Genomic DNA, 144,179 nt, shown 5'->3' on the forward strand with positions numbered 1-144,179 from the left:
CTCTGTTTGTTTGTTGCCAGTTTGTCTTGTTTGTCAAGTCAACCAGAGTTTTTGTTCTCAGCTCCTGCTTTACCCAGTCTCTCTCTTTCTCGCCCTCCTGGTTTTGACCCTTGCCTGTCCTGACTCTGAGCCCGCCTGCCTAACCACTCTGTCTGCCCCTGACCCTGAACCTGTCTGCCAACCTGTACCTTTGCCCCACCTCTGGATTATTGAACTCTGATTACCCTAACCTTGAGCCTGCCTGCCGACCTGTACCTTTGCCCCACCTCTGGATTATTGAACTGATTACCCTTGCGCTGAGCATGCCTGCTGTCCGGTACAGTTGCTCCACCCCTGGTTTACTGACCCCTGCCTGTCTTGACCTGTCTATTGCCTGCCCCTGTTGGATTATTAAACCATTGTTAATTCGACGTGTCTGCATCTGGGTCTTACCTTCATACCTGATAGGCAGAGAGTATGGTGGGTTTTAGATGGAGGGGGCTCTACCAACCCCCGGTATCAAAGAGGTAAGGGGACCTCCAGTGGAGGGTTCTACATGGATCCCTGGCCACTAACAGCAGTTTGGCACGGGTAGAACCAGGAGTCGGGCAGGGGTGTCCTGTGTCCTGTGTTATGAGTGAAACTGTGATTCATGTGTTTTCTGTGGGCGACAGGTTAATACCATAAATGTCTCTGTTGGAATGTCTGTGTGAGAGGTTGGGGGTGGGTCTTGCTGTTGGAATGTTTATAATGGGGTACAGGTATTCATATAAGGAGAAGGCCAAATGTGTGTTGTTGAATTTTGCTCAGGTAAAGTTTACTATTTGGCTAACAAGGAGAAGTAGGGTCAAATATGGGGGGGCTAACAGAACATTTGCTATTATTTAATGGGATGGTCTCTGTGTGCCTTAGGGTGGAATTTGAGTTCTATGAAATGATAAGTGTGGAGATGTTTCGGAGGGGGGGCTGTCTGTAAAGCTAGGGAAGATGTTTTGGATATACAGTTGTAGAAGTGGTGAGGTTTTGGTTATTGTGATGTGTTGTTTTGTGGGGTACAGGGCAAGGTGAGTATGGTACAAGTATGCAGTACAGGATATGTATTGTTTTTAGGTGGGGGTGGTGAGTCTCTCTCTCTCTCTCTAACTGCTACTCTAACTGCCCCGATGCATACAAGGCCCTTCCCCGCCCTCCTTTCGGCAAATCTGACCATGACTCAAATTTGCTATTCCTTTCCTATAGGCAGAAACTCAAACAGGATGTACCCATGCTAATGACTATTCAACGCTGATCTGACCAATCGGAATCCATGCTTCAAGACTGTTTTGATCACGCAGACTGTGATATGTTCCGGGATTAACCAAAAAACGTGGATAGATGGCGGCTTTCGCGCAAAACTGGCAATTGGTTCCCCGCCCTGTGCAATTGGTTCCTGGACTTCTTGACGGGCCGACCCCAGGTGGTGAAGGTAGGAAACAACATCTCCACTTAGCAAATCCTCAACACAATGGCCACACAAGGGTGCGCGCTCAGCCCTCCTCCTGTACTCCCTGTACACCCTGCGTGGCCATGCATGACTCCAATTCAATCATCAAGTTTGTAGACGACACAACAGTAGTAGGCTTGATTACCAACAATGATGAGACAGCCTATAGGGAGGAGGTGAGGGCCCTCGAATTGTGGTGTCAGGAAAACAACCTCTCACTCAATGTCAACAAAACAAAGGAGATGATTGTGGACTTCAGGAAACAGCAGAGAGAGTACCCCCCTATCCACATCGATGGGACAGCAGTGGAGAAGGTGGAAAGTTAAGTTCCTCGGTGTACACATCACGGACAAACTGAAATGGTCCACCCACACAGACAGTGTGGTGAAGAAGGTGCAACAGTGCCTCTTCCAACATCAGGAGGCTGAAGAAATTTGGCTTGCAACCTGAAACCCTCACAAAAACTTTTACAGATGCACAATTGAGAGTATTCTGTCGGGCTGTATCACCGGCAGGTACGGCAACTGCACCGCCCACAACTGCAGGGCTCTGCAGAGGGTGGTGCGGTCTGCACAACGCATCACTGGGGGCAAACTACCTGCCCTCCAGGACACCTACAGCATCAGGCGTCACAGGAAGGTCAAAAAGATCACCAAGGACAACAACCACCCGAGCCACTGCCTGTTCACGCCGCTACCATCTAGAAGACGAGGTTAGTACAGGTGCATCAAAGCTGGGCCCGAGAGACTGAAAAACAGCTTCTATCTCAAGGCCATCAGACTGGTAAACAGCCGTCACTAACACAGAGAGGCTGCTGCCTACATACAGACTTGAAATCATTGGCCACTTTAATACATAGATCACTAGTCACTTTAGTAATGCCACTTTTATAATGTTTACATATCTTGCATTACTCATCTCATATGCATATACTGTATTTTATACCAAATATTGAATCTTGCCTATGCTGCTCTGTCATTGCTCATCCATATATTTATATATTCTTAATCCATTCCTTTACTTAGATGTGTGTGTATTAGGTAGTTGTTGTGGAATTGTAAGATTACTTGTTATATATTGCTGTGCTGTCTGAACTAGAAGCACAAGCATTTCGCTACACTCGCAATAACATCTGCTAACCATGTGTATGCGACCAATACAATGTGATTTGATGATTCCTACCTTCCCCTTCCCCCCAGTCCACCTGGTTGTGCTGCTGATCCAGTTTCTGCTTTTTTGCCTATGGTTATGATTCTCTACACTATACCTGCTTGTTTTGTCACAAACTGAAATTAGGCAAACTATTCAACTTTTAGCAACCAGGAGATGACTGAGCGATTTCTGCAAAGTGCATCTTTAATGGTGCCAAATTCCGACCATCAACAAATAACAACCAATGCAATGGTGTAGTGTTTGATGAAGCGCTATCAGACTGACTTGCCTGTCTAATTCCTTGATTATCTTATTGATGATTAGAAATGTTGGGCTTCAACAATTCCAACAGCTTGCTTGCCAAAAACTGCTTGCGTTCCAAACAAAAATGAATCATGTAGCCTATTATAGCCTAGGCTTCAATCATATCCGTATAAGGCTGTATATAGACATACATACAACCTATGACTGCATTAAGTGGTTCGGTTCTTTGCGTGGAAGCCAAATCTTTGGAGTGACAGTCGCATGGATCCTGGTTGCAGTTCACGGTATTGGGTTCTCTATTTTTGAGCCTCCTAAAATATATGCTCAGTTGGAGTCAATGCATGTCATAGGGATTACCTATGCACATGTAAATATAATCTATCTATTATGCAAATATTTGGATAAAAAGCTGATTTCCCACTCTTAAAGGTCCACAATAATGGCAAAGAAGACCTTGGGGTTAGAAGTGCTCCTGAGTAAAATGGGCACCCATTGTGGACATTGTGTAAGGTGAAATATGTACAGTGCATTCGGAAAATCTTCAGACCTCTTGAATTTTTCCACATTTTGCTACGTTACAGGCTTACTCTAAAATGGATGAAGTCGTTTTTGACTTGTCCCAAAGTCACTTCTGTGTTGTCTTGGCTGTGTGCTTAGGGCGTTGTCCTGTTGGAAGGTAAACCACCAGTCTGAGGTCCTGAGCGATCTGGAGCAAGTTTTCATCAAGGATCTCTCTGTGCTTTGCTCCATTTATCTTTCCCTCAATCCTGACTAGTCTCCCAGTCCCTGCCGCTGAAAAGCATCCCCACAGCATGATGCTGCCACTACCATGCTTCACCGTAGGGACGGTGCCAGATTTCCTCCAAACGTGACGCTTCACATTCAAGCCAAAGAGTTCAATCTTGGTTTCATCAGACCAGAGAATCTTGTTTCTCATGGTCTAAGATTCCTTTAGGTGCCTTTTGGCAAACTCCAAGCAGGCTGTCCAGTGCCCTTTTCTTAGGAGTAGCTTCCATCTGGCCACTCTCCCATAATAAAGGCCTGATTGGTGGAGTGCTGCAGAAATGGTTGTCCTCCACAGAGGAACTCTGGAGGTCTATCAGAGTGACCATCAGATTCTTGATCACCACCCTGACCAAGGCCCTATCTCCCCTGATTGCTCAGTTTGACTGGATGGCCAGGTCTAGGAAGAGTCTTGGTGGTCCCAAACTTTGTCTTTGTCAAGCAAAGAGGCACTGAGTTTGAAGGTAGGCCTTGAAGGTCGGCCACAGGTACACCTACAATTGACTCAAATGTGAAAAGTGAAAACAATTGTTGGAAAATTACTTGTGTCATGCACAAAGTAGATGTCCTAACCGACTTGTTAATACCTATAGTTTTGGCAAGACATTTGTGGAGTGGTTGAAAAACGAGTCTTAAAATTACTTCAACCTATGTTTATGTAAACTTCCGACTTCAACTGTACATACATACATACATACATACATACTTTTTTCAAAATGTACCCAGTCCTCTTCTGGCTGTGCCGGGTGGAGATTATAACAGAACATGGCCAAGATGTTCAAATATTCATAAATGACCAGCATGGTCAAATAATAATAATCACAGGCAGAGCAGTTGAAACTGGAGCAGCAGCACGGCCAGGTGGACTGCGGACAGCAAGGAGTCATCATGTCAGGTAGTCTTGAGGCATGGTCCTAGGGCTCAGGTCCTCCGAGAGAGAGAAAGAAAGAGAGAAAGAGACAATTAGAGAGAGCATACTTAAATTCACACAGGACACCGGATAGGACAGGAGAAGTACTCCAGATATAACAAACTGACCCTAGCCCCCCAACACATAAACTACTGCAGCATAAATACTGGAGGCTGAGACAGGAGGGGTCAGGAGATACTGTGGCCCCATCCGAGGACACCCCCGGACAGGGCCAAACAGGAAGGATATAACCCCACCCACTTTGCCAAAGCACAGCCCCCACACCACTAGAGGGATATCTTCAACCACCAACTTACCATCCTGAGACAACGGCACAACCCAAGGGGGGGGGGGGCGCCAACCCAGACAGGAAGATCACATCAGTGTCTCAACCCACTCATGTGACGCACCCCTCCTAGGGACGGTATGAAAGAGCCCTAGTAAGCCAGTGACTCAGCCCCTGTAATAGGGTTAGAGGCAGAGAATCCCAGTGGAAAGAGGGGAACCGACCAGGCAGAGACAGCAAGGGCGGTTCGTTGCTCCAGAGCCTTTCCGTTCATCTTCACACTCATGGGCCAGACTACACTCAATCACATGACCCATGAAGAGATGAGTCTTCAGTAAAGACTTAAAGGTTGAGACCGAGTTTGCGTCTCTCACATGGGTAGGCAGACCATTCCATAAAAATGGAGCTCTATAGGAGAAAGCCCTGCCCTCCAGCTGTTTGCGTCGAAATTCTAGGGACAATTAGGAGGCCTGCGTCTTGTGACCGTAGCATACGTGTAGGTATGTACGGCAGGATCAAATCAGAGAGATAGGTAGGAGAAAGCCCATGTAATGCTTTGTAGGTTAGCAGTAAAACCTTGAAATCAGCCCTTGCCTTGACAGGAAGCCAGTGTAGGGAGGCTAGCACTGGAGTAATATGATCAAATTTGTGGGTTCTAGTCAGGATTCTAGCAGCCGTATTTAGCACTAACTGAAGTTTATTTAGTGCTTTATCCAGGTAGCCGGAAAGTAGAGCATTGCAGTAGTCTAACCTAGAAGTGACAAAGGCATGGATAAATTTTTCTGCATCATATTTGTACGGAAAGTTTCTGATTTTTGCAATGTTACGTAGATGGAAAAAAGCTGTCCTTGAAACAGTCTTGATATGTTCTTCAAAAGAGAGATCAGGGTCCAGAGTAACGCCGAGGTCCTTCACAGTTTTATTTGAGACGACTGTACAACCATTTAGATCAATTGTCAGATTCAACAGAAAACATAATGTTAACTTTCACTGCTATGCGTATGACACACAGCTGTACATTTCAATGAAACATGGTGAAGCCCCAAAATTGCCCTCGCTAGAAGCATGTGTTTCAGACATAAGGAAGTGGATGGCTGCAAACTTTCTACTTTTAAACTCGGCACATCAATGCGAGCTGTGGCAAGAAGGTTTGCTGTGTCTGTCAGCGTAGTGTCCAGAGCATGGAGGCGCTACCCGGAGACAGGCCAGTACATCAGGAGACGTGGAGGAGGCCATAGGAGGGCAACAACCCAGCAGCAGGACCGCTACCTCCGCCTTTGTGCAAGGAGGAGCAGGAGGAGCACTGCCAGAGCCCTGCAAAATGACCTCCAGCAGGCCACAAATGTGCATGTGTCTGCTCAAACGGTCAGAAACAGACTCCATGAGGGTGGTATGAGGGCCCGACGTCCACAGGTGGGGGTTGTGCTTACAGCCCAACACCGTGCAGGACATTTGGCATTTGCCAGAGAACACTAAGATTGGCAAATTCGCCACTGGCGCTCTGTGCTCTTCACAGATGAAAGCAGGTTCACACTGAGCACATATGACAGAGGTGACAGAGTCTGCAGACGCCGTGGAGAACGTTCTGCTGCCTGCAGCATCCTACAGCATGAACGGTTTGGCGGTGGGTCAGTCATGGTGTGGGGTGGCATTTCTTTGGGGGGCCGCACAGCCCTCCATGTGCTCGCCAGAGGTAGCCTGACTGCCATTAGGTACCGAGATGAGATCCTCAGACCCCTTGTGAGACCATATGCTGGTGCGGTTGGCCCTTGGTTCCTCGTAATGCAAGACAATGCTAGATCTCATGTGGCTGGAGTGTGTCAGCAGTTCCTGCAAGAGGAAGGCATTGATGCTATGGACTGGCCCGCCCGATCCCCAGACCTGAATCCAATTGAGCACATCTGGGACATCATGTCTCGCTCCATCCACCAACGCCACGTTGCACCACAGACTGTCCAGGAGTTGGCGGATGCTTTAGTCCAGTTCTGGGAGGAGATCCCTCAGGAGACCATCCGCCACCTCATCAGGAGCATGCCCAGGTGTTGTAGGGAGGTCATACAGGCACGTGGAGGCCACACACACTACTGAGCCTCATTTTGACTTGTTTTAAGGACATTGCATCAAAGTTGGATCAGCCTATAGTGTGGTTTTCCACTTTAATTTTGAGTGTGACTCCAAATCCAGACCTCCATGGGTTGATAAATTTGATTTCCATTGATAATTTTTGTGTGATTTTGTTGTCAGCACATTCAACTATGTAAAGAAAAAAGTATTTAATACGAATATTTCATTCATTCAGATCTAGGATGTGTTATTTTAGTGTTCCCTTTATTTTTTTGAGTAGTGTATTCTACAATAGTTATATTTAGTTTGTTTTTAGTCCTTCCTCTATTTCTGATGTCCATCCAGTTTGATTTATATTTATAACTGTGCTATTTCACAACATTTCTGAACCTATATACATTTTACAGACCCCGTATGTTTTACATTGGTTATCTTGATATTAGTCCCACCCTTCAGCTCCATTCAACCCATCCCATCTATCCCATCCCATCCATTTTGGATTTCTATTTGCCATATATTTTTCAACTGTGCTGTGATGCTTCACAAAAGTACTGAACCTTTCTATTCTCATAGCTTCTACAGATTGTAAATTAAAGATAAACATTTTTGCTAAAATAATTATTATATTATTGATTGATTGACTATGGCTTTTCAAATCACCCAGTATTGCTATCTGCAGAGTTAGTTAGTTTTAGGCAAATGTTGCAAGTCTTCAGCCATTCCTGGATCTGTGACCAAAAACAAGCTACATTTGGACAGTACCAAAATAAATAATCTAATGACTCTGCCTCCTCACAGCAAAATCTGCAGAGCTGGGAAGATTGTATCCCCCATATACATATAACATTCTATTGGTTGCAAGAATTTTGTATAGTCATTTAAATTGAAACATTTGAAGTTTTGAATCCACGGTTGTTTTGCGTGTCAATTCATAAACCATGTGCCACATTGAAAATCTCTTCCCAACTATTTAGCAATTTATATGGCACAGCTGTCAATTTTTTGGTCCTCAAATGAAGTTTTCATTTATCACACTGTTTTTTATGTTCTTTAATGCAGGGCCGACAGACAAGTTCCTTACTTTTTTCCCCTTCTACTTGCCTCTTCCATTTTTGTGGTAATGCTGCAATTAGTTGGTTGTAATTTTGGGTAGAGCAGACATTTCCATATGTGGGTGTGATATAACTCCACCAGTCCTATTTATGATATCATTCCAGAAAATACATTTTTTAAACATTTCATCATCATCATCAAAAAAAAAATGTTTTTCAATTAGTACATTTGAGTTTAACCACAATATTTGTTGTATTATTTGTTCTTTCTTTTCAGGTCGATTAAACTGAAATTGCAACCAACTTTCTTAGGCTTGTTAAAAAATTATAATATTTTGGAGATTACTTCCCTTTCAAACAACCCAAAAGTGAGCAGTTGTAACCTGAATAAAGGGTAAAAGGCCTTTCTTGAACATGGGGAGAGACATTCTTACCAATTTACTAGAGAACCCGTTTGGATTTAAGTATAACTTTTGTATGACTGATGCCTTTAGTGAGAGGTCTAATGCTTTAATATTTAATCATTTCTGCCCTCCGAATTCATATTCGTTACATAAATAGGCCCTTTAATTTTGTCTGGCTTGCCATTCCAAATAAAATTGAATATTTTTTTGTTCATATAATTTAAAAAGCAGGTCACTAGGTGTAGGCAAAACCATAAGCAAATAGGTAAACTGTGAAATGACTAAAAAGGTAATCAGGGTGATTTTTCCATGTAACGGCAGATCTCCTCTTCGTCTGAAGAGGAGTAAGGATCAGACCAAGATGCGGCGTGGTAAGTGTTCATGACAAATTTAATTTAAAAAAGCACTGAACACTATGAGACACAAAACAATAAATGTGAACATTAACCAAACCGAAACAGTACCGTGTGGCGACAAACACACACACGGAAACAAACACCCACAAACCAACAGTGAAACCCAGGCTACCTAAATATGGTTCTCAATCAGGGACAACGATAAACAGCTGCCTCTGATTGAGAACCATATCAGACCAAACACAGAAATAGAAAAAACATAGAAACACAAACATAGACTGCCCACCCCAACTCACGCCCTGACCATACTAAATAAAGACAAAACAAAGGAAATAAAGGTCAGAACGTGACATTCCACAAATAGACAGGTATTTTCCTTTCCATGGTAGCAAGATCATATCTATTTTTGCTAACTTTCTATAAAGATTTATTGGAGTGAGATCATTTCTTTCTTGTGGGATTTGTGTACCGAGTATGTCCACATCCCCGTCAGACCATTTTATTTTCCAACAGTCTTGAAGGAGTTCCCACATATGCTGAGCACTTGTTGGCTGCTTTTCCTTCACTCTGTGGTCCAACTCATCCCAAACCATCTCAATTGGGTTGAGGTCGGGGGGGTTGTGGAGGCCAGGTCATCTGATGCAGCACTAAATTTCTCTCCTTCTTGGTCAAATAGCCCTCACACAGCCTGGAGGTGTGTTGGCTCATTGTCCTGTTGAAAAACAAATGATAGTACAACTAAGCCCAAACCAGATGGGATGGCTTATCGCTGCAGAATGCTGTGGTAGCCATGCTGGTTAAGTGTGCCTTGAATTCTAAATAGATCACTGACAGTGTCACCAGCAAAGCACCCCCACACCATCACACCTCCTCCTCCATGCTTCACGGTGGGAACTACACATACAGAGATAATTTACCCTCACTCCTAGGACAGACAAGATCCTTAGATATGCAGTTTTAGAAACTGTTCTTTGTTTTGTAGCCTAAAAAAAAGCCTTTTGTAGCCTGTTGTTTTTGTCCACTTTTAGGCCTACTAGAGGGGTGACTTTTACAACCTTGGCTTATGAGTGCTAGCTATATCTGAGTCTGGACTGTGCTGCTCTGGTCACCTTCAACTGCCTGGATTCTTCCTCTGATAGCTGGCCTCCTGGTTCCCTGGATTATCACTTTGGGAATTTATCTATTTTGAATTTGCCTCTCTCTGGAAATCCTGTCCGATTACCCTTGTTGATTGCCTGCTGATCATGCATCCTATGCAGACGCCGCTACCTGCATTTGGCTCACTTCACAACTGGTCGTCAACTATACTACTGGTAGCAACATTAAGTCTCTCCGCTTTCACTCGCGTCCTGCTCCCAATCCATCTTCTCGTATTGTAAACCATGACGAAAGTGCTCCCTTCAACTATCCATAAACTCACCTCTCAGCCTCACAATACTAACTGCTCTTCTCAACACTGGATCAATGAACAACAAAGCCTTCCTCCTCCTAACTGAAACTTGGCAACAACCTGGTGATTTATTGTCTTAATTATTTAAAAGTTGTATATTACCCCCCTTTTTCAATCTTGACTCATCGCAGTGCATTAGACCGCTGTGCCACAATTTATTTTCTCTTAACCGTGCTATTCCTGTTGGTTATGGTTACCTGTGTCACCCCTGCTCCAGCGGCCGTGTTGGTGGCCTCGTTGTACTGTACAACTCCAAAATCAAAATAACTGAACTGTCTCTCCCTATTGTCTCCTCATTTGAATACATTGCCTATGTAACTGGTGTGAAATGGCTAGGTAGTAAGCAATGTGCGTTAGTAGTGTTTTGTCATGACGTTGCCCTCTTTGGGTACAGCAAGTCCCATCCCCCTCTCTCTGTCTCCTACACTCAGGCTGCTGCAACCTCAGGTTGTAAATTCCTCAAGGAGATTGTCTCTATACTGTGGCCATGAGGAGATAGAGTGAGTTTTCATAGAGAGAACAAAGGAATTTCTTCCACCTCACAGAACTTGAGGTCCAAACAACATTTATGTTCTGGAGAAGGTATAAAGGATCAGTGAAGAATCCAGCTACGAACTGGTCCGTTTGGTACAATTTTGTGAAACTCATGGGAGACAATATGGCCACATTACCATAACGCTGTTCATATAATAGCCTCAGATCTAATTGCTGTACAGGATGAATGAGGAAAGATTAAACTATTTGTGAAATGATGGCATGCTATGTAATGATGTAATGTGAGAGAATTGTATTTCTGTGTAAAGTTTCACTGAAGTCACTGGCACGCCCCCATGAACACATTTAGGACCTGGCTCTTCCGAATAAAACCCCCACCGTGAGAATTTCTCAACAGACCATGTTTCTCTCAAATAAGAGAGGACGATTGCTGAATCTTTTAACCATCCCACGTGGTTAAACTCTTAGACTATCAATACCGACAGAATAAGAACAAGTCTTTGATATTAACCTGTTGCAACGAGCAATCCCGTATCCGGGATCCTATTTATAGCCTCAAGCTCATTACAATAACGCAACATTAACTATTCATGAAAATCGCAAATGAAATGAAATAAATATATTAGCTCTCAAGCTTAGCCTTTTGTTAACAACACTGTCATCTCAGATTTTCAAAATATGCTTTTGAACCATAGCTAAACAAGCATTTGTGTAAGAGTATTGATAGCCTAGCATAGCATTAAGCTTAGCATTCAGCATGCAACATTTTCACAAAAACAAGAAAAGCATTCGAATAAAATCATTTACCTTTGAAGAACTTCAGATGTTTTCAATGAGGAGACTCTCAGTTAGATAGCAAATGTTCAGTTTTTCCAAAAATATTATTTGTGTAGGACAAATCGCTCTGTTTTGTTCATCACGTTTGGGTAAGAAAAAAAACGAAAATTAAGTCATTACAACGCGAACTCCAAATTAACTCCATAATATCGACAGAAACATGGCAAACGTTGTTTAGAATCAAGCCTCAATGTGTTTTTCACATATCTATCGATGATAAATCATTCGTGGCAGTTGACTTTCTCCTCTGAAGAAAATGGAACGCGCATGGAGCTGGAGATTACGCAATAATTTCGACGGAGGACACCGGGCGGACACCTGGTAAATGTAGTCTCTTGTGGTCAATCTTCCAATGATATGCCTACAAATACGTCACAATGCTGCAGACACCTTGGGGAAACGACAGAAGGTGCAGGCTCATTCCTGGCGCATTCACAGCCATATAAGGAGACATTGGAACACAGGGCATTCAAAATCTGTACCGTTTCCTGTATGAAATGTCATCTTGGTTTCGCCTGTAGCATTAGTTCTGGGGCACTCACAGATAATATCTTTGCAGTTTTGGAAACGTCAGACTTTTTTCTTTCCAAAGCTGTCAATTACATGCATAGTCGAGCATCTTTTCGTGACAAAATATCTTGTTTAAAACGGGAACGTTTTTTATCCAAAAATTAAAAGAGCGCCCCCTATCTCGAAGAAGTTAATTACTAGTCTGCAGCTAGGAATTCGGTATCATTGAACGCGAAGACTGACAACTGCTGAAACATCTATCTATAACGACATGAATGAATGTCACTCTGAACTATCCATTCTAAGCACGACAGAGAGAGAGAGAGAGAGAGAGAGAGAGAGAGAGAGAGAGAGGGCGGACAGACTCTCCAACAGAAACAAACTTTTCAACAGAGATCCCGATGACACACTGAGCGTAAATATATATATATTGATTGCAGTTATTCCCGAATGAGTGAGAGTTCATGTGCAAAGGATTTGCATTTCAATTGTTACAATTATCAACTGTGTGTTGTCTTATCTCAGTCAACCCCCACTTCCCTTTTGTTCCGCCTTGCTGGTTTATCCCACTAGGGAAACTCCGCTATCATTTCCTTGTAACTATCTACTGTTTGTTATGAATTTCTGTGAATTACTTAGTTAGTAAATCAATTATTTTAAGACAATTGATGTATGGATGACTCACCCACACCTGGGGCGGCAAGGTAGCCTAGTGGTTAGAGCGTTGGGCTAGAAACCGGAAGGTTGCAAGGTCAAATCCCTGAGCTGACAAGGTACAAATATGTTGTTCTGCCCCTAAACATGCAGTTAACCCACTGTTTCTAGGCTGTCATTGAAAATAAGAATTTGTTCTTAACTGACTTGCCTAGTTAAATAAAGGGAAAATAAAATAAACTCATAGTGAAGACTGGGTTTGTGCAGATAACCAACAATTTATGATGTTTGGAGTGAGACTAATGTGAGGTAAAAAAATAAATAATTCATTAATTCAAAGACTAGGTGATTAGATATTCAAACATCTGAAAGTTATGTTAGGAAATTTATAACTTTATTATCTGAATATTTTCCTTGGTGCCTTGGTGCCCCGACTTCCTAATCAGTTTAATCTCGTAATAATAATTACAGAGAGTTATTTGATAAAAAAGTATTCAGATTAATGACGCCAAAGACACGACAGTTTCAATTGGTGATATCATTGGCCCTGACACCTTGAAGTAGTTGTTTTCCTCGCTCTGCAAGGGCCACAGCTTTTGTGGAGCGATAGGTAACGATGCTTCAAGGGTGACTGTTGTCGATGTGTGCAGAGTGTCTCTGGTTCAAAACCAGGTTGAGGCGAGGAGAGGGACGGAAGCAACACTGTTACACCTACAAATCATCTTACTCCATGACCACTATCCTTGTGTACCATCCTCCTGAAGCTAATTAATCATTCCTGTCTGAACTATCTGAACTACTCAGCATTGCAGTTCCACTCTCCCCTCGCTTAACGTTGCTTGGCGATATGAATATTCACATGGACTCAGACTCAAAACTTGCCTATGATTTCATTGCTGTTCTGGACTGTTTCAATATTACCCAACATGTACATTTTCCCACTCACATCAAGGAACACATACTTGACCTCGTCTGCTCTGTTGTCCTCAACCTATCGGTATTTCCACCTCCTCCCTGTTCCCATTGACTGACCACAAGATCCTTCATTTCTCTCTTACCTCATACTCACCCCACTGTCCACGCTGAGGCCTACAAACTCCACCTCTCCATCTACAGAGATGCCCTCGGTGCTGCCAGGTCCACTTACTTCTCCAACATCACCAACAGCTCTAATAAGAACTCCCAGACAATGTTCTCCACTGTCAGCAAACTACTTCAGCCCCTTGATAACACCTACTCTATTCCCTCCACTGAACTCTGCAACTCCATCCTTCAGTTTTTCAAGGACAAGATCACCAAAATAAAGTAATTACTGACTGATCAATCTATCTCAGCCACTCCTCCCAGTCAAATGTAACCCGGCTCTCCGAATTTGCCTCCATTGACTCTCCCTATCTCTCAAATCTTATCATGTCATTCAAGACTACAAATTGCTCCCTGGATCCTCTCCCCACTGTTCTTATCAAAGCTTGCCTGCCTACTCTCTGTCCATATACAGTATCACACACATTCTCAACCTCTCCCACGGAACTGTCCCCTCCAATTACAAAACAGCTCTAGTCACCCCCATCTTAAAAAATCCAGGACTGGACACCACCATCCTCTATAACTGCCACGCCATTTCGAACCTTCTCTTCCTTGCTTGCCAAGACTCTGGAACGTACTGTTGCATCCCAATTAGATACCCACTTGTTAATCAACAACCTGTTCGAGCCCCTTCAGTCTGGTTTCCGCACCCTTGATAGTACTGAAACTGCACTCCTCAAAGTTAGATCTCCTCACTTCTGCTGATGCTGTCAACATCCTGATTCTCCTTGACCCGTGCCGCTTTTGACACAGTAAGCCATCAGATTCTCCTCATCGGGAATGAGAGTTTGGGTGTACCGCACTGTCCTGGCTACAATCATACCTCACAAAGCGGATCCACTACATCTGGCTCAATGGCCACACCTCAGACTCAGCGGCAGTTTTATATATATGTATATATATATTTTTAATTGAACCTTTATTTAACTAGGCAAGCCAATTAAGAACAAATTCTTACATTACAATGACGCCTACCGAGGAACAGTGGGTTAACTGCCTTGTTCAGGAGCAGAAAGACTGATTTTTACCTTGTCAGCTCGGGGATTCGATCCAGCAACCTTTCGGTTACTGGACCAACGCTCTAACCACTAGGCTACCTGCCGCCCCAAAAGAGTGTCCCCCAGGGAGTGCTGGGTCCCTTACTCTTCATAATCTACATCTTCTACCTTGGTCAGCTCCTCATTCACTTCAACCTTGACTTCCACCGATGACACCCAGATCTCCCTCGGCACCAAAACCCTCCTCAACCCACCTCTGATGCGCATTGAATCCTGCCACTCTGCAATGAAAACATGGATGCAACAAAACATCCTCAAGCTCAACAGTGATAAAACGGAACTCCTCCTCATAGGCACCAAATCCACCCTCACCAAAGCTGGCAACCTCACCCTGACCATTGACAACACAACTGTCTGTCCCTCCCTCCATGCACGCAACTTTGGCGTAATCCTGGACTGCACCCTCTCCTTTAACCACCACTTAAGACATATTGTCAAATCCTCATTCTTCCCTCTCCGGGCCTGCCGTTGAAACCCTCATACATGCATTCATCTCCTTCCATCTTGACTACTGCAATGCACTACTCACCGACATCAACTCAAGCTCCCTCCATGAACTCCAAATGGTTCAAAACTATGCAGCCTGACTTCTAACCCACACTAAGTCCTGGCAGCACATCACACCGTCCTCCGTGAACTCCACTGGCTTTCTGTCTCCCAATGCATTAATTACAAGATCCTCTACTGACCTATAACACCCTTCACCTCCTTGCCCTCCCTTCCCTCGGAGACCTTCTTCGTTACCAACCGACACGTGCACTTCGTTTCGCCACATCAGGCCACATTGTCATCCCCAGGTTGAAGCTTCAGAGCTTCGGCAACAGGACCTTCTCCAGGGTTGCTCTTGAAGTCCCTCTCTCCAGCCATTCATGACTCAGAGTCATCACTAACTTTCAGTCCCTCCTAAACCCCCTCCTCTTTGACGTGGCCTACTACCACACACATGGAAAGAAATACACTACAAACTCTTACAATACCCCTTCCCCTCAACTGGGTTCGTATCCAAATCCCAACCCTACCCATATACTGATACATCACACTCTTTCCCTTCTTTATTCATGTTTTTCTTTTGTCTGATGTTTTGTTTGTTTTTCTTTTTTACAAATTGTAAAGCGACTTTGGGTCCTTGAAAAGAGCTATATTGTCACGAACCTCGCCGAAGATGGTGCCTCTTCCTGTTCGGGCGGCGCTCGGCGCTCGTCGTCACCGGCCTATTAGCTGCCATCGATTCCCTTTCCGTTTGTTTTGGTTATTGGGGTAATTGGGTACACCTGTTTTGTATTAGGGTTTGTTTGTAGGGTATTTATTAAGGGCACTAGGCCTGCTGGGTATTTGTGCGGGCTTGTTTCTTGTTACTCTGTGTTTGATGATGTTATTTGTTCGTGTCTTTATTCTCCGGACTATTTTTGTCCTGTTGTTTGGACTGGCAACTTGTATACGCCCTGTGTGTTGGCGTGACCATTTTTGTTGCGCTGGTGAATAAATTTGACAAACGACTGAACCCTGCTCTCTGCGCCTGATTCCACCCACCACTTCTAGTTTACTGTAACATATATAAGTCCTACGTATTATTATTATTAACTTCTTGATACTACCCATCCCGCATGCGGGAGCGTAATCATCGCCTCAAACTAATTAGCATAACGCAGCGGACATAAATATCCCTAGAAAATGTTTCTATTCAGGAAAATCACAAATGAAATATATTGAGACACATCTTAGCCTTCTGTTAATCACACTGTCATCTCAGATTTTCAAAATATGCTTTACAGCCAACGCTAGACAAGCATTTGTGTAAGTTTATCATGGCATAATGCTATGCTAGGCTCTGCTACCAGCAGGAAACATTTTCACGAAAATATGAAAACCAAATGAAATCATTGACCTTTGAAGAACTTCGGATGTTTTCACTCAGGAGACTCCCAGTTAGATAGCAAATGTTCCTTTTTTCCAAAAATATTATTTTTGTAGGTGAAATAGCTCCGTTTGTTCTTCATGTTTGGCTGAGAAATCGACCGGAAAATGCGGTCACTACAACACCAAACTTTTTTTCCAAATTAGCTCCATAATATCGACAGAAACATGGCAAACGTTGTTTAGAATCAATCCTCAAGGTGTTTTTCACATATCTATTCGATAAAATATCCACCGGGACAATTGGTTTCTCATAAGAAGCCATTGGAAAACTGGCTACTTCTGTACTTTACGCAAGATTTTCTGCGGGAGCCATCATGTGACCACTTGCTCAATGTGGTCCCTTACGGCTATTCTTCAACATAAATGCGTAAAAGGACGTCACAATGCTGTAGACACCTTGGGGAATACGTAGAAAGGGTAAGCTCATTCGTAGCCCATTCACAGCCATATAAGGAGTCATTGGCATGCAGGGCTTTCAAAATATGGGGCACTTCCTGGTTGGATTTTTATCTGGGTTTCACCTGTAACATCAGTTCTGTTGCACTCGCTGACAATATCTTTGCAGTTTTGGAAACGTCAGAGTGTTTTCTATCCAAAGCAGTCAATTATATGCATAGTCGAGCATCTTGTCATGACAAAATATCCCGTTTAAAACGGGAACGTTCTTTTATCCAAAAATGAAAATACTGCCCCCTAGTTACAAAAAAAGGTAGGGCTAAAAAGATCTCCATTATAGTAAACGCACTGCATGAATCTATCATCTTATTTGCAGGTCTGAGAAAAAAAAAGTATTTTATAAACGCATTTCATGCAATTCTACGTCATTTTATATGACTGGAGAAAAGCAGAATCTTTTTTAAAACCACAACAGAGCATGACAATGAATGAGCGCATGCTGTTGCACTGGAGATGTTTTGATTTCTATACAGGCCATTGTTCAAAAATAGGATAGTCTAAGTTTGGAACAGTGCTGTCTATCAACAGTAAATATGTACCGCGTCAGAACCAGTTACAACTGTAGTATCTGATCATCAAGGAATTCGAGAAAAATACATTTGTTATTCAACACAGGAGCCACATATCATCAGTTAGACTTATATGCGCTTTTCTTCATTTGGGCGCTCCTGCCAGCCTGTAGCGTGTCACAAATGCTTCACAACATAATTCTTAAAATGGCAGGCTATAGCCTTGAAATAATTATAATGATAAAGACCAAATAATTTATTAGGGTATCTGGATAGCTCCTGACTGATTTAGAGTTAGTATGTTATTTAATAGCCTGTTGAAATATTGAACATCAATTGATAGTGACAGAATTACACATTACTTCCCAAACAAAGTAAATGTTTTGTCTCCTCAGCTATACAGTGCCTTCAGAAAGTATTCAGACCCCTTGACTCTTTCCACATGTTGTTATGTTATAGCCTTATTCTAAAATGAATAAAAATTACATCTCAGCAATCTACACACAAAACCCCATAATGACAAAGCGAAAAACCTGTTTTTAGAAATGTTTGCAAATGTTTATATATATATATATATATATATATATATATCAAATCAAATCAAATCAAATTTTATTTGTCACATACACATGGTTAGCAGATGTTAATGCGAGTGTAGCGAAATGCTTGTGCTTCTAGTTCCGACAGTGCAGTAATAACCAACAAGTAATCTAACTAACAATTCCAAAACTACTGTCTTATACACAGTGTAAGGGGATAAAGAATATGTACATAAGGATATATGAATGAGTGATGGTACAGAGCAGCATAGGCAAGATACAGTAGCTGATATCGAGTACAGTATATACATATGAGATGAGTATGTAAACAAAGTGGCATAGTTAAAGTGGCTAGTGATACATGTATTACATAAGGATGCAGTCGATGATATAGAGTACAGTATATACGTATGCATATGAGATGAATAATGTAGGGTATGTAAACATTATATAAGGTAGCATTGTTTAAAGTGGCTAGTGATATATTTACATCATTTCCCATCAATTCCCATTATTAAAGTGGCTGGAGTTGAGTCAGTGTCAGTGTCAGTGTGTTGGCAGCAGCCACTCAATGTTAGTGGTGGCTGTTTAACAGTCTGATGGCCTTGAGATAGAAGCTGTTTTTCAGTCTCTCGGCCCCAGCTTTGATGCATCTGTACTGACCTCGCCTTCTGGATGATAGCGGGGTGAACAGGCAGTGGCTCGGGTGGTTGATGTCCTTGATGATCTTTATGGCCTTCCTGTAACATCGGGTGGTGTAGGTGTCCTGGAGGGCAGGTAGTTTGCCCCCGGTGATGCGTTGTGCAGACCTCACTACCCTCTGGAGAGCCCTGGGGTTGTGGGTGGTGCAGTTGCCGTACCAGGCGGTGATACAGCTGAACATGATGCTCTCAATTGTGCATCTGTACAAGTTTGTGAGGGGTTTAGGTGGCAAGTCAAATTTCTTCAGCCTCCAGCCGGCCCTTTTGCGCCTTCTTCACCACACTCTCTATGTGGTTTGACCATTTCAGTTTGTCCCAGATGTCCTTCGTTTAATTAACATTGAGTGAGAGGTTGTTTTCCTGACACCACACTCCGAGTGCCTTCACCTCCTCCCTATAGGTTGTCTCTTCATTGTTGGTGATCAAGCCTACTACTGTTGTGTTGTCTGCAAAAGTGATGATTGAGTTGGAGGCGTGCATGGCCACACAGTCATGGGTGAACAGGGAGTACAAGAGGGTGCTGAGCACGCACCCATGAGAGGCCCCAGTGTTGAGGATCAGCGAAGTGGAGATGTTGTTTCCTACCTTCACCACCTGGGGTTGGCCCGTCAGGAAGTCCAGGACCCAATTGCACAGGGCGGGGTTGAGACCCAGGGCCTCAAGCTTAATGATGAGCTTGGTGTTGAATGCTGATCTGTAGTCAATGAACAGCATTCTTACATAGGTATTCCTCTTGTCCAGATGGGATAGGGCCGTGTGCAGTGTGATGGCGATTGCATCGTCTGTGGCCCTATTGGGGTGGTAAGCAAATTGAAGTGGTTCTAGGGTGGCAGGTAAGGTGGAGGTGATTGTGGTCCTTGATGCATTTTCAGTTTTGCGCGAATGCCACCATCTATCCACGGTTTCTGGTTAGGGTAGGTTTTAATAGTCACAGTGGGTTCAATATCTCCAATGCGCTTCCTTATAAACTCACTCACCGAATCAACATATAAATCAATATTATTCTCTGAGGCTACCCGGTGTCCATGACTAGCCTCTCAAAGCACTTCATGATGACAGAAATGAGTGCAACGGGGCAATATTAATTTAGTTCAGTTACCTTTGCCTGGGTACAGGAACAATGGTGGCCATCTTGCATGTGGGGACAGCAGACTGGGGTAAGGAGAGATTGAATATGTCCGTAGACACACCAGCCAGCTGGTTTGCGCATGCTCTGAGGACACGGCTAGGGATGTCGTCTGGGCCGGCAGCCTTGCGAGGGTTAGCATGTTTAAATGTCTTACTCACGTCGGCCACCGAGAAGGAGAGCAAGAGCCTGCAGTCCTTGGTAGTGGGCCCACATCGGTGGCACTGTATTATCCTCGAAGCGGGCAAAGAAGGTGTTTATTTTGTCTGGAAGCAAGATGTCGGTGTCTGAGACGTGGCTCGTTTTCTTTTTGTAGTCCTTGATTGCCTGTAAACCCTGCCACATACGTCTCGTGTCTGAGCCGTTGAATTGTGACTCCACATTTTGCTTGTTTGATTGCCTTGCGGAGGGAATAACTAACATGTTTGTTTTGGGTCATATTTCCAGTCATCTTCCCATGGTTAAATGCGGTGGTTTGCACTTTCAGTTTTGAGCGAATGCCGCCATCTTTCCACAATTTCTGGTTAGGGTAGGTTTTAATAGTCACAGTGGGTTCAATATCTCCAATGTGTTTCCTTAAACTCACTCACCGAATCAATGTATAAATCGATATTATTCTCTGTGGCTTCCTGGAACATATCCCAGTCCGGGTGATCAAAACAATCCTGAAGCGTGAATTCCAATTGGTCAGACCAGCATTGAATTGTCATGGGTACATCCTGTTTGAGTTTCTGCCTATAGGACGGGAGGAGCAAAATGGAGTCGTGGTCAGATTTTCCGAAGGCAGGGCGGGGGAGGGCATTGTATGCATCACGGAAATTAGAGTAGCAGTGATCCAGTGTATTGCCCGCACAAATGCTACAATCAAGATGCTGGTACAAATTAGGTAGCCCTGTTCTCAAATTTGCTTTGTTAAAATCCACAGCTGCAATAAATGCATCCTCAGGAAATATGGTTTCCAGTTTGCATAGAGTCCAGTGAAGTTCCTTGAGGGCCGTCGTGGTATCGGCTTGAGGGGGGAAATACACAGCTGTGACAATAACCGACGAGAATTATCTTGGGAGATATGGTCAGCATTTGATTGTGAGGAATTCTAGGTCAAGTGAACAAAAGGACTTGAGTTCCTATATGTTGTTTCGATTACACCATGAATTGTTATTCATGGAGCACACACCCCCACCCTTCTTCCCAGAGAGATGTTTATTTCTGTTGGCGCAACGCATAAAGAATCCCGATGGCTGTACCGACTCCGACAACATATCCCGAGAGAGCCATGTTTCTGTGAAACAGAGTATGTTACAATCCCTGATGTCCATCTAGAAAGCAACCCTTGCCCTAATTTCACCTACCTTGCTATCTGCAGACTGGACATTTGCGAGTAATATACTCGGAAGCGGTGGGTGGTGTGCACGCCTCTGAAGTCTGACCAGAATCACACTCCATCTACCTCTTCTGCGGCGACATTGTTTTGGGTCGGCCTCTTGAATCAGATCAAATGCTCTGGGTGGTGGTGCGAACAAAGGATCCACTTCGGGAAAGTCGTATTCCTGGTCGTAATGTTGGTAAGTTGATGTCGCTCTGATATCCAATAGTTCTTCCCGGCTGTATGTAATAACACTTAAGATTTTCTGGGCTAACAATGTAAGAAATAATACATAAAAAAATAAAATACTGCATAGTTTCCTCAGGATTAGTAGCGAGGCGACCCTCTCTCTCGGTGCCATCAAGCTTACATCCAGTCCTCCCTCTCATCATCGCACTCTCCCTCTAAAACTAAAGAGGACATCAGTAGGCCTAGATCGCGTGCACAGAATAAGACCTTTTGGGGGGGGGGTAACTTTGCCTTGTGCTTCTCCAAGCATGCTCTTTGTATATCCTAGGTCTGTAGTCAATAGTATAGGCTATGGATAATTTAATTGAGACCACACTAGACGCAGTTGATATTTTGCGCGTCCAGCAGAGAATCAGGTATGAGGGGGAGCATCAGATGAGACATAATAATAACTAATTCTGAGACACTGAGCAATATTACATTTAATGGATAAACAAAATTACATGACCCTCCCCTGGACTACATTTTTAAATACTAAACCCTCCCTGACTGAAATTGAAAAAGCATGACCCTCCCCCATTTTCCTCTGGGTAACAATTGAGTCAATTTCGACCACTCCCTAGCTAGCTAACTACAACACACGGGTATAGTTACTCTAAGACTAATATGAGTCATCAAGCCAAAGTAATTCCTTTACAATCCACCATCATCATCAAAACATTTATACAGTTTTGCTCATAAGGAGAAGCACTGAGGCTAGCTAGGCTAGTTCCCAAGAAAGCTAAGGTGACTGAGCTAAACGGCTACCGCCCCGTAGCCCTCACTTCCGTCATCATGAAGTGCTTTGAGATACTAGTCAAGGCCCATATCACCTCCACCCTACCTGACACCCTAGACCCACTCCAATTTGCTTACCGCCCAAATAGGTCCACAGACGATGCAATCTCAACCACACTGCACACTGCCCTAACCCATCTGGACAAGAGGAATACCTATGTGAGAATGCTGTTCATCGACTACAGCTCGGCATTCAACACCATAGTACCCTCCAAGCTCGTCATCAAGCTCGAGACCCTGGGTCTCGACCCCGCCCTGTGCAACTGGGTACTGGACTTCCTGACGGGCCGCCCCCAGGTGGTGAGGGTAGGCAACAACATCTCCACCCCGCTGATTCAACACTGGGGCCCCACAAGGGTGCATTCTGAGCCCTCTCCTGTACTCCCTGTTCACCCACGACTGCGTGGCCACGCACGCCTCCAACTCAATCATCAAGTTTGCGGACGACACAACAGTGGTAGGCTTGATTACCAACAACGATGAGACGGCCTACAGGGATGAGGTGAGGGCCCTCGGAGTGTGGTGTCAGGAAAATAACCTCACACTCAACGTCAACAAAACTAAGGAGATGATTGTGGACTTCAGGAAACAGCAGAGGGAACACCCCCCTATCCACATCTATGGAACAGTAGTGGAGAGGGTAGCAAGTTTTAAGTTCCTCGGCATACACATCACAGACAAACTGAATTGGTCCACTCACACAGACAGCATTGTAAAGAAGGCGGAGCAGCGCCTCTTCAACCTCAGGAGGCTGAAGAAATTCGGCTTGTCACCAAAAGCACTCACAAACTTCTACAGATGCACAATCGAGAGCATCCTGGCGGGCTGTATCACCGCCTGGTACGGCAACTGCTCCGCCCACAACCGTAAGGCTCTCCAGAGGGTAGTGAGGTCTGCACAACGCATCACCGGGGGCAAACTACCTGCCCTCCAGGACACCTACACCACCCGATGTTACAGAAAGGCCATAAAGATCATCAAGGACAACAACCACCCGAGCCACTGCCTGTTCACCCCGCTATCATCCAGAAGGCGAGGTCAGTACAGGTGCATCAAAGCTGGGACCGAGAGACTGAAAAACAGCTTCTATCTCAAGGCCATCAGACTGTTAAACAGCCACCACTAACATTGAGTGGCTGCTGCCAACACACTGACACTGACACTGACTCAACTCCAGCCACTTTAATGATGTAAAATGATGTAAAATATATCACTAGCCACTTTAAACAATGCTACCTTATATAATGTTACATACCCTACATTATTCATCTCATATGCATACGTATATACTGTACTCTATATCATCTACTGCATCCTTATGTAATACATGTATCACTAGCCACTTTAACTATGCCACTTTGTTTACATACTCATCTCATATGTATATACTGTACTCGATACCATCTACTGTATCTTGCCTATGCTGCTCTGTACCATCACTCATTCATATATCTTTATGTACATATTCTTTATCCCCTTACACTGTGTATAAGACAGTAGTTTTGGAATTGTTAGTTAGATTACTTGTTGGTTATTACTGCATTGTCGGAACTAGAAGCACAAGCATTTCGCTACACTCGCATTAACATCTGCTAACCATGTGTATGTGACAAATAAAATTTGATTTGATTTAGTTAGCTAGCTATAACGTTATACTAAAGTAACTTTTAGGTATAGCAAACAACACAGTTATCTAAACTTGGCTTGTAGGGGTTCTTGCAAGCCCCGTTATGGCGGTAATCAATCCCCAAATTGTACTCTCTGAACAACACTGTCTCGGTTAAAAGAGAGATTATCTTGCTAGCTAGCTGCTGACAGCAAAACAACTTACTCGTTTGTCATTTATCCCCCTGAGGCCTGGCCCAGCTGGTCTCAGCTGCCACTGCTGCTTGCTGGTCTCGCAAATATTTTTTCTCGCTGTATCTTCAGTGTATTCCAGCTCAAATAAATATATCTTTATGTTCCTATCTAAAATAACATAAATAAATAAAACTGTCACCCAGCTCTTCTTGGAAACAGGAATCATCATAAACAGCCATTGTAGCTAATTATTTAGCAGTCTTGGATAGACAGTGAACCTGTACCACCCCCATTTTGAAACACCTGTGTTCGAGGGTGGGAACAAGGAAGTATGGCTCTCATCAGGCTGTTGTCTTTAGAAAGCTAGGGAAAATGAGTCAACCTAGATATCCTGCAATGTCATGGCAGATAGGAACATCGTTGAGACAAGTCCAATGGCTTTATTGAACAAGGACAACCATATCTACTCAAGTGAGTGTGCAATATGCAAAACACAAAAGCCACAATAATTGCTAGAAAACATAACTCCATTCCTTTTAAGATCAGACAGCAGGCTCAATCAACCAATGACGCCATTGGTTGAACTCTCCCAGCCCAAAAATAAAAACAATACTGCTACACTGCATAATTATGTCTGAAACACCCTCTCATTACTCATAATTATGTAGGCAAACTGGAAAAACACAACACAAATAATGTCTAGCGGTGAAGTTTCCCTTTTATGCTGTTAACAATATTGTCAATGCTATAATATTATCAAGCCTTTTAACTTATTTCCTTTTTTGATGTTGTTAAACAAAATTCTAAGTCAGCTAACATTGCTTCATACAATCTTACGGATTTTGAACATTGCCATTTGTATAATTTCTACCATATTCATTACAATACTTTTATTCTGAAGGAAAATCCCGAGCGTATAATATTCACCATATTCATTAAAGGACTTTTATTCTGAAGGAAAGTTTCCGCAGTCACGACCGTAATTATTGCTAGGTCTTGCTTATTGTTGCTGGCTTCTAAGAGGTGCGGTGTAGCTAGCAAGCTAATGTATGACTACAGTCAACAGATTTCAGAACAAAATTTCCGTAAAACAGAAAAGCTTGAATTCGTGTAATACGGGATCAATGCCCGGCACCGGGTTGCTATAACATATGATGTAGTTAGCTGATATGTAAAATACCTATCCATGCACATAAAATCTAGCATGCGTCAGCAACGTCTGGGCATAGGAACGTGCCCATATGCTGCGTTGGTAACCAAGTGTGAAGTGGGAATTTACCACCTTAGAGTTAAATAGAGGATGGAGAAAACACATTACGGCATGGACATTGAGGGCTTGCACCATTTTAAAGTCAACTGTGTGAGCATTCCTATGGGTGAAGGAAGGATCACATAATTCCATCAGGGGTATCAGCCAATGAATTATACTCGTGAGCAAACACTGAATAACTGTAGATGGCAGTAAATCACCAACCACTTGGCTTTAAACCTGTTCAAACAACACACTAGCTGTCACTAGCTATGCACCCTTTCAACTTGTCTGCCAACTCATAAAAATAGTAGAAAAATAAAATTGACTACTTCAAAATACAGGTGGTCTCAATGGCGCTACAATGGTGGTAAAGTCCCAGTTCCCACTTGGTTACTAATGCAGAAAAGACTGTTTAAAAATAGTTTGATGCACAGCGCGCGAGACAAAAGGACGAGTGTGTTGTTCATCATAGTCTACAATGGAACAATGTTACCACAATGTAAATGTACAGAGATACAGTGTAACAAAGTGAAATGTGTAATTAGACTAGATGTAAATACAGGCCATCTGCTTCGATAGGTAAACAGCAGTCAAAAGACCTCGTATTAAAATGGGCGTTATATTCTCTTAACCTTGCCTCTTTTTTTGTTCCTGTCTGTTAATTGGTCGGATATTTTAACGGCACCCTATCGGTGCCTAAAGTCTATCTCCACCTACAATTATGGTCGGTTTGCCTCCTCCCCTTATGCCAGTCTGCCCCGAAAAGGGACCAAAACAATACGCATCACAAAGACTACAGCAATTTTAGTGAACGGTACAGTGCGGGAAAACGGCCGCAGCTCAGTGTCGCAATCTCCAGTTGCTTTGCGAATATATACTACAGTGATCGATTGAGAGATGGTTTCGCCAGTGACAGTGGTAAGTTTGGCTATTTGACGTCACACGTAGAAATATGGACATTTAAATCAAAATGTGACATTAAGAATATATTCAGGTTTTATCATTGTCACAGCGTTGATTTGAAGGGCTAATAGAGATAAAGGAAGGCTCGTTAGCTCTACAGGGACTGTATGTCTTGCTTGTCGGTGTGACGGGTAGGCTATAGGCCTGTCTTGTCAATTTCGTTTTTCCTCCAATGACGGGCATTATAATACCACAGGCGCACATAGGACCGAGTTTACCCTAAATAGGCCTACAGTACAGCACGTGATCATGAAAGCATGTCCGTGTTTATTTCGCGATTGTCACCCACAAAACGTTCGTTATTCATTCTGCCTCTATGGATGTGCAGAGGTTGATAATGATCCATACAATGAACTCGGCATGCATTTTAGGGTTTCGGTAATACTAGACCAGACGCAATTCATTGGCGGTGGTCTATTGATGCTATGCGGTATCTCTTTGACGATGTGATGATCAGTTGTTGTAGTAGCTACCACTTCAAAACAAATCTGCCTTGATTGTAGAGGCAAATCATAATTTTTCTAAGAATAAACTTAAATAGCCTAATAAGCCCATGAATATTTTTCGACAGACATGCGCGATCGTATTTTTTTTTGTCTCGAATTTTCCTTTGTCTTGGTCCTTTCTAAACTGTTCCAAAACCGAAACCTATCATGTGACTGAACTTTTTGTCTTTTTTTCCTGTACCCTCCAGTGACGGATGCACTGAAGAGCTGTCCCGTTGTGGCTTTGCTATACCTTTTCACCACTCTACCGAGCCTCTCAGCTTTCCTTCTAAATCCCTATTTCAGTAAACCTTATAATTACTGTAAATATATTTAAAATAGAGACATAAATATATTCGGTTGACAAGGGCTCGTGTGCCCATACGAAAAAAACGTGACATATATATATATTTTTAACTCATATAAAGTGACATACATTTGAAATAATATTGTCATATATTTTAATAACCTATATAAATGTCACAGCTCCATACCAAAAATGATAAATTATATATTATATTGATAGGCCTATGTATTTTCATCATGCAAAATGTGTTCGGAACATATTTGTTTTGTTCAATGCATGTATTGCTTTCAAAATGTATTACAGAATTATTATTTGTTTTGCATGGCATATATATATATATATATATATATATACAATTTTTAAAAATGTGCTTGTCTTTTTTCCTACTGTCACTGGCTTTACCGATACCTACTTTGTCGAGGTAAAAGATGTCTTCTACGATGGTGATATGCTGTTGTCTCACCTAGCTATTTTAAGAGGAATGCAATAATGTAAGTCGCTCTGCTCAATCACTAAAATGAAAATGTAATTTAAGAACCATACATAAATCTCACACGTTTTTGATATTTTGAAATTGTTGTAATACACTTATTTGGGCTGAGTCCTCCCAAGGATTTCAATTGGGAATTGTTTATGCCTGTTGCCACCAGCAGTGGGCGTGGTAGGGGCGCGGGAACAGCGTTTTGTGTCTCCCCTCAACACTCAAAGGAGAAACTGTGAACGTTAAACATTTCCTCCTGCCTCCTTTTTCATTATTCTGTGAAAACAAGTATGCCTTTTACACAAGCACATTATCTATAGACAATTTTAGTCGAAATCTGAGTACCTTTTATGTTGAAATTGTACAGTTAAAATGTGTAAATTGATTGAGTGAAAACTGTTAGCAATCTTGCCTTGGAGATGCCTGGGTTTGCTGCTTAAACAGGCTAGCCCATGGAATAATATAAGACAAAAGGGTGCCAGCTAATATTCTGGTTTAAATTGATTGATTTATAGCTCCTCCAAGGTAATAATGTGGTTTATTTTCTACTCCGTTTATATGGTCTAAGGTCCATCTCCCAACCCAAGTGTTATATATTACAGAGTATTATTTTTAGAGTAAAACGGTATACGCTAACGCTAAGCTAACTGCAATCGCTAGCGGGTCAAGCCTATACTGGTCACTATTAGTTTAGCGGCTACCTTTAGCTGGCTCAAGCCTCGTTCACATCCTGTCCGATGTCCACCAGATGCATATGAGTTTTTTTTGCTGCATGTCTAGCCTGCGTTTTCCGTATTTGACGCACATGTAATTTGCTTTTCAACTTGCTAAAAGCTAGCTAGTTTGAGTCTGTGTGTGTGTACTTCTGTTTGTACCACCGCATGGTAAAGCAACACACAATTAGAAAATATTGAACACATGCGGTAAAGAGAATGCACTAAAGCCTAATGCTGCACCCCCAACGTAGTGTTGTGGACTGCTCCATTGAAAATTATGTCATGCATTTCAATGGGGACATCCACAATGGAGGCAAGTGGCAGCAGGGCAAAACAATGGACCTGGGCACTCTGTGCCATACATTCAATAATATAAAATGTCCACATATAAAGATATATACAAAAAAGCTAATATACACATCTAACAAATCACTCCACTAGCGCAGAGTGTATTTATACTTGGCTAGGAGGCTATCTCAACATTAACCAAGCCTTGCAGGAGTGTTTGAACCTAAGACTTGCAAAAACAGCTTTTATCTCAGCCGGGAGTTTGTTCCACTCTACCACTGCCGTATATAAAAACGTGCTCTAGCCAGTACCGCTCTTGAATCGAGGTGGCTCAAAATCTCTGGCACCGCCTCTCATGGCGTAGTAAGATAGTTCTTTAGATACTGGGGGACTGTAAACATACACGATTTTATGGGCCAATCCCAGCTCCCAGCTACAGCTAAATTACCCTTTTATTAACTGATAGTCACTGTAGTTCACTGAACTGAGAAGGGCCGACCTGAAAAGGTACAAATCTGTTGTTCTGCCCCTGAGCAAGGCAGTTAACCCACTTTTCCCTGGGCGCTGAACTTGTGGATGTCGATTTAAGGCAGCCTCCCACACCTCACAGATTCAGAGGGGTTGGGTTAAATGCGGAAGACACATTTCAGTTGAATACATTCAGTTGGACAACTGACTAGGTTTCCCCCTTTTCCAACATGACCCAGAGGGCTAAGATTCAGAATGACCCATGACATTTTATTTTGAGATGTCTGTAGTTTGTTCTTGATGAACTTGGGGAACTACTGTACCAGGTAGTGCACACAGTCAAAGTGAGGTTGCACTAACTGCTGCAAGTGTTTTCAAGTTCCTTTATGTACAAATGTGGCTTTTCTGGCCCGAAATTTCACTTCCTAGTTGACTTTGGCAATCACTTTCTGCCCCATACTCTCCCCTGTGAGGAACCTGTCTAGTTCACAGCCTAAGTATTTAACACAGTGTTCTAAAGCCTGGTGATCTACCTAGCCTGATCTTTGATCCAAATAAAATTGAATCCATTTTCCCCAAATGAAGAAACAGCATGTTGTCTGACAGCCAGTTACTGATACTCGTCAATTCTGCACTAAGCTGGCTCTCAACCATACTTTGTGAGAGACCAAAAGAGCTGAATCGTCTGCATTTAAAAACAGTTGAAAGGAACAAGCTGATTTCATATAATTGATATTGAGCTATCACTAACCCAGAGAGGCTGCTGCCTACATAAAGACTACATACAATGGATCACTAGTCACTTGATTAATGCCACTTTAATAATGATGTTTACACATCTTGCATTACTCATCCCATATGTACAGTGGGGCAAAAAAGTATTTAGTTAGCCACCAATTGTGTAAGTTCTCCCACTTAAAAAGTTGAGAGAGGCCTGTAATTTTCATCATAGGTAAACTTAAACTATGACAGACAAAACAAGATAAAACATTTTCCCAGAAAATCACATTGTAGGATTTTTAATGAATTTATTTGCAAATTATGGTGGAAAATAAGTATTTGGTGAATAACAAAAGTTTATCTCAATACTTTGTTATATACCCTTTGTTGGCAATGACAGAGGTCAAACGTTTTCTGTAAGTCTTCACAAGGTTTTCACACACTGTTGCTGGTATTTTGGCCCATTCGTCCATGCAGATCTCCTCTAGAGCAGTGATATTTTGGGGCTGTTGCTGGGCAACACAGACTTGCAACTCCCTCCAAAGATTTTCTATGGGGTTGAGATCTGGAGACTGGCTAGGCCACTCCAGGACCTTGAAATGCTTCTTACGAAGCCACTCCTTCGTTGCCCAGGCGGTGTGTTTGGGATCATTGTCATGCTGAAAGACCCAGCCACGTTTCATCTTCAATGCCCTTGCTGATGGAAGGAGGTTTTCACTCAAAATCTCTCGATACATGGCCCCATTCATTCTTTCCTTTACACGGATCAGTCGTCCTGGTCCCTTTGCAGAAAAACTGCCCCAAAGCATGATGTATCCACCCCCATGCTTCACAGTAGGTATGGTGTTCTTTGGATGCAACTCAGCATTCTTTGTCCTCCAAACACGACGAGTTGAGTTTTTACCAAAAAGTAATATTTTGGTTTCATCTGACCATATGACATTCTCGCAATCTTCTTCTGGATCATCCAAATGCTCTCTAGCAAACTTCAGACGGGCCTGGACATGTACTGGCTTTAAGCAGGGGGACACGTCTGGCACTGCAGGATTTCAGTCCCTGGCAGTGTAGTGTGTTACTGATGGTAGGCTTTGTTACTTTGGTCCCAGCTCTCTGCATGTCCCCCCGTGTGGTTCTGGGATTTTTGCTCACCGTTCTTGTGATCATTTTGACTCCACGGGGTGAGATCTTGCGTGGAGCCCCAGATCGAGGGAGATTATCAGTGGTCTTGTATGTCTTCCATTTCCTAATAATTGCTCCCACAGTTGATTTCTTCAAACCAAGCTGCTTACCTATTGCAGATTCAGTCTTCCCAGCCTGGTGCAGGTCTACAATTTTGTTTCTGGTGTCCTTTGACAGCTCTTTGGTCTTGGCCACAGTGGAGTTTGGAGTGTGACTGTTTGAGATTGTGGACAGGTGTCTTTTATACTGATAACAAGTTCAAACAGGTGCCATTAATACAGGTAACTGTAATGCTCCGGGTGACGTGGGTGTGGAGTCAGACGCAGGAGACAGAGAGTGCAAGTCTGTGCTCTTTTAATGCACCAACGCACCACAGGGTGCTGACAATAATAACGGCCCCAAACACGGGGAATGAGAAAGGTACAACTGAAATTTCACGACTAGGAACAAACACGTTCCTCTACATTAGAGCCGAAGGTTACAATCATTAATCCCGCACAACAACCAGGCGGGCCGGCTGTCTAATAAAGACAAACTAATCATTCACCAACAGGTGCTACCAATAAACATACAAGGAGGGGGAGGAAAGACAATCAGTGGCAGCTAATAGGCCGGTGACGACGACCGCCGAGCGCCACCCGACCGGGAAGGGAAACCACCCTCGGTCGGACTCGTGACAGTACCCCCCCTGACGCGCGGCTCCCGCAGCGCGCCGACACCGGCCTCGAGGTCGCCCGGAGGACGAGGTGCAGGGCGATCCGGATGGAGGTGATGGAAATCCCTCAACATGGATGGATCCAAGATGTCCCCCACCGGTACCCAGCACCTCTCTTCCGGACCGTACCCCTCCCAGTCCACGAGGTACTGCAGGCCCCTCACCCGGCGTCCTGAGTCCAGAATGGCCCGGATCGTATACGCCGGGGACCCCTCGATGTCCAGAGGGGGGGGGGGGACCTCCGGCACCTCACTGTCCTGCAGGGGACCAGCTACCACCGGCCTGAGGAGAGACACATGAAACGAGGGGTTAATACGATAATAGGAAGGGAGTTGTAATCGATAACATACCTCGTTTATTCTCCTCAGGACTTTAAAGGGCCCTACACACGTAAGCGGAGGGGTAGGTTTTGGGTCGAGAGCCAGAACACACACTGAAAAGGGGACACGTTAGTAGAGGAGTGGCGTAGTGAGTTCTGGGCTATTTCAGCCCAGGGAATGTATCGTGCCCACTCCCCTGGCCGATCCTGGCAATACGACCGCAGAAACCTACCCACCTCCTGGTTCACTCTCTCCACCTGCCCATTACACTCGGGGTGATAACCGGAGGTCAGGCTGACAGAGACCCCCAAACGTTCCATGAAAGCCCTCCATACCCGAGACGTGAATTGGGGGCCCCGATCAGAAACGATGTCCTCCGGCACCCCGTAGTGCCGAAAGACATGGGTGAATAACGCCTCCGCAGTCTGTAGGGCTGTAGTGATACCGGGCAACGGGAGGAGACGGCAGGACTTAGAGAACCGATCCACAATCACTAGAACCATGGTGTTCCCCTGAGACGGCGGAAGATCGGTCAGGAAATCTACGGATAGATGTGACCATGGCCGCTGTGGAACGGGGAGGGGTTGTAACTTCCCTCTAGGAAGGTGCCTAGGAGCCTTACTCTGGGTGCACACCGAACAGGAGGAGACATAACCCTTAACGTCCTTAGCCAAAGTAGGCCACCAATACCTCCCCTGAACGCTCCCCACTGTCCTCGTCACCCCAGGGTGACCCGAGGAGGGTAGGACGTGAGCCCACCGAATCAGTTTGTCCCGAACACCAAGCGGCACGTACCCTCGCCCCGCCGGACACTGAGGAGGCTCAGGTTCCACCCGTAACGCCCGCCCACTCGATGTCCGAGTCCACCTCCCATACCACTGGTGCTACCAGCTTTGAGGCGGGAAGGATGGGAGTAGGTTCGGTGGACCCATCCTCCGTGTCGTAAAGGTGGGACAGTGCGTCAGCCTTGACGTTCTGGGCGCCCGGTCTATAAGACAAAGTAAACCGGAACCGGGTGAAGAATATGGCCCACCTTGCCTGACGTGGGTTAAGTCTCCTAGCTGCCCGAATATACTCCAGATTCTGGTGGTCAGTCCAGATGAGAAAGGGGTGCTTAGCCCCCTCAAGTCAGTGTCTCCACACCTTCAGAGCTAGCTGAGCTTCCTTGAGAAGAAAGCGCAGGGGCGGAGTTTTGGTGGCGTACCCGAGCGCTGTGATAGCACGGCACCCACCCCAGCCTCGGACGCGTCCACCTCCACTATGAATGCTAGAGAGGGGTCCGGATGTGCCAACACGGGTGCATCAGTGAACAGCGCCTTCAACTTGTTGAAGGGTCCGTCCGCCTCTGCTGACCACTGCAACCGCACCGGGCCCCCCTTCAGCAGTGAGGTAATGGGAGCCGCTATCTGGCCAAAACCCCGGATAAACCTCCGGTAGGAGTTGGCAAAACCCAAAAACCGCTGCACCTCCTTTACCGTGGTCGGAGTCGGCCAATTACGCACGGCCCTAATGCGGTCGCCCTCCACCTCCACCCCCGAGGTGGAAATGCGATGACCCAGAAAAGAGACGGCTCGTTTAGAGAACACGCATTTCTCAGCCTTGACGTATAGGTCATGCTCCAGCAGTCTACCAAGCACCTTGCGTACCAGAGACATATGCGCGGTGTGAGTGGCCGAGTAGATCAGAATGTCATCGATATAAACAACCACTCCCTGCCCGCACAGGTCCCTGAGAATCTCGTCTACAAAGGATTGAAAAACGGCTGGAGCATTCTTTAACCCATACGGCATGACGAGGTACTCATAGTGGCCTGATGTTGTACTAAATGCGGTTTTCCACTCGTCTCCCTTCCGAATACGCACCAGACTATACGCGCTCCTGAGATCCAGTTTTGTGAAGAACTGCGCTCCGTGGAATGATTCCACCGCCGTAGCGATGAGAGGTAGAGGGTAACTATACCCCACTGTGATGGCGTTTAGACCTCTATAATCAATACACGGACGCAAACCTCCCTCCTTTTTCCTCACAAAAAAGAAACTCGGAGACGGTTGAGATGGAGGGCCGAATGTACCCCTGTCCCAGCGACTCAGTGACATATGTCTCCATTGCCAACGTCTCCTCCTGGGACAACGGGTACACGTGACTCTTGGGAAGCGCAGCGTTTACCTGGAGATCTATCGTACAATCCCTTCCCGGTCGATAAGGTGGTAATTTAGTCGCTTTCACTTTACTGAAAGCGATTGCCAAATCGGCATACTCGGGGGGAATGCACACTGTGGAACCCTGGTCTGGACTCTCCACTCAATTTTTTGTGCGGGATTCTGTAATGCTCCGGGTGTCGTGGGTGTGGAGTCAGACGCAGGAGACAGAGAGTGCAAGGTGGGCCGGCTGTCTAATAAAGACAAACTAATCATTCCCCAACAGGTGCTACCAATAAACATACAAGGAGGGGGAGGAAAGACAATCAGTGGCAGCTAATAGGCTGGGCTGTACGCACTACCCTCTGTAGTGCAGAGCAGTTGCCATACCAGGCGTTGATGCAACCAGTTGATGCTCTCGATGGTGCAGCTGTAGAACTTTTTCAGGATCTGAGGACCCATGCCAAATCTTTTCAGTCTCCTGAGGAGCAATAGGCATTGTCATGCCCTCTTCACGACTGTCTTGGTGTGTTTGGACCTTGATAGTTCATTGGTTATGTGGACACCAAGGAACTTTGAAGCTCTCAACCTGCTCCACTACAGCCCTGTCAATGAGAATGGGGGAGTGCTCGGTCCTCCTTTTCCTTTAGTCCACAATCATCTCCTTTGTCTTGATCACGATGAGGGAGAGGTTGTTATCCTAGCACCACACTGCCACGTCTCTGACCTCCTCCCTATAGGCTGTCTCATCGTTGTCGGTGATCAGGCCTACCACTGTTGTGTTATCTGCAAACTTAATGATGATGTTGGAGTTGTGCTAGGCCAGGCAGTCGTGGGTGAACAGGGAGTACAGGAGGGGACTGGGCAGACACCCCTGAGGTGCCTCCATGTTGAGGATCAGTGTGTCAGATGTGTTGTTACCTACCCTTACCACCTTTAGTCCCAGTGTCCTTAGCTTAGTAATTAGCTTTGAGGATACTATGGTGTTGAACGCTGAGCTGTAGTCAATGAATAGCATTCTCAGTAGGTGTTCCTTTTGTCCAGGTGGGAAAGGGAAGTGTAGAGTGCAATAGAGATTGCATCATCTGTTTGGGCCGTATGCAAATTAGAGTTGTTCTAGGGTTTCTGGGATAATGGTGTTGATGTGAGCCATGACCAGCCTTTCAAAGCACTTCATGGCTACAAAGTGAGAACTACGGGTTGGTAGTCATTTAGGCAGGTTACCTTGGTGTTCATGGGCACAGGCACTATGGTGGTCTGCTTGACACATGTTGGTATTACAGACTCGGTCAGGGACAAGTTGAAAATGTCAGTGAAGACACTTGCCAGTTAGTCAGCTCATGCTCGGAGTACACGTCCTAGTAATCCGTCTGGCCCTGTGGCCGTGTAAATGTTGACATGTTTAAAGGTCTATTTTACATCAGCTACGGAGAGCGTGATCAAACAGTTGTCTGGAACAGCTGATGATCTCATGCATGCTTCAGTGTTGCTTGCCTCGAAGCGAGCATAGAAGTCATTCAGCTCGTCTGGTAGGCTCGTGTCACTGGGCAGCTCGCGGATGTGTTTCCCTTTGTAATCTGTATTTGTTTGCAAGCCCTGCCACATCCGACGAGCGTTGGAGCCGGTGTAGTATGAGTCCTGTATTGGCGCTTTGCCTGTTTGATGGTTTGTCTGAAGCGGGATTTCTTATAAGCGTCCGGGTTCGAGTCCTGCTCTTTGAAAGCGGCAACTCTACAATTTAGCTCAGTGCTGATGTTGCCTGTAATCCATGGCTTCTGGTTGGGGTATGTACGTACGGTCATTGTGTGGGCGACGTCCTCAATGCACTTATTGATGAAGCCAGTGGCTGAGGTGGTGTACTCCTCAATACCATCGGAAGAATCCCGGAACATATTCCAGTCTGTGCTAGCAAAACTGTCCTGTAGTTTAGCATCTGCACCATCTGACGTTCTGTATTGAGCGAGTCACTGGTACTTCCTGCTTTAGTTTTTGCTTGTAAACAGGAATCAGGAGGATAGAGTTCTGGTTATTTGCCAAATTAATGGTGAGGCATAGCTTTGTATGTGTCTCTGTGTATGGAGTAAAGATGATCTAGAGTTTTTTCCCCCTCTGGTTGCAAATGTACCATGCTGGTAGAAATGAGGTAAAACGGATTTAAGTTTCCATGCATTAAAGTCTCCGGCCATGAGCATTTTCTTGTTCGTTTATGGCCTTTAACAGCTTGTTGAGTGCTTTCTTAGTGCCAGCGTCGGTTCGTGGTGGTAAATAGACTGCTACGAAAAATATAGATGAAAACTCTTGGTAAATAGTGTAGTCTACAGCTTTTCATGAGATACTCTACCTCAGGTGAGCAAAACCTTGAAACTTCCTTAATATTAGATTTTGTGCACCAGCTGTTATTTACAAATAGACACAGACCACCACCCCTTGTCTTACCGGAGGCAGCTGTTCTGTCTTGCCGATGCACCGAAAACCCAGCCAGCTGTATGTTATCCATGTTGTAGTTCAGCCACGACTCGGTGAAACACAAGATATTACAGTTTTTTAATGTCCCGTTGGTAGGATATTCTTGATCGGAGGTCATCCATTTTATTATCCAATGATTGCACGTTGGCTAATAGAACTGATGGTAGAGGTGGATTACACACTCGCCATCGGATCCTTACAAGGCACCCCGACCTACGTCCCCAATATCTGTTTCTTCTTCATGCGAATGACGGGGATTTGGGCCTTGTCGGCTGTCTGAAGTAAATCCTTTGTGTCCGACTCATTCAAGAAAAAATCCAGTACGAAGTGAGTAATCGCTGTCCTGATATCCAGAAGCTCTTTTCGGTCATAAGAGACGGTGACAGAAACATTATGTACAAAATAATTGGTAAAACGGCAGCCATCTCCTCTGGTGCCATGCAGCACCATCCCTCTCTTTTCTTTACACCTATGAACAGTGCAATACTAGTCACGTGTTAATACGGTAACAAGTTATATTATTTGTATTACAACTATTTAATAGTGTTGATAGGCTACACAATGCATACAAGTAACTTATTATAATTACATATACAGTGTTTTATTTGGAATCACTGTCAAAGTTTTTGTCTTTTGGCTGCTGAAAGCAGAGCATTTTATATTGTAGTGTTGTCCCCCTGCTCTCATACTAATGTGACCCCTGGGTGTGCACTGTGTTGTGGAAAGATCTAATTCAGTATAGGATATCATAATAAACATGGTAGTAATATGACCCACTGGCCATATTTGTACCTCTGTTGTCCCTTTGCCAAGATGAGTATGATGAAAGAAAGAGAGAAAGAGAGTGTGTGTCTGTGTGTCTGTGTGTGTGTCATGTTTCTGATACTCATCACCATAGTGCCAGATGAACCAGAATGCTAAGATGGCATGATGGGACTTTATTACGACTGCACCAACATGTACGCGGTTGTAGTATTTCCTAATAATGGATCCGGAGCCAATGCTGATTCCTTTTGGGTCGCGGTGTAAAAGTGGTAAACTGGACCCAGATTAGTTTGTACTATCTTGCTGAGCTTGAAACATTGCTTTCACATCACAAAAGTATTGTGTTTTCCCAAATGGTGGGTTTCAGAAAGCTTACTCTTAGGTTGAAGTCTGAAGGTAGAGACATTGGTTTTGGTGTTAATTTGGTTGGTCACAAGAACATTTGAAGAGCTTTAGATGGGTCTCCCAGCACAACAAATGTGCCACTACACTTTCATGCCGCATAAACACTATCTCAAATCTCAAGCCTATTCCTGTTTTTCATATTGAGACCTCGATAATCAGTGCACAGATGCAAACCTCCATCCTTCTTCACAAAAAAGAAACTTGAGGAGACGGGTGAAATGGAGGGCCGAATGTACCCCTGACACAGGGATTCGTAGACATATGTCTCCATAGCCACCGTCTCCACTTGCGACAGGGGATACACGTGACTCCTGGGAAGTGCTGGGTCTACCAGGAGATTTATCGCACAATCCCCCCGTCGATGGGGTGGTAATTGAGTCACCTTTTTACAGAAAGCGAGAGCCAAATCGGCATATTCTGGGGGGATGCGCACGGTGGAGACCTGGTCTGGACTCTCCACCGTAGTAGCACCAACGGAAACCCCTAAACACCTACCTGAGCACTCTCGTGACCACCCCGTGAGAGCCCTCTGTGGCCAAGAAACGGTGGAGTTATGACAAGCTAACCAGGGTAGGCCCAGCACCACGGAATACGCAGGAGAATCATTAATAAAAAGACTAATCTTTTCCCTGTGACCCCCCCTGCGTCACCATATTCAAAGGAGCTGTGGCCTCCCTGATAAACCCTGACCCTGATGGTCGACTATCTAAGGCGTGAACAGGGAAAGGCACATCCACAGTAATAATGGGGATCCCTAAACTATGAGCAACACGTTATTAATGAAATTCCCAGCCGCGCCTGAATCTACTAGCGCCTTATGCTGGGAACGCGGGGAAAATTCAGGCAAAGTGACCGAGACTACGCACCGTCCCTCCCAACTCTATAGGTACAGGAGAGAGGGTGCGGGAGGATGGAACAACCAGACCCCGATCTAGACGTCCAACAGTAGTCAGCATGTTGTCCAGCCGGAAGGACAGGTCCACCAGCTGGTTGAAGGTGAGGGTGGTGTCTTTGCAGGCCAGTTCCCGAAGGACGTCCTCGCGTAGACTACAGCGGTAATGGTCGATCAGGGCCCTGTCGCTCCATCCAGCGCTGGCAGCCAGGGCCCTAAACTCCAGAGCAAACTCCTGGGCACTCCTCGTCTCCGGCCACAGATGGTAGAGGCGCTCACCCGCCGCTCTGCCTTCGGGTGGGTGGCCGAATACTGCCCGGAAATGGCGGGTGAATTCCTCAAAATGGTCCAACGCCGCATCCTCTTCTCCATACACAGCGCTGGCCCACTCCAGGGCTTTCCCGGTGAGGCACGAGACGAGGGCGTAACTCCTCTCACGGTCCGATGGAACTGGGTGGACCGTGGCCAGATACAGGCTTAGTTTGAGGAGGAAACTCTGGCAGCTGGCAGCATCTCCGCCGTACCCCTGTGGCATGGATAGATGGATCCTGCTGGGTTCAGGCGTGATAGGGGTGCTCAGGGGACACCCCGGTTGTGCTGGTGGAAGCACTGGAAAAACTCCCTGTGTCTCCCAGCGGTCCATATTCTTTACAACGCGATCCATGGTGGCACTCAGATTGTAAATCATCTCCGTATGTTCCATGACGCGCTCCTCCACCTCCATGGCCGGGGTACCTTCTCCTGCTGACTTCATGTTGGGTCAGAGATTCTGACAGACTCGTGTGTATAGGTGGCAGGGAAGTCAAGCGCAGAATAATCAAACTTAGTTGAATGGAGTTGTTTAATGATTTTAAACAAAACATAACTCCAAAACTATGAATAATATAAAACAAAGTGGGTACGAGGACCCGTCTCGCACCAATACAAACACGAAATCTGAACAACAAACAATCTCTGACAAAGACATGAGGGGAAACAGAGGGTTAAATACGTAACAGGTAATGAAAGGGATTGAAACCAGGTGTGTAGGAAGACAAGACAAAACCAATGGAAAATGAAAAATGGATCAAGGAGGGCTAGAAGATCGGTGACGTTCACTGCCGAGCACCGACCGAACAAGGAGAGGCATCGACATCGTGACACTACCTAATGAAACTGGCTGAGAGAATGCCAAGAGGGTGCAAAGCTGTCATCAAGGCAAAGGGTGGCTACTTTGAAGTATCTCAAATATTACATTTACTTTGATTTGTTTAAAACTGTTTAGTAAAAATAAAGAAAAACCATGGAATGAGTAGATTGACTGGTACTGTATAGATATCTTTCCAGATTTTTTCATATACCAAAACTGACCTTTCTATCGTTCTTATTTTATCCCCCCCCTCTCTTTCTGTGAGAGGGGTGAAAGACTGACTGAAGGTTGGGGGAGAAGTGTGAGAGAGAAGGCACCATTGTTTGGAAGCATCTTCCCCACTTTTGCTTTCATGTTGTGGTTTGTGTCCGTCTGACTTTCATATGGGTCAGAGAGCACGTGAACATCAGGGTTAACAGCACACAGCACATTTCCTCCCTATTCTTTTGGTTCACCTGTCAAAACTGTCCGAGACACTAATTCACTAATTCACCCAATTGATAGAATCTACATAGAAAATGCACATCCATTTTTTATGAAAGATTTAATTGATTGATGTACAAAAACCTCAGCTGCCAAAACTGCTGACGGTTCCGCTTTTTTGCTTTGTCAGGACTAGAGGAAGACCAGAAATGCAATGCAACATAAAAAAAGACCCCAAAGTAAAAGGAGAACATTGACATACATTTGACCTGAAATAAGACTACAGTGTTCTGACTTTACAGATAACCCTTCTTCCTCACCCATTCTCCTCCCTCACCCCTCCAGCCTCACCCCTCCTCCATCCTTATCCCTGCAGTAGGGGCTGTGGTGGTCACAAAATTTTGTCAGCCGGTGATTGTCAAGCAAATAACTGCCGGTCTCACGGTAATTGGGCGTTAATTAACATAAAAACATTTAGCATCTCCTGGCTTCAACACATCGCCTACAAGCCACTGATGCAGACCATTGGGAAATCTACATTTAAAAAAGTCTAATAAATCCATTATTTAGACCGGTCTAAAGAAACATGTCGTCTATTTCAGAAGAACAGAATAGCATACTCTGAGTTGTCCTTACGTTAGGTCCTGATCTGGCTATGCCTTATGGCTAGTTCATTTAGCAGACAAGATATGCTTAGAATTCTGTGGCATTATTTTATATTATTAAGAATACAATTGAACAAAGCTGAATAAAATAGAAAGGGTATTTTCTCCAAGCGATTTGAGGGAGTGCACACATGTGGCTGTTCTGTGTTGAGCGGTTAACAAAGAAACAGGTACTCCTATATACTTAATTTAGAGTTATTAATGTAACTTTAGTTGTTCTACAAACATCTGGCTATGTGTTTAGATTTTTAAGCTTTTCATACTTGAGTTCCAAATATCTCTACCAGTGTGAGTTGTTTTATGCACGTGATGTCAGAATGCACTCACTGTTCCAAAATGTGATTATTACGCACAGGACAGTTAACACGTGCTGCCTGCTAATTATCTATAGGCTATGTTTCAACGTGTCAATTTCAAATGATTTTCTAACAAGTATTTTCAAGCAACAGTTTGAATTCTAATTCACATAGAAGGAGGCCATTTTAGCTTTGCTGACAATTTAAGTTTGAGGCTTTACTGAGCCGGACAAACTTCTCTCTTCGAGGAGAGCCCACGCAATTCACCAATGTTTGCGCAGATCAAGTATGCAGATATTTGCGCTGTCTTGCACGAATTGGAAAATCTTCTGGCTGGCGCTCGCATTGTCTTGTTGTTTTCCTTACAAATAATAACTTTGTGCGTTCCTATCAAAGTAAGTTCCTTATTTTCTGTATATTGTGTTGTCGTTTCTACTGTAGGCGCATACAGTATGGAGCATAATGTATTTACAGTTTTATTCACATGTTTTCAAGTACTGATGACAAATAATGCATTCCGATTATTGCATAGATTGTAATGGACACATGATGTGTGTAAAATACTTTTTTGAAGTTTGTACTGATTATAATGAGCTAATGCTAAGCTATTTGCCAGCTATGTGTATGTGTGGCACCATGTTTGTTGACATTATACAATGCATTCTGGGTGTCACGTAAACATCTGCCAGACCAAACATCTCTCAGACCTGTGTGTACAAGCTGTACACACTTCATCAGTATCTCATTCACAATTTGACAAGCACTTGATGTTATAATGAGGTGAAGGAATGGTTCACTTATCTTTTGGGTAAACTTCTGGAAGTGAATGAGGGGAAGTTAATGATCGTAGACGACACACCCTCTTCAACATGCATACTATAATAGACCAAACATCTTATTATCTTTCATGGTGGCGCGCACCACCTACCTATCGTCGGATTACTTTCGATTTCTAGAAAGTGTTTTACTCAATTATTTTGATCAATGTTGAGCTCACCCATGATGTGATTAATTATAAATAGTAATATCTATTAGCTAATTCATATTGTAGTTTCTGTCAGCCGAGAGTTCTAAAAATATGATTGCTTGTGTTACGTCAATCTTTCCTCAGTTAGCATTAGGACTACTGTAGCCTACATTTTCTGGTTTGGATGACTATGTTATGCTGTGGCTACTTCTGTGAAAGCCTGGACATTGCATCCAAAAATAAACTGGTCACATTCTGGACATAACTTTGTAAGGGCTGTGTTTGTGCAAAATGTTTCTGTAAAAAAAAGTGTGGCCGTCTCAAATGCCAATTGTTGCATCAATCAAAACTACACTTTTTAAATAAGCATTCTAATCACACCGGTTTGAGCGTACACACCGGTTTCAGCGTAAGCTGCAGGGACCACTGTAGAATGTTTGTTGGTACATGTGAAAAGGTTCATACATTGTCAGGCTGCATGATGCAACTCTAATGATCATTTGAAAAAAGTAAGGCATGAGCTCTGCTTTTTTTTTTTTGCTCAGGCTGTACACACTTCATCAGTCTCTCATTCACAATTTGACAAGCAATTGATAATGCCTCAAATTTCCCAACGGCATCTCCTTTGTGTGACCGTAATGCTCCTTAAAAAAATCCATGCCTTTTGCGGCCAGTGACAGTTGTGCGTTTGGGCTAAATATAATAATTATAATTCCCTTCTCCCTGAGTGCTGTGGGTTTTTTCACAGGCTTCCGATGTGTAAATTGAAGATATTGGAAGAACTGTCCACATTTTACTTTTTGTATATTAGGCTATTTCTTCGCATTAGAAGCACAGCAATGTGCACAAGGCAGTAGGCTATAAGCGCAAATGTTCCATTTGCTCGAAAACACCATTATCAAAAGTGACCGCAAATGCAATTATGCATGTAATGCTTTTATTGTAAATATGCATTTTGATGGTGAAAAATGATCTTGAAACTCATGCGCTGCTTATGTATGCCAGTTAGGCTCTACACCCCTTGTAAAGTGGATTAATATGCTTCATTTTGAGAAGTTATTTGGCCACCTTAGTTGTAATACAAACCTTATCAAAACATATAGGCCTATGGGCTAGGCTACATGAGGTGTGACACTATGATTAGAAAAAGTCGCAAAAAAGGCATTGTTTCTTGGCTTGCGCTGGGCACCATTCACAAGTGCTAATATATAATTCACAAGTGATAGGCTAATATTGTCACCATCAGACTGTTATTGATTTAATCTTGCTATGTAATATATATATATATATATATATATATATATATATATATATATATATATATATACTAAATAATAGTGTGAAATTTGTTTTCAAATCAAATTTTCTCTTCATTTGTCACATGCTCGAAATACAAGTGTAGACTTTACAGTGAATTGCTTACTTACAAGCCCTTAACCATCAGTGCACTTCAAGAAGAGTTAAGAAAATATTTACCAAGTAGGCTAAAATAAAAAGTAATCATAAAGGGTAACACAATAACAATAACGAGGCTGTATACAGGGGGCACCGGTACCAAGTCAGTGTGCGGGGGTACAGGTTAGTTGAGGTAATTTGTACATGAAGTGACTATGCATAGATAATTAACAGCGAGTAGCAGCAGTGTACAAAAGGGAGGAGGAGGAGGGGGGGGGGGTGTGTGTAAGTGTAAATTGTCCAGTTATTAATTGTTCTGCAGTCTTATGGCTTGGGGGTAGAAGCTGTTGAGGAGCTTTTTGGTCCTAGACTTGGCACTCCGGTACCGCTTGCCGTGCAGTAGCAGAGAAAACAGTCTATAACTTGGGTGACTGGAGTCTCTGACAATTTTATGGGCTTTCCTCTGACACCGCATATTATATAGGTTCTGGATGGCAGGAAGCTTGGCCCCAGTGAAGAACTGGGCCGTTTGCACTACCCTCTGTTGCGCCTTACAGTCAGATGCCAAGCAGTTACCGTACCAGGTGGTGTAGCATCCGCATCATCTGTCCACTTCCGTATTGAGCGAGTCACTGGTACTTCCTGCTTTCGTTTCTGCTTGTAAGCAGAATCAGGAGGATAGAATTATGGTCAGATTTGCCAAATGGAGGGCGGGGGAGAGATTTGTATGCATCTCTGTGTGTGGAGTAAAGGTGGTCTAGGATTTTTTTCTCTGGTTGTACATGTGACTTGCTGGTAATAATTAGGTAAAACTGATTTAAGTTTGCCTGCATTAATGTCTCCGAACACTAGAAGTGCTGCTTCTGGGTGAGCATTTTCTTCTTTACTTATGGCCTTATAGAGTTGGTTGAGAGTGGTCTTATTGCCAGCTTTGTTCTGTGGTGGTAAATAGAAGGCTGTGAATAATATAGATGTGAACTCTCTTGGTATATAGTGTGGGCTACAGCTTATCATAAGGTACTCTACCTCAGGTGAGCAATACCTTGAGACTTCTTTAATATTAAACATTGCGCACCAGCTGTTATTGACAAATAGACACACACCCCCTCGTCTTACCAGAGGTAGCGTCTCTGTTTTGCCGGTGCATGGAAAATCCCGCTAGCTCAATATTGTCCGTATCGTTGTTAAGCCACATCTTGGTGAAACATAAGATGTTACAGTTTTTAATGTCCCGTTGGTAGGATAATCTTAATCGTAGGTCATCAACTTTATTTTCCAATGATAAAAAAAAAAATGTATTTCACCTTTATTTAACCAGGTAGGGTAGTTGAGAACAAGTTCTCATTTGCAACTGCGACCTGGCCAAGATAAAGCATAGCAGTGTGAACAGACAACAGAGTTACACATGGAGTAAACAATTAACAAGTCAATAACACAGTAGAGGAAAAAAAGGGGAGTCTATATACATTGTGTGCAAAAGGCATGAGGAGGTAGGCGAATAATTACAATTTTGCAGATTAACACTGGAGTGATAAATGATCAGATGGTCATGTACAGGTAGAGATATTGATGTGCAAAAGAGCAGAAAAGTAAATAAATAAAAACAGTATGGGGATGAGGTAGGTAAAAATGGGTGGGCTATTTACCGATAGACTATGTACAGCTGCAGCGATCGGTTAGCTGCTCAGATAGCAGATGTTTGAAGTTGGTGAGGGAGATAAAAGTCTCCAAACTTCAGCGATTTTTGCAATTCGTTCCAGTCACAGGCAGCAGAGAACTGGAACGAAAGGCGGCCAAATGAGGTGTTGGCTTTAGGGATGATCAGTGAGATACACCTGCTGGAGCACGTGCTACGGATGGGTGTTGCCATCGTGACCAGTGAACTGAGATTGAGATAAGGCGGAGCTTTACCTAGCATGGACTTGTAGATGACCTGGAGCCAGTGGGTCTGGCGACGAATATGTAGCGAGGGCCAGCCGACTAGAGCATACAAGTCGCAGTGGTGGGTGGTATAAGGTGCTTTAGTGACAAAACGGATGGCACTGTGATAAACTGCATCCAGTTTGCTGAGTAGAGTGTTGGAAGTAATTTTGTAGATGACATCGCCGAAGTCGAGGATCGGTAGGATAGTCAGTTTTACTAGGGTAAGTTTGGCAGCGTGAGTGAAGGAGGCTTTGTTGCGGAATAGAAAGCCGACTCTTGATTTGATTTTCGATTGGAGATGTTTGATATGAGTCTGGAAGGAGAGTTTACAGTCTAGCCAGACACCTAGGTACTTATAGATGTCCACATATTCAAGGTCGGAACCATCCAGGGTGGTGATGCTGGTCAGGCGTGCGGGTGCAGGCAGCGGACGGTTGAAAAGCATGCATTTGGTTTTACTAGCGTTTAAGAGCAGTTGGAGGCCACGGAAGGAGTGTTGTATGGCATTGAAGCTCGTTTGGAGGTTAGAAAGCACAGTGTCCAAGGACGGGCCGGAAGTATATAGAATGGTGTCGTCTGCGTAGAGGTGGATCAGGGAATCGCCCGCAGCAATAGCAACATCATTGATATATACAGAGAAAAGAGTCGGCCCGAGGATTGAACCCTGTGGCACCCCCATAGAGACTGCCAGAGGACCGGACAGCATGCCCTCCGATTTGACACACTGAACTCTGTCTGCAAAGTAATTGGTGAACCAGGCAAGGCAGTCATCCAAAAAACCGAGGCTACTGAGTCTGCCGATAAGAATATGGTGATTGACAGAGTCGAAAGCCTTGGCAAGGTCGATGAAGACGTCGGCACAGTACTGTCTTTTATCGATGGCGGTTTAGTACCTTGAGCGTGGCTGAGGTGCACCCGTGACAGGCTCGAAAACCAGATTGCACAGCAGAGAATGTACGGTGGGATTCGAGATGGTCAGTGACCTGTTTGTTGACTTGGCTTTCGAAGACCTTAGATAGGCAGGGCAGGATGGATATAGGTCTGTAACAGTTTGGGTCCAGGGTGTCTCCCCCTTTGAAGAGGGGGATGACTGCGGCAGCTTTCCAATCCTTGGGGATCAGACGATATGAAAGAGAGGTTGAACAGGCTGGTAATAGGGGTTGCGACAATGGCGGCGAATAGTTTCAGAAATAGAGGGTCCAGATTGTCAAGCCCAGCTGATTTGTACGGGTCCAGGTTTTGCAGCTCTTTCAGAACATCTGCTATCTGGATTTGGGTAAAGGAGAACCTGGAGAGGCTTGGGCGAGTAGCTCCCGGGGGGGGGCGGAGCTGTTGGCCCGAGGTTGGAGTAGCCAGGCGGAAGGCATGGCCAGCCGTTGAGAAATGCTTGTTGAAGTTTTCGATAATCATGGGTTTATCGGTGGTGACCGTGTTACCTAGCCTCAGTGCAGTGGACAGCTGGGAGGAGGTGCTCTTGTTCTCCATGGACTTCAGTGTCCCAGAACGTTTTGGAGTTGGAGCTACAGGATGCAAACTTCTGCCTGAAGAAGCTGGCCTTAGCTTTCCTGACTGACTGCGTGTATTGGTTCCTGACTTCCCTGAACAGTTGCATATCGCGGGGACTATTCAATGCTATTGCAGTCCGCCACAGGATGTTTTTGTGCTGGTCGAGGGCAGTCAGGTCTGGAGTGAACCAAGGGCTATATCTGTTCTTAGTTCTGCATTTTTTGAACAGAGCATGCTTATCTAAAATGGTGAGGAAGTTACTTTTAAAGAATGACCAGGCATCCTCAACTGACGGGATGAGGTCAATGTCCTTCCAGGATACCAGGGCCAGGTCGATTAGAAAGGCCTGCTCACAGAAGTGTTTTAGGGAGCGTTTGACAGTGATGAGGGGTGGTCGTTTGACTGCGGCTCCGTAGCGGATACAGGCAATGAGGCAGTGATCGCTGAGATCCTGGTTGAAGACAGCGGAGGTGTATTTGGAGGGCCAGTTGGTCAGGATGACGTCTATGAGGGTGCCCTTGTTTACAGATTTAGGGTTGTACCTGGTGGGTTCCTTGATGATTTGTGTGAGATTGAGGGCATCTAGCTTAGATTGTAGGACTGCCGGGACAAACTCTGAAGCTAGATGGGGGGCAATCAATTCACAAATGGTGTTCAGAGCACAGCTGGGAGCTGAGGGGGGTCGGTAGCAGGCGGCAACAGTGAGAGACTTATTTCTGGAGAGAGTAATTTTTAAAATTAGTAGTTCGAACTCTTTGGGTATGGACCTGGAAAGTATGACATTACTTTGCAGGCTATCTCTGCAGTAGACTGCAACTCCTCCCCCTTTGGCAGTTCTATCTTGACGGAAAATGTTATAGTTGGGTATGGAAATCTCAGAATTTTTGGTGGCCTTCCTGAGCCAGGATTCAGACACGGCAAGGACATCAGGGTTAGCAGAGTGTGCTAAAGCAGTCAGTAAAACAAACTTAGGGAGGAGGCTTCTGATGTTGACATGCATGAAACCAAGGCTTTTTCGATCACAGAAGTCAACAAATGAGGGTGCCTGGGGACATGCAGGGCCTGGGTTTACCTCCACATCACCTGCGGAACAGAGGAGGAGTAGAATGAGGGTGCGGCTAAAGGCTATCAAAACTGGTCGCCTAGAGCGTTGGGGACAGAGAATAAAAGGAGCAGATTTCTGGGCATGGTAGAATATATTCAGGGCATAATGCGCAGACAGGGGTATGGTGGGGTGCGGGTACAGCGGAGGTAAGCCCAGGCACTGGGTGATGATGAGAGAGGTTGTATCACTGGACGTGCTGGTTGTAATGGGTGAGGTCACCGCATGTGTGGGAGGTGGGACAAAGGAGGTATCAGGGGTATGAAGAGTGGAACTAGGGGCTCCATTGTAAACTAAAACAATGATAACTAACCTGAACAACAGTATACAAGGCATATGAGAGAGACATACAGCGAGGCATACAGTAATCACAGGTGTTGAATTGGGAGAGCTAGCTAAAACAGTAGCTAAAACAGTAGGTGAGACAACAACAGCTAATCAGCTAGCACAACAACAGCAGGTAAAATGGCGTTGACTAGGCAGGGAGGGTCGGATTAACTACACACAGAGCCTGAGTGCGGCTGGGGCCGACAGATACAACATAAACAAGCAGAATGGAGTACCGTGATTAATGGACAGTCCAGCATGCATCAGCTATGTAGCCAAGTGATCAGTGTCCAGGGGGCAGCGGTGGATGGGGCAGGGAAGCTGGACTGGCGAGTATTATCCAGGTAAAAAAAACTGGCTGGCTGTGCAGAAGGTAAAAGGTAAAAGCCGCTAGCAGTGGCTAACAATGACTAAATAGCTTGTAGCTAGTTAGCTGGTTAGCTTCCGTATCACATTGGGTGAGGCAGGTTACCGGAAGGTATAAACAAATTAAAAATCGAAAAGAGATTGAAAGTAAATATGGGTCCAGTGAGTGTTTGGGACGCGGCGATTCAGACGGTTAGCAGGCCTGTGCTAACAAGCTAACAGTTAGTAGGCCGGGGCTAAACAAGGTAGCAGTTAGCGGACCGGGGCTAAACAAGGTAGCAGTTAGCGGACCGGGGCTAAACAAGCTAGCAGTTAGCAGGCCGAATTAGCAAGCAAGGAGATAGCAAGGGCTAGAAAGTTAGACTTTGGGGGGCGTCGCGATGGGGTGAGTCTGTTTATGCCTCTTCATGCGGTGACATCGATAGGTCGTGGGTCCGGATATTGTAGCCCAGGAGTATGCTTCGGTGGTAGCTCAGGAGCTCTGGCCGGGCTAGCTTCAAGCTAAGTGGGTGGAAACGCTAGCCAGGAGTAATCATCCAGGGTTGCGGTTAGCTAGTTAGCTAGTTGTGAAGATCCAGCTGGAAATGTTCCGTTTGCGGTGGGAATCCGGTGGGAATCCGGGGATAAAAAAAAATAATAGGTCCGTTATGCTCTGGTTAGAGTCGCGTTGTTCGAACTGGCGAGAGCTTTCCGAGCTAAAGGTTAGCTGATGACCGGTTAGCTGAAGACCGCTAGCAATGGTTTGCTGACTGATAGCTGGTAGTTAGCTGGCTAGCTTCAGTAGAGGGGTTCTGGATCCGAAGTAAATATAAATACTTTAGAAAAAAATAGCTACATTGGGTGGGGCGGGTTGCAGGAGAGTATTTAGAAGTTGAGGTTTAGCAAAATGTTTTAAAAGATATGCGAAGAAAAATATGTTTAAAAAAATATATATATATACAAGGGACACGACGAGACGTCTGACTGCTATGCCATCTTGGATCACACGTTAGCAAGAGGAACGGATGGCAGTGAGAGTTTACTCGCTTGCCTACAGATTCTCAGAAGGCTGCCCGTTCTGTGGCCCCTTTTTCTGCGTCTTTTCTTCACGCAAATGGCGGGGGTCTGGGCCTGCTCCAATGAAAGCAGGATATCCTTCTCGTCGGATTCGTTAAAGGAAAAAGTTTATTCCAGTCCACGGTGAGTAATCGCTGTTCTGATTTCCAGAAGTTATTTTCGGTCATAAGAGACGGTAGCAGCAACATTATGTACACAGTAAGTAAAAAAATAAGTTACGCAAAAAAAATAACAAAATAGCACAATAGCACACCCATCAGACTATTCTTGATTTAATCTTGCCTTAGATATACTAAATAATAAATGTGAAATTGGTTTTGATTTAGAATGTTCTATTATCATACACCTGTTTCGAAACAGGGGCAGGGTAAAAAATACATGTCATCTATGCACTTAAATAGCGAATGGGAGACACTTTGCCCGTGGTTAATTTTCATGCTAGCCTGGTAGGCAATACTCCTGTTGTAAAGAGAAGTAATGTGCTTAATATTAGTAAAGTTGAGAAATAAATATAGTAGGCCTAGAAAGCTGATGGGATCCTCCTCTTTTTAATAGAGGCCATCACCCTCTTTACTCACGCAATTGCATAGCCTATAGAAATGTTGCGCAACATGAGCTCATGGCCTCATGTAGTGTTTGATTTTCGATAACATTTGCATTGATGTCAGAGTGTTTAGATGGACAGTAGAGTGCTGAATACCAGGCAGTTAGAATGTTTGGTAGGCTACTAATGACCATCATTAACATCAGAGCTTGGAGAAGACTAAATACCATGACTACACGGCTACGTGGAATTTGACTGCCTTCATGACTTGTGACTGCAGGTGTTGCGGTTATACGGTCACCGTAACAGCCCTACCCTGCAGTTGCCCTCACCCCCTTACCTCTGCAGTTTAGATTTTGACCCCTGCAAATGTACGACACACTACACCAGATTCACAACAAAGCATGACCACATGACCTTTGACCTGTAGGAAGTGTTTACCAGTTATCAGCGAGCCATAGAAGAAAAGAGAGAGAGAAGAGGGCACTTCAGACAAGGAGGCTATACACACAGTGTATAGCGTTATACTAGATTGACTACATTGCTGTTGGACTGTGCAGAATCACTGATCTACATGACATTCCATACCAAATAACTACTCATTATGTGATAAAGATTAGCAATCATGTGCTTTGCCTTGCTTAAACTGATCCCTTCAAATGTGATGTTATTGTTCAGGAGAGTCATTATTATTCAGCCAAAAAATGGCCCTACATTTGTTGTTGATCTTCTCTAGGAATTCTGTTGTTTAGAGGAATTCCTTATTCCCAGTTCCTTGTAGTAGAATGTCATGATGATACTTGTACCTGACTTGCCTTTCTTAATTCCCCCTGAGGGGATGAATAGCGTTTCTTTGAAATTACTCCCAATCGTCTGCTTTTGCTATGATTATGTTGAATTTGTCTTCACAACAACTGATTAACTGATTGATTAATGTGTAACAAACTGTGAACACTCACTCACTCACTCACTCACTCACTCACTCACTCACTCACTCACTCACTCACTCACTCACTCACTCACTCACTCACTCACTCACTCACTCACTCACTCACTCACTCACTCACTCACTCACTCACTCACTCACTCACTCACTCACTCACTCACTCACTCACTCACTGACTGACTGACTGACTGACTGACTGGCTGGCTGACTGGCTGGCTGCATTCCAATACCTTTCTCCAGAAGTGTTCAGTCGTTCACTCCCCCTGCATTTAAAAGCATTGGATTGGTGCAGGCATGGCTGGAAAAAGTTTTCACCTTATTCCTTACACCAGTCTATGGGATAATCTCCCCATTCCTTTTAAATCCATGAGGGGGGAGTGTACAGTACAGACGCACACTTCGGGACAAGAGAACCAGATATAGCCAATCACTCACTCACTCACGAGGGAATGCTATAGCTTCTCCTGCTCATTCACTCGGGTTTTATGTTGTGTTCCAGGTGAAGAGCGAAGGCCCTAAACTGGTGCCCTTCTTCAAGTCTACCTGTGTCTACTTCGTCCTGTGGCTACCAACCTCAAGCCCTTCTTGGTTCAGCGCACTCATCAAGTGTCTACCCATCTTCTGCCTGTGGCTCTTCATGCTGGCCCACGGCTTCAGCTTCTTAGGTGCCCACTCCAGTGCTCGCAAGATCCTGGCTGGTCTCATCTTCTCTAGCCTGGGAGATGCCTTTCTCATCTGGCAGGAGGATGGCTACTTTAGCCATGGTGAGTGATACTGGTGGCACTCCTGCCTGACTAGAGTTCAGACACCTGCCAGATCTCACAACCCCTGGATAGATGTTCAACTCACCAGCTAACCACATCACATGATAAAGCAATATGCCCGACTGCCGTCCAGTCGGCACACAACCATTGGTTGATCATGCAAGTAGCCAATAAGCGAACGGCCGCTAGGGGGCCCTGAGCAAAACAAAAAAAACAGATGGTAATTAATCAATATCTGATATACTGACAAGACACAATTTTCCGTACAACATAAACATCTAAAAGTGGATATGGACCTACATAGCAGAAACTCACCGGAAGCGAGGGGGAAAGTTGAGAGGGACGGTTGAGACAGCCGAATGCGTACCTGACATTATGACACCCTACTAGACACACCACGTCATTTCAACGTGGACAATTTGGTCATATTTGGTTGAGCAGTTGATCAATGTTATCACTATGCTTTCAACCATCTAAAAGCACAACCAAATTCCAATGGAAAAACAATGACAGATTTGTGTTTATTTATACAACTGTGCTTCATCTAATAGCACAACCAAATGGCCTGAATTGCTGTCCTTAACATGCACACTTTCTATGAATACATATAACTTTATAGTAAGTGTAACCCCAAAATGTGGCCACTCATTTCAGGGTTGAATAAATACTGTTGTATTAATTTTGTAAGATAACCTTCACTTTATTGAAGTAATATTGAATTGTGTTTTCAACACTTGAAGGAGATGTATTTACTGCTTAGATAGTTCTGACTGTGCCACTGGCTTAGTCCTATTCTTTAACTTTGATTTCTGGTTGAGTTGGAATCCAACATTTAATTGGTCAAATCAAATGTATTTATATAGCCCTTCGTACATCAGCTGATATCTCAAAGTGCTGTACAGAAACCCAGCCTAAAACCCCAAACAGAAAGCAATGCAGGTGTAGAAGCACGGTGGCTAGGAAAAACTCCCTAGAAAGGCCAAAACCTAGGAAGAAACCTAGAGAGGAACCAGGCTATGTGGGGTGGCCAGTCCTCTTCTGGCTGTGCCGGGTGGAGATTATAACAGAATATGGTAAAGATGTTCAAATGTTCATAAATGACCAGCATGGTCAAATAATAATAATCACAGGCAGAACAGTTGAAACTGGAGCAGCAGCACGGCCAGGTGGACTGGGGACAGCAAGGAGTCATAATGTCAGGTAGTCCTGAGGCATGGTCCTAGGGCTCAGGTCCTCCGAGAGAGAGAAAGAGAGAAAGAAAGAGAGAAAGAGAGAATTAGAGAGAGCATACTTAAATTCACACAGGACACCAGATAGGACAGGAGAAGTACTCCAGATTTTAACAAACTGACCCTAGCCCCCAGACACCTAAACTACTGCAGCATAAATACTGGCGGCAAACAAGTTAATAGGCTATTTACTGTAATAAAATGTTGTATTGAATGTTGTATTGTTGTATTGTATTGAATGTTGTATTGAAATGTGTTTCAATACAACATTTTCAACACAACCAAATATCAGCATTGAAAGGAGATATATCAACTACCTGGATAGTTCCATTTGTGACACTGGCTTAGTCCTATTTTTTAAGTTAGATTTTTGGTTCAGATGGAGACGTCAACACAACATATCAATTACTATAGGGAGACTTTGGGATTTTGGCAATCGTGGATACCATTTTTATGCCTGCGTGCAGTTTGAAGGAAGTTGGTAACTAGTGCATTATAGCACTAGCACTGACTGGAAGTCTATAGTATCTGCTAGCATGCAATACCTTGCTATGTACGGATAGTATGCATCCCCTTCCCCTCAAGAATGGTCTACCATATAGCCAGTTATGCAGGGTTAAATGAATCTGTGGCCACCAGACAGATTTTGACAGCAATGCCAAAAAAACATGAGAGGAATTACTAAAAACTCACCTAAGAAGAAAAACAACGCAACTGTCTTTCGCACTAAGTACACCAAGGGTTCGGAGAAAATTAAAGCAATCCTGAAAAAGCACTGGCATATTCTGCAATCAGACAAAAATTGCACAACTCTTCAAGGAACTCCCACTGTTGTTCTATATGGAGATAGCTTTTTGAGACCTGACCTGCCCCCTGAGCCCACTCAGACATTCTTGACACCTATTCCAAATGGGAACTACAAATGTGGCTCATGCGCACAGTGCAATAGCACTATAAAAACATCTTTCTTCAGGCATCCACATACAGGTCAAAAAATCCCTGTTAGGGGTATCATCTCATGCAACACCAAGGGAGTAATCTATCTCATCACCTGTTCATGTGGAAAAGCCTATGTAGGACAAACGAAAGACAATTAAAACAACGCATAGCTGAACATCGCAGCTCAATCAGGTGTAAGAACATTGACTATCCAGTAGCAGCTCACTTTGTTGAAGCTAACCCTCCAATCTCCTCTCTCAAATAAACAGGCATTGAGCATGTTGCTCTACCAAGGAAAGGAGGTAACATTGAGATCCTACTACTAGAAAGGGAGGCTTACTAGATATCCTATCTAAAAACATTGACCGCTAGCGGTCTGAATATTGACTTTGGTCTCAGGTCCTTCTTATGAACAATTATTTATTTTATGAACAAGTCTTATAAATTGATATATTCTTTCTACAGCTTATTAGAGTACACCTAATATGTTCCCCCTGTTGATGATGCTCATAAGGTTGAACCAAAAGATTACACGTAACAAATATGAAATGAAATACGAAACCATTAAATATGTGAAATTGAATTCAAGAATAATGTATGTACAATATTCAATTATGTTTCTATATGATAACAATAGCCTAATATATTTAATATGCCATAAACTATTTTTATTTATTTTAAGTTTCACTAATTCATTCAAATTAACGTAATCATTATGACACAACACTTTTGTCATTGGTTGCACTAATTGCACTGTTTGCTTACATAACATGGTTCAAGTATTCATGACATTTCCCTGAAGAAGGCAGAGTGATGCCCAAACGTTGGTAAATACACATTAAATTACTGGGAGTTTATATGTGGAGTGTGTGACTTTCTTTATTTTGATAGTTTTCAGATGGCGACGTCAACACAACATATCAATTACTAAAGGTATACTCCGGGATTTTGGCAATCGTGGATACCATTTTTATGTCTCTGCGTGCAGATTGAAGGAAGTTGGTAGCTAGTGTATAGTAGCATTAGCATAATGACTGGAAGTCTATAGTATTTGCTAGCATGCAAGCAGATACCATAGAATTCCATTCATTGCGCTAATGCTAGTTAGCATTGGGTTGCAAAACTACCTCTAACTGCCTTCATACTGGACATAGAGGGATAAAATGGTATCCACAAGTTCATCTGGCTCTGGGGGAAGTAGATAAAGGGCATTATGGCCACATTCCTGAAGTATCTCATTAACTTGTAGACATACTGGAATTAAATTTGAAATGAACCGAAGCCTATAAGTATTGTCTCTTTTTAGTTGAATCCTTGGTTAAATTGAAACAATAGCTGTTGATTACTTTTTGCAACTCCTATATAAAGTGGAAGTCGGAAGTTTACATACACTCAGTGCCTCTTTGCTTGACATCATGGGAAATTCAAAAGAAATCAGCCAAGACCTCTGAAAGAAAATTATAGACCTCCACAAGTCTGGTTCATCCTTGGGAGCAATTTCCAAATGCCTGAAGGTACCACGTTCATCTGTACAAACAATAGTACGCAAGTATAAACACCATGGGAACACTGCTCAGGAAGGAGATGCGTTCTGTATCCTAGAGATGAAAGTACTTTGGTGCGAAAAGTGCAAATCAATCTTAGAACACCAGCAAAGCACCTTGCAAAGATGCTGGAGGAAACGGGTACAAAAGTATCTATATCCACATTAAAGCGAGTTCTATATCGACATAACCTAAAAGGCTGCTCAGCAAAGAAGAAGCCACTGCTCCAAAACCGCCATAAAAAGCCAGACTACGGTTTGCAAGTGCACATGGGGACAAAGATCGTACTTTTTGGGGAAATGTCCTCTGGTCTGATGAAACAAAAATGAACTGTTCGGCCATAATGACCATCGTTATGTTTGGAGGAAAAAGGGGGAGGCTTGCAAGCCGAAGAACACCATCCCAACCGTGAAGCACGGGGGTGGCAGCATCATGTTGTTGGGGTGCTTTGCTGCAGGAGGGACTGGTGCACCTCACAAAATAGATGGCATCATGAGGCAGGAAAATTATATGGATATATTGAAGCAACATCTCAAGACATCAGTCAGGAATTTAAAGCTTGGTCCCAAATGGATCTTCCAAATGGACAATGACCTCAAGCATACTTCCAAAGTTGTGGCAAAATGGCTTAAGGACAACAAAGTCAAGGTATTGGAGTGGCCATCGCAAAGCCCTGACCTCAATCCTGTAGAAAATTTGTGGGCAGAACTGAAAAAGCGTGTGCAAGCAAGGAGGACTACAAACCTGACTCAGTTACACCAGCTCTGTCAGGAGGAATGGGCCAACATTCACCCAACTTATTGTGGGAAGCTTGTGGATGGCAACCCAAAACATTTGACCCAAATTAAACAATTTAAAGGCAATGCTACCAAATGCTAATTGAGTATATGTACACTTCTGACCCACTGGGAATGTGATGAAAGAAATAAAAGCTGAAATAAATCATTATTCTGACATTTCACATTCTTAAAATAAAGTGATGATCCTAACTGACCTAAGACAGGGAATTTTTACTTGTATTAAATGTCAGGAATTGTGAAAAACTGAGTTTAAATGTATTTGGCTAAGGTGTATGTTAACTTCAGACTTCAACTTTAGGTCTAAATAGCATCATTGATGAAATAGGATTACATTGATACAAATGTGGTCAAATTTGCTGTGTTAAACCTACCCTTTGGAATAAAAATTGCAATAGTTAACCCATTTAGTTTTAAAGTGGAGATCCCTCAATAATAATTCTTAAGATATCACATTACCCTCTGGGCACATACCTGTACGTCACCTCAACGTTACCAACTTTCTTTAAAAAAAAAAATCTCACCTATCTAAATGTTGGTCCCATTTTCATGAGCTGAAATTAGAAATTTTCCGTACACACAAAAATGTGTTTACATCTCTGTTAGTAAGCATTTCTCCTTTGCCAAAATTATCCATCCACCTGACAGGTGTGTGTGGCATATCAAGAAGTTTATCAACCCCCTAGAGTCAATTGGCGCACCGATGCGACAATCTAAGTAACATATAAAAACATCCCCATCAAAATCAGTCAGTTTAAACTCGAGATATCAGTTTTTCTTAATTGGATGCGTCTCAATCCAACACACTTCTGCATCTGTGGTGGAAGGTTGTAGAGCTAGAGTGGTGTTTGTCAAACCATGAGACATCCTGTAATTTGGCCTTCTCACCAAAACGTCTGTAGCGTCTGAACCGTTTGGCCTACAAAAAACCATGACCACTCTCACAAACATCAAGGTTGGTCTCCATTTTGCTCTACGACCACCACAAGTGTCAGGGGACTCGTCCAAAGTTGGTTACCCTCAGTGTGCCAACTTGTGTTTTGTAGCATCTGAAGGATTTGGGTTACAAACTAATGTGAACCCACTGAGGAAAGGGGAGAGTCTCACGAACACCATGGTGTTCTCCGTTTGGGTCTATGACCTCCCACAAGTGTCCCTGGACTCATCTGAAGCTGTGAAGGAGATGTGTCGCACAGCATGAGGCAAATGGTGGTCACACCAGATACTGACTGGTTTTCTGATCCATGCCCCCACCTTAAAAAAAAACTATTCCCAGTCATGTGAAATCCATAGTTTTAGGGCCTAATGAATGTATACATTTACATTTAAATTAAATTGACTGATTTCCTTATATGAACTGTAACTCAGGAAAATCTTTGAAATTGTTGCATGTTGCATTTATATTTTTGTTCAGTGTACTTTCCAGCGGGAGGTACTGGCCAGCCTATTGTCTTTTCCGATGGTGGATATAACGTTGTATATCTGACTTTGTTTCAAAGGTACAAATGTAACAAATATGGTAAAGACCCAGCAAACAGGACCCCAATTGGCCCCATGTAGGTATTCAGTGGGCAAGGTGGGCACAGGCTAGCCCACACTAATCCCACGCCAGCCCAACACAGGCTAGCCCAGACCAAGCCCAGCTAGAGGCAGGGGCTCATTTGAATATTTGGGAGCATGTGAAATTTTCATATGTTCCATGCACTTATTTAAAGGCCCAGTACAGTCAAATGTGTTTTTTTCCTGTGTTTTATATATATTTCCACACTGAGTTTGGAATAATACTGTGAAATTGTGAAAATTATGATAATGTCCTTTTATTGTAACAGCTGTTTGAAAAGACAGCCTGAAATTTCTGCCTGTTTTGGTGGGAGGAAGTTTTAGCCTTACATCTACACCTTTCAAACCAAGATGTTTTTCTGCCAACTTTAGCATTCCTCCAACTTTTTGCAGGCTTTTCTTTATATGAAATGTATTGCCGGTGACAAAGCCTCTACATTTCCGCCAACCGACTTAGTCATGACTTAGTCATGTTTATGGTAAAGTTCTGCCTACGGCTTAGTAAGAAATGTAGCCATGATGCTGAGGCGGCATTGGCACGCACTACGCTCTTAAGCTCTTGATGGTTGCTAGGCAGCGCCCATTACCACTACCATTACCATTCCTGACAGTTAGAAACTTTGCGAGGCATGTCACTTCACCCATGTCTTCGCATATCCCACCACATGCACTGTTTTCTTAAACACAACTGGATGGATCCATAAAGAATTACTGTGGGAATAAATATCACCGAATGATGAAAATATTGGAATAAACTAGGCTAATGTAATTGAAAGCATCAATTTGTTGCTTACTGAAACTCCCAAAGTCATCTAATTGTTTTAATACATTTGAAGTAATAGCCTGTGTTCAACTATTTCAGTGCTTTCTCGCTGCTTTGAGACAAGCGTGGGGACTCAATCAATGTCTAATTTTTCTTTTCACTGAATCTCCATTTGGTTATTGGTTAGGCTACAATTAGGCTGTGGGCATGTTAGCTACGTTGAGGTGAGTGCTGCTCATGATCATCTTGTCAAGTGTCTAATTTATTAGCACTGATCAGAACATTTGCCAGCATGTTCAGTGCCTTCAGAAAGTTTTCATACCCCTTGACTTATTCCACATTTTTTTGTGTTATAACCTGAATTCAAAATTGATTAAATGTATACCTTTTCTCACCCATCTTAAAACAATACCCCATGATGACAAATTACTTTTTGTTGTTGTTGACATTTTTGCAAATATATTGGAAATGAAATACAGAAATATTTAATTTACATAAGTATTCACACCCCTGAGTCAATGTATGTTAGAATCACCTTTGGCAGCGATTACAGCTACAAGTCTTTCTGGTTAAGTCGCTAAGAATTTAGCACACCTGGATTGTGCTACATTTGCCCATTATCATTTTTTCAATTCTTCATGCTCTGTCAGGTTGGTTGTTGATGATCACTAGATCACTAGATTGCTATTTTCAAGTCTTGCCATAGATTTTCAAGTTGATTTAAGTCAAAACTGTAACAGGAACATTCCATGTCGTCTTGATAAGCAACTCCAGTGTATATTCTGCCTTGTGTTTCAGGTTATTGTCATGCAGAAAGTTGAATTTGTCTCCCAGTGTCTGTTGGAAAGTTTTCCTCTAGGATTTTGACGTGTTTATCTCTATTCTTTTTCATTCTTGCCGATGACAAGCATACGCATAACATAATACAGCCACCATCATGATTGATGTGTTGTATTGGATTTGCCCCAAACATAATGCTTTGTATTCAGGACATAAATGTAATTTCTTTCACATTTTTTGCAGTTTTCATTTCAAATCAAATCAAATTTTATTGCTCACACACATATGGTTATGGTAATGGTAATGCGAGTGTAGCGAAATGCTTGTGCTTCTAGTTCCAACCATGCAGTAATATCTAACAAGTAATCTAACAATTTCACAACAACTACCTTATTCATTTCTTTACACTTGTGTGTATAAGAATATATACATATAAATATATGGATGAGCGATGGCCGAACGGCATAGTAGAGTGAGTGCAGTAGTCTAATCTAGAAATGACAAAAGCATGGATGAGCTTTTCTGCGTCAAATTTGGATAAAATGTTTCAGATTTTTTGCAATGTTACTACTTCAATTTAAATTCAAGAATTGAATTAGAACTTATGAGGCATTCTGAATTAAATTCTGAATTCAGCCCAAACCCTGGTAGGATTACAGGAAATTTACTTTAAATCATCGAATTTTCTGTATACTGCAGAGGGGGGTCACTAAAATGTTTTGCCGTAAGGGGGGGCTCTAACCAAATTACGAAATTCTAGAGCCGTCCCTGACTGCAATGTAGTCGGGCAGGTACTCGACCACTGATGCCTACAGTCCTTTTCAGCAATTGAAGGTGGCTTCCTCTACTGGGTTGCATATAAAATGGCACCCTATTCCCTTGTAATAGTACATTATACAGAGAAAAGGGTGCCATTTCAGAAGCAGATATAGGGTCTCCTTTCCCTCTTGCTACTCTCAGCTATCCAGTTTGTTTAGATCAGCGCAGATAGAGGAGAGGAAGGTACTTTAGACAATTTAGGCATGCCCCATGCTTAATGTCTTCCCTACTTGTGATTTCCCTACCTCCTGTGTGTACCTGAATGTGTGTGTATATACTATATCAGGCAAATTCTAATCTGGGCCTCGAAGCCTGATCCACATTATTTCCCTCTAATCAAGGACTGATTTATACCTTGGACACCAGGTGGCTGCAATTAATTGTCAGGTATAACAGAAAACCATCAGTACTCTGGAGCTCCAAGCTCAGATTTTATAACAAAAAAGGCAATATAACAGTAAGTTATATATACTATTTTCTGTATCCCACAGGTTTGCTGATGTTTGCCATCTCCCACATCCTCTACTCCTCGGCCTTCGGTATGAAGCCCCTGAACCCGCTTGCCGGCCTGGTGATCGGCGCCATTTCGGCCGTGAGCTACGCCCTGCTCTACCCCTACCTCTCAGGCCCCTTCACCTACCTGGTGGGGGTCTATATCGCCCTGATCGGCTTCATGGGCTGGCGGGCAGTGGCCGGCCTCCAGTTGGCCAATGACCTGTGGACCTGGACCAAGATGTCGGCATGTCTGGGCGCTGTACTCTTCATGGTCTCCGACCTCACTATTGCCGTTAACAAGTTCTGCTTCCCTGTGCCGCACTCACGCGCCGTTATCATGGCCACCTACTACGCCGCGCAGATGCTGATCGCGCTCTCCGCCGTTGAGTGCCAGGATGTGGAGACGGCAAGGAAGATGGCATGAAGAGGAGAGAGCGAGGTCGCGTCACGTGATCAAGAAGATGTGATAGGGGCAGCCAATCCCCCTTGTTTTTGTCATGGACATATTCCCGAGACAGTTACCCCCAAACCCCCTACTTTGGTTGTAGCGTGGCATTCGCACACTGTTGTTACCATGGAAACTAGTGTACTACCACCAGCCTGCCCCATGGCTAGTGGGACAGTCAAAGACCCTAGTTACCATGGAGACAAGTGCACTACTTTTAACCCTCAACTACTGCCCTACAGTTCTCGTAGATACGTCCTAGTTACTAGAGAGTAGTGCACGACAACTCCCCCACCTCACTGCCTAGGATGTTGGTACAGATGACCATACAGATCACCATGTCAAGGTTTGTGTGTGGGTGTGGGTGTGGGTGCGTGTACGTGCGTATTAGGTTAGAGGATTCATACTATATAACCTACAGATGAGTGTGAATTCTCATGGCCTGCTACAATAATAGCACATCTTCCTTCTGCCCCCCAGTCATTGGCTGCCCTCTCCACCCCATTTACAGTATAATGTGGTCCAATATTGCAAATTCAAAGGATGTGTTTCCTGTGGCATATTGTCTTTGCAACTATTTTATCACCATTATTTAATTTATCTCTGAAAAGGGAGTTGTTATAGTGAATAAGTTTGCACATCTGGACTTGTTATGGGGGAGGTTGTGTCCCATAACTGCTGTCTGTTCTCATGTATTTAGGTGCTGTTCTCAAAGTCTGGAGCACATCCACCCTCCTTTTTTACTGATTTTAGTCTCTTCACTTTCACTTAAGACAAACTGCCTTTTGTACTTCTGCTCGCCACACTCCTATTAGAATACATCCTCTCTCCTGTGTCTATGAGCCTATGAAAATGGCTGTGAATGTCTACGCACACACACAGAGAGAGAGAGAGAATTTGTGGACTTTTACCTAGCTAGCTGTTGCTAAATCATTTGTCCTGGGATATGAACATTGGGTTGCTATTGTAACTGAAATCCATATGGTCCTTCTATCTGCTGGATCTTTGTAGAATTTTGTACCCATTTTGAGTCCCACAAAATCGTGTGTTCTCTACTCTGACAATGAATCGAAAAGTAAAAGGGAAAACCTAGTATGTTTTCTTTGATTCATCTCTCCTCATTCATTCCTCTTTGGATTTTATATGACTGTTGGCAACTGGCATTAAGGCTCATGACCTCCAACTAGGCTGGAGTGCGGACCTGCTTCATCTTTCAATCACTCACGTGGGTTTGTATGATCCTAAAAACCAAGGCGGAGATGGGAGAGGCATGACTTGCCGCGCCAAATAAGTTCTATTTTAGTGCCTGGCTATGCAGATGACGTGCGTGAGCAGTTTCGATGACATTATTGAAGAACATGTATGTCTACATGTATTTTTTTCAACACTCGCGCACGCAACGCGGCCGGTTTGATCAGCATGTGAGAGATCATTTGAGAGCGCCTGCTCTAGTATTTTACCACAGTCATACTGATCACTCAAAAGGCTGGTCCCTAAGGGGAACATTTTTCTTAGATCTGTGTGTGTGTGTGTGTGTGTGTGTGTGTGTGTGTGTGTGTGTGTGTGTGTGTGTGTACCCTCTGTACCTGAGGCATCTCACAGTGTTCCTCCTTTACTGTTTATGTTACCCTGAACACGCACAAACACACACCACATATACACGCTTCCTTCAGGTCACACTTCATACCTCCAGCTCCTGCTGGTTTGGTTATTAGAAGAAGGCTGGTGGTGTCCTTATTGCTGGAACATTTTCAGCTACCAACTGTGTGCCTATGGCCATATAAAGTGTTACAAAAAGGACATGTTGGCTGAAGCCAGTCCTTGTTTTGTCAACAGTGCTTGGGCCTTCAGAGAAGAACACAGCCCTAGGACACCCTGGTCCCTTAGGGTCCAAACACAGCCAAAAAAGAGAGAGAAGACTGGCCAATGGTTTCATTAGCACAAGGGAACAATAATACCACTCAATCCCGATTGGTTATATCCCCCTAGATAGATATGCAGCTATGACACTTATCTGTCATAGTATTTTTCTCTGTTGCACCAGCTATAGGGCCATCTTTGCTGAGTTATTGTGCTGTCTGTTTGAAGCATATTGACTGAAAAAATGTCTGTGTGTATTTAAGAAATTTTAGAAAACAGATACATTGTTATACTTGTTGCATGTTCTTTTAGTGTGTGTGTACTGTATGTGTGTGCGTGCGTGTAGGTGTGTGTCGAGCTCCCTCTAGGGCCGTGGCAGAATTGCTGTGAACTATCATTTTGCTTGAACATTGGCTAAATGTACATCATACTGGCGTATTCCCATTTTGTGATATTTTCTCAAAATCCTTTGGCATTTTCTCTTCAGTCCCCCATCTTCCTATTAATGGATATTGTCTATAGTATTTTCACCTGCTATTACCTTTTCCCTTGCTGTCTCTTTCCTTTCTATGACCCCATAATCAGGGATGACTGATTAATGCCAGGCCATTTTTATGTAACGTTTTCTAGCACATAATGTTCTGAGAACCATATGTTTCTTAGAGCTTGGTGAGAGAGTGATTGTCCTATGTTTATTTTGCATACAACTTTTCCACAACTTTTTGGGAATGGTGCAGGATAGTTTGGAACATTCTCAGCACCTTTAAGGAACTTGACAAGAAAATTATATTTTCTTGGTACTTCATTACTTTAACAGAATGTTTCCTAAAAGTTCAAACATGGTTACATTTCATTTCAATTTTGGTCATGTTCTAGGAATGTTCTCCAACTGGTTTGACATTGGGAATGTTCAAAATGGTTCAACTTCGTTAAGAAACAATGTTCTTCGTTGGGAATTTCAGTACTTCAGGCATAACATTTTACTACAGGTTTCCTCCTGGTTCCATTTAAAGTCATGTTCTCAAATTGTTCCGAGAACGTTAAAAAAACTTTTCATAGAAACCACAAAACTTTTGTAATGTTCAGAGAACGTTCTAGGAATGTTATTTAATAACATACATTCCATTCTCAGCATCACCAAAATTATCTCAATCTTGTTAAGTGTGTTCAGGTGCGTTGCCTGCGCCCACTAATTGGCCACACCTGGTCTTAATGAGCGTTCGTTTCAATTGAAATGGGGTCTGTTTGAATAAACTAAAATGCTAGCTCCATCCTGGTGGTGTGGTGGACTAATTCCATGGATAGATTATAGGTTCGAATCTCACTGATGCCGTGTCACAATGAAAAATAAATGTGTTTGCATGATTAATGCATAAGGAAATGTATTTCCATGTGTCCTATCTGTGCAAGTAACCCACTTGTCAACTATCGCAAAATCAACAAAACAATTCACAATGTCATTGGATTTAGGTTAAAAGTTTGGTGGGGAAAAAAACGAAATTCCCTTCTGTTGACTTTTTGAAAATCCAATTGGTTTCCCACATTGATTCAACATCATCACATAGACATTTTTTTTAAATGACTTGGAAACATCATTGATTCAACAAGTTTCTGCCCAGTAGGAAAAGTCACATCCAGTGAACGTTTTAAGGAAGTTATTAAAAAACCTTGAAATAACCTATAATTTCCATTCTCAGAGCGTTAAAGAACCCTCCCAGGAATACTTTCAAGGAACCAGAGTAAAACATTCTCAGAACCTCCTGAAACCCCAAAATAAACCTTCACTTCACTTCTGTTCTCGTAACGTTTACCAGTCAGGAAACGTATGACTTAATTCCCACAACCAATGTGAAACCAAAAACATACTTTACCACAACTTCCAAGGAACCAAATGTACTAGCTGGGGTCTCTTCTCAAACATAAACATTGTGTGGTTATTAAAGGGACGTGGTATATCTTATGAGTGTGTAGGCACTATTTCTTTTATACCGACTTTTTTCAGCCCTGCATCCCGCTAAAGGATGTTCATTTGATTACACTTTTCTGTAGAGAGTGGTTGTTGTATAGCGCCCACAGAGTCTAATGTAGCATGAAGAAGCATGCTAACAATTGATGTGTTCTATTGGTATTGAAGACATCTATCTGTTGGCTATTGTTGTTTATTGATATCAATTCAGCTACAGTATATGAAACTAACTGACAGTTTACTGGAATAAGTAGAGGAACTACTTAAAGATGCATACAAACAGTATATTGTAACATATATTTATTTGACCTTTAATAGTTTTAAATATTGTGTATAGGGAGTATTTGAATACTTGTGGATACACAGATAGAGTATCCAAATATATCGTACTGTTCTGTCCCACTGGGCACCAACTGGTTGAATCAACGTTGTTTCTACAACATTTCCACAAAGAAATGCAATGTTTTTTCTTTTGATGATGTTGAATCAATGTAGAAGATTAATTGGATTTGCAAAAACTCATCAACGTACAGGAATTTTGGATTTTTTTGTCAACCAACTTTTAACCTAAATAAAATGACAGTCTAAGCTGCAGAAGGAATTACTGATAGATCAAGATTCGAAATGAGGGGAAGCATGAGCTCCCCTTAATGCAATAAAAGTCCAACTTTAATTAAACCATTCTCCTATTTGTTTAAAATGCAATTTTGTACTGTTACAGTTGTACATTTTTAAATAAAAGCTTAAACGAACGATCTCTGTCATTGTTTAAACCAGTGACAGTTCAGGTTCTTTCAACCGCATTCATACTACACCGCCTGTCTGCCGCTCTCTCTGTCTGTCTTGAACTTTCGCTAGCAAACTTGCAACATTGTATCGACTGGGTCCAGCCAGCTAGCAAACTTGCAACATTGTTTCAACTGAGCCCTCAGTTTCCCACGGCAATGACAGGCAGGTCACCCATGTTACAAGTCAGTATTCGATGTCCATCCATGTCTGAGGACGTTGGTTGATGACATAACTGGCCACTAGGGACAACAGTGAGTGCTGTTACCTTCAAGTAGGTGTTGTGGACAGGGATGGTGGATGGGCACAAGCATCTGCCTCTGGTTTCATGTTCAAATCCAGTGATATAAAGTAGTTTTTTATATTTTTGTTTTAAGCCTATCCCAATCCTTAACCCTTACCTTAACCATTTGGAGTTCATGCCTAAACTTAACCTAGGCATGATAGAGAAGTAACCAAACATTTAGAAATTTGACTCTTGGAACAACTTGGAAATTTGAAGTTTGAGAAACATGGATGAACGTCTAACTCTGACGTGTCACTGTGTTAGCTTGTTGGTTTTTACGTCCCTTATTTCAGCCACTTTTGTTCCAAAAGGTCCATTTGCCAGCAAGATGTATCAATTAATTCACGCTATAAGAGTGTAGGCCTAATGACAACGTCATGACTGGTTGTGTTCATGCCACATTAAAAGGTAGTACATGTTTCCTGTTAAAATAGGCATACATTTCTTTACTATTAGGCCCATATTAGTTTTTAAAAACATTTTTAAATAGGAGGTCCCGTGAAATGTTGTGTTATAATTCTATGATCAGGACCCATGTCGGACAATGTAACTCTTTGGATTTTGGGAGTATTTTTGTTGGATTTATTTGAGTGGCAAATGTATGATAGCAGCAAGGCAAACTATAATCAAACCTAGTACTGCATCCTAAATGGCACCCTGTTCCCTATTTAGTGCACTACTTTTGCCCATTGGATTCTGATCAAAAATAGTGCACTATATAGGGGATAGGGTACCATTTGCCATTTGGGACACAACCTGGGTCAACGAATCATGGGTATTGATGCCAATTAAGAAGATTTTGCAGTTTGGGTTGGTAGGTATCTAAAAAGATAACCTGTATGTATCTCCTTGGATCTCTTTCATGGACTAGTAACCAAAGAGCTGTGGAACCACATAATTGGAGTTCTAAGTCTATGTGTAGAAACTTCTCTAGAGTTCTAGACATCTGGAAAACCTCTCTTTGTACAGTCAGCCCTTTGTTGTAGTGCACTACACAGGATGCGTGTGGAAATGTATTGCACCATATAGGGAATAGGATGCCATTTCAGAAGCGGCCATGGTGGCCCCACACAATAAGTATTCTATGGGATTTCCACTTCAAAACAATCATGAGATGAGGGACAACGAGATGATTTTGCAGGATATTCGCGGGACAGTAGCCTACATGAATAAAAACATTTGGCAGCCACACAATGTAAATGACGCCATCATTTCTCAAAGTTTGTACCGATAGATAGCCTATAGATAGATAGCCTATTGAATATCATTCGAGAATATGCATGAAGTCTATTGAATATGCATTATCTCAAGAACATTTAATATGTTTAATTCCCTCAAACGCCATGTAAGGCATAAACTAATTTCACAATAGGCCATGGCATCATCACTGTCAATCGTGAACAATCATTCTTAACGTTTTACCAGTGAAATGTCCCAAATGCATGCCAATCATTTGATCTCAATCATTCGTGAGCAAATGAGAGCAGATGGTGTTAAAATACGGAATGAGGTGGTGTTTTTTTATGTAACGTTATACTATGCTAATTTGGTCATCTTATGTAGAATACTAATGAATCATTATGTGATCTTCCAAGACATTGATTCAGTGGAGGAGCGATCCATCCCTGCAGTCCGCAGCACCGAATGAGCAATTAAAGCGCACCTATCCTACTCTGTTGCCTCATGCTAAATTTAGTGATGCAGAAATGAGAGACAACATGTTGTGGCTCTTTTATGAAAATCTGGGAATATTTGGCCAAGGACATATCTGGTTGGTCTCAGGGAATTCAAAACAGGATTGAGTGAAGTAGCAGCAAATATGTGGCCGACCGGCTCGAATTCGGTCTTATGTAGCAAAATTTGACTTGTGTTTTTTACATTGGGTAAAAGTAGTGACTCAGAGCTAGAAAATGCTATATCATACACTACAGTTTAGGAACAATCGGAAAGTAATTCTGCTTTGAAAGTTGATAAACTTATAACGTCACTTTTGAGTAAATGGCCCTTGAATGTTTTGGTACACCTACTGGAGAGCACTTCTTTGTCTACCCCCATTCAGCATCATTCACATCCTCTTAAGCCTTAGCCTCACCCATCTCTTTAAGGATTCACATGAGGCCATGTACTAAACAACCAAAGATTTCAAGACTAAAGGCTGGTTTATACTACGTCTATTGACAGTTCTCGCAGTGACATCATGAACATTATATTGTTGTCCGACATCAAACTTGTCATTATGAAATAGTATAAACACAAAAACTAGAGCCAACAGAAAACAGGTTACGGTTGTGAGTGTGATGAAATAAGAGCAGGGCATTCTACCGGATAATTTTTAAAACTTGGACACTGTCTCGTTGGCCTAACGTTATATCCTAATTTGACTTTTGTGCAGGTCATGTTCTTCACATTACCGTCTCTAGTAAACACACACTATATCAAATAAAAGTGTATTTGTCACATGCACAGGATACAGAAGGTGTAGTGAAATGGTTACTTGCATAGTGGAGTCTTTTGTTTAGACATGTAGCTAGCTAGCTAAACAATGAACCATAATCCCAACTCATAACATCACTAATGAATCTGCGGATAGCTAACCAACCAGGTTCAATGTTAGCTAGCTAGTTAACATTAGACTATAACTAGCCATGCAAATGGCTCTGAGATACGAATAATATTACTACACAGATCATACATGTAACGTTATCTAGCTAACAGTACGCTTTAACTTGAAATTACTTTCTTACTATTTGAAATGCATAATATCTGAAAATGTAGCTAGCTAGACTATCCTACCTGTATACATGGATGTACGCTACTCCATCTCTGTCAGCCTTCTGTGTGTTCTTTTTTTAACTGCCTCTACATATTTGGAATCAAACGCCAGAATTTTCTCAATCTCTTTAGCTATCATACTGTAATTCCACCAGGCATTCCACTGATTTCAAAACTCGGTCCTCTAGAAAGTGGAGAGAAACACTTTTGAATTTCTATTACGTGATATTTTTCAAAAAGCAGCGTTAGAAAGGATTACCTACACATACTGACCAGCTTCTTGACGCTACCCATCCCTTAAGCGGGATAATTGTCATCAGCAACCGCTGAATAGCATAGTGCCTCAGTCAAATAATATTACTAAAAATATTCATATTCATGAAATCACAAGTGCAATATTGCAAAACACAGCTTAGCCTTTTGTTAATCCAACTGTCGCCTCAGATTTTGAAATTATGCTTTACAGCGAAAGCAATCCAAGCGTTTGTGCAAATTTTTCGATTGCACGACAAAACATTAAGTACACTTAGCATCAGGTAGCTCGGTCACGAAAATCAGAAAAGCAATCAAATTAATCGTTTACCTTTGATGATCTCCGGATGTTTTCACACATGAGACTCCCAGTTACACAACAAATGTTCCATAAAGATTATTTTATATTCAAAATACCTCCGTTTGTTTGGCGCGTTATGTTGAGAAATCCACAGGAAAGAGCGGTCACGACAACGCAGACGAAAATTCCAAATAGTTTCCATAATGTCCACAGAAACATGTCAAACGTTTTTTATAATCATACCTCAGGTTGTTTTTAAAATATATAATCGATAATATATCAACCGCAAATGTCTTTCACAGTAGGAGAGGGAAAAACAATAGCTGTTCAAATTCTGTCATTTTTCAAAATAAAAGGGATATCTGGTTGATATCCCTTTAAATGGAGCAATGGGAGGCTATGGAACATGGAGTTTTCAAAATAGAAGCCACTTCCTGGTTTGATTTTTCTCAGGGTTTCGCCTGCAATATCAGTTCTGTTATACTCACAGACAATATTTTGACAGTTTTGGAAACTTTAGAGTGTTTTCTATCCTAATCTGTCAATTACATGCATATTCTAGCATCTGGTGCTGAGAAATAGGCCGTTTACTTTGGGAATGTTATTTTTCCAAACATAAAAATACTGTCCCCTAGCTTCAAGAGGTTATAGACAGAAGCATGCTACATGGCAGACCAATCCAAACTCATCACTTGGCATGTCCAGCCCATCCATTATCTCAGCCAATCATGGCTAGCGGGAAGGCATATGAAAGTTCACATGTTCCAGAAGGCCTTTCTGCCAAAAAAAGGATTTAGATTTTTTTTTAATGGATCACATCAGTGATTGAATGTACGAGGTGTTCAGAGGCTTGACTTTAGTGCAGGACATGGGTTGAGGTGTTCAGTGGCTTCCAGGCTCCTCATGGATGGATGGTATTGGAAAATAGCTCAAATCTTCCACTGAGGGCAGGGCAGGATTTGACAGGGAAGACAAAAAACATAAACACAATACACTACACAGTTAAACAAAATAGCTAAGAATGAGTTAGTCCAAGCAAGGAGTAACATCATTGATGTGTAATATTGTGTTTGTGTGTGTGATTGACTCTACATACAGTAATGAGAGAAAATTGATAGGGGTACTCAGTAATTGGAGAGGAAACATTCAATGTGCCAGTGGATGAGCTTGCACATGAGACGTGGCTTCAGTTTTTGTCAGGAGAGAGTTGACAATGGTAGTGGAGTGGTCATCACTTCTTAAATCAGGGAACAGGAGGGGACATACCTGCAATTACAAATAACAGATGCATTCCGTTACAGCTGCACCATCGTAGGTTTGGGCAACGAGTTTCTCCATTATGCTTTCTAGGGTAGGGGTTCCACTAGCGGAAGGCAGTGCGTGAAATTCACAACTATTTTTTGGAAATATGTAACTTTCACATATTAACAAGTCCAATACAGCAAATGAAAGATAAACATCTTGTTAATCTACCCACCGTGTCGGATTTCAAAAATGCTTTACAGCTAAAGCAAAACATATGATTATATTAGGTCAGAGTCAAGTCCCAAAAAACACAGCCATTTTTCCAGCCAAAGATAGGAGTCACAAAAAGCAGACACTCATAGGACATCATGTTACACAATACATGTATGTTTTGTTCGATAATGTGCATATTTATATCCAAAAATCTCAGTTTACATTGGCGTGTTACGTGCAGTAATGTTTTGATTCCAAAACATCCGGTGATTTTGCAGAAATGCTCATAATAAACATTGATAAAAGATCCAAGTGTTATTCACATAATTAAAGATAGACTTATCCTCTATTCAACCGCTGTGTCAGATTTTTAAAAAACTTTACGGAAAAAGCATAATCTGAGAACGGGGCTCAGAACCAAAACAGCCAGAGGAATATCCTCCATTTTGGCGTCAACAGAAGCTAGAAAAAACACTATAAATATTAATTTACCTTTGATGATCTTCATCAGAAGGCACTCCCAGGAATCCCAGTTCGACAATAGATGACTGATTTGTTCCATAAAGTTCCATAAAGCCCATCATTTAGCCACTTGTTGTTAGCGTGTTCAGCCCAGTAATCCATCTTCATGAGGCGTGAGCACTTCCTCCAGACAAAAACTAAAAGTTCCGTTACAGTCCATAGAAACAAGTCAAATGATGTATGCAATCAATCTTTAGGATGTTTTTAACATAAATCATCAATAAGGTTCAAACCCGAGAATTTCATTATCTGAAGAGAAGCATTGGAACGAGCGTAAACTCTGACGCACAGGAGCGTGCGTCATGAGACCGAGGCTCTTCTTTGACCACTCACTCAAAGAGCTATTATGAGCCCCTCCTTTATAGTAGAATCGTCAAACCAGTTTCTAAAGACGGTGACATCTAGTGGAAGCCCTAGGAAGTGCATCCTCATTCATATCTCACTGGGATTTCAATTGAAAATCGATTTCTCACTTCCTGTTTGGATTCTTTCTCAGGTTTTTGCCTGCCATAATATGAGCTTTGTTATACTCACAGACATCATTCAAACAGTTTTAGACATTTCAGAGTGTTTTCTATCCAATACTACTAATATTATGCATATATTAGCATCTGCGACAGAGTAGGAGGCAGTCCAGTCTGGGCACGCTATTCCATCCAAAAGTGAAAATGCTGCCCCCTATCCCAAAAACGTTAAGTTAATTTTAGACATCTCAGAATTCAAAAAGTCAAACATAGACTGCTTATCTCACCAACTTGAAAGTAGCCCAAGAAACAAAGTAGCCCAAGAATTGTTCCTGAATAAAGCCCTGATCATCCACATACCTGACAATAACTGACAACTGCAACAGACTGGTGCCACCATAGGTCCCAGAGCGGTGGGGCAATTTTTACCCTGTGGGGCCTGGAGTTTTTCCTTATCTGTTAACCTAACCAGGAAAACTCTGGACCCTATAAGGTATGACAGTCATTAATCACTTGTAAAATGGTTTTATATGAGCTATGATGGGACCAGTTGTCCTAATTAGGTCACATGGTTTTAAAAAACTCCTGAAAAAAACTCCAGGCCCTAGGGGGGGTGAAAACCCTGTCAAACTGCAGCAACCTTATAATTGTTCATATTAATTATAGTTAGACTAGATTCAGAGGGGGATTTCCTCTACCCAGACACAGAGACAACAGAACTCACAGGGCTGAGCTTGCTTTATGCATGTTTGCTTTATGTATGTTTGCATCATGCAGGCCTATGCAAGTGTAGGCCTAATAATCATTATCTCACATTTGTCATTGCTATTATGTTGATTGATTTAATTCCAGTTAATCATTTTGAACTGAATATGTAGCCAGCCCAAGTTTGAATATAAACCAAATTTGATCACACGTTACCAATTTGTTTACCCTGACCAGATGGACAGGGCGCATTGGCAGCTGCTATTATTAGGTGCCTACAGTTGATCAGACTGAAAAATCGTCTCGTTTCATCCGATACAGCATGTCCAATCTCTAATGTTTAGGTGTAACCTAGGCTGCTGCAACATTTATGTAATGAGTTTTTGCTTGTGTCTGTCCGGAGTGATTGTGTTATTGATGACCTTTGCTAAATAAATACAGAAGGAAAGTGGAAAGCCTACTTCAGCGAGCGCAAAAAAATGCTCTGCGTCAACCTCTCTCTTTAAATCTCACTTTTAATGGATGATCTGAAGGAAGCCATCAAAACATTCTGAATTGATTTCAACATGCCAGAAAAGACAGTCGAAAGTTCCATATGTTAAGCAAGTAAAGCATCGCAACGTGCAATTAGTGGAACATCCTCTCTCTTCGTGTTCTCATTCTCAAGTTCTCATTCTCAACTGCGACCTGGCCAAGATAAAGCAAAGCACTGTGACACAAACAACAACACAGAGTTACACATGGAATAAACAAACGTACAGTCAATAACACAATAGAAAAAAAAGTTGATATACAGTGTGTGCAAATGGCGTGAGGAGGTAAGGCAATAAATAGGCCATAATAGCGAAGTAATTACAATTTATCAAATTAACACTGGAGTGATAGATGTGCAGATGATGATGTGCAAGTAGAAATACTGGAGTGCAAAAGAGCAAAAAGTAAATAAAAACAATATGGGGATGAGGTAGGTAGATTGGATGGGCTATTTACAGATGGGATGTGTACAGCTGTAGTGATCGGATAGCTTCTCAGATAGCTGATGTTTAAAGTTAGTGAGGGAGATATAAGTCTCCAACTTCAGCAATTTTGGGAATTCGTTCAAGTCATTGGCAGCAGAGAACTGGAAGGAAAGGTGTACAAAGGAGGTATTGGCTTTAGGGATGACCAGTGAGATATACCTGCTGGAGCACGTGCCACAGGTGGGTGTTGTTATCGTGATCAGTGAGCTTAGATAAGGCAGAGCTTTACCTAGCAAAGACTTATAGATGACCTGGGGTCAGTGGGTATGCCGACGAATATGTAGCGAGGGCCAGCTGACGAGAGCATACAGGTCGCAGTGGTGGGTGGTGTATGTGGCTTTGGTGACAAAACGGATGGCACTGTGATAGACTGCATTCAGATTGCTGAGTAGAGTGTTGGAGGCTATTTTGTAGATGACATCGCTGACGTCGAGGATCGGTAGGATAGTCAGTTTTACGAGGGTATGTTAGGCGCCGTGGGTTGAGGAGTTTTTGTTGTGAAATAGGAAGCCGATTCTAGATTTAATTTTGTATTGGAGATGCTTAATGTGAGTCTGGAAGGAGAGTTTACAGTCTAGCCAGACACCTAGGTATTTGTAGTTGTCCACATATTCTAAGTCAGAACCGTCCAGAGTAGTGATGCTAGTCGGGCAGGCGGGTGCGGGCAGCGATCGGTTGAAAAGCATGCATTTAGTCTTACTAGCGTTTAAGAGCAATTGGAGGCCACGGAAGGAGTGTTGTATGGCATTCAAGCTCGTTTGGAGGTTTGTTAACACATTGTCCAAAGAAGGGCCAGATGTTTACAGAATGGTGTCGTCTGCATAGAGGTGGATCAGGGAATCACCCGCAGCTAGAGCGACCTCGTTGATATATACAGAGAAAAGAGTCAGCCCAAGAATTGAACCCTGTGGTACCCCCATAGAGACTGCCAGAGGTCCGGACAACATGCCCTCCGATTTGACACACTGAACTCTATCTGAGAGGTACTTGGTGAACCAGGCGAGGCAGTCATTTGAGAAACCAAGGCTGTTGAGTCTGCCGATAAGAATACAGTGATTGACAGAGTCGAAAGCCTTGGCCAGATCGATGAAGACGGCTGCACAGTACTGTCTTTTATCGATGGCGGTTATGATATCGTTTAATACGTTGAGCGTGGCTGAGGTGCACCTGTGACCAGCTTGGAGACAAGATTGCACAGCGGAGAAGGTACAGTGGGATTCGAAAGGGTTAGTGATATGTTTATTAACTTGGCTTTCAAAGACTTTAGAAATGCAGAGCAGGATGGATATAGGTCTTTAACAGTTTTGATCTAGAGTGTCACCCCCTTTGAAAAGGGGGATGACCGCGGCAGCTTTCCGATCTCGGACGATACAAAAGAGAGGTTGAACAGACTGGTAATAGGGGTTGCAACAATGGCGGCAGATAATTTTAGAAAGAGAGGGCCCAGCTGATTTGTATGGGTCCAGGTTTTGCAGCTCTTTCAGAACATCTGCTATCTGGATTTGGGTAAAGGAGAAGCTGGGGAGGCTTGGGCAAGTAGCTGCAGGGGGTGCAGAGCTGTTGGGCGGGGTTGGGGTAGCCAGTAGGAAGTCATGGCCAGCTGTAGAGAAACACTTATTGAAATTCTCGATTATCGTGGACTTATCGGTGGTGACAGTGTTTCCTAGCCTCAGTGCATTGGGCAGCTGGAAGGAGGTGCTCTTATTCTCCATGGACTTTACGGTGTCCCAAAACATTTTGGAGTTAGCTACAGGATGCAAATTTCTGTTTGAAAAAGCTAGCCTTTGCTTTCCTGACTGACTGCGTGTATTGGTTCCTGACTTCCCTGAAAAGTTGCATATCGCGGGGACTATTCGATGCTAGTGCAGTCTGCCACAGGATGTTTTTGTGCTGGTCGAGGGCAATCAGGTCTAGAGTGAACCAAGGGCAAAATCTGTTCTTAGTTCTACATTTTTTGAAAGGGACATGCTTATTTAAGATGGTGAGGAAATTACTTTTAAAGAATGACCAGGCATGCTCTACTTACAGGATGAGGTCAATATCCTTCCAGGATACCCGGGCCAGGTCGATTAGAAAGGCCTGCTCGCAGAAGTGTTTTAGGGAGCGTTTGACAATGATGAGGGGTGGCCGTTTGAATGCGGATCCATAGTGGATGCAGGCCATGAGGCAGTGATCGCTGAGATCCTGATTGAAAACAGCAGAGTTGAATTTGGAGGGCAAGTTGGTCAGGATAATATCTATGAGGATGCCCATGTTTACGGATTTAGGGCTGTACCTGGTGGGTTCCTTGATAATTTGTGTGAGATTGAGGGCATCTAGCTTAGATTGTAGGACTGCCGGGGTGTTAAGTATATCCCAGTTTAGGTCACCTAACAGAAGGAACTCTGAAGATAGATGGGGGCCAATCAATTCACATATGGTGTCCAGGGCACAGCTGGGAGCTGAGGGGTGTCTATAACAGGCGGCAACAGTGAGAGACTTATTTCTGGAGAGATACATTTTTAAAATTAGAAGTTCTAACTGTTTGGGCATGACCTGGAAAGTATGACAGAACTTTGCAGGCTATCTCTGCAGTAGATTGCAACTCCTCCCCCTTTGGCAGTTCTATCTTGACGGAAAATGTTGAAGTTTGGGATGGATATCTCAGAATTTTTGGTGGCCTTCCTAAGCCAGAATTCAGACACAGCTAGGACATCAGGGTTGGTGGAGTGTCCTAAAGCAGTGAGTAAAAAACTTAGCGAGGAGGCTTCTGATGTTAACATGCATGAAACCAAGGCTTTTACGGTTACAGAAGTGAACAAATAAGAGTGCAAGGGGACACACAGGGCATGGGTTAACCTCCACATCACCCGAGGAACAGAGGAGGAGTAGGATGAGGGTACGGCTAAAGGCTATCAAAACTGGTCGTCGAATGCGTTGAGGACAGAGAATAAAAGGAGAAGATTTCTGGGCGTGGTAGGATAGCTTCAGGGCATAGTGTACAGACAGGGGTATGGTAGGGTGTGGGTACAGTGGAGGAAAACCTAGGCATTGAGTGACGATAAGAGAGGTTGCATCTCTGGATGCACTAGTTATGGTGGGTGAGGTCACTGCATGTGTGGGAGGTGGGACAAAAGAGGTATCTGAGGCATGTTGAGTGGGACTAGGGGCACCACAGTAAACTAAAACAATAATAACTACCCTAAACAACAGTATACAAGGCATATTGACATTAGAGAGAGACATAAAGTGAGGCATAAAGCAATCACAGGTGTTGATTGGGAGAGCTAGCTAAGACAACAACGGGTAAGACAACAACAGCTAATCAGCTAAGACAACAACAACAGGTAAAAGGGTGATGAATGGGCAGAGAGGGTCAGTTAACTACACACAGGGCCTGAGTTTGAGGCTGGGGCCGACAGATAAAATAAAATAAACAAGATGGAGTTCCGTGATTAATGAACAGTCCAGCAGGCATCAGCTATGTAGCCAAGTGATCATAGGGTCCAGTGAACAGCAATAGACGAGACATGGAAGCCGCTGGGTAGTCGTTACTACGCTAGCAAGCGGCAGACACAGCGTTCAAAAAAATAAAGAGTTAGCAGGCCAGGGCTAGTAGAAGCGTCTGCTCCAATGTCCGCCAAAGCCAGGATAGATTACGTCGGCAGACCGGTTGTGATGGAACGGCAGGGCTCCGTGTCGACAAAGGGTCCGGGCCAGTTGGCAAAAGAGGTATTGTAGCTGGAGTAATTTAGTTTGCTAGCCGGGAGATGCGCCTGGCTCGCTGCTAACTGGTGCTAGCTTTGGGACAAGAGTGTTAGCCACTATAGCCACTCGGTAGCAGCTAGCTAGCAGCGATGATCCGATGCAAGAATTCAATGGAGTAGTGGATTCTAGTCGTGCTAGTGAAGAGTCCAGGAGGCATCAGCTGTATAGCCAAGTGATCACTGTGCAGGCCAGGAGGTGGGCCTGGCTCAAAGCTAGCTTCAGAGCTTGTCCACTCGGTGGCAGCTAGCTAGCTGTGAGGATCAGGGGTAATGGTCCAGGGCTTACGGGAGGAATCCGGTGATATAGTGGAGAAAACAGTCATATACAGGCAGGCTGGCAAGTATTATCAAGGTAAAAGCGTCTGGTGTCTGTGCAAAAGGTAAAGGCTTCTAGCAGTGGCAAACAATGACTAAATAGCTAGTAGCTAATTAGCTGTTTAGCTTCTAATGGCTAGCTTCTGTTGGAGGTTCTGGCTATCAGGTCTAAAAATACCAAATCGGTATCACATTGGGTGAGGTGGGTTGCTGGAAGGCATATTTAATCTAAAAATGAAAAAATAGGCATTGAAAATGAATTGAAATATATACAAAAAAGACAAAAAAGACTAAATGTACACGGGAGAACGACAAACAACTTCTGCACAATTATTTGATGACATACACTGTATGAATATATTTAGTATAGTAGTATCTAAAAAGTACAACTTTTAAATGTTTCACGATAAAAAAAAAAAACTTTAAAAATGTACTGAGGAGGATGGTCTTCCCCTTCCTCCACTGGTCAGAATGAGTGACTGACAAATCAACCTTTTTTTCAAAATTTGAATTTGCTGATAAAATGCGGGACATGATTGTTTGGTTGCGGGACAATGAGCCAAAATGTGGGATAGTCTCGCACAATTCAGAACATCTGGTCACCCTACATGAGATATACAGTATCTCCAAGCAGGTTAGGTGGTGAAATATGACACATGGGTAAAATTGCCTGCTACAGTAGCTAGCTACTACTACCCAGCGCACCACAGATGGCAGGCTGTAGAGCACCACTTTACCTTCTGGGAGGTGGTAGAGACAGACAATGTTTGGGCTGTGATGTGTGAGCAATGAGGTGGAATGAGTGAGTAGGGGTTGGAGAGAGGAGAGGTCTATGAAAATGCTATTCCCTACTAAGCACTTTTCTACTTTTGTTTAGAGTTCCTTTATCACTTTCTCATTCACTTGCTGTCTATTGAAGCTAACATTATCTTTGTTTGGTTTGTGTCTGAGTGGAGATAGAATGCACATTGACCTGATCATAATATTTAGTGTCACCTCTAAAGTTTTGATGATCTCTCAATGGCTGCCTCAAATCATTCGGCTGTATGCACATTTGTTGTTGTGTATCTGGAGGTTCATTGACTCTATACACTAACACAATGTGACTCCTTTAAGGGAACCACAAACTCACATGTTCAGAACAGGATCTTGGGTTAAACAGCAAAACATTTTACATGGATAAGTCCAGGTAGTCCCTCCCTGTTTGAGTCAGTTTTATTACATTTGGTGCCTAATGAATTTTCTGTTCTCCACTTAACCTCAATGCCAATAATGCACCACTCTGACCAGTGGCATTATGTTGGATGATAAAAGGCTTCCCACTGGTCACAGACATCAATTGAACATCTATTCCAAGGTTGTCTAACACAATTTTATTGAAATTACTTAGAAACCCTTTTGATTCAACCAGTGTGTGTTCTGCTTCAAATATAAACATGTATCTTCTACTATGGACAATTGTCATGATTAAACAATGCATGGGTACAAGTAACTGCCCAAATAAATTATACACCAACATAAAATGTCTTAATAGGGCGTCGGGCCAAGGCCAGTATGTAGGAGATCTAGTTTCAGGTTGTTTCTTCTACGCCTGTTACGTTAGATTATGGTGATGGTGGGGGCAAACGCTGTCTCAGGCGCTGCTCCAATCTCCCATAAGTGTTCAACTGGTTGAGATTTGATGACTGAAACACACACCAGTGGAGGCTGCTGAAGGGAGGGCGACTCATAATAATGGCTGGAACTGCGCAAATTGGAATCAAACACATGGAAACCATGTGTTTGATGTATTTATACCTTAATTGAGCCCATAAAGCAGATTTATGTCAACGCCGAAACTTGGCCACCCAGGAACATTCACTGTCTTCTTGGTAATCAACAGTTAGATTTGGCCTTGTGTTGTAGTTTATTGTCTTGCTGAAAAGTAATTTCCTCTCTGTGGCTAGTGTAAAGCAGACTGAAGCTGATTTTCCTCTATGATTTTGCCAGTGCTTATCCACATGAGAAAAATACAATAGTATACTATGGTCTAAATACTGTAGTGTTAGTACATTTATAGACTATAGTATTCATGCTTCTATATTTGCATTGCTTGCTGTTTGGGGTTTTAGGCTGAGTTTCTGTATAGCACTTTGTGACATAAAAACATTTGATTGGTTGATTGATTGATTGATATTGTATTTTTGCTGTCTTTACTGTAGTATTCACTGTAGTGTTTTTTGCAGACTTGACTATAGAATACTGTAGTATTCACTGTAGTGTTTTTGTTGACATGCCTGTAGTTTTCCTTGGGCAGCCTTATTAGGGGAGGACATGCAGGAAATGTATTAAGGCACCCCTTGGTCATGTTCAGGTGAGAGCTTTGTACCTGGAAGGTCCTTTGTGTGTATAGGCTGTACTGTGTTGGTTCTATTGGATTATTTCTGTGAGCAACCATTTTGTGTCCAAGCTGTCTTGAAGAAATGTTTGCGGTGTGGTCGGTTGTTCTGAATGGTATGTGTTGAGTTTGACCATCAGTGAATTTATTCACTTCTGACAATATTCAAGATGTTCATTATGTAAAGTCACTGCAATTAATGTCCTTTTGTTTTCAGTTGGTTTGTTTGGAGAGGCTTTGCTGATTTGAGGTCCAGGCTTTTTATTTGCATCATCCCTCCGATATGGTGACTGTCTAAGTAAAGTAATTTGTATTTCTAAAATATCTATTGTTTATGTAAATGTGAACATGGTCCGCCGAATCTCTGTGAAAGCACTATTTCAGAAAGCTACCTAGTGGAAGTATCAGATCTAAGAAATAATTTTGTTGTACTCTTGTTAATGTGTGTTACTTATCTGCATCAAACAAGCAAACCTAATCTTTTAAGCTTTAATAAACATTGCTTGTTCTTCATATCTGTCTCTGTACTGTTTCCATATAAAGGGCCTAGAACCTGTTAAACATTTAGATGTAACAATTGCAATATGGTCTGTTGCGTTGCTCAGAACTCAATCAACCTCATTTTATTTGTCACATGCTTTGTGGACAGGTGTAGACGATCTGTCAAATGCTTATTTAGGGGTCCTTCCCAACAATGCAGAGAGAAAAAAAGAGAAATAATAGAATAACAATAACACATGACAAGACCCAAGGAGTAATGATAACCTGGCTAAATACAGAGAGTACCAAGTCGATGTGCAGGGGTACGAGGTAATTGAGGAAGTGATTTACATATACAGCGCCTTCGGAAAGTATTCAGACTGCTTGACTTTTTCCACATTTTGTTAGATTACAGCCTTATTCCAAAATGTATTAAATAAAAAAATGTCCTCAGCAATCTACACAATACCCCATAATGACAAAACGAAAACAGGTTTAGAAATTCTTACACAATAACCCATAATGACAAAGCGAAAACAGGTTTAGAAATGTTTGTTAATTTATTAAACATAAAACAGAAATACCTTATTCACATAAGTGTTCAGAGATGAGACTCGAAATTGAGCTCAGGTGCATCCTGTTTCCATTGATCATCCTTGAGATGTTTCTACAACTTGATTGGAGTCCACCTGTGGTAAATTAAATGAATTGGACATGATTTGGAAAGGCACACACCTGTCTATATAAGGTCCCAAAGTTGACAGTGCATGTCAGAGAAAAAAAAACAAGCCATGAGGTCAAAGGAATTGTCCGTAGAGCTCAGAGACAGGATTGTGTCGAGGCACAGGTCTGGGGAAAGGTACCAAAATAATTCTGCAGCATTGAAAGTCCCCAAGAACACAGTGGCCTCATTCATCATTCTTAAATGGAAGAAGCTTGGAACCACCAAGACTCTTCCTAGAGCTGTCCGCCCGGCCAAACTGAGCAATCGGGGAGAAGGGCCTTCCAGAAGGACAACCATCTCTGCAGCACTCCACCAATCAGGCCTTTAAGGTAGAGTGGCCAGACGGAAGCCACTCCTCAGTAAAAGACACATGACAGCCTGCTTGGAGTTTGCCAAAAGGCACATAAAGACTGTCAGACCATGAGAAACAAGATTCTCTGGTCTGATGAAACCAAAATTGAACTCTTTGGCCTGAATGCCAAACGTCACATCTGGAGGAAACCTGGCACCATCCTTACGGTGAAGCATGGTGGTGGCAGCATCATGCCGTGGGGATATTTTTCACCGGCAGAGACTGGGAGACTAGTCCGGATCGAAGCAAAGATGAAAGGAGCAAAGTACAGAGAGATCCTTGATGAATACCTGTTCCAGAGCGCTCAGGACCTCAGACTGGGGGTGAAAGTTCACCTTCCAACAGAACAACAACCCTAAGCACACAGCCAAGACACCGCAGGAGGGGCTTCGGGACCAGTCTCTCAATGTCCTTGAGTAGCCAAGCCAGAACCCGATCGAACATCTCTGAAGAGACCTGAAAATATTTGTGCAGCTCTCCCCATCCAATCCGACAGAGCTTGAGAGGATCTGCATAGAAGAATGGGAGAAACTTCCAAAATACAGGTGTGCATACCCAAGAAGACTCAAAAGGCTGTAATCGCTGCCAAAGGTGCTTTAACAAAGTACTGAGTAAAGGGTCTGAATACTTATGTAAATGTGATTTAGTTGTTTATTTTTATATATTTGCAAAAATGTCTAAAAACCTGTTTTTGCTTTGTCATCATGTGGTATTGATGAGGAGAAAAACAATTAAATCAATTTTTGAATAAGGCTGTAGAGTAACAAAATGTGGAAAAAGTCCAGGGGTCTGAGTATTTCACGAAGGCACTGTAGGTAGGGGTAAATTGACTAGGCAACAGGATAGATAAACAGTAGCGGCAGTATATGTGATGAGTCAAGAGTTAGTGCAAAAAAGGTCAATGCAGATACAGTGCCTTCAGAAATTATTCATAACCTTTTACCTTTTCCACATTTTGTTGTGTTACAAAGTGAGATTAAAATGGATTTAATCGAAAAAAACGTTTTTTTTTTTTTTTTTTACATGTATTTAACCTCTTATTTTTGGCAACAGTCTCCATATATACAGTACTTCCATTCCATTTTTCAACTGGTACCTTGGATCTTAAGATGAGTCTTTTCTGAAAAAACTGACATGATCGTGTTCGTGAGAGTCTCATCTTTCCATAGAGGAGTCATAATAGTTTGTAGGCCAAACTGTTTAAGTGCTACAGATACTTTTGTGAGAATACCGATTTTCGGGATGTCTCATGGTCTGACAAACATCGCTCTAGCTCTACCACCTTTCACCGCAGAAGCGGAAGTTGATGGATGCGGTGGATTGAGATGCATCCAATGCAAAAATAGATATATCTAGCTTAAACTGATGGATTTTTATGGGGATTTTTTTATTGTGCAAATTAGATTTCCGCATGGGCGCGGACATTGACTTGGGGGTAAGCACATTTTTACTCATGAACTTATTTAGGTTTGCCATAATAAAGGGGTTGAATATTTATTGACTCAAGACATTACATCTTTTTTTATTATGGGGCATTGTGTGTCAGCCAGTGACCAAAACAATCTCAATTTAATACATTTTAACACAACAACATTTATAAAAAGTCAAGGGGGTGTGAATATTTCCTGAAGGCATTGTAGTCCTGGTAACTATTGGTTAACTATTTAACTAACTGTAGGTGGCCTGCCACAAACCTGTGTGTCTTACTCTATGTTCTGGTTGAGGTGTTCCCCTCATTAAACATAACTGGTGTAGTCTGGTAGTTGTGCCATTTTAGCTAACCCTAGTCGGCAGTTGTTGCTACAATATACTATTGCCATGTCCGCAAAAACACTGCAGTATATTAGTCATTTCCACAAAACACTATAGTGAATACTATACTATACTACAATCATGTCGGCAAAAAAACATTTCAGTGAAAACTACATTATACTACAATCATGTCTGCAAAAACACTACAGTAAATACTACAGTAAAGTCCACAAAAACTACAATGAATACTATAGTATATAAATATAGTAATACTACAGTATTTAGACCATAGTATACTATAGTATTTTTTTGATGTGGGTTAGCTGTAAATGTGTAACATGTTTGATTTTTGAATCAGGATCACAATAGGAATGTTGAAATGCATTGTATCCACATTTATGGTTGTATTGTGTTTTTAAATAGTCAAATCAAATATATAAATCAAGAGATACTATATAGTGTGGAGTACAGTATTCTACAGTATACTACAAAATTCTATAGTAAGCACGACACAACATAGGGGGAACCTTAGAAGAAATCCTCGGCATGAGCTCCGCGAGGACAGCGCGTTCAAATCAAAACATCATCGAAAGCTATCAGTTAGCTGTAAAGCTAGATAGCAGTCCAATCGATAATTTCCCTAGCATTTCTAAGCAAACAGCTGGAGGCAGGGCTTTCTCCTATAGAGCTCCATTTTTTATGGAATGATCTGCCTACCCATGTGAGAGACGCAAACTCGGTCTCAACCTTTAAGTCTTTACTGAAGACTCATCTCTTCAGTGGGTCCTATGATTGAGTGTAGTCTTGCCCAGGAGTGTGAAGGTGAACAGAAAGGCTCTGGAGCAATGAACCGCCCTTGCTGTCTCTGCCTGGCCGGTTCCCCTCTTTCCACTGGGATTCTCTGCCTCTAACCCTATTAGTTAGAGGCAGAGTCATTGGCTTACTGGTGCTCTTTCATGCCGTCTCTAGGAGGGGTGCGTCACTTGAGTGGGTTGAGTCACTGATGTGATCTTCCTGTCTGGGTTGGCGCCCCCCTTTGGATTGTGCTGTGCGGAGATCTTTGTGGGCTATACTCGGCCTTGTCTCAGGATGGTAAGTTGGTGTTTGAAGATATCCATCTCGTGGTGTGGGGGCTGTGCTTTGGCAAAGTGGGAGGGGTTATATCCTTCCTGTTTGGCCCTGTCCGGGGGTATCATCGGATGGGGCCACAGTGTCTCCTGACCCCTCCTGTCTCAGCCTCCAGTATATATGCTGCAGTAGTTTATGTGTCGGGGGGCTAGGGTCAGTTTGTTATATCTGGAGTACTTCTCCTGTCTTATCCGGTGTCCTGTGTGAATTTAAGTATGCTCTCTCTAATTCTCTCTTTCTCTCTTTCTTTCTCTCTCTCGGAGGACCTGAGCCCTAGGACCATGCCTCAGGACTACCTGGCATGATGACTCCTTTGCTGTCCCCAGTCCACCTGGCCGTGCTGCTGCTCCAGTTTCAACTGTTCTGCCTGTGATTATTATTATTTGACCATGCTGGTCATTTATGAACATTTGATGTTCTGTTATAATCTCCACCCGGCACAGCCAGAAGAGGACTGGCCACCCCTCATAGCCTGGTTCCTCTCTAGGTTTCTTCCTAGGTTTTGGCCTTTCTAGGGAGTTTTTCCTAGCCACCGTGCTTCTACAACTGCATTGCTTGCTGTTTGGGGTTTTAGGCTGGGTTTCTGTTCAGCACTTTGAGATATCAGCTGATGTACTTAAGGGCTATATAAATACATTTGATTTGATAAAAACATTCTAAAGTAAGCTTAACGTGATCGAGGGATACTACAGTCTGTAGTATAGTATTCTACACAGTATACCCCAACATTCTAAAGTAAGCACTACATGATCAAGGGATACTGCTCTGTGCGGTATAGGATTCTACAGTATACTACAGAATTATATACTAAATACTATTCTATAGTAAACTAGTATTTTTTATGTGGGTAGCTCCATCCCATTTCTTTTTATCCAAGAAACTGCCCAGTCTTGGCCAATGTTAAAAGTAAGCTTATCAGGATGCAGCCACCACTATGCTTGTAAATAAGGAGACTGGTACTCAGTGATGTGTTGTATTGGATTTGGCCCAAACACAAGACTTTGTATTTAGGCCAAAAAGTGTATTCCTTTGCCATGTTTCTTTTTCAGGATTACTTTAATGCCTTGTTGCATACAGTATGTATGTTTTGGAAATATTTTATTCTGTATACTTTTATTCGTCTTTTCACATTGTAATTTAGGTCATTCTTGTAGAGTCGTGATCCATCCTCAGTTTTCTCCCATCACAGTCATTGAACTCTGTAGCTGTTTTAAAATCACCAATAAAAAAAGAGCCTCATGGTGACATCCCTAAGCAGTTTACTTCCTGTCCTGCAGATTAGTTCAGAAGGATGACTGTGTATTTGATGTGTCTGGGTGATTTAACCCATTAATAATACATCAATAATTAACTTTGACCATGTTTCAAGAGTTATTCAATGTCTTATTTGTTATTGTTGCAACCGATCACTGCCCTTCTTTATGAGGCTTTCAAAAAGTTCCCTGGTCTTTGCAGTTGAAAGGTATGCTTGAAATTCAACACTTCACTGAGGTACCTTACCTATGTTTTATGCATGGGGGAAAGAGGAAGGGGTAGTCATTAAAAAATCATGTCAAACTCTATAATTATTATTCTAGGGTCCATGTAAGTTACAGTATAATGTGATTTGTTAAGCTACATTTTACTCCTGAACTAATTTAGGCTTCCCTAAACAAAGGTGGTTAATACGTATAATTATTACAACAACAAAAAATAATTGTAGAATTCTTTTCACTTTGACATTATGGAGTATTTCGTGTAGGTCAATGCCCCCCCCAAAAAATGGCTATGAAATATATTTCAATCCCACTTTGATACCCAACGTATGCTTATTCTCAGAGATATATTTACAAAGTGTCTTTGTGTTTCTTTTGATGGCATTATTCCATTGATTCTGAAGGTGTTACTTAGCCCATAGTAGAGCTGTTCCTAGAAAGTGTTATCCAAAATCAAATCAAATTTTATTGGTCACATGAACATGGTTAGCATATGTTAATCTGAGTGTAGCGAAATGCTTGTGCTTCTAGTTCAGACCATGCAGTAATATATATCACGTAATCTAACAATTTCATAACAACTAGCTTTTACACACAAGTGTAAAGGAATAAATAAGAATATGTACATATAAATATATGGATGAGCGATGGCCGAACGGCATAGGCAAGATGCAGTAGATGGTATAGAGTACAGTATATACATATGAGATGAGTAATGTAGGGTATGTAAACATTATATAAAGTGGCATTGTTTAAAGTGACTAGTGATACATTTATTACATCCAATTTTTAATTCTTAAAGTGGCTAGAGATTTGAGTCAGTATGTTGGCAGCAGCCACTCAATGTAGTGATGTTCTGTTTAACAGTCTGATGGCCTTGAGATAGAAGCTGTTTTTCAGTCTCTCTGTCCCAGCTTTGATGCACCTGTACTGACCTTGCTTCTGGATGGTAGCGGGGTGAACAGGCACTGGCTCGGGTGGTTGTTGTCCTTGATGATCTTTTTAGCCTTCCTGTGACTTCGGGTGGTGTAGGTGTCCAGGAGGGCAGGTAGTTTGCCCCCGGTGATGGGTTGTGCAGACCTCACTACCCTCTGGAGAGCCTTACGGTTGTGGGCAGAGCAGTTGCCGTACCAGGCGGTGATACAGCCTGACAGGATGCTCTCGAATGTGCATCTGTAAAAGTTTGTGAGTGTTTTTGGTGACATGCCAAATGTCTTCAGCCTCCTGAGGTTGAAGAGGTGCTGTTGCGCCTTCTTCACCACACTGTCTGTGTGGGTGGACCATTTCAGTTTGTCCGTGGTGTGAGGCCGAGGAACTTAAAACTTTCCACCTTCTCCACTACTGTCCCATTGTTGTGGATAGGGGGGGTGCTCCCTCTGCTGTTTCCTGAAGTCCACGATCATCTCCTTTGTTTTGTTGACATTGAGTGTGAGGTTATTTTCCTGACACCACACTCCGAGGGCCCTCACCTTCTCCCTGTAGGCCGTCTCGTCGTTGTTGGTAATCAAGCCTACCACTGTAGTGTCGTCTGCAAACTTGATGATTGAGATGGAGGCGTGCAGGGCCATGCAGTCATGGGTGAACAGGGAGTACAGGAGAGGGCTGAGAACACACCCTTGTGGGGCCCCAGTGTTGAGGATCAGCGGGGTGGAGATATTGTTTCCTACCCTCAGCACCCGGGGGCGTTCCGTCAGAAAGTCCAGGACCCAGTTGCACAGGGCGGGGTCGAGACCCAGGGTCTCGAGCTTAATGAAGAGTTCGGCGGGTACTATGGCGTTAAATGCTGAGCTGTAGTCGATGAACAGCATTCTTACATAGGTATTCCTCTTGTCCAGATGGGTTAGGGCGGTGTGATTGTGATTGCGTTGTCTGTGGACCTATTGGGGAGGTAAGCAAATTGGAGTGGGTCTAGGGTGTCAGGTAGGGTGGAGGTGATATGATCCTTGACTAGTCTCTCAAAGCACTTCATGATGACGGAAGTGAGTGCTACGGGGCGATAGTCATTTAGCTCAGTTACCTTAGCTTTCTTGGGAAGAGGAACAGTGGTGGCCCTCTTGAAGCATGTGGGAATTAGCAGACTGGGATAGGGATTGATTGAATATGTCCGTAAACACACCAGCCAGCTGGTTTGCGCATGCTCTGAGGATGCGGCTAGGGATGCCGTCTGGGTCGGCAGCCTTGCGAGGGTTAACACTTTAAAATATTTTACTGACGTTGGCTGCGGTAAAGGAGAGCCAGCAGGTTTTGGTAGCGGGCCGTGTCAGTGGCACTGTGTCCGACTGTAGACCCTGCCACATACCTCCCATGTCTGAGCCGTTGAATTGCGACTCTACTTTGTCTCTATACTGATTCTTAGCTTGTTTGATTGCCTTGTGAAGGGAATAGCTACACTGTTTGTATTCAGTCATGTTTCCGGTCGCCTTGCCCTGATTAAAAGCAGTGGTTGGCACTTTCAGTTTTGCGCGAATGCTGCCATCAATCCACGGTTTCTGGTTAGGGAAGGTTTTAATAGTCGCCGTGGGTACAACATCACTGATGCGCTTGCTAATAAATTCACTCACCGAATCAGTGTATACATCAATGTTGTTATTCGATGCCATCCGGAACATATCCCAGTCCACGTGATCGACGCAATATTGAAGCGTGGAATCAGATTGGTCGGACCAGTGTTGAACAGACCTGAGGCGTTTCCTGTTTTAGTTTCTGTCTATAGGCTGGGAGCAACAAAATGAAGTTGTGGTCAAATTTGCCGAATGGGGGGTGAGGGAGGGCTTTGTATGTGTCGCTGAAGTTAGAGTAACAATGATCCAGGATTTTGCCAGCCCGGGTTGCGCATTCGATATGCTGATAAAATTTAGGGAGCCTTGTTTTCAGATTAGCCTTGTTAAAATCCCCAGCTACAATAAATGCAGCCTCAGGATATGTGGTTTCCAGTTTACATAGAGTCCAATGAATTTCCTCCAGGGCCGTCGAGGTGTCTGCTGGGGGGGGGGGATTCTAGGTCAGGTGAACAAAAGGACTTGAGTTTCTGTATGTTGTTATAATTACACCACGACTCATTAATCGTGAGGCATACAACCCCGCCCTTCTTCTTACCAGAGAGATGTTTGTTTCTGTCGGCACAATGCGTGAAGAAACCAGGTGGCTGTACCGACTCTGATAACGTATCCCGAGTGAGCCATGTTTTCCGTGAAACAGAGAATGTTACAATCTCTGATGTCTCTCTGGAAGGCAACCCTTGTTCGGATTTCGTCTACCTTGTTGTCAAGAGACTGGACATTGGCGAGTAGTATACTCGGGAGCGGTGGGCGATGTGCCTGTCTACGGAGCCCCTTCTGCGGCGCCGTTGTTTTGGGTCACCTGCTGGGATCCGATCCATTGTCCTTGGTGGTGGAACAAACATAGGATCCGCTTCGGGAAAGTTGTATTCCTGGTCAAGTTGACTCTTATATCCAATACTTCCTCCCGGCTGTAGGTAATAAGACTTAAGATTTCCTGGGGTAACAGTGTAAGAAATAATACATTAAAAAAAATACTGCATAGTTTCCTAAGAATGCGAAGCGAGGTGGCCATCTCTGTCGGCGCCGGAAGTGTTGTCCTTTCTTTCAAGAGAAAATTGCCTGGAATGCGTAAATTCAGACTTTCATTGAGATATGTTATATTTTGATAATAAAAAAATTTCATTTTAAAGATAGGCTGTATATTATTTAAAGGAGTAGTTCACTTTTTTTACAACCAAATCTGTATTTTGGATGTTAATGGCACATTATAGAAGTGTCCAGGCACTTATTTTATTTTTTTGAAAAACTAACTCCAACCAGTGATAAACTTCCTCATCCTCGTTCTGCAGTATCTATCATGACTCAGGGTGAGACCCAGATGCAGACAAGTGAGGCATATGGTTCAAGTCTCAGAGATGTATTCAGTACACAGGGGTAGGCCAAAGGCAGGTCCAGGGCAGGCAGAGGTCAGTCATCCAGGGCAGAGTAAGTACGGTACAGAACGGCAGGCAGGCTCAGGGTCAGGGCAGGAGGAAATGTAAAAACCAGAAGAACAGGGACTAAAGCAAACAGGAGTACGGCGGAAACAAACATGCTGGTAGGCTTGACGAGACAAGACAAACTGGCAACAGACACACAGAAAACACAGGTATAAATGCAGAGGGGATCATGGGAGACACCTGGTGGTGGGTGGAGACCAGCACAAGACAGGAGAAACAGATCAGGGTGTGACGGTATAGGGGCTTAAATTTAAAAAACTGTCTGGACACTTTTATAACATGCCATTTACATCGAAAATACAGATTTGGTTGTAAAAAGTAAACTTCTCCTTTAGCTGACGTTTTTCTGTGAATGAATGCAGAGTTGGTTTGTTGTTGTCTTTTCACCTTCGATGAAAGGGGTTTTGATTCTATTTGCAATATATTGTACTAATTTTATACTCATTTTGTGTATAATGAGTATTGATTTATTTTAATGATATGTAGAGATAAAGGACTATATTGTTCCTTCCTGTAGTTGAACTGTGACTATATCTAAATGAGAAATAAATGCAAGTACAATGCAACCTCATAACAGTCTCTTCTTATTTGTGGTGATTTTATAATAAATAATACAAATAAATAATTGTTTTGATTTATATTGCATTTTACCACCTAGATGCTCAAATGACTACTCTGTGGCATGGGATGCTCGGCCCACCACTTTAAGCTCAACCTCGACAAGACAGAGATGCTTTTCCTCCCGGGGAAGGCCTGCCCGCTCCAAGACCTCTCGATCACGATTGACAACTCCACGGTATCCCCCTCCCAGAGTGCAAAGAATCTTGGCATGGCCCTGGACAACAACCTGTCGTTCTCTGCAAAACATCAAAGCAGGCACTTTCTCTTGCAGGTTCATGCTCAACAACATCCATAGAGAATGACCCTACCTCACACAGGAAGCGGCACAGGTCCTAACCCAGGCACTTGTCATCTCCTTTTCTGGACTACTGCAACTCCTTGTTGGTTGCTCTCACCGCTTGTGCTATCAAACCCCTGCAAATGATATAGAACGTTGCAGCCCGCCTGGTGTTCAACCTTCCTATGTTCTCCTATATTACCCCGTTCCTCTGCACACTCCACTTGCTTCCAGTCGAAGCTCGCATCCACCAGAAGACCATGGTACTTGACTACGGAGCAGCTAGAGGAACTGTCCTTCCCTACCTTCAGGCTATGCTCAAACCCAACATCCCAACCCAAAGACTCTGTTCTAGCCACGTCTGGGCTCTTGGCTCTCCCACTCCTACTTGAGTGCGGCTCCTGCTCAGCCCAATCCAAGCTCTTCTCTGTCCTGACACCCCAATGGTAGAACCAACTTCCCCCTGAAGCTAGGACAGCAGAGTACCTGTCCATCTTCTGAAAACATCTGAAACCCTACCTCTGCAAAGAGTATCTTAAATAATCCCACAGCGCTCCATGCACCTGTAGTTTACTGACTGAACTCTAGCTGATTAAACACAGCATGCATCTCACACAGGATTACATCTTTGTCCTCTTCAACACCATTATCTTACACCACCTTTCCAAAGACAATGGTTCATAACCATATAATGTTTTGGTAAAGGGGAGCATTTTGGTAACACTTCCTTAAAGCCTGCAGGTGTAATGTGCATGCATGACCCCCTTGTAATGTCTAATTATCATTTCATAATGATCCTGACTAATTGCGATTCTTCATTAGTAAAGTTCAAACTTTAAAGTGCTGGAGGGCCATAACTGCAGCCACTAGCAGAGAACAATGATGAGTTTTGTTCTAGTGGCTGGTCTATTACACTCTCAGGCTGTGGTGGAAAAACTCCTTTAAAAGGGGCTTATTGCTGTGGTAAACACGCACGCACACACACAGGGGGTTTACTCCTGTTGGAACTCGACCAGTCCTCTGGCAAGAAGCTCATTCAAACACAGCCAAGATTTCACATCAACGGATCCCACTCTTCCCCTTCAATAAAGTGTCTGTGATTGCATGAATCAAATAGATGACTATATAGATTATATTGTATTGTATTGGATGTTATTGAGGTCGCTTCAGTAGATCTTTATGTCCATCACTGCATGATGAGACTTCCAGAGATTTGGTGGAATGCGAGAGAAAATAAATAAAGAAGAAAGAGAGGATGAAAGAGAGGGGAAATCCTACAGCCCATTGCTTAAAAATTCCTCCATTCAATGATAAGCAACAGGTGAAATGACCTGACAGTAAGGAGGAGTGAGAGAGAAGTAGAGAGGAGAACGAAGGAGAGGAGAGATGGAGGAGAGAAGAAAGGGGGGAAAGGAAAGGAGCACAGAGGAGAAGAGAAGAGAAAGCAAATGACGTGGGGGTTTAGTCCAATGCTCCTTAATTAGTTTTACCCTGGCAGTCCATGTGTTGTGCCAAAGAGTTTGTTGCTTGGTCAAGCGGTGGCTGTATAGAAATAAAGACTGTCTGCATCCCAAATGACACCCTAATTCCAATGTAGTGCACTACTTTTGTCTAGAGCCCTAGAGGTCCAGGTCAAATGTACTGCACTATATAGGGAATAGGGTGCCATTGGGACATAGCCAGCGTGTTGGAGCCAGCAGCCCAATGACGTCGGCACAGAGAGAGACTGGCAGTCCTCTGTTAGGGAAGGAACTCTCCATTGCCGGTAGGGTGTCTGGTAAGCGGAAGGAGGCTGATGTGTAGAACAAATGAGACTTTTTTTAAAGAGAATGGTGTTGCTAAGAGAGGAAAGAGATGAGTCAGATAGGAATCAGGGAGGGGGAGGAGTGAGAGGTATGGGGAGAGCGAGGAAGGGGGAGACAGCGAAAAAGAGAAAGAAAAGGAGAGCGATACAATTGAAAATGGAGAAAGGAAGAGAGATTAAGTAAAGTATAACTGAGGATGATCGAGGAAGTAGACCTAACCTGTAAAAAATGTGACAAACAAATTGAGAAATTGTGGAACTGACATGGAATTCTCAATTGACCCAACAATTTCTACTGTGAGTTGAATTGGAAAAATAATAATAATATTGTGTGTGTATTGAAGTTTGCCTTTGCAATACAAATAGTTGTATTTATCTTGTATTTAAGCAGGGAGCAATGTGAAGTTGATCACCCAAGACCCAGCAATTTTGGAACATGTGGAAACCTGCTCCACCTATTGAAATGCACCTTTTGTTAGGTAAATCATGTGATAAATGTGGTGCTAAGGTACCTGAAGCTTTATATACTTTGTTGGCTTAAATCTGCAAAAAAATTATGTAACCTTTTGGACACTGACCAAATTCACAAAACATGTGAGTTATAGAGCTGTCATTCTCATTGAAAGCAAGTCTAAGAAGCGGTAGATCTGTTATACAGTATGTGTGCCCTATCTAAGCTTGCCTTTCTTGTTTTGTTTTTGCGTCTTTTACTTTCGGTTTTGTACACCAACTTGTAATGGGAATTTTAATGTTTGTGCTTTTCTTATAACTCATTTCTGTGTTCTATTCATGTGCTGTTCTAATAACCAATTTCTGTGTTCATGCAAGTGACTGATTTAACGAATCCTCATTTATTAGTATCTTCAATTTGGCAGTACGCTCAGACCTTCTTTTGAGAATGAACGAAAGATATCTCAGTTTGAAGTTCTCAGCTTAGAGCGAAGAAGCCTCATGAGGTGTTGGTCAGTCACGTGAATGAAACAACACGGTAATGATTAATTAATTATGCTAAATCATGCAAATATTACTTGTCTGTCTATCGCCGTATATAAGTCAACTGCTGGGACTGCCCAAGGAGAGTTCACTTCAGACCGATACTTATGCATTTAAGTTTGACTGTACTCCAGATTAATATAATATTGACTTTGAGTGTCCCGTGTAAGAATTTCCATAACAATTGGCGTCAAAAAGAGGATGATTGATTCTGCCTGCAGAGCTTTCTGTGAGGAAAACCAGTGGCGGATTCATGAAGCGCAAGGGAAATTCCTGCTATAAAAAAAGAGGTCCGCCCAGAACAGACCCTTACTGTGAGCTGCCCAGGAGGAGACACATCATCCACAAAACAATGGAGGAATGGCAACTGATTTCAGTAAGTCAATTTAAATGAATCTGTGTATTGAGTATTCCAGTTCTGTGTGAGCTGAGTATTCCAGATCTGTGTGAGCTGAGTATTCCAGTTCTGTGTGAGCTGAGTATTCTAGTTCTGTGTGAGCTGAGTATTCCAGTTCTGTGTGAGCTGAGTATTCCAGCTATGTGTGAGCTAATTATTCCAGTTTTGTGTGAGCTGAGTATTCCAGTTCTGTGTGAGCTGAGTATTCCAGTTCTGTGTGAGCTGAGTATTCCAGCTATGTGAGCTGAGCTATTCCAGCTGACTGTGTGAGCTGAGTATTCCAGTTCTATGTGAGCAGTACTTGTGAGCTGAGTATTCCAGTTCTGTGTGAGCTGAGTATTGTGAGCTGAGTTCTGTGTGAGCTGAGTATTCCAGTTCTGTGTGAGCTGAGTATTCCAGTTCTGTGTGAGCTGATGTGTGAGCTGACTATTCCAGTACTCCAGTTCTGTGTGAGCTGTATTCCAGTTCTGTGTGAGCTGACTATTCCAGTTCTGAGCTGACTATTCCAGTTCTGTGTGAGCTGAGTTCTGAGTATTCCAGCTTGTGTGAGCTGAGTATTCCAGCTATGTGTGAGCTGAGTATTCCAGTTCTGCGTGAGCTGACTATTCCAGTTCTGTATGAGCTGAGCTTCTATGTGAGCTGACTATTCCAGTTCTGTGTGATTGTGTGAGCTGAGTGTTCCAGTTCTGTGTGAGCTGACTATTCCAGTTCTGTGTGAGCGAAGTATTCCAGTTCTGTGAGCTGAGTATTCCAGCTATGTGTGAGCTGAGTATTCCAGCTATGTGTGAGCTGAGTATTCCAGTTCTGTGTGAGCTGAGTATTGCAGTTCTGTGTGAGCTGACTATTCCAGTTCTGTGTGAGCTGACTATTCCAGTTCTGTGTGAGCTGAGTATTCCAGTTCTGTGTGAGCTGAGTATTGCAGTTCTGTGTGAGCTGAGTATTCCAGCTATGTGTGAGCTGAGTATTCCAGTTCTGTGTGAGCTGAGTTTTCCAGTTCTGTGCGAGCTGATCTGTACCGTTATCTAGGGGTCTGTCCATTACCACCGTTGGATCTACAGGTAGAGGATAACATGTCTCAGAAATCAGATATGAACATTTCTCAGAGGATAGCATGTCTTGTTAGTAACAAGGATAACATGTCTCATTAATAACGAGGATAGCATGTCTCTGAGGTTAACATGACTTTAGATTATATGAGGATAACATGTCTCATCAGTGGAGTTTGATGTACAATGTTATTATGTACGGAGTTAAGAAAGAAGAATATGCTGTTAAATAGAGCTAGTGTAAATATCTAAACCCCTGTATTAATAGAACACCAGTGTAGATGAGGAATTTGTGATGTAACACAAATGCATAATGCGTTACTAGAGATAAAGTAACATAATATTTGTATAATGTGTTCTTATGATGATCTGATAATAATAATAATATACAACCAGCCCACACACACGTAGACGTACTTAAGTGGTGAAAAAGTATTCTGAGGAATGTTCAGAGTGGTCCCTTGAGTGGATAATTTGAGGTTAAAGCATTGTACGAGACTTGACTTACCCCTAACCAACAGAACTAATGAAAGCTTAGAAGATTTCCCCCTACCCTGGTAATGCATTATGAAATAAGCCCATACACTGTTAAATAGAACCAATGAATGTTGAACATGATTTTCTGTTAACTAAACTTAAAAGGCTACAATTTATCGTACTCCCCATGGAGTTTTCATTGATATCCCAAATGATGACATTCTAAACCAATTTGTGAGTAAAATGGGGAGTGGGTACTACTGGGTACTGAGGCAGTGCCAACCCAGTTAATACATATTGATCCCTCCAAAGCATTACGTATGAATCTTTAAATAATAGACCTTTAATAGAACATTGAAGCAGAAAGTGAATATCCAACAGAGATTGGTAATGAAAATATAGATTCCCTTTTTGAAGGTATACTAAGATGAAAATAATGCCTTCCAATATGGAGAAAGTTATCATGTTTGTTTGTTTTGTTTTAAACCTTGCAATAGGGAGTAAAGCAGAACATTGTTTGAGAGTGATCCGTGTATATTAGGAGAAGTGATTGAGAATGTATCTTTTCTACTGGAAAGAATAGAAGGGTTTTAGATTATGGAGACTAGTGAAAGCAACAAACTGAATGGTAATTGGCTTTCAGATAGCAATCTAACAATGCTATATTTTAGTAATTTGAAGGAATAAGATTGGGATTGAGTATTGGGACTGATATTAAATTAGAGGCTGCTCACTCTTCAAGGCCTGGTCCACTGCACTCATGTTTAAGTCATCTGTTGTTTGAGTTAGAGATACCCTCCTGTGGAACAATAGATAGTCACCAGTACACACTGAACTCAAACAAGCCTTGAGAGACACAGTGGGGAAATTTGGGATATTAAGATTACAACAGAGATGTTTACTTTAGAAGGTGCCCAATTCAGCTTTACGGGATACCGTATCGTCTGATATATTTTAAGTATAAATGTGTCAGAAGTATAATTCTGTCTATGCATGGGTTTATTGATACTTCCTGCCCAAGATACAGTAAACTCGACTAATAATTAAGAATTTTTAGGACTGTACTGAAAAACCTAATGTAAACCTGATACATAAAATGTTTGAAATATCTTTAAATAATGTCTGAGGTACAGGAAAACAAACACTCACTTAATAGGGCTGACTGACCTTTGACCTCTGTTCTGACTTCCTGGTGAGACATGATCACCCTCATGAGCAATACAGCAGACAGCAGTTTTTTTATGGGCTATGTAAAAACAATAATTAAGAAGAAGTTTATAATTTATCAATAGTCCTATGTTTGATTCAGACCACGAGAAGAGCACAGATAGAGAGCTGTCTAGTCTATTTACCATTACCTTATGTGATACAATTATTTCCTTATGTAGTTATCAATAAGTGGTGTGGGGGCTGTGCTTTGGCAAAGTGGGTGGGGTTATATCCTGCCTGTTTGGCCCTGTCTGGGGGTATCATCGGATGGGGCCACAGTGTCTCCTGACCCCTCCTGTCTCAGCCTCCAGTATTTATGCTGCAGTAGTTTATGTGTCGGGGGGCTGGGGTCAGTCTGTTATATCTGGAGTATTTCTCCTGTCTTATCCGGTGTCCTGTGTGAATTTAAGTATGCTCTCTCTAATTCTCTTTCTTTCTTTCTTTCTTTCTTTCTTTCTTTCTTTCTTTCTTTCTTTCTTTCTTTCTTTCTTTCTTTCTTTCTTTCTTTCTTTCTTTCTTTCTTTCTTTCTTTCTTTCTTTCTTTCTCTTTCTTTCTCTTTCTCTCTCTCGGAGGACCTGAGCCCTAGGACCTTGCCTCAGGACTACCTGGCATGATGACTCCTTGCTGTCCCCAGTCCACCTGGCCGTGCTGCTGCTCCAGTTTGAACTGTTCTGCGTGCAGCTATGGAACCCTGACCTGTTCACTGGATGTACTACCTGTCCCAGACCTGCTATTTTCAACTCTCTAGAGACAGCAGGAGTGGTAGAGATACTCTCAATGATCGGCTATGAAAAGCCAACTGACATTTACTCCTGAGGTGCTGACCTGTTGCACCCTCGACAACTACTGTGATTATTATTATTTGACCATGCTGGTAATTTATGAACATTTGAACATCTTGGCCATGTTCTGTTATAATTTCCACCCGGTACAGCCAGCAGAGGACTGGCCACCCCTCATAGCCTGGTTCCTCTCTAGGTTTCTTCCTAGGTTTTGGCCTTTCTAGGGAGTTTTTCCTAGCCACCGTGCTTCTACACCTGCATTGCTTGCTGTTTGGGGTTTTAGGCTGGGTTTCTGTACAGCACTTTGAGATATCAGCTGATGTAAGAAGGGCTATATAAATACATTTAATTTGATTTGGTGGGAAAAGTACTCAATTGTCATACTTGAGTAAAAGTAAAGTTACCTTAATAGAAAATGACTCAAGTAAAAGTGAATGTCACCCAGTAAAATCTATATCTATCTCATCTATATAGCTAATAAAGTAACCCATAGCATTGCAAACTTACATATTACATCACAAGACATAGAGGATCATCATAATCCCAGTGGAACACCATTTTTGATGTGAAAGAGATAATTGGATTCGGTCCAGAAAAATTGTAATGCACAGGGCCCAGAGACAAATACAATCAATAATTGAAGGGCTAAATAGAGAAGTGAAACTCCAGGTTCCTCGATGGTCTTTGAACCAAGGAAGCGCTAACTTTGACCAACATGATAAAGAGGTTCTCTATACCATGATCACAGTGCTCTGCTGGAAGGAGAAGCAGTCAACACCACTGTCTGTCATCTTTTAATGATTGCAAGTGACACTAATGACTGTTTCATGGTTAATACAGTTAGCTTATAACTAAAATCGATTTGAACTTTTATAACTTTCTTCTTGGCAGTCTAATGTGCTGTGCAATTCCTTTGTTTAGAAGATGTCTTGTCCCAAAAGTATTTATGCTCACATTGACATCTGTTCTTCTACGATTATTTTGTTATTTACTACGGTAAAGCTTCTTCCATGTAGCTCATTCAGCTCTGATTCAAGGGTCCTCGTTTATAAAATATTTGTATGTACAAATGTGATTGTAAGTTGTACATATAACGAAATCCATGACAACAGTGTGATTTATAAATCTTAAACTTGCAATTTTATTTGATCTTAAGCATATCAGAGTCGTCATGCCCCGTTTTTAAACAGGGCAGATGTTAAATGAATGACTAAACTTCCTTTTTAAGCCCACATTTTATCTTATTTATTTATACAAAATATATGCCAGTGGTATTTTGCAGGGGGGGCACACTGACTGGACAGGACAAAGAGTACTGGGCCTCACTCCCGCGGGTGCACAATTTGTTTTTTGCTCTAGCACTACATAGCTGATTCAAACAATCAAAGCTAGTTGATGAGTTGGTTATTTGAATCAGCTGTGCAGTGCTAGGCCAAAAACTAAAATGTGCCTCCAGGGGGGGACAAAGGACTGAATTTGTGATACCCTGCTCTAGTGCATGCAATCAGTATCATTTGTGAAGGAAGAAAGAGAGTGTACAGCACGTGTCAAAATAATTCAATGGAGGGCCCGAGTGTCTGCGGGTTTTCACTCCTCCCTAGTTGTCAAGGTGTTAATTGAAAAGAAAAACCAAAAACCTGCAGACATTAGGCCCTCCATTGAATGAGTTTGACACCCCTGGTGTAGAGTGACACACAATGTTCAGTTAGATATTAACTGCCGGTGATGGGCAGGACTCGCCGGAGGTATGTTTGTAAATTAATTTGATCAAGCTATGATTTCTTCTTGATGAATAAATGGCACAAAAATGTTTTGTTACTAGCCACCTTGCAATTGTATGAGGTTGGCTTTAGCTAGCCAGCTAGATAGGTTCCACGCCATTTCAGGCTATCAATCAACTTAGAGTAGCTTGTCTAACTATCTTAGCTGGCATGCCTTACTAAATGTACTGAATAAGACTCACATTCCTTTTAGTCTCTTACCTAGATTTTTAGCAGAGATGCAGAGAAGCATATTTCATTTCTGAAAGAAAAAAAGGAGCATACAGACAGCTCAAGAGGTAAGCTTACATATGCAGACAAATACTTAAATGTAATCTGGCACCTTATGATAATATCATGATATTTGTGCTTCAATTATAATGCTATGACATTTGCCCGTATTGATGATGTGTGTTATGTACTGTGTTGTAATTTGGATGTAATATCCTAGGCATGTACAGTGGGGCAAAAAAGTATTTAGTCAGCCACCAATTGTGTAAGTTCTCCCACTTAAAAAGATGAGAGAGGCCTGTAATTTTCATCATAGGTACACTTCATCTATGACAGACAAAATGAGAGAAAAAAAATCCAGAAAATCACATTTTAGGATTTTAGGATTTTTAATGAATTTATTAGCAAAATATGGTGGAAAATAAGTATTTGGTCACCTACAAACAAGCAGGCTCCCCCTCCCTGGCACTCGAGGGCACCAGGCTGTCCATCGTTACGCTCACCAGTGCCTCTTTGGACTCACCTGGACTCCATTACTTTGTTGATTGCCCCTCCTATATCTGTCTGTTCCTCAGTTTGATCCCCGTGTCAGCATTATGTTGGTTAGTCTGGCTCCCGTGTCTTGGCTGGCCCGTCAGGCTGGCCCAGGTGGGATGCCAGGTGGTGCCCCTAGAGGGGGGGTACTGTCACGCCTGCTCTCCACTCCTCCTCTCTGGCGCTTGAGGGCGCCAGGCTGCCCATCATTGTGCACACCTGTCACCATCATTACGCTCACCAGCGCCTCTTTGGTCTCACCTGGACTCCATTACTTTGTTTATTGCCCCTCCTATATCTGTCTGTTCCTCGGTTTGATGTCCGTGTCAGCATTATTGTCGTTATGTTTCCCCCTGTCCAGACGCTGTCCTTGTTTGTTTTATATTTTTCATATGTTTCATATAGTTTTCCCCAAATATAACACTTTGTTTTCAGGACAAAATGTAAAAATTTTTGGCCAAATTTGTTACAGTATTTCTTTTGTGCCTTATTGCAAACAGGATGCATCCTCTATAGGGTTTCTTCTTTTCACCCTGTCAATTAGGTTAGTATTGTGGAGTAACTACAAGGTTATTCATCCATCCTCCAGTTTTCTCCTATTACAGCCAGTAAACGCTGTAACTGTTTTAAAGTCACCATTGGCCTCATGGTGAATCCCTGAGTGGTTTTCTTCCTGTCCGGCATCTGAGATAAGGACACCTGTATCTTTGTAGTGACTGGGTGTATTGATAGTATGCATCAAGCTGAACAATACAAGGATTGAAGAATTGGTGGCCATCCTGCCAAATTTGAGGCGCTTTGAGCCTGACAATGAGCCATCCTCAACAGGTGACAGTGAAGATGAGGCCTCAGAGTCTGATGTTCAAGAGGTGGACATTGAGGAGTTCCAGGGAGAAGACATGGAAACCTGAGAGGAAGACCAAAAAAGCTTTAGTTTATAGACTATCTTTTTACAGACGTATGTTGAAAACATTTTTGGGAGATGCGATGGATCATTGGGATCATTCAATATTCCCTTTATTTTGTTGTTCAGTGAAATCCTCCTTTGTGAAGAGTCAACTCCTTTAATTAAGGTTCTATTCGTAACTAAATAGTTTTTGTTCCATTGGAAGGATTTAATTATCTATGATGTCTACTTATGATAATGTAAAAGGTTTATGTTTCTGTCTCCTTATGATATGGTATATATATCCAATGCAAAAACCATCTACATTTAAATGGTATTAATATTAATTTGCATATATTTCCGTTAATTCCCATATATTCCCGTTAATTTCCACAGAAAGTTTCCACCTCTGAATATTCCCCAAAATGTGCAACCCTTAGTGGGACTATAATTTGTTTTGCAACTTGGACAATGACCCAAAACACGCCTCCAGGCTAGTGTAAGGGCTATTTGACCGAGAAGGAGAGTGATGGAGTGGTGCATCAGATGACCTGGCCTCCATAATCACCCTACCTCAACTCAATTGAGATGGTTTGGAATGAGTTGGACAGCAGAGTGAAGGAAAAGTAGCCAACAAGTGCTCAACATATGTGGGAACTCCTTCAAGATTGTTTGAAAAGCATTCTTCATCAAGCTGGTTGAGAGAATGCCAAGAGTGTGCCAAGCTGTCATCAAGGCAAAGGGTGGCTACTTTGAAGAATCTAAAATATACCATCTATTTTGATTTGTTTAACGTGTTTTTGGTTCCTACATGATTCCATGTGTTATTTCATAGTTTTGATGTCTTCACTATTATTCTACAATGTAAAAAATAGTCAAAATAAAGAAAAACTTGAATGAGTAGGCGTGTCCAAACTTTTGACTGGTACTGTATATATACACACATTGAAAGATGAAAACACAGTCATGGGAAGAACAAGTAGAACACCACAAACCCAGAAAAATAGTTACTTTCCTCCACAAATAATTCCCCAATCAATACTCTAAACATTAAGATGATATATATTTACAATTTTGTTCCAGCAATACTGTGCATTAAAACTAAAAGCACGTTTACCTAGATTGGTGGAGACCAGTGGAGGCTCGTGACTTAAACAATTGAGGAGGATGGGAGACCCATGGTATAGGCCCGTAACGCATGGAGACAACAAAGTGTGTTATTTCAACCTAAAGCGTTTAAAAGACATTTATAGTACAATATTATGGGGAATGGGAATGAGGGCTACTTACACCGTGTGGGAAAGGGATCACAGCAGTGATTGAATGAGGGTATGAGGCCTGAGTTGAGGTGTTTAGAGGCTTGACCAGTGTAGTACAGAATTTGACTGGGAAGACAAAAAACAATAACACAACACACTACACAGTAAGACAGAAGTGCTAAGAATGAGTTAGTCCAAGCAACGAGTAAAATCACTGATGTTTAACAATGTGATTGTGTATGTGATTGACTCTACATACAGGAATTAGATAAACATTTATAGGGGTACTGTCACACCCTGACCTTAGAGATCCTTTTTATGTCTCTATTTTGGTTTGGTCAGGGTGTGAGTTGGGGTGGGCATTCTATGTTTTGTGTTCCTATGATTTTCTATTTCTATGTTTTGGCGTAATTAGGTGTAATTATTATGACTCTAGATTGGAGGAAAAAGCTGTTTCCGGCGTTTGAAAAATACTAAATTCTCCAACTAACCACCCCCCTCCATCCTTACGTACTTCGTGCCCCCTCTAAAATAATATGAGTCAGAAACATTGTTCAGTCTATATCTGAGTTGTTGAATCTTATGTTCATACAAATATTTACACATGTTAAGTTTGAACGCAGTTAACAGTGAGAGGACGTTTCTTTTTTTGCTGAATTTATGTTAACCTAACTAGGAAAACTCTGGACAGTGATTGATGAGTTGTGAAAAGTTTTAAACGGGCTATGATGGGACCAGTTTTCCTAATCAGGTCACATGATTTTTTTTTTTTTACTTCTGAAAAAAAAAACCTGGCCCTGGTGGGGATGGAAACCCTATCAAACTGCAGCTATCTTATACTTGTTCACATAAATGATATTTAGACTAGATTAGGAGGGGGATTTCCTGTAGACACATAGACAACAACTGATGGGCAATAGAACTCACAGGGCTGAGCTTTCTTTATCCATGTTTGCTTCATTGCAGGCCTATGCAACTATAGGCCTTACAGAACATTTACTCACATCCGTCATTACTATTATGTTGATTCATTCATTCCAGTTACTCATTATGGATTAAAAACGCATAGGCAGCCTAGCCAGCTCAATTCTAAATAGAAACTACATTTGATCACATTCACATTTTCTCCTGTCACACAAATGGACTATAAATACATAACATTACCAATTAGTTTACCCTGACCAGATGGACAGGGCGCATAGGCTGTATGCAGCTGCTCTTATTAGTAGCCGACAGTTGATCAGACTGAAAAATCGTCTCGTTTTCATCCCATACATCACGTCAGATTTCTAATGTTTAGGTGTAGCCTAGCCTGCTGCAACATTTCTATCATACATTTCTGCTTGTGTCTGTCCGGAGTGATTATGTGTTATCATCTTTGCTAAATATATATCTGAGTAAAGTGGAAAGCCTACTTAAGCGCATGTGAATAAATGCTCTGTGTCAAACTCTCTCTTTAATCTTTTAAATGGATGGAAGCTATCAAATCATTCGGAATTGTTTTCGACATCCAAGAAAAGACAGTCGAAAGTTTGATATGTTCAGCAAGTAAAGCATCGTAACGTGCAATTACCCCTGCAAGCTCCTTGTAAGTTGCCCTTGTCGGAAAAACTTTCCATCTCGTCGTATACTCTAAAAGCAAATTCTCGCATGCCCAAAAACGCAGGCAAGGCCAGCAAGGCCGGGGCGGCAGGGTAGCCTAGCAGTTAGAGAGTTGGACTAGTAACCGGAAGGTTGCAAGGTCAAACCCCCGAGCTGACAAGGTACAAATCTGTCGTTCTACCCCTGAACAGGCAGTTAACACACTGTTCCTAGGCCGTCATTGAAAATAATTTGTTCTCAACTGACTTGCCTAGTTAAATAAAGGTAAAATAAAAAATAAATAAATAAAATATTGTCTGAAGCTTGAATTTCCCAATCATAATTTAGGTCACCCAGGATAATAACTTCTGATATAGTAAAAGACGACAACAAACAAGTTAACATCTCGAGTGCCAAGGGAGGAAGGTAGACCCCTACAGTGGTTCCTCAATTAAAATTTGAGATAATGCGGGAGCACGTGATGCCGCGGAGCTGAGCAGACATTGACAAACCGAGCTCTTCAAAGTTATTCTTATTTGACCTAAATAACAACGTTGAAACAATATTCTAACATCGGCTGATAAATTGTCAAGTACTTACCTTCCCAAAGAGCCATGGACCTCCGACCGAGAGGCAAGAAGGACGACCAAAACGTTGTTGATTCCCAAGATAACACTAACGCTACAGCTAGCAAGATTAGCATTAGCCCTCATAACTCAGACGACAGTTCCAGACTGTTGCTCTCAGCAGCCTCTTGCGAGCCTGCCGACATGCTGGCTCCTCTCCTCCGGGAAATTCAGGATGGTAACAGAGGTCTTTCTCTGAAAATTGATAAGAAATCGGCTGAACTCCATTCTTCCATTGACGACCTGAAATCCTCCATGAATGATCTCCTTTTGAGAACGACTGAGGCAGAGTTGCGCATTAGCACAGTTGAAGATACCATCGCTAGACATGACCAGGTCTTGATACAACTGCAAAAGGACAATGCCTACCTCAAAAACAAGGTAGATCAGATGGAGAACCAGAGTAGACGTAGTAATATCCGTGTGGTGGGATTGAAAGAGGACAGCGAGGGCCGTGACCCGGTCCGTTTCTTCACTCAATGGATCCTGGAGGTCCTAGGCAAAATCAACTTCACCAAGCCGCTGGAAATCGAACGCGCCCACAGAACATCAGCGCCGAAACCCCGGCCAGATGAGCCCCCACGAGCCGTCCTGATCAGGTTACTCCGTTTCCAAGACAGAGTGAAGATACTGCAACTCGCAAGAGCCAAAGGGGACATCACCATCGATGGAAAGAGGGTCAGTCTTTTCCCAGATATGAGCGCGGATCTCGCCAGACGTCGCAAGCAGTTCAGACATGCCGCCATAGCACTGAAGGAGAAGAACATCACCGGCTACCTCATCCACCCTGCGCGGATGAAAGTTCAGTACAAAGGCCGAAGCCATCTCTTCAACACACCGGGAGAAGTGCACACTTTTCTCAAAGAACTGAGCAACGTCTGAGCCAGGACGGTCTCTCTGGGGGATAAAATGCAGTTTGTTTGTTTTCTCTTATCCGGATTGAACTGCTGGTATCTCCCGGTCACTATAATTGATTTGTACATTTTCAACTAACCGTATCTTTCCGGGGTGAGTTCTATTACATTTACAGGAGAGTATATTTTGGTTTAGTCCATATCTACTGGGCGAAGCAATAAGGGGGCTTAGGCCCACTGCTTTCCCCCTCATTTATGTTAATCTTTCGAAAAGAGACTCAAGCATCCCTTACCGTGGGCAGTAAATATTCAGCCATAAATATCTATTCACAACATTTGTTTTCAATTTAGAGAGCTCGCAGGTTTTCGTTTACACCAAGGTTTAGCTAGTAAGAGCAAGATGGAAAGCGAGCAGCAACGTATCTCTACAAGTGTCTTCATGTTTGATTGTTGGGATTGTTGTTTTAGTCTGACAATGGGGGGGTGGGATTTTTATTCTTTTTTTCTTCCTTTTTTCTATGTTTATTGTTTCCTTCCTAAAGAGAGAGACAGGTCACTTTTGTGCTCAAACCAAAGTTGAAACATTTCCTAATTATCTGCAGATGATAGATTTCTATTCAGTTACATATTTGAAACCCAACCTATGCTTAATCCACTAAAATATGTCACATTCAACGTAAAAGGTCTTAACAGCCCGATTAAAAGGAAAAGAGTCTATACATACCTTAAGAAATTAAAGGCTGACATTGTGTTTAAACAAGAAACACATCTTACAGCCAGTGAACACAAGAAATTGAAGAGGGAATGGGTAGGACAAGTTTTTGCATCCTCTTTTAACTCCAAAGCAAAAGAAACTGCAATTTTGATAAGTAGACACATCCCCTTCTGCGTCAACAACTCCATCTCTGATCCCTCTGGCAGGTTTGTTTTGGTGCAGGGGCATATGTTTTCAGAGTCTTGGACCCTATTGAATATTTATGCTCCTAACTTCGATGACCATATGTTTATTCAGAATGTCTTCCTTCAGGTCGCTCAAGCACCACCAGGATGGCTACTGGTTGGAGGAGATTTTAATTTTTGCTTAGATACAGTTCTTGATAGGTCTTCTGATAAACCCTCACTTCTTACCAAAGCCAGCAAGCTCACCATGTCATTCATGAAAGATCTCAATTTACTAGACATCTGGAGACAGTTGCACCCACAGGATAGGGACTCTTTTTATTCACACCCACACAACACACACACACGCATAGATAACTTTTTACTTTCGACACAACTGTTTCATAGAGTGTTAGATGTCGAGTATCTCCCCAGATTGCTTAGTGACCATTCTCCTCTGGTATTATCAATCTCCATTCCTACCAAGGTAAATGGAGCATAAAGATGGAGACTAAATTCTACACTCCTAAAGCAACCTGAATTTTGTGCATTCATCAAAGAGCAGATCAATATTTTTACTTTGACAAACAAACCCTCTGCCCCTGACAGCTTCATTCTTTGGGACACATTGAAGGCCTATCTGAGGGGACAGATAATTTCCTATACTAAAGGGCTGAAGAGAAAACACGGTGCGGAGTGCCCTTGAATCTGAAATCTCCGAGCTAGAGAAAACCTACCAAAGAGGCCCGACTAAAGATCTATACAGGCTTTTGGTAAATAAAAACTTAAACATAATATTCTGAACACATATCAAGCTGAGAGGGCCATCACTAAATCAAAACAGCATTATTACGAGTTTGGAGAGAAAGCTCACAAAGTATTGGCATGGCAACTGAAAGCAGAGGAAAGTAAGAGGACAATTAATGCCATAGAAACTCTTACTAATGACATATCTTTCGACCCTACTGAAATTAATAATACTTTTAAGAAATACTATGAAGACCTCTACACTTCCCAATCAAGCGATGATCTATCAGAGATCGACTCCTTTCTCTCCTCTCTCAACCTCCCATGCCTGTCAGGGGAAGACAGCGAGCGCCTGAGTGAACACTTCTCAGTTCCTGAATTGTTGGAGGCCATTAAATCCTTACCTTCTAATAAATATCCTGGGGAGGATGGCTTCCCTCCAGAGTTCTATAAAGAATTTAGGGAGCTGTTGGTCCCCTACCTTATGGAGGTACTTAAAAAAGCCAGAGAAGACAACTGCTTTCCAGAGTCCTTCTCTCAAGCAGTGATTACTGTAATCCACAAGAAAGGGAAAAACCTGCTAAAGTGCGCCTCCTATAGACCAATCTCTCTCCTTAACACAGATTGTAAACTGGTCACCAAGATGCTATCTAAGAGACTGGAGTCATGTCTTCCCCTGTTGGTCAACCCAGATCAGACTGGCTTCATAATTAATAGATTGTCCTCCAATAATCTCAGAAGGTTCTTTGATATAATTCACCTTGCTAACAAAAACAAAATACCTAGTGTCGCAGTCTCCCTCGACGCTGAAAAGGCCTTTGATAGGGTTGAATGGCCATACCTCTTTCGCGTCTTGGAAAAGTTTGGTTTAGGTACCGTGTTTGTAAATTTGATAAAATCACTCTACACATCTCCTAAAGATAGGATTGCTACCAATGGGATTACATCCTCCTCTTTCCCTCTTTATAGGGGGAACAGACAAGGTTGCCCAATTAGCCCCCACCTCTTTGCCCTCACCATCGAACCGTTGGCTGAGGCTATTAGAACGTGCCCTGACATACATGGCTTTGAGGTGGGCCCCCATACCCATAAATTATCACTCTTTGCGGACGACCTTATCTTATTTCTAACAAACAGTGTTATAGTTCTTTCTCTGGATATAAGGTCAATTTTGATAAAAGCGAAATTTTACCGTTGTCTGTCTTTGACCATCATACCATCAAGCACAAGTTTCCTTTTAGATGGTCGCCTATGGGCTTCACATATTTGGGCATAATGGTGGATGGTAATCTGAACAACCTCTATAAACTCAATCTGGCCAGTTTGTTGCAAAAGGTGGAGGTTGACCTTTGTAAATGGATGGACTTACCTGTCACTCTGCTGGGTAGAATCAATGTAATTAAAATGAATGTCCTGCCCAGATTTCTATATCTGTTTCAATCTCTCCCTATCCCTGTTCCCGCAGCATTTTTTTCCTCTCTCGACAAGCTGACCAGACGGTTTATCTGGCACGGCAAAACCCCTAGGGTTGGCCTGGATAAACTGACCCTTGATTACAGTCAAGGGGGCTTAAACCTCCCCAATTGTAGAATGTACTACTGGGCTGCACAGTCTAGGTTTCTGGCTCAGAGGTTTGACAATGGTCCCTCTCCCTCATGGTTGAACATTGAAAAGCTTGAGGTAAATGATGACACTGGGGCAGAATTGTTTTACAAATGGGACAGAAAATCTATAATAACCATCACAGACAACCCTTTAATCATACATTCTGTCCTGGCATGGTGCAAACTGCATGAGCTGTTCGGACGAGGGGGATTCCTTTCCCCTAAAACCCCTTTATGGAACAATAGATTGATCCCTATGTTTTTCCAGAATAGTAACTTTAGACCATGGTCTGATAAGGGGATCACTCTTCTGGAACATTGTTACGAGGAGGGAGTTCTTATGTCTTTTGATCAGCTGAAACAGAAATACCACTTGCCTAACAGGGACTTCTTTAGCTACCTACAACTATGAAACTTTATTAGGGTGACTCTCAAGGGGCAATGGAACCTACCTAAGATGTCACCTATTGAACAACTCTGCCATGCAGACCAATCACTGTTCAAGACCATTTCCCGTGTATACGATGCTCTTATGTCAGGACTAACACTGCCTGGGCTAGATAAACCCCGACTTAGATGGGAAAAAGATCTGGGTATTGATCTTGATGAGGATCTATGGAGTGACCTATGCAGGGATGGTGTTACATCCACATTGAACTCCAGATACAGACTGATCCAGTTTAATTTCCTCCATCAGCTCTATATCACCCCATCTAAACTGCACAATTTCAACCCAGATATCTCCTCCCTATGTTTTAGATGTGGCTAAGATGAAGGAACATTCCTCCATTCCACTTGGCAGTGTTCAAAACTACACGGTTTCTGGCAGGGGGTCTGTGATACCATATCCTCAATTCACGGGGTTGCATTCCCTTTAGACCCGGAGGTCTGTCTACTGGGTAACTTTACTAACACCAATCTTAGGCAAAGCCATACTATAAAGCTAACATAAATATTGCTAGCGATTGCCAAGAAATGTATTGCCTTGAAATGGAAATTGGATTCCTCCCTGCCAATGGCAATGTGGCTATCGGAAGTTAATAGTTGTATCCCTTTGGAGAAAATCACTTACTGCTTGAGGAATAAGTTAAAGACATTTTACAGAATTTGGCAACCTTTTATTGACTATATGGAGAATCTCCCCCCACATCTCATTGATTGAATCTATATATAATCCTCACATAATGTTTCACACGTAATGTATAATACAGTGCCTTGCGAAAGTATTCGGCCCCCTTGAACTTTGCGACCTTTTGCCACATTTCAGGCTTCAAACTGAGCTCGAGCTGTTTTGCAAGGAGGAATGGGAAAAAATGTCAGTCTCTCGATGTGCAAAACTGATAGAGACATACCCCAAGCGACTTACAGCTGTAATCACAGCAAAAGGTGGCGCTACCAAGTATTAACTTATTAAGGGGGCTGAATAATTTTGCACGCCCAATTTTTCAGTTTTTGATTTGTTAAAAAGGTTTGAAATATCCAATAAATGTCGTTCCACTTCATGATTGTGTCCCACTTGTTGTTGATTCTTCACAAAAAAATACAGTTTTATATCTTTATGTTTGAAGCCTGAAATGTGGCAAAAGGTCGCAAAGTTCAAGGGGGCCGAATACTTTCGCAAGGCACTGTATGTAGCCTACGGCAGGTGATACAATGTCTCGTTATTATTATTTTTCTTATTGTATGTTTGTTTATATAATTATTATTTTTTTAAATTTTTTTGTTACGCTCGTCTGTTACTGTCATTTTGTCCTATCGATGTCTAATATCTTTTCACTTTTGTTTTGAATGTTCTTAATTGGAAAATGCAAAAAAAAAATAATAATAAAGTTGAGATAATGCGAGGGATTTAGAGGTAATTTGTGGTTTAGTACATTACCCTGCGTCACTGCTTCATTGCTCCGGAGCGCTGATTGTGCTTTTGGGTCCCAAGGAGCTAATGTGAACTGAATGATGAGGATGAAGAAGAGGAGGCTGATTGAATGTATGACAATAATGTAAGATTTGATATTCCTGTCCTGCATGAAAAAATACAGTATTTTTTTGTTTGTACTTCCTCAGAAGAGTCTGTAACCGGACTGTGGCATATTACTTACTAAAACTGATGTTGTAGTATAACCGAGCAAAAATGTTCGATATTCTTGATATTCTTAAAATATGTGTTGACTGAATATAAGCAGCAAGTGATGTCTGTTAAACAAACAAGCTGATGGAGCAGTCATATAGCCTCGTCTACTAGGCACAGATAAAATACAAAGGAAAAAAACGTTTCACATATTTTCAAGACCTAAGCTATTTAATTGACTAGTTTTATTAATTACTTGTGGAATGTTACCGAATAGATAATAACAATAGCATGGAATGTGCTGTACTGTAAGTATCCTACAACGCTATGGGACAGGTGGAAATGGTTTAGCAGCCTTTCCAATAAATTGGAATATAAAAGAAGCCACCCACCCTTGATGACAATGTCAGATTTTTCTTTACACTGAATCTCTGTTAGGATATTGGTTAGGTTACAATTAGACTGTGGAATAATGTAGCCTAAATAAATAAGGAGTAAGCTTATTACTTTCCCCAATCACGTAGAGTACAGGCAACTCCAAACGGCCTCAGATGTTGTGAAATACAGTATGAACACGAGACTCACATGTTGTGGTTCATTCATTGTTTCATTCATTCAAGGCTCCCTTTGTTATTTTGTTTTTGTTTGATAAATAAAAATGCTTGAACGAATGAATGATATATGTTGAAGTAGCAATTGAAAGAGAACACTTTGGAGATTTGGTAATTATCAGACCAAATGTGAGGACACAACAGTTCACCTGATACCAGATAAAAGGGAGAAATGTATCAATATCACAGACCTGATTTGCCCTAACAAAAAATGCATCAACTCCCTACATATATGTCAATTTATTATAATCCACATAATAATCAAATCAACCTTATAATTGGTAATGATTTATATATTTCCAAAAGAAAGACACATATACAGAATTTGTTCATCAACATCTTTATGTTTTCGTCAATAAAATAATGATAAAAAGACTTTCAAATTGCAGATGTTTATTTCAACTACATCTCAACTACATTTTAGTTGCACTTCCCCCCAGTTCCACAACAATGGGTAAAACCTTGCTGAGATGATCAATGTATTTGTTGCATTGTTGTATCGTCAGTTTCTCAAGCCAACGCGTCTCGATGGCCTTCAACAGTTCATCTTTGCTTGGCAGAGTTCTGAATGAATTTTTTCAGTTGATGCCAAAGTTCGATTGGGTTTAAATCAGGAGACCTGTCAAGGCCCAGGAGAAGACTTGATGCAGACAGTTTTGAAGTAACAACATTTTATTACAAAAACAGGGGGGCAGGCAGGCTCAGGGTCAGAGCAGGCAGAATGCAGGGATGTAGCTTGAGGTCCAGGACAGCCCCCACATCCTCCACCATGAACTGACGAGACGGGTCAGGATGAACCAATATGGGAACTGTGGTGAAGCAGTGCTTGAGGGCCCGGAACGCCCCGGTCAACAGCTGGGGACCACGTGAACAGAACCTTGGGAGAGGTGAGTGCAGACAGGGGGAGGCCAGGGTGCTGTAGCCCCAGATAAAGTGTTGATAAAAGTTGGCAAATCCCAGGAGACGTTGCAGCTGCACTTTGGACGTAGGCTGGAGCCAATCCACCACCACTCTCACCTTCCCGGGATCCATCTGTAAATTCCCTGCAGAGATGATGTAACCAATAAAGGTAATGGTGGAGCATTGGAATTTGCATTTCTCCGCTTTCACAAAAAGTTGGTTCTCCAGGAGGTGCTGGAGAACCTGTCGGACGTGGAGCACGTGTCCTTGGGCTGAGTGGGAGAGGTAGACGAAGATGAACCGGTTCAACATGTTGAGGAGAACGTCATTTTCCAGGGCCTGGAACACAGCTAGCGCGTTGGTAAGGCCAAATGGCATGACCAGATATTCATAGTGACCGCTGGCCATGTTGAAGGCAGTCTTCCACTCGTCGTCGTCGTCCCCTCCCACCCCCATCCACACCATGTGGTAGGCGTTCCACAGGTCCAACTTCCCGACAGAGAGTACAGTCATCCCTGGGGCGGTGTGGTGCCTGGGAGAAGGTCGATCCCGCAGTCAGAGGGTCGGTGTGGAGGAAGTGAAGTGGCCCGGACCTTACTGAAAACCTACCGGAGGACCTGGTAAACTGCAGGAATGGCGGAGAGGTCCGGGCAACTTCAGAGCCCACCGGAAGACGTCCTGGGGCAGGCTGCGCTGACTTCAGACAATGGGCATTTCAGAACGGGCTCCAGCCCATGATGGCACCAGCAGTCCAGTCAATAAGGGGATTGTTTTGCTGGAGCCAAGAGAATCCCAATACCATGGGAACCTGAGGAGACTTAATCAGCAAAAATTGGATAGCCTCGCTGTGGTTCCCTGACACTTGTAGGTTGATGGGAGTGGTATTGTGGGTGAACCGGCCTATAGAGCGCCCATCCAGCGCTTTAACATCCATGGGAATGGAGAGTGGCTGAGTCGGGATGCCCAGCTTGGACACCAGGGTAGCGTCAATAAAACTTTAATTGGCCCCAGAGTCGATGAGTACCCAGAGAGATCGACTCTCGACTGGTTCACCCACAGCAGGGTGACATGGAAAGGGGTGCGAGTAAAGGGAGAGGAAACGTTCTCCGTATGACCCACCAGAGTACTTGGCCCTGGACAGGAGGACATGAAATGACCAGTAGACCCGCAATACGGCATCTCTTCGTGTGAAGCCGGTGTAGACGTTCGACTGGGGACAGCCTAGCTCTGCCTAGTTGCATCGGCTGAGGTGAATCGTCAGACTTCGGAGACTCTCTGAGCAATTCGGTAGCTTCGGGTCCTCTCGGCAACAGAGACGTAGGGGACTTCTGGGATGCCTCGGAGGCGAGGTGGAATCGGACCTCCTCTCCTTCCTACGATCCTGTAACCGCCGATTGATCTGGATGGTCAAGGTAATGAGCAAGTCGAGATCCATCGGTAGTTCCTGGGCTGCTAGTTCATCCTTAACCTCCTCCGTGCAGGAATGTGTTGAACAGCAATTCTGGGTTCCAGGCACTCTCAGCTTCCAACGTGTGGAAATCCACCGCATAGTCTGCCACACTGAGGGAGTCTTGCAGAAGCTGGATTAGCTTCCGGGCAGCCTCTCTCCCGGACAATGGAGAATCAAAAACCTTCTTCACCTCCACCACGAACTCCTCCAGACTGAAGCATATGGCCGACTGTTGTTCCCACACGGCCATAGCCCAGGCTATAGCCCTCCCGGGCTAGGTACGCTATCTTCGAGCGGTCCGAGGGGAAGGAGAAGACCTGCAGCTTGATGATGAAAGAACGCGAGAAACGGCCAACAGGTTCCTGACTCTCCAACAAAGCGTTTTGGCGGAGGTAAGCGGGGCTTTTGGGGAACCAGGGTGGCCGGGGAGGCCGCACTGCTAACAGCTGGGTTACTGAGGGTCTGGGAGGTTACCACCGTGGTTGGCTGCCTGAAAAGCAGCAAAGTGTTCAATGCGCGGTCATGGCATTCGGCCAAGGTCTGGAACCGTTCCATAAGACCACGAAGCAACTCCTCATGCCTTCCAATGGTGGCTCCTTGGGAGGAGACAGCATTGCATATCTGGTCCTAGTCTGCTGTGTCCATCAGGGCCAGTTCATACTGTCAAGGCTCAGGAGAAGACCCAGGTGCAGACAGTTTCGAAGTAACAACAGTTTATTACAAAAACAGGGTGGCAGGCAAATGACAGGTCAAGGGCAGGCAGAGTTCAGTAGTCCAGAGCAGAGTGCAAAAGGAAGAGAAATGCAAGCAGTCTCAGGGTCAGAGAAGCAGAGGCCAGTAATCCAGGGTGGTTTTACAAGGTACAGAACGACAGGCAGGCTCGGGGTCACGGCAGGCAGAATGGTCAGAAACCGGGAAAGCTAGAAAACAGGAACTAGAGACAGACAGGATCATGGGAAAAAACTGCTGATAGGCTTGATGAAACAAAACGAACTGGCAACAGACAAATGGAGAACACAGGTATAAGTACACTGGGGATAATGGGGAAGATGGGCGACACCTGGAAGGGAGTGGAGACAAGCACAAAGACAGGTGAAACAGATCAGGGTGTGACAGACCTACATGTAGAGATACATTTTTTTTAGATACATTGTAGGCCTACTTTAGGCAAGGTGAGTCTCACTAGTGTTGAGTAATGTGCTTTGAAAAAGTGTTGTAGATCTACTTCCTCTGCTGACATCTTGACCCAGTTTATGTCCTCATTTGCCATGCAAACCGGGCGGCAGGGTGTTTGGGTCATTGTCTGCATTTGAGAGAGATTGCTCATCGTCATAGATACAGTATGTGCTACAGCATAATTGAAGTAAGGACAGTGGGAGGTCTGCTGTTAACTTATGGCCTGTTGTAACCTGGAGTCACACCTTTCCAGTATTCCTCACCCAACCCTGAACTCCGCCCTTAACACAGTTACCATTAAAAAAATGATCTGTTTATCTCAGAATTTTTTCATTGAGACCAAAGAGAACAGACGGAATGGACATAGTTTTCAGCAAGCCAGCTTCTTTCTATGGTGCTACCCGAGACACGGGTGATACGGAGAGTCAGGCGGCATTGGCGGAGAGTCAGGCGGAGAATGACACATTGAAGAGGATGAGGGATGAGATGATGAAGTCACTATCTATGTCAGGCACACCTGTGAGCTCTGGAACTCCACCTCTGACAGGCAGAGACAACAATTGTGGCGGGTTAGTCAGGTTGTCGGTTCACCCATTCCCATTTCCATTCCTCTTCCTCTTCTGACACCAGAGCTTGACGAACTGCTCACCACCAGTGATGCCACGAGTGAACACAGAATATCAACTGGGATGGATTCCGAGGCAAATTTGGCTTACCAGTGAAACTCCGAGTGTTCATAATGAATACTGTGTCCCAGAGGTTTCTGTCCATAAGCGATGCAACCCAAAAAAGCATTAAAGACCGAGTTAATGAGTACTTGAGGTCGCCGAGAAAGACTGGACATGGCCTGCTCTCCCTTATATAAGGAATTAGGCATATAGAATATGTAGGCTATACTGTACAACCCTTACAAATATGAAAATGTATTAGAATCCACATTGTCCACCCTACAAAAATCCCCCAATTTCTGGCTCTTATGTCTGGCTGCAAATGCATTTGACCGTCATCCTTAGCGGTCTTTATAATAACTTATTTTATTTTCCCACTTGTAATTAAAGCTCATTCACCATTCAAGTGCAGGCAACAGGCTATCAGTTTACAATGTGAGCTGGAGCATTTTGAAAACAGGTTTTCAAACACTTTTTACAAGGGTAGCAGGTTGTGAACTCTGCAAACAACGTTTCCACTCCGAGAATGAGAGCGGTAATGACTGTAATTAATACATTCTTTCAATGCATTGGAATACAAAAGAAGCCATCCACCATTGATTGGCTATTAGCAGGACAATAGACTCCTGCCAAGTTGATTTCTATTTTTAGGGACTTGAAATGTATTAATGGTTGTTTCATGGATGTTTGCCTACTAATGATAATGACATGAATAAGGATATCAAAAGGGAGAGTAGGAGGAGCAAGCTCTGCGTGCTGTCGGGACGTTGTATTGATTAATGTGACGACTTCATCGAATGATTAACTGTTTAGAATTACGTGTTTAAATGAATCAGGTAATTATTAACTCAGTAACCTGGGGCACCATGGGAAAGTTTGGCTTTTTTTGAGTTTCTATTTCCCAAATTAACTCAAAGAATATCAGAGTATCGATTTAACAAAAGTCGCTAATGAATTTCATCCACAGTCTCATTCTGAACGTTGCATAATCCGAGAATCTGCACAAACCCGAGTCCCACTAAATAAGTCCGTACCACACCAATTTAGTTAATTATTTATTTACTAACAAACTAAAATGATAATATAAGATACACAAACACACGTTCTAGGCTATTGATTAGAACTTAGTACAATGAAACAGGTCCCTAGCGGGCCAACACAATATAACACGTGTTACACAAAATGGGGATTTAAAAAGAGAGAGAAAGAGAGAAAAGCACACTTGGGTACATTTGTAAACTATGCTTAGTTTAACCCTAAATGGTTAGTTTAACCCTAACCTTGTCCCGTACTAACACTATTATGGCTCAGAGTATAATGATGTAACTACGTGTCGAAGGTCTCCGATGTGGTATCTCCTTGTGGGCCGAGTTTCGGCTTCTCCACTGATGGAGACACTTCTGTTGTTACTGGGTGTAACTCTCTGACTGTCCACACGATGTAAGTGTCCTTTCTCTTAGTGGTCCGTTTCCACGCCCTTGTTCAAATTTCATATTTTCAAAAACATTCCCTTTGATCTGGACATTTTCCACACAATGTACAATAAGCAAACATCAGGCACATATTGTGAAAACTATTCAAGTTACAATGTTTTCGTTACAACGTCGTCATTTATCTTTTAATAAACGACATTCAATTTCATATTCCATCTATTGACATTACCACCTTTTTGGCTGACGAAACATATTGTCCCAAAGTCAATTTATTGCATGTTACTGTTCTGAGGTAAGTTCTCCATAGGCCCATCATACATTCCATTCCTCCACAGTGAGAGGACAAAGGAATTTTGTCTGCTGCCTTAAGATTTACAATGGGCGTGAGGTGTCATAAAACCCTCTACCTCCATACCTCTCGATCTCTCCCCCTCTGGCGGGTGTGAGAGATATCTCTTGTAGAAGTGTGGTCCACAGTAACCTGACTTGAACAGGCCAGTCATGATCGTGCTTATTACAGTATGTGTGATTCATATTTTTTTCGGACCATTTCGAACAGCGTAAACACAACAAACACAATAATAATTTACAAAAACAATCTATCCCATATAGTCTGTTCTAACAAAAAGGTTTTAAAGTCTTTAGTACAGCCAAGATTAAAAACAGTTGAATCAATTCCTGAATTCAATCGCTTTCGCCGACGTTGCGGTTGATTTATTGTTTAGTTATTCAAGGCTTCTTTCTCTGTGCTGGAGTTCTTTTAAGAACGTGATGGTATAGCAATAGCCTAATAAACTTGACATTAACTTGAACCTTCTCCCTCATTTTAACCTCCAACAAAATCACTAATAGTCTAGAATAGTCCCATGTAGCTCAGTTGGTGGAGCATGGCGCTTGCAATGCCAGGGCTGTGTGATCGTTTCCCACAGTGGACAAGTATGAGAAGAAAAAAAAGTGTGAAAATATATGCACTCACTACTGCAAGTCTTACCTACTAAAATGTAAATCATATTGTTTTTTATTAGTGCTAGTATAATTTAGCAGCTTTGACATGAGTCATCCAAACAGCGGCTATAGGGCAAACGCGATCTAATGCCGATGTCTCGGCGACAGCTTGCCCGTGTGCAAACGTTCTCATTGGCCTGATGTATCATGTACAGTGCATTCGGAAAGTATGCAGACCCCTTCAATTTCCCACATTTTGTTACGTTACAGCCTTATTCTAAAATGTATTAAATTGTTTTTTCCCCCTCATCAATCTACACACAATACCCTATAATGACGAGGCAAAATCTGTTTTTCAGAAATGTCAGCAAATTTATTAAAAAGAAAAAACTGAGATATTACATTTACATAAGTATTCAGACCCTTTACTCAGTACTTTGTTGAAGCACCATCGGCAGCTATTACATCCTCTAGTCTTCTTGGGTATGACGCTACAAGCTTGAAACCTCTGTATTTGGGGAGTTTCTCCCATTCCTCTCTGCAGATCCTCTCAAGCTTTGTCAGGTTAGATGGGGAACATCGCTGCACAACTATTTTCAGGTCTCTCCAGAGATGTTCATTCGGTTTCTGGCTGGGCCACTCAAGAATATTCAGTATTTGTCCCGAAGCCACATCTGCGTTGTTTTGGCTGTGTGCTTAGGGTAGTTGTCCTGTTGGAAGGTGAACCTTCGCCCCAGTCTAAGGTCCTGAGCATTCTGTATCATGTTTTCATCAAGGATCTCTCTGTACTCTCTGCTCTGTTTATCTTTCTCTCAATCCTGACTAGTCTCCCAGTCCCTGCAGCTGAAAAACCTTCCTGAGTGTCCTTTAGGTGCCTTTTGGCAAACTCCAAGTGGGTTGTCATGTGTCTTTTACTGAGGATTGACTTTCGTCTGGCCACTCTACCATAAAGGTCTGCTTGGTGGAGTGCTGCAGAGATGGTTGTCCTTCTGGAAGGTTCTCCCAACTCCAGGAACTCTAGAGCTCTGTCAGTGACCATTGAGTTTTGGTTACCTCCTTGACCAAGCCCTATCTCCCCCGATTGCTCAATCTGGACGGGCGGACAGCTCTAGGAAGAGTCTTTGTGGTTCCAAACTTCTTCCATTTAAGAATGATGGACCCATAGCCTGCCTGCCGTTCTGTACCTTGTCACACCACCCTGGATTATTGACCTTTGCCTGCCTTGACCCTGAGACTGCCTGCCGTTCTGTACCTTTTGGTCTTGATTACATACCTCTGCCTACCCTTGACCTGTCGTTTTGCCTGCCCCCTGTTCTAGTAATACACTTTTGTTACTTTGGCACTGTCTGCATCTGGGTCTTCTTTAAAACATGATACTACGAACTGGCCCTGACTGACCCAACAGACTCGGACCAGCTCCGCAACACCATCTCCTCCCAAGGAGCCATCATTGGAAGGCATTAGGATTTGCTTCATGGTCTTATGGAACGGTTCAAGACCTTGGCCGAACGCAATGACCAAGCGTTGAACACTGTTAGGCAGCCTACCACGACGGTAACTTCCCAGCTCCTTAGTAACCTGACTGTTAGCAGCACCGCCTCCCCGGCCACCCTGGTTTCCCTGGAACCCAGCTTGCCTCCCCCGGTGTGCTTCGATGGAGAGTCGGACACCTGTCTGCCTCTTCTCGCTCAGTGCTTCCTCATCATCGTGCTGCAGCCCTCCTCCTTCCATCTTGACCGCTCTACGATAGAGTACCTCATCAAGCTGATATCCGAGAGGGCTCTCACCTGGGCTACGGCAGTATGGGAACAACAGTCGGCCATATGCTTCAGTCTGGAGGAGTTTGTGGCGGTAAATACAGTTTTCAATGCCCCATTGTCCGGGAGAGATGCTGCCCGATAGTTACTCCAGCTTCGGCAACTGTCTTGTCAGATTTGAAGTGAAATGCAGCGACTAAATCCTCAATCTTCTTGTTGTAAATCACTGGCATAAAAGTCAGTGTTCTACCTGAATGAGAGGCGGCAATAAACTGCCAGCACTTAAATAGGCTTGGAACAGTTGGTGTCTCTCTGCTGGAGTCCCACATAATGTAGTTTCTTAAAGTTGTTTAATTTCCGTGTACACTGCTTGAAGTAAGTATGCTTACTTTCGAACCTCAACGTCCAGAAGCGAATAAGTGGCCCGAACCTAACGATAAGCTTGGGGTAATGGCAGAGATAATGATGCTTTGGCTTGAGGGGTTTGTCAGGAAAATTCTTAGTTATTAAATATATTCATCATTGAGGACTTGAAGATATGCCCCCTGGTCAGCAGTAATGGCTAATGCACATATATATCCGACGATTTCTCTTAGGCGCAAAATCAACTGCCATACACTTATCTGGTGGATTTTTGATTCAAGTATTCTCAACAGACACCAGTTTTGTACAGCATTTTACCTAGAGTAAAATAGAAAGCAAGCACCTTGTGTTTATTTTTCCCTGAAACCAAAGGATTTCCAACCTCTAATCAAATCAAATCAAATCAAATGTATTTATATAGCCCTTCGTACATCAGCTGATATCTCAAAGTGCTGTACAGAAACCCAGCCTAAAACCCCAAACAGCAAGCAATGCAGGTGTAGAAGCACGGTGGCTAGAAAAAACTCCCTAGAAAGGCCAAAACCTAGGAAGAAACCTAGAGAGGAACCCGGCTATGTGGGGTGGCCAGTCCTCTTCTGGCTGTGCCGGGTGGAGATTATAACAGAACATGGTCAAGATGTTCAAATGTTCATAAATGACCAGCATGGTCCAATAATAATAAGGCAGAACAGTTGAAACTGGAGCAGCAGCACGGCCAGGTGGACTGGGGACAGCAAGAAGTCATCATGTCAGGTAGTCCTGAGGCATGGTCCTAGGGCTCAGGTCCTCCGAGAGAGAGAATGAAAGAGAGAAAGAGAGAATTAGAGAGAGCACACTTAAATTCACACAGGACACCGAATAGGACAGGAGAAGTACTCCAGATATAACAAACTGACCGTAGCCCCCCGACACATAAACTACTGCAGCATAAATACTGGAGGCTGAGACAGGAGGGGTCAGGAGACACTGTGGCCCCATCCGAGGACACCCCCGGACAGGGCCAAACAGGAAGGATATAACCCCACCCACTTTGCCAAAGCACAGCCCCCACACCACTAGATGCATCTTGATATAGTATTAAGGCTAAAGATGATGCTTCTGTTTTCTAAATAAAGCATTGTCTGCAATATTCTGTCCTCCCAAGAATCTTGAAAGATTTCCTTATCAGAGATGTGAGCGTGTGCACAGTTCTTACTGTGTCTTGAATGTCTCTGACTCAAAAAGGGAACCAAGTGTTTAATGCATAGGGACATACTGGGCAAAGCACTATTTCCCAGATTCATTAGTGCCTAAATACAAGGGCACAGGTGAAAGATTTTTTTTAAAGCTTCATCGACACTGACTAAGGGGCCGCCTGCCTCCAGGTTCTCGGAAAAGTAATTCTCTGTAGACACACCAGGGGTCTCAGTAACATTTTCAGTTTGTGTTTCCAACACTGTCTCATATGCATGTTTGACGGGGGTGTTTTTGTGTGTTATGGATATATGAGATGCAAATGTAGATTTAACAGCATGTTTTTTCACATTCCATAAAAGGACAACTAATTTCTCTGCCCTAAAGTCAGTCAAATGTAAACATCTGAACTGACAAATGTCTATAGGACAAATCAACATTTTATCTGCTTGTTGAAATTGAGCACTTTTCACAGACCTTTGATATCCTTTGTGGTCTCTGTATTAGTGAGACTTAAAGGCAGTAAATTGCCTGAATGCACGGGAACATTTAGGCACGCCACAATTAAAAGAGAAATTGGGTGCATTTCTATGAAGTTTCATGTGCTGCACGAACTGTATTATATTCATGCAGACATGATTTGCAATGAAACATTTTAACTGTGTAAGGTTGATTCTGGATAATTAAAAAAACCTAAACAAATCAACTGTCTCAGTTCAAGCTGCAGTTCCCTGTACTTACTTCTAGAATCCAAAACCAAAATGTAATAAACAATTCAATTCAGAATAGCAAGCTAACGTTTGTGGCTGAGAATAGCTCACCTAAATTTCAGCTCAAAGGACAGCTGTAATGCAGCAAGCTCGCCAACTTGACAGATTGATTACACATTCAAACCATCAAGCCATAATGGACATAACGAAAATACATCTAGAATCTATTCCATCTTGATTCAAACAACGTTCCAATATTTAGCTAAGGGAGGGCACAGCTAGCTATTAGCTCACGTACAAACATATTTGGAGAAAACAGAACATGGAATAGGTTATTCATTGTGACAGTTTTAGACTGAAGGCTCACAGGGACACTGGACGTTTTCAAACCAATTCACTGGCTCCCGATGCAAAATCTCCTGACAAATTCCAACAAATTTGATATAAGCTACTGACCGCAAATGCAGATGTTCGCTTCCATCACGAGACTACCCAGGCATGTGGAAAGTGCGATGTGCCCAAATGGCCAATTCTTTACAATAGGCTATATGATTCTGTAGGCTATTTTACATCGGGAGCCGTAACCTAGTGAGAAATTGTCTTCTCATTGTATGGCTGATGAAAGTAAAATATGATTTAACCCACCTGATGGATGCTTCAGTGTAGAGGTCTTGTACAAAAATTCACCTGAAAAGACCTCGCAATCCCATAATCCAATGTCCCTACTGTAGGACTAACCATTACTAGCTGTAAATCATCATGCCTGTATTTTGTGTACATGACATTCACTGTTACAAACTGTAATCGTTTGGCAACCCAAGATGCATTGCTGTCTACAATAGTATATTGTTAATGGGAATTACTGTGCATATTTTTATGTAAAAACTACAGCAATTTGTTAGAGTGCACTTATTCCACACCAGCCATTACCACAAGCCCATTCTCCCCAATTAAGGTGCTACCAACCTCCTGTGGTCCTTAGAGCTCATCTCGCACTGCAGCCGGGCCTTGCCCTTCTCCTTCACGCACAAGTTCTTCAGGTGGCTTGCATATTTTATGGCGATCCTTGGAGAGAGGGAGGATAGAAAAGGACCAACAAGGACAAGGCCAAGGGTCAGAATAGAATGGAATTTAACTGAATTAAATGAAACAATTACCTTCTGTTCCACCTCACAAGTATCTTGATATAAACATGGCTTACATAAATATGGCCTTTGTCTCCTGTCTTTTATGACTGGAGGAACTGTGTTCCTATGTATGTGAAAGCCTAAAGTGTTCAAACAACAGTATATGGAGTCCTTTCAGATGAATGCTTATGAGGGAAAGACTGACAAGAATATGCAATTTAAAATGGTTAAGAACACAGCACTTGTCCTTTTGAAGTGGCACTTGGAGCTAGAAAACAAGTGTGTGTGTGTCCGTGCTTGTGTGTGCGTGCGTGTGCATGTGTGCGCACTAGTGTCTATGTGTAACACAGATAGTCTAATGATGAATAACTTAATTAACACCACCCCAATCACTGTGGCTGAATACCCAGAGGATCAGCTCATGTCCTTGTGCAGATATTTACATGCTTTAGCTTGTTCCTTGGGCTAGTAAACCTCTTGTTAATCAGGCCTGTAATGAATGAGCCTGTTGTCGTGTTTGGGATTTGCATAGATTATATTAAATGAAGCTGCATCATTTGGCTCCGTTTACGTAAAACAGCTGCATCATTTGACTCCCAAATGACTCTTCCTTCAAAATGCTTGAAAATCGACCTACAACCATGAAGAAATTGCAAATCTCTAATGTAAAGCCCCAAACGTAGGCTACCATTATGTCAGATTATGATATGCACATAAATAAATGTACCTGGTCAAATTATTAGATTGCCTTTTTTACATACTGCAGTGAGGATTCACCATCTTCGGAGAAGGATTTTGTAACTTATTAGCAGATAATCGTTGTTTGAAGCGCAAAAAACAGTAGTAGCTGTATGCAAATCAGTACTGTAAAACATTATTTGTTGTTTCAACTTATTATTTCCAGTGACCTAGCTGCGTGGCTTTTTTCAAAAGCTCAGAGTACTTCACATTTCACATTATCCTAGCTTTTATTATATTTATTTTGACTAACAATAGACGGTTGAGAATCTGAATCTATGGTTGTTGTGGGGGAAAGGGGTTGAATGTGTATGAGTGTGAATGAGTGTGTATGAGTGTGTGTGTGTGTGTATCCCACAACTATTCCACAAGGAGTAAAAGATGTTAGGGACAATATAGGATGATTCACAATAATTGTTTGCCATAATGTAATTTTGGTAATGGCGAGACTGGTGAAAGGTAAAAAATCTTTGCATAAATTGACTACAAATGTTAATAGCTAATTATGGAAAATAAGAAACAGTATTTTTAGAAACAGTATTTTTTTTAATGGCGATATATAATACAAATGGAGATGAGGGCGATGGAAATGCATTTGTCGGTTGATCTACTTCTGTTCTGTAGGTGGCACTGTGTGCTCTTTTCGAAGGATGGGTCCCGGTCTCTCCGGGGCTATGGGATCTGGGGGGTCGGGGGTGGTCTGCCGGGCATCCCGATGACAACCCAACTCGGGATGAGGGCTTTTAGAGGGTGGAAGAGTGGGGTCCAATTGGAGGTTTACTTAGTAGCAATGCAAATATCATGGTACAGCTATGTAGACACTCAATCATCATGTTACGTTTTAGTGGTACGTTTATAAACATCTTTGATAAATAGATTTGAAACTTGTCTCATTATGGTACGTGATGAAATAAGTATAGCCAGTTATAATTGTAATGGCTTAGCAGATAATAAGAAAAGACGATCAGTATTTACCTGGCTAAAAGAGAAGGAATATAATAATAATATAATCTATTGTTTACAGGAAATTCATTCAACATTTTTAGATGAAGTTTTGTGAAAAAGGACTGGGGCAGGGGCAAAGATGGGCAAAGAAAATCAAAAGGCGTGATGATATTAATTAACAGTGATCCAAATGTGCAAATTGTCCAAACAGATCATCAAGGTAGATGGATTATTTTAAATATGTTATTGGTCAATAAACAGATATGGCTTATTGACCTATATGGTCCAAATAATGATGATCCAAGCTTCTTTGAAAATGTATATAATAATTTATCAACTCTACAAGCAACACTAGACTCTATTGTTATGGTGGGGGATATTAATACAGTTTTAAATACATCTATGGACCGTAAAGGAAATCACACTACAAACAATAAAGAAGTCCAATCAAAGTGGCAAAGGCATTTGGGACATTTTGAAGCTCATGTATGATCACCTGCTCTTCTATCACAAGGGCAACGTCCACAATGTCAGCTGGCATTGGGTCATCTGCTGCAGCTCCTTCCACAACGACACAGATTTTCACTCTGCGGGTGACTTCCTCAGAATCAGTTGTCTTCTGAAAAACAGAATAAAAATAGACAAAATTAGAGGCATTGCCCTACAAAACATCCTCTGATACAATTTTTCTGTGAAACTGTCTGAAAATGTACTGTTGCAGGCAAGTGTGGTGGCAGGTAGCCTAGTGGTTAAGAGAATTGCGCCAGTAAACAAGCATGGTCCTTTTAAGCACGTCAGTCAACCATGATTGCTCTCAGGTCTAGATAGAATGTGTTCTTAGTTGAGGTTAAACATGTCTGTTCTTTTCCTATATGCAAAAAACTACTGATTGTCCGCTATAGCGCCTTCAAAGGCCCATGGTCATCCAACACTGAAAATGAGGGTGGGAAACCATGTAAAGCCTCATCTATCATTCAGTGCTGTTTTGGCAATCAGCTCTTTCCACAACTTTCATTATATTAAAGGTGCACTGTGTAGAATTCTGCCTCTACTACTTTCTTTTTAAATGACCAGCTTACAAAAGCTGTAAAAACTATATTTCTAGATATTTAAAAAAAATATAAAAAGTTATTTAGATCGGACAATCGGACCCTACAAGAAGCAATTCTTTGTAACACAAAAGCACATTCTAAAATGCTAAGTTTATATTGAAGATGGACCGGCGATTGCCCACTGACGAACAATCTTGAAGCAAAACCGATTGCAATTCCTGTTCAAATGGCAAAATCCGCACTGTACTGTAGGGATTCATTTTCCTATCAAAATCACTTTTTATATTTTTTAAATATCAAGAAATTCCGTTTTTACAGCTTTTGTATAGAATTTGGAATTTCTCACAGTGCCTCTTTAATTATGTTAATTGTCTAACAATAGGGAATTTGACATACTGTATCACTAAGGGCACTGCAGTATTGTGTGCTGCCATACACCAGGGATGTGTGATACGTTCAAATATGCTAAAACCTGAGCATACTTACATTTCACAACCGTCGACAACAGCTATCAATAGTAGTTTACATGGTAGTTAGGTATTATTGGGCAAACCTAGTATTGTGTTTAATGTATGGTCCTGATTTTTGGTTTGCAGTCCAAGATGAAGTTGTCCAAGATAAAGACTGGACAAAAAGCATGCTAAATCACTATTCTCAACTGAATGTCTAACAAGGGAGAAAGGTTGAGTAAAAGTAAAACAAATAAAACATTGCTAAAAGAGACATCCTTATATGCTGTAGTTGGTTCACATTTGATTTGGGCTGTGTGTTATAATCACTTCAGATGGCGACAGACATTTAACTTGACTCCATTGAACATTGCAGTGCTTCATGATTCATAGGAAATTTCAGTCCTGGGAGAAAGCATAAGGTTATGTTGTAGGATTGTATACCTCACGTCATCATAAAATTGGTAGGGTCTTCTCGCAGGAAGTATGGCAAGCAGTATGGCACAGCCTCTCTTCTGTTGATTGGAAGTCTAACAACAAAAGCACAATTGACTGTTTTACGACGTTGTTAATGTGGTTGTCAATGATAAGGTCTCACCCCTAATAAAAAGTAGGTAATAACTGTACAGAAGATTTTTATATCAATTTCATCTAACCATACGTCTTTATCAAGACTATCCATAAGGTGTTTTAGCTCCATCCCTCCACCACTCTTGGCCCGGTAGAATTCAAGAAGCTTGGAAAGATGACTGTCCAGGCCTTCATAAAATGTATTCCTGAGGTCCACAGACACCAGTCTTGTGAACTCCAGAGCAACCTGTTTGAAGAGCATAACATACCAGGGAAGGAATTTTAGGGACAAGGCTACTATGACTTAATGGGGTGGCTAATCTGCCAGCGCACTAAAATCAGCTAGGGCACTAAAGGCCATCAAGCAAAATAGCCAATTATATTGTGACAAAACTCAAAAAAAAACACTTGTCAAAAAAACCTTATAAGCATTTAATGTAGGAAAGTGATTCAAATGATCCGCTGCCACTTTCAGACCAAAGGGTTACCATGGTAATGGAGCTAGAGTACTGATTTGGGGTGAATATATCTTGACTTTTCAGTTTAAACTGAAACTAACACTGAAAAACCAGGAAGCTTGTGATTAAAATATACAAAGCTAGGAAACATGAAAACTAGCTAAATCTCAGTTGGGATAATATAAAATGTGTATATGACAGCCTGTGACTGCCACTGTGCTCATTGTTAAATAAAGTTAAGGGATTCAGAGTCAAGCTATGAAACTAAATGACAGAAATTCTTTGAAGACAACTGTGGTTTATAGCCATAATTGACTTCAGAAAATGTGAGTGAAATGTTTACACTGTACAGAGCCCTGCATTTGTGTGACCTAATAACAGTCAGAGAGTTATGCTTTTTACACTCAGCCTAAGTGCAGTACAGATAAATACATTTTTGGAAAGCGTATTACATTCATAATGTATGTAGTTCCTTGTGTCCTCTAATCACCTTCATCCTACAATCTAAGCTTGATGCCCTCAATCTCACACAAATTATCAATGAACCTACCAGGTACCACCACAAAGCAGTAAACATGGGCACCCTCATAGATATCATCCAAACCAACTTGTCCTCTAAATACACCTCGACTGTTTTCAACCAAGATCTCAGCGATCACTGCCTCATTGCCTGCATCCGTAATGGGTCAACGTTCAAACGACCTCCGTTCATCACTGTCAAACGCTCCCTGAAACACTTCAGCAAGCAGGCCTTTCTAATCCACCTGGCCCGGGTATCCTGGAAGGATATTGACCTAATCCCGTCAGTAGAGGATGCCTGGTTATTTAAAAAAATGCCTTCCTCATTCAAGAAATTTAGAACCAGGAACAGATATAGCCCTTAGTTCTCTCCAGACCTGACTGCCCTTAACCAACAGAAAAACATCCTATGGTGTTCTGCATTAGCATCGAACAGCCCCCGTGATATGCAACTTTTCAGGAAAGTAGGAAACCAATATACACAGGCAGTTAGAAAAGCCAAGGCTAGCTTTTTCAAGCAGAAATTTGCTTCCTGCAACACAAACTCAAAAAAGTTCTGGTACACTGTAAAGTCCATGGAGAATAAGAACACCTCCTCCCAGCTGCCCACTGCACTGAGGATAGGAAACTCTGTCACCACCGATAAATCCACTATAATTGAACATTTCATTAAGCATTTTCTACAGCTGGCCATGCTTTCCACCTGGCTACCCCTACCCCGGTCTACAGCACGGCACCCCCCACAGCAACTCGCCCAAGCCTTCCTCATTTCTCCTTCTCCCAAATCCAGTCAGCTGATGTGCTGAAAGAGCTGCAAAATCAGGACCCCTACAAATCAGCCAGGCTAGACAATCTGGACCCTTTCTTTCTAAAACTATCTGCTGAAATTGTTGCAACCCCTATTACTAACCTGTTCAACCTCTCTTTCGTGTCGTCTGAGATTCCGAAAGATTGGAAAGCTGCCGCAGTCATCCCCCTATTCAAAGGGGGTGACACTCTAGACCCAAACTGCTACAGACCTATATCTATCCTACCCAGTCTTTCTGAGGTCGCCGAATGCCAAGTTAACAAACAGATTACCGACCATTTTGAATCCCACCGTACCTTCTCCGCTATGCAATCTGGTTTCAGAGCTGGTCATGGGTGCACCTCAGCCATGCTCAAGGTCCTAAACGACATCATAACCACCATCGTTAAGAGACATTACTGTGCAGCCATATTCATCAACCTGGCTAAGGCTTTTGACTCTGTCAATCACCACATCCTCATCGGCAGACTCGATAGCCTTGGTTTCTCAAATGATTACCTCGCCTGGTTCACCAACTACTTATCTGATAGAGTTCAGTGTGTCAAATCGGAGGGCCTATTGTCCGGGCCTCTGGCAGTCTCTATGGAGGTGCCAAACGGTTCAATTATTGGGCCGACTCTCTTCTCTGTATACATCAATGATGTCGCTCTTGCTGCTGGTGAGTCTCTGATCCACCTCTACGCAGACGACACCATTCTGTATACTTCTGGCCCTTCTTTGGACACTGTGTTAACTAACCTACAGACAAGCTTCAATGCCATACAGCTCTCCTTCTGTGGCCTCCAACTGCTCTTAAATAGTACAACTAAATTTACTTTGTAAAACTAAATGCATGCTTTTCAACCGATCACTGCCTGCACCTGCCCGTCCATCCAGCATCACTTCTCTGGACGGTTCTGACTTAGAATATGTGGACAACTACAAATACCTAGGTGTCTGGTTAGACTGTAAACTCTCCTTCCAGACTCACATCAAACATCTCCAATCCAAAGTTAAATCGAGAATTGGCTTCCTATTTTGCAAACAAAGCATCCTTCACTCATGCTGCCAAACATACCCTAGTAAAACTGACCATCCTACCGATCCTCGACTTCGGCAATGTCATCTACAACATAGCCTCCAATACACTACTCAATAAATTGGATGCAGTCTATCACAGTGCACCACCTATACGCTCTCGTTGGCTGGCCCTCGCTTCATACTCGTCGCCAAACCCACTGGCTCCAGGTCATCTACAAGTCTCTGCTAGGTAAAGTCCCCCCTTGTCTCAGCTCGCTTGTCACCATAGCAGCACTCACCTGTAGCACGCGCTCCAGCAGGTATATCTCTCTGGTCACCCCCAAAACCAATTCCTCCTTTGGCCGCCTCTCCTTCCAGTTCTCTGCTGCCAAAGACTGGAACGAACTACAAACATCTCTGAAACTGGAAACACTTATCTGCCTCACTAGCTTTAAGTACCAGCTGTCAGAGCAGCTCACAGATTACTGCACCTGTATATGGCCCATCTATAATTTTTCCCAAACAACTACCTCTTCCCCTACTGTATTTATTTTGCTCCTTTGCACCCCATTATTTCTATTTCTACTTTGCACATTCTTCCACGGCAAATCTACAATTCCACTGCAAATCTACCAATCTACCACCAGTGTTTTATTTTCTATATTGTATTTACTTCGCCACCATGGCCTTTTTTTGCCTTTACCTCCCTTTTCTCACCTCATTTGTTCACATTGTATATAGACATATTTTTCTATTGTAGTTTTTGACTGTATGTTTGTTTTACTCTATGTGTAACTCTGTGTTGTTGTATGTGTCGAACTGCTTTGCTTTATCTTGGCCAGGTTGCAATTGTAGATGAGAACTTGTTTTCAACTTGTCTACCTGGTTAAATAAAGGTGAAATAAATCAATTAAATTAAAATCTCAAAATGTACAAATATCTGAAGGGAGACAAGCTCTTGAGGTATGTGAAACTGTATATTATTAATTTCAACAATCACAGAAAATATTTTTGGACCTTTTGCAGATTTTAAATAAGCACTTACTTGTCTGTCTGTGAACAGCGCTGGCCGTCTAGATTTGATGTCAATCCACATCCAAACCTGTTGATGTCTTCCACAATCTCCTTTCTTCTTAATGAGAAAGTAGTCATCATTGCTGCATCAACAGTTACCCACTCAGGACTTATTTTCTGAATCTCTTCTTACATATAATCCTTATTGTTGAAATGACTTCTCAAATGAGAAAAGTATTGCTTAAAATTACAGGGCTCAGAGAACTTACACAGGTCACATTTTATACAAGCAGTAACTGTTTCATGAACATTTCTTCGGTGTTGAGTCAAATGCTTCTTGAGTGCTAAATCTGCAGTACTTACAGTTCCACTTCATCCATTGAAGGAATAGTGCTTTTGGATTTCAAAGAATCTAAAAAATAATGTTTACGTTAACATTTTTTATTCACTTTAATTATTAACAAATTATTCTAGAACTGATTAGGAATTCAAGATATAAGTGCTTTCTCGGCAAACCTGTTAACTAACTGCAAAATGTATTTTTAGAACATGGTTTGATTGACATAACATCTCATTACACCCAAACGAACAATTGTAAAATAACAAAATATACACTAACATTACTACTTGCAAGATTAGGCTAATTAATCATTAGAATATTCTTAGGTTTATTCTTAACTACTGTTATACAGGTTATCAAACAAATGACAAGTTAGTCAGCATGTCCGCAAGTTGGCGCCATGTGTGCCAACTTGACATGTTTCTGTGGACATTATGGATATAATTTGGAATTTTTGTCTGCGTTGTCATGACCGCTCTTTCTGGTGGATTCCTGGGCATAAAAAAAACTAACGGAGGTATTTGGATATAAAAAATGTCTTTATGGAACAAAAGGAACATTTGTTGTCTAACTGGGAGTGAAAACATCCGAAGATCATCAAAGGTAAACGATTAATTTGATTGCTTTTCTGATTTTCGTGACCAAGTTACCTGATGCTAAGTGTACTTATTGTTGTGTCGAGCAATCGACAAACTTACACAAACGCTTGTTTGCTTTCGCTGTAAAGCATAATTTCATAATCTGAGATGACAGGTGGATTAACAAAAGGCTAAGCTGTGTTTTGCAATATTGCACTTGTGATTTCATGTATATGAATATTTTCTAGTAATATTATTTGACTGCGGCGCCATGCTATTCAGCGTTGCTGATGACAATTATCCCGGGTCCGGGATGGGTGGTTCAGAAAGGTTCATTTTGTATTGCTTGAAGTTCTAAATAAAAAGTTATATTTTTTGAAAAACAGGTCGCTAGGTGTAGGCAAGACTCTAAGCAAATATTTATCAATCAATCTATCAAATGTATTCATAAAGCCCTTCTTACATCAGCTGATGTTACAAAGTGCTGTACAGAAACCCAGTCAAAAACACCAAACAGCAAGCAATGCAGGTATAGAAGCACGGGGGCTAGGAAAAACTCCCTAGAAAGGCCAGAACCTAGGAAGAAACCTAGAGAGGAACCAGGCTATAAACTGGGATATGACTAAAGAGTTAATAAGGGTGATTTTTTTTCTCACAAATAGACAGGTATTTTCCTTTCCTTGGTAGCAAAATCGTGTCTATTTTTAATAACTTTTCTATTAAAATATATTGTATTGGGATCATTTCTTTCTTTCGGGATATGTATATCCACATCACCGGCAGACCATTTTATTGGTAAACTAAACGATAATGTAAAAGTTTTTAGTGATGTAATTTAGTACACTTAACATAATTTGGTTGTAATCCAGAGAGGTTAGAAAAAGTATCTAGATCCTCTATGAGGCTGTGGAGGGATATTATCAGCATAACAACGACAGCTTTGATTTTAAGCCCTTGATTTATAACCCCTGAGTTTAATAGCAAACAATTAGATGGCGACAATAAATAGATATGCCGATAGTGGAAAACCTTGTCAGTTCCTCTTGACAGTTTAATACTTTCTGAGAAGTAGCCATTATTTATTATGTTACACCTGGGGGTTACTATACATAACTTTAACCCATCGTATAGGATTCTCAAAAACGAAAAAAAGTCCAGGCATTTATATATTAATACAGCCATACTTTTTCTAAAGCCTTTTTAATGTCAGCTATGAATACCAGGCCTGGTTTCCCAGATTTTTCAAATCAAATCAAATGTATTTGTCACATACACATGGTTAGCAGATGTTAATGCGAGTGTAGCAAAATGCTTGTGCTTCTAGTTCCGACAATGCAGTAATAACCAACGAGTAATCTAACCTAACAATTCCAAAACTACTACCTTATACACACAAGTGTAAAGGGATAAAGAATATGTACATAAAGATATGAATGAGTGATGGTACAGAACGGCATAGGCAAGATGCAGTAGATGGTATCGAGTACAGAAAATACACATGAGATGAGTAATGTAGGGTATGTCAACAAAGAGGCATAGTTAAAGTGGCTAGTGATACATGTATTACATAAAGATGCAGTAGATGATATAGAGTACAGTATATACATATACATATGAGATGAGTAATGTAGGGTATGTAAACATTATATTAAGTAGCATTGTTTAAAGTGGCTGGTGATACATTTTACATAAATTTCCATCCATTTCCATTATTAAAGTGGCTGTAGTTGAGTCAGTGTGTTTGCAGCAGCCACTCAATGTTAGTGGTGGCTGTTTAACCGTCTGATGGCCTTGAGATAGAAGCTGTTTTTCAGTCTCTCGGTCCCTGCTTTGATGCACCTGCACTGACCTCGCCTTCTGGATGACAGTTGCCGTACCAGGCGATGTTACAGCCCGACAGGATGCTCTCGATTGTGCATCTGTAGAAGTTTGTGAGTGCTTTTGGTGACAAGCCAAATTTCTTCAGCCTCCTGAGGTTGAAGAGGCGCTGCTTCGCCTTCTTCACGATGCTGTCTGTGTGGGTGGACCAATTCAGTTTGTCCGTGATGTGTACGCCGAGGAACTTAAAACTTACTACCCTCTCCACTACTGTCCAGTCGATGTGGATAGGGGGGTGCTCCCTGTGCTGTTTCCTGAAGTCCACAATAATCTCCTTTGTTTTGTTGACGTTGAGTGTGAGGTTATTTTCCCTGACACCACACTCCGAGGGCCCTCACCTCCTCCCTGTAGGCCATCTTGTCGTTGTTGGTAATCAAGCCTCCCACTGTAGTGACGTCCGCAAACATGATGATTGAGTTGGAGGCGTGCATGGCCACACAGTCGTGTGTGAACAGGGAGTACAGGAGAGGGCTCAAAACGCACCCTTGTGGGGCCCCAGTGTTGAGGATCAGTGGGGTGGAGATGTTGTTACCTACCCTCACCATGTGGGGGAGGCCCATCAGGAAGTCCAGTACCCAGTTGCACAGGGCGGGGTCGAGACCCAGGGTCTCGAGCTTGATGACGAGTTTGGAGGGTAATTATGGTGTTAAATTCTGAGCTGTAGTCGATGAACAGCATTTTCACATAGGTATTCCTCTTGTCCAGATGGGTTAGGACAGTGTGGTTGCGATTGTGTCGTCTGTGGACCTATTTGGGGAGTAAGCAAATTGGAGTGGGTCTAGGGTGTCAGGTAGGGTGGAGGTGATATTTTCCTTGACTAGTCTCTCAAAGCAATTCATGATGATGGAAGTCGTTTAAATCAGTTACCTTAGCTTTCTTGGGGACAGGGACAATGGTGGCCCTCTTGAAGCATGTGGGAACAGCAGACTGGGATAAGGATTGATTGAATATGTTAACCACCTTGCGAAGGTTAACACGTATAAATGTTTTGCTCACATCGGCTGCAGTGAAGAAGAGTCCGCAGGTTTTGGTTGCGGGCCGTGTCAGTGGCACTGTATTGTCATCAAAGCGGGCAAAAAAGTTATTTTAGTCTGCCTGGGAGCAAGACATCCTGGTCCGCGACGGGGCTGGTTTTCTTTTTGTAATCCGTGATTGACTGTAGACACTGCCACATACCTCTTGTGTCTGAGCCGTTGAATTGCGACTCTACTTTGACTCTATACTGGCACTTAGCTTGTTTAATTGCCTTGCAGAGGGAATAGCTACACTGTTTGTATTCGGTCATATTTCCTGTCACCTTGCTGGTTAAAAGCAGTGGTTTGTGTTTTCAGTTTCACGCGAATGCTGCCATCAATCCACGGTTTCTGGTTTGGGAATGTTTTAATCATTGCTATGGGTACGACATCATCAATGCACTTTCTAATGAACTTGCTCACAGAATCAGCTTATTCGTCAATGTTGTTGTTCACGTGATCGAAGCAATCTTGAAGCGTGGAATCAGATTGGTCGGACCAGCGTTGAACAGACCTGAGCGCGGGAGTTTTCTATCGTTTCAGTACTTGTCTGATATTATCTCCTATGTATCGTACATATAAAAAACCTGTCTGATTAGAATGAATAATATCCGACAATACCTTTTTTATTCTATGCACTATGCATATTGCTAGAATTTTCGCATCACAACACTGAAGTGTAAATGGCCTCAAATGTTTTAAATGGACCGGATCTTTATATTTACCACGTGAATCCTGTTTCAGTAATAATGAAATCAGACCTTTTTGTTGAGTTTCTGGTAATATACCATTTTTATAGGAATGGTGGAAACATTTTAATATATCTTAATAAATCTTCTTAATAAACCTTTTTTTCAGAATTTCCACCTGACTGACATGCCCAAAAGTAAACTGCCTGTTGCTCAGGCCTGTCACGCCCTGGCCATAGGCTTTTTATTCTCTATTTTGGTTAGGCCAGGGTGTGACTAGGATGGGCATTCTATGTCCTATTTTCTATGATTTTCTATTTCTATGTGTTTGGCCGGGTGTGGTTCTCAATCAGAGGCAGCTGTCTATCGTTGTCTCTGATTGAGAACCATACTTAGGTACCCTTTTCCCCCACCTGTTGACTTTCTTCAGGGCACATAGCCCAAAGCTTCACGGTTTGGTTTTGTTCTTTGTTTTGTCGGTGTCATTTTTAATACAAAGAAAATGTACGCTTACCATGCTGCACCTTGGTCCAGTCCTTCAGCCAGCCGTGACAAGGCCCAGAAGCCAGGATATTCATATAATTGGTACCATTGGATAGAAAACACTTTGAATTTTTTTAGAAATGTTAAAATAATGTATGAGACTATAACACAATTGATATGGTAAGAAAAACTAACCAGACATTTATTTTTTGAGATCCCATGCTCTTACAATAGAAAGCTATGGGTCCTATGCAATTCCAGCTCCCAGATTGCAATTCCTATGGCTTCCACTAGATGCCAACAGCCTTTGTTCAAGGTTTCAGGCTTGTGTCTTCCCAAACGAGGAAGAATTTTTGGTACTTGGAGTTTTGGTACTGGGCGTCACAGTTGGAAATCAGTCTGTGGGAACGCGGCGAAGAGGATGCGCACTTGCTAATTTTACTTTTCTATTGAACATACTTCATTCCGTATTAAATATTATAGTTCAATTACACTTTAGAGTACCTGAGGATTATATAGAAACATAGGTTGACTTTTTTTTACAAAGTTTAGCGATAGCTTTTTCGATTCCTTTGTCTGCACGTTACTCAAATCGGATTACTCAAATCGATGGCGCCAACTAAACTGACTTCTTGGGATATAAAGAAGGATTTCATCTAACAAAACGACCATGCATGTTGTAGCTGGGACCCTTTGGACTGCAAATCAGAGGAAGATTTTCAAAAAGTAAGTGATCATTTAATTGCTATTTGTGATGGTTGAAACATATGTTGATATGGGGCATCATCCTCAAACAATCGCATGGCATGCTTTCGCTGTAAAGCCTATTGTAAATCGGACAATGCAGTTAGAATAACAAGAATGTAAGCTTTTAACCCATATAAGACACTTGTATGTACCAAGATGTTTAATATCCATAATTTTTACGATTATTTATTTCATTTGTGCGCCCTCCAATTTCACTGGAAATTCTTGACAGGTGTTGACAGGTGTCCCGCTGGCGGGCCTAGCCCTAAGAAGTCCTTTGAGTATAGGTTTGGAAAATCTCCACTGGTATGCCATCCAAACCTGGTGTTTTCCCAGACTTAAAGACAGCTATGAAAAATGCAGATGAAAATTCTCTAGGTAGATAGTGTAGTCTACAGCTTTTTGTGAGATACTCTACCTCAGGCAAGCAAAACCTAAGGAAGTATTGAGGTTTTGCTTGCCTAAGGTAGAGAATATCATGATAAGCTTTAGACCACATTATCTACCTAGAGATTTTTCATCTGTGTTTTTCAAAGCTGTCTACATACCACCACAGACCAAGGCTGGCACGAAAACCACACTCAATGAGCTCTATTCCGCCATAAGAAAACAGGAAAACGCTCATCCAGAGGTGACGCTCCTAGTGGCCGGGGACTTTAATGCAGGGAAACCTAAATCAGTTTTACCTAATTTCTATCTGCATGTTAAATGTGCAGCCAATTATTGACCACCTTTACTCCACACACAGACGTGTACAAAGCTCTCCCTCGCCCTCCATTTGGCAAATCTGACCATAACTCTATCCTCCTGATTCCTGCTTACAAGATACATTTATAGAGCTGCCACTTTCAAGGTGTGGGACTCTAACCCGGAAGCTTATAAGAAATCCCGCTATGCTCTCCGACGAACTATCAAACAGGCAAAGCGTTAATACAGGAATAAGATCGAATTGTACTACACCGGCTATGATGCTCGTCGGATGTGGCAGGGCTTGCAGACTATTACAGACCACAAAGGGAAGCACAGCCGAGAGCTGCCCAGTGACACGAGCCTACCAGACGAGCTAAATAACTTCTATGCTGCTGAAACATGCATGAGAGCATCAGCTGTTCCGGACGACTGTGTGATCACGCTCCATGCAGCAGATGTGAGTAAGACTTTTAAACAGGTCAACATTCACAAGCCCGGCTGGGCCAGACAGATGTCCAGGACGTGTACTCCGAGCATGCGCTGAACGTCTGTCAAGTGTGTTCACTGACATTTTCAACCTCTCCCTGTCTGAGTCTGTAATACAAACATGTTTCAAGCAGACCACCATAGTCCCAACCCGTAGCACTCATGTCTGTAGCCATGAAATGCTTTGAAAGGCTGGGCGTGGCACACATTAACAACATTATCCAAGAAACACTAGACCCACTCCAATTTGCATACCGCACCAACAGATCCACAGATTATGCTATCTCTATTGCACTCCACACTGTCCTTACCCACCTGGACAAAAGGAACACCTATGTGAGAATGCAATTCATTGTTTACAGCTCGGCGTTTAACACCATAGTGCCCTCACAGCTCTTCACTAAGCTAAGGACCCTGGGACTAAACACCTCCCCCTGCAACTGCATCCTGTACTTCCTGAAAGGTAGGTAGCCACACATCCGCCATGCTGATCCTCAACACTGTGGCCCCTCAGGGGTGCGTGCTCAGTCCCCTCCTGTACTCCCTTTTCACTCATGACTGCACTGCCAGGCATGACTCCAACACCATCATTAAGTTTGCAGATGACACAACAGTGGTAGGCCTGATCAGCGACAGCCTGTAGGGAGAAGGTCAGAGACCTGACCATGTAGTGCAAGGACAACAACCTCTCCCTTAACGTGATCAAGACAAAGGAGATGATTGTGGACTACAGGAAAAGGAGGACCGAGCATGCCCCCATTCTCATCGACGAGGCTGTAGTGGAGCAGGTTGAGAGCTTCAAGTTCCTTGGCGTCCACATCACCAACAAACTAACATGGTCCATGCACACCAAGACAGTCATGAAGAGGGCACAACATAACCTATTCCCCCTCATGAAACTGAAAAGATTTGGCATGGGTCCTCAGATCCTCAAAAGGTTTTGCAGCTGCACCATCGAGCGAATCCTGATGGGTTGCATCACTGCCTGTTATGGCAACTGCTTGGCCTCCGCCAGCAAGACACTACAGAGGGTAGTGCGTACGGTCAAGTACATCACCGGGGCCAAGCTTTCTACCATCCAGGACCTCTATACCAGGCTGTCAGAGGAAGGCCCTAAAAACTGTCAAAGACTCCAGCTACCCTAGTCCTTTAATGTTCTCTCTGCTACTTCATGGCAAGCGGTACCGAAGCACCAAGTCTAGGTCCAAGAGGCTTCTAAACAGCTTATACCCCTAAGCCATAAGACTCCTGAACAGCTAATCAAATGGCTACCCATTTTTTCAAATGCCTACCCACTATTTGCATTGCCCCGCCCCCCTATGCATAGACACTTTAATAACTCTACCTACATGTACATAATTACCTCAATTACCTTGACACGGGTGCCCCACACACATTGACACATAGAACTCTGTATCAGTACCCCCTGTATATAGCCTCACTATTGATATTTACTGCTGCTCTTTAATTATTTGTATTTCTTATCACTTACTTTTTTTTTAGGTATTTTCTTAACTGCATTGTTGGTTAAGGGCTTGTAAGTAAACATTTCGCTGTAAGGTCTACACCTGTTTTATTTGGTGCATGTGACAAATAACATTTAATATTATTTGATTTTATTGCATCAAGAAATTCCTCCTCTGTGATTTGGTGTTCACATGAGCCTTTCTGTACAGATGTTAATTTTACATTATTAGTAGAAAAAAATCCTTACAATTAACTTCAGTTAGTGGAGATGGAGGAGACTGAAACAAACATATGCTTAAAGTATTTTTCTTCCTCTTTCAAAGTATAGTTTGGTGAATCATGGGTGACCTCATCATTTGTAACAAGTTTCAGCAAATTATTTCTGGTAGCATTTCTATGTTGAAGATTAAAAAATAATTTGCTGCGTTTTTCCCCATATTCCATCCAGTTTGCTTTATTTTCTATAATATATTACACTTGATCTTTCTTGAATAAATTACTCCATTTATTTTTGTTTTTCCTCTAATTTATTCTTTGCCTCTATGGTACAGTTTTCATTGCTATCTATCTGTACTATTCGTCCTCCCATTTCCTTTGTTAATATGGACTCTTTTGACCTAAATTGCTTTTGTTTTAGAGATGAGTACTGAATTGCATGGCCTCTAAAGACCCGTTTAAAAGTGTTCCATACAATAAGGGGATCTGCTCTACCCATGTTATGTTGGAAAAAGTCTGTTATAAATTATTCTGCCCTATTTAAAAACAATTTATCATCCAATAGGCTTTGATTATATTTCCAATATCCTCGCCCATGTGGAAATTCTGTAAGAGTAAAATATATGCAAATTATTTGATGGTCCGACCGCATTCTGTCACCTATCAACACTTTTTAAACTTTTGGTGCCAGTGAGAATGACATAAGAAAGTCGTCTAGCTTGATTGAGCCTCTGCCGTGTATATCTCACTAGGTCAGGATATTTAAGCCTACATACAGTGCATTTGTGCATTCCGACCCATTCCTTCTTTACACATTTTGTTACGTTACAGCCTTATTCTAAAATGGATAAAATGCTTTTTTTCTCTATCAGTCTACACACAATACCCCATAATGGCAAAGAGAAAACAGGTTTTTAGAATAAAAAAAAACAGAAATTAGGGGAGAGGGCCTTGGTCAGGGAGGTGACCAAGAACCCAATGGTCCCTCTAACAGAGCTCCAGAGTTCCTCTGTGGAGATGGGAGAACCTTCCAGAAGGACAATCATCTCTGCAGTACTCCACCAATCAGGCTTGTATGGTGGAGTGGCCAGATGGAAGCCACTCCTCAATAAAAGGCACATGACAGCCTGCTTGGAGTTTGCCAAAGAGCACCTAAAGGACTCTCAGACCATGAGAAACACGATTCTCTGATGAAACCAAGATTGTACTCGTTGGTACTCTTTGGCCTGATGAAACCAAGATTGTACTCTTTGGCCTGAATGCCAAACATCACGTCAAGAGGAAACCTGACGCCATCCCAACGGCGAAGCATGGTGGTGGCAGCATCATGCTGTGGGGATGTTTTTCAGCGGCAGGGACTGTGAGACTAGTCAGGATCGAGGGAAAGATGAATGGAAATCCTTGATGAAAACCTGCTCCAGAGCACTCAGGACCTCAAACTGGGGCTAAGGTTTAACTTCCAACAGGACAATAACCATAAGCACACAGCCAAGATAAAACAGGAGTGGCTTCGGGACAAGTCTTTGAATGTCCTTGAGTGTCCCAGCCAGGTGCCGTACTTGAACCCGATCGAACATCTCTGGAGAGGCCTGAAAATAGCTGTCTCAACCTAACAAAGTTTGAGAGGATCTACAGAGAAGAATGGGAGAAACTCTCCAAATACAGGTGTGTCAAGATTGTAGTGTTACCCAAGAAGACTCACGGCTGTAATTGTTGCCAAAGGTGCTTCAACAAAGTACTAAGTAAAGGGTCTGATTACTTACGGAAATGTGATATTTTATGTTTGTCTAAATTTTCAAACATTTATAAAAACCTGCTTTGTCATTATGGGTTATTGTGTGTAGATTGATAAGGAAAAAGTAGCAATTGAAACAATTTTATAATAAGGCTGTAACTTAACAAAATTTGGAACAAGTCAAGGGGTCTGAATACTTTCCAAATGCACTGTATATCCACTTTTTTCCTTAAGTGCTTGAGGGTTCTCAAGTGGAGCAGCAGTCTAAGGCATTGCATCTCAGTGCAAGAGGCTGCATCACATTAAGCTGTGATTGGGAGTCTCATAAGGTGGTGCACAATTGGCCCTGCGTCGTCCGGGTTTGGCTGTGGTAGGTCATTGTAAATAAGAACTTGTCCTTAACTGTTTTGCCTAGTTAAATAAAGGATAGTTTGTAGTGTGATTACCTTTACGGTCCATTGAGGTACTTAAAACTGGATTATGATCTCTCACCATAATAAGAGTCTTGTTTTGCTTGTAGGTTTGATAAATTATTATACATATTTTCAAAGATAAATGGATCATCATTAGTTGGACCGTATAAATTATTGAGCCATATATGTTTATGGCCAAATAACATGCGTAAAATCATCCATCTACCTTGCGGATCTGTTTTGACAATTTGCATATTCGGATCAAAATTATAGTTCATTAATATCAACACCCCTTTTGACTTTCTTTACCCAATGGAGAAGTATATTCCCCCCAACTAAAGAAAGGACTTGATGTGTGAATGCATATGCTGTACAGCTGCAACTGTTTGAGAAGGCATGTCAAATTGAGCAAATAGACAAATAGACAAAGTAGGCCATCTCGTCATTGTTGGTAATCAAGCCTACCACTGTGTCGTCCGCAAACTTGATGATTGAGTTGGATGCGTGCGTGGCCACACAGTCGTGGGTGAACAGGGAGTACAGGAGAGGGCTCAGAACGCACCCTGGGGTTGCCCCAGTGTTGAGGATCAGCGGGGTGGAGATGTTGTTGCCTACCCTCACCACCTGGGGGCGGCCCGTCAGGAAGTCCAGTACCCAGTTGCACAGGGCGGGGTCGAGAACCAGGGTCTCGAGCTTGATGACGAGCTTGGAGGGCACTATGGTGTTAAATGCCGAGCTGTAGTCGATGAACAGCATTCTCACATAGGTATTCCTCTTGTCCAGATGGGTTAGGGCAGTGTGCAGTGTGGTTGAGATTGCATCGTCTGTGGACCTATTTGGGCGGTAAGCAAATTGGAGTGGGTCTAGGGTGTCAGGTAGGGTGGAGGTGATATGGTCCTTGACTAGTCTCTCAAATCACTGCATGATGACGGAAGTGAGTGCAACGGGGCGGTAGTCATTTAGCTCAGTTACCTTAGCTTTCTTGGGAACAGAAACATTGGTGGCCCTCTTGAAGCATGTGGGAACAACAGACTGGGATAGGGATTGATTGAATATGTCAGTAAACACACCAGCCAGCTGGTCTGCGCATGCTCTGAGGGCGCATGCTCTGAGGGCGCAGATGCCGCCTGGGCCTGCAGCCTTGTGAGGGTTGACACGTTTAAATGTTTTCCTCACGTTGGCTGCAGTGAAGGAGAGTCCGCATGTTTTGGTTGCGGGCCGTGTCAGTGGCACTGTATTGTCCTCAAAGCGGGCAAAAAAGTTATTTAGTCTGCCTGGGAGCAAGACATCCTGGTCCGTGACGGGGCTGGTTTTCTTTTTGTAATCCGTGATTGACTGTAGACCCTGCCACATACCTCTTGTGTCTGAGCCGTTGAATTGAGATTCTACTTTGTCTCTATACTGACGCTTAGCTTGTTTGATTGCCTTGCGGAGGGAATAGCTACACTGTTTGCATTCGGTCATGTTTCCGGTCACCTTGCCCTGATTAAAAGCAGTGGTTCGGGCTTTCAGTTCCACGCGAATGCTGCCATCAATCCACGGTTTCTGGTTTGGGAATGTTTTAATCGTTGCTATGGGAACGACATCTTCCACGCATGTTCTAATGAACTCTCTCACCGAACCAGCATATTCGTCAATGTTTGATGCAATACTAAACATATCCCAGTCCACGTGATGGAAGCAGTCTTGGAGTGTGGAATCAGATTGGTCGGACCAGTGTTGAACAGACCTCAGCGTGGGAGCTTCTTGTTTTAGTTTCTGTCTGTAGGCAGGGATCAACAAAATGGAGTCGTGGTCAGCTTTTCCGAAAGGAGAGCGGGGCAGGGCCTTATATGCGTCGCGGAAGTTAGAATAGCAATGATCCAAGGTTTTTCCAGTGCTGGTTGCGCAATCGATATGCTGATACAATTTAGGGAGTCTTGTTTTCAGATTAGCCTTGTTAAAATCCCCAGCTACAATGAATGCAGCATCAGGAAATATGGATTCCAGTTTGCAAAGAGTCAAATAAAGTTCGTGCAGAGCCATCGATGTGTCTGCTTGGGGGGGAATATATACGGCTGTGATTATAATCGAAGAGAATTCCCTTGGTAGATAATGCGGTCGACATTTGATTGTGAGGAATTCTAAATCGGGTGAACAGAAGGACTTGAGTTCCTGTATGTTGTTGTGGCCACACCACGTCACGTTAACCATGAAGCATACGCCCCCGCCCCTTTTCTTTCCAGAAAGATGTTTGTTTCTGTCGGCGCGATGCGTGGAGAAACCAGCTGGCTGCACCGACTCCGATAGCGTCTCTCCAGTGAGCCATGTTTCCGTGGAGCAAAGAACGTTAGTCTCTGATGTCCCTCTGGAATGCTACCCTTGCTCAGATTTCATCAACCTTGTTGTCAAGAGACTGGACATTGGTGAGAAGAATGCTAGGGAGTGGTGCACGATGTGCCCGTCTCCGGAGTCTGACCAGAAGACCGCTTCGTTTCCCCCTTTTACGAAGTCATTTTTTTGGGTCGCCGGCTGGGATCCATTCCGTTGTCCTGGGTGAAAGGCAGAACACAGGATCCGCTTGACGCTGCTCTTATATTCAGTAGTTCTTCTCGACTGTATGTGAT

General features: G+C 42.6%; 1 protein-coding gene and 1 long non-coding RNA gene across 2 annotated transcripts; both read left to right on the forward strand.

The window, feature by feature from the left end:
• Positions 1-26,248: 26,248 nt before the first annotated feature.
• On the forward strand, positions 26,249-66,179 carry tmem86a (transmembrane protein 86A). The gene is made up of 3 exons (XM_024379158.2): positions 26,249-26,430; positions 51,965-52,229; positions 61,152-66,179. Exons 1-3 carry the CDS (start codon positions 26,410-26,412, stop codon positions 61,577-61,579), a joined length of 714 nt encoding a protein of 237 aa, XP_024234926.1. The 5' UTR covers positions 26,249-26,409; the 3' UTR covers positions 61,580-66,179.
• Positions 66,180-93,107: 26,928 nt separating this feature from the next.
• LOC112219094 lies at positions 93,108-97,799 on the forward strand. The gene is made up of 4 exons (XR_002948684.2): positions 93,108-93,339; positions 93,434-93,521; positions 94,257-94,411; positions 97,738-97,799. It is a non-coding gene; the product is annotated as an uncharacterized LOC112219094 (long non-coding RNA).
• The last annotated feature ends 46,380 nt before the right edge of the window (positions 97,800-144,179 follow it).

The sequence above is a fragment of the Oncorhynchus tshawytscha genome, linkage group LG19 (assembly GCF_018296145.1).
Source record: "Oncorhynchus tshawytscha isolate Ot180627B linkage group LG19, Otsh_v2.0, whole genome shotgun sequence".
NCBI classification, from domain to species: domain Eukaryota; kingdom Metazoa; phylum Chordata; class Actinopteri; order Salmoniformes; family Salmonidae; genus Oncorhynchus; species Oncorhynchus tshawytscha.

Excerpts from the sequence above, each read along its gene's own strand:
- tmem86a (XM_024379158.2), top strand. The coding sequence starts at position 26,410 with ATGGTTTCGCCAGTGACAGTG. Across the intron at positions 26,431-51,964 it reads TGGTTTCGCCAGTGACAGTG|GTGAAGAGCGAAGGCCCTAA; the intron begins GTAAGTTTGGCT and ends GTTGTGTTCCAG. Across the intron at positions 52,230-61,151 it reads GGATGGCTACTTTAGCCATG|GTTTGCTGATGTTTGCCATC; the intron begins GTGAGTGATACT and ends TGTATCCCACAG.